The following is a 123,388-nucleotide window of genomic DNA, read 5'->3' on the forward strand; positions in this document are numbered from 1 at the left end:
ACAAATTGCAAGAACACATCACTTTGGGGTCATATGTCAACAGAATGTGTAATTTAGCCTACTAAACACAAAAACGATGTTTCAAGTGAGAATTAAGTCCTGTGTGGCTCAATTGGAAGAGCATGGCACTTGCAAAGCCAGGGTTGTGGGTTTGATTCCAATGGGGGACCAGTAAGAAAATGTATGCATTATGGATAAGTGTGTCTGCTAAATGACAGAAATGAATTAGGCAGGTGTGATGCAGAAAAAGAAAGGAAATTATTGCCTACATCACCCATATTTTATTTTTGCAAAACAGTAGTGTGGAGTTCCAGTAGTTAGCTACACCCCTACATGCAAAAAAAAAAGTAATTAGGTGTGCTTGCTGAAGGCAAAGCACAACTCTAGATTTCTTACATACTCATACTCATATTATTATTATTATTTGATTTCTTTAGCCCGCTTAAGAGCTTAAACGATTTAACACGAAACCAACAATGTGGAAAAAAGGGCCATAGTCTTGAATGGAAAAAAAAAATCTAAATTCTAGACCTATCTCCTCTTTCACTGTTTAAGCTATTAATTCCAAACCAACGTTGAGATGTTCAGACTGGCCCAAATTAGATTGCTTATCAAATGATGTTTTTAAACAATGTATACTTTTTGACCTATAACGATTTTAAATGTGCATAAATTAACATGGGTTTAAATTAGAACCATAGGAATACAGAGGTAGCTTTTCAAAATGGACCAGTTCCTTGGCCAATTAAGCTACAAGACCAACTTTAAAACATTCAGGCTATCCCAACTTCCAAATCTTTATTAACTATAACTACATATATTTGCATAAATTAACTCACCAACAGTAACTCTTGAACCGTTCAAGCTAGAGACACCAAACCAACTTTCACATGTTCAGGCTATTGTAACTTCCGATTCTTAAAAACATTTATAAACGATAACTATTCAAATTTGCTACATTTGCATAAAATACCTCACCCACAGTAACTCTTGAACCATTCAAGCTAGAGACAACAAACCAACTTTCACATATTCAGGCTATCCTAGCCTATCCTATGCTTTTCTAGTTATCTACTGAAAACACTACCAATATTTGAATTTAGTTCAACTACCACTAAGCTACTGCAAAAGGTAGTTAAATTACTGGTTGAACTACATAGTTCACTAATCCCCAACACTGTGCTTACAGCAAGTACACTATTACTGCTCCCAAACTGACTGTAATAATGTGTATGGCCAGTGCTGTATCTGAGCCATGGCACGTTTACTATAGCATGTCATTCTCTGGGACCAGTCTGAGTGGTTCCCTATCCACTGATACAGGATCAGATATTTTTCTATACCTCTTATGGTTAAGGTTAGGACTTGGGGATGATAAGCTGCTATAAGCTGATCCTAGATCTCTAGAGAGTAACCTCTACCTATAGTGAGTATTACAGGAGCCACCTGATATATGAACTGTAGACCAAAGCTGTCAGACCAAAGAGAGCATTAGAAAACCAAACTCACCAAGCCAATGCTCTTCAGATGTTGGTTGTATTTATACCATTTTTATATACCATATATTTTTCTACTGATTTTTTTTAATGCTTTTTGTCTTTTGTAAACAATATAAAATGGTGAATGTATACTTTCAAATACATTATCATTATAGATTGAGTAAGCACCTTACATTTATACAACTCCAATAACATATAATGCTTAAAATCTTATCCTGTGAATTAAAAAATATATATATTTTCATGTACATTATATAAAGTGGGATTTTTATTTGATGGACAATTCCACACAAGGCATCTGTTTCTCCATTGCTCTTGTCATGTAATGAGTTATGGTAGGCAAGCATTGTGAGTTCAAAGGCCCTTTCCAAACAGGGAAAAAATAATGCATGTAATGAACTAATGAGAACCCATTTGACATGGAAGAGGGCATTGCTCTCTGAGGGGAGAGAGAGGAGGGAGGTGGAGATGGTGGGGGGATGTTGTGATAACTGGGCCAAGCATTTACAACTGCCATCTTGAGTGATGATATACAAGGTTAATAAACTCTATCAGCAGACATGTTCAGGCCTCATCTTTTTACCGCAGAAAAGGTTGTGTCAAGGAGTCATGCCAGGAGATGGCATGTTTTTAATTTATAGAGCAACTGTGTCTTGCTGACTTACTGTCTTACACAGGTATGGGGTGACACAAGCTGGTGCATGAACGATTGTGTGTGTGTGTGTGTGTGTGTGTTTGTGTGGAGTTGCTCAGATGGGACCTGCCAAGACCTCCCTAACAGTGATATATCTTATATCTGAATGCACCTGAATCTCACAATATCAGAGTTAACATCTGTGTGTGTGCGCGAGTGTGTGTCTGCTGGCTGGCTCTGAGTGAGTGAGTGAGTGAGTGAGTGAGTGAGTGAGTGAGTGAGTGAGTGAGTGAGTGAGTGAGTGAGTGAGTGAGTGAGTGACACTCCCCTGCGAGGGTATATAGGTGCCTCCCACCCTTTTCCTACTCAAGGCTCTGATGAAGGCGATTCATGACGAATTGTAAGCCTATTGTTTGTTGGTCCCGTCAATATATCCATCAGATTTACACAGAAACAGAGTGCTCCTTTTTCTTTATACTCCCGGTTAGTCACCAGTTAAAGTATCCTGGGGTAAGGATTTTTGGGGGATAAATTAAATTAAATTTGTATACGTTTGTATTACATTTACATTTACATTTTAGTCATTTAGCAGACGCTCTTATCCAGAGCGACTTACAGTTAGTGAATACATATTTTTTTTGTATTTTTTTGTGTATTACTTATGCATATGCATAAGTAATTGAACGTATACACATTTAATTTATCTCTGACCCCTTAATGACCAGTCAGTTAGTCACAGAGGTGTCTGTCAACAGTCTTCGAATAATTTGTCAGAAGTCTCCTCTTTTGTCTATGTACACAGACTAACCCTTACCTCAGCCACATCTCCCCTTCTTTTATCACATTGTGAAACTGCATCTCATGTCTGTACCCTGCTTCCTCTGTGTATGTGTGTGTGTGTGTGTGTGTGTTTTCTTACGAAAATCTGACCCATATTGCCATGAAAACATGAAGTTGTGAAATGCTGAATGGTTTAATGCCTGAGGTTAACCGTTTCCACTGACATTGAACAATCAGGGACTGATGTCTTCCAGGCATGGCTTTGGTTGTATTTGTTCTGGGAAGGGTTACCGTGACCACAGGAATCTCTTCCCAAACTTTGAACATTTATTTCGAATAATTTCATACAAGAAACATGACTCAATGCAAACATACCACATACACTGCACATACTCCTCATCTATGTTTAATTTGAAAGATAATCTGAAGTACAGAGAAGAATGAGAAGACTATATGTGACCCGTTCCAGGAAGCTAGGTGTATGTCGCACGTCACTACTTCACAGGAGAGGCATTTGAATGTAAAAACTTATTTTTTAAACAAAATGCGTTTTGGGGCAGAAATGCCTTCTGGAACATGTGAACTTTCATGTGCCTTTAATAACAAACTTGTATGCCATCTGTAAATACAAATACAATTGTAAAATTACGAGCCTAGTTGGTTTAGCCACGGAAAAAGACAGGAACCTTTCCTCTAGCCATGATTGGCTGAGATAATGAGTGGGCTGGACATGCCGATAGATTAGTTCGGATTGGTCTGCCATGGAGCATGCTTCTGTCTATAACATGAGCTGCTCAGTATGTGTAGATAATCCTTTCTACCGCACCTTTTTTGAAAGATATCATGAAGAACTGCAAAAGTGTTGCTACTGCTCTCAACATTGCTGCCCTGAATTTAACAGGCGCTATCGACAACGTTCAGTGGGAAAAAGTTGTGATGGCCTACTTTCTGGAGGACGATCGTGCCATGCTGACTCTCTCTGATTCTGAAAATGAATCAGACGATGAGGAAATCTCTGATTTAGGTAAAAACAATATAATTGAACCAGACATTGTAGTGTCTTCTGATGATGATCAACAGTGTTGTTGTCACAGAAGAAGTGGACCGAGTTTTGAAATCAGTGGAACGCCCGGTGGAAGCAGAGTATGATTGCAAATGCGGTCAGAGTCAAAAAGAGAACCCAGAAGGCTGTTGTATAAAACACCTGTCTCCGGAATACATCTTCAAACTAAGGTCAACCATGGTATCCATGACAGAGAGGGAGAAGCGTTCATCCATGTATACGGGTAAGAGTCTAGCTACATTTTCAGATATTATACGTTTCCAATTTTTTTAGAAAGTTGTTTTCATTGCAAGATAAAGCGTACTGTTAGCTAGCTAACTAACGTTACGTGTAAGAGCTGTGTTGTAATATTATCTGCATCTCAGAAATCCATTTGCATTGCTAGTTATAGCCTAATGTTAGCTAACTAGCTAACATTGAACCTAACTGGTTAGCTTTAGCTACCTGCAGATTCATGCATGGTGCATGGTAGTATGGCTTGGGAATATGGGTCTAGATAAAAGACTCCACTATGCAAGTAACCATTTCACTGTACTGTTTACACATTTTACATTTACATTTTAGTCATTTAGCAGACGCTCTTATCCAGAGCGACTTACAGTTAGTTTATTTTTCATACTGGCCCCCCTTGGGAATCGAACCCACAACCCTGGTGTTGCAAACGCCATGCTCTACCAACTGAGCTACATCCCTACACTTCTGTATCCTATGCATGTGACAAATAAACTTTGATTTTATTTTATATAGTGTGTGTTTACCAGAGACGGTAACGTGAAGAACAACATGACCTGCACCAAAGTCAGATTAGGATGCAGTGAGGGAAAAAAGTATTTGATCCCCTGCTGATTTTGTACGTTTGCCCACTGACAAAGACATGATCAGTCTATAATTTTAATGGCAGGTTTATTTGAACAGTGAGAGACAGAATAACAAAAAAATCCAGAAAAACGCATGTCAAAAATGTTATAAATTGATTTGCATTTTAATGAGGGAAATACGTTTTTGACCCCTCTGCAAAGCATGACTAAGTACTTGGTGGCAAAACCCTTGTTGGCAATCACAGAGGTCAGACGTTTCTTGTAGTTGGCCACCAGGTTTGCACACATCTCAGGAGGAATTTTGTTCCACTCCTCTTTGCAGATCTTCTCCAAGTCATTAAGGTTTCGAGGCTGACGTTTGGCAACTCGAACCTTCAGCTCCCTCCACAGATTTTCTATGGGATTAAGGTCTGGAGACTGGCTAGGCCACTCCAGGACCTTAATGTGCTTCTTCTTGAGCCACTCCTTTGTTGCCTTGGCCGTGTGTTTTGGGTCATTGTCATGCTGGAATACCCATCCACGACCCATTTTCAATGCCCTGGCTGAGGGAAGGAGGTTCTCACCCAAGATTTGACGGTACATGGCCCCGTCCATCGTCCCTTTGATGCGGTGAAGTTGTCCTGTCCCCTTAGCAGAAAAACACCCCCAAAGCATTTTTATTTATTTAAAGCATAATGTTTCCACCTCCATGTTTGACGGTGGGGATGGTGTTCATGGGGTCATAGGCAGCATTCATCCTCCTCCAAACACGGCGAGTTGAGTTGATGCCAAAGAGCTCCATTTTGGTCTTATCTGACCACAAAACTTTCACCCAGTTCTCCTCTGAATCATTCAGATGTTCATTGGCAAATTTCAGACGGGCCTGTATATGTGCTTTCTTGAACAGGGGGACCTTGCGGGCGCTGCAGGATTTCAGTCCTTCACGGCGTAGTGTGTTACCAATTGTTTTCTTGGTGACTATGGTCCCAGCTGCCTTGAGATCATTGACAAGATCCTCCCGTGTAGTTCTGGGCTGATTCCTCACCGTTCTCATGATAATTGCAACTCCACGAGATGAAATCTTGCATGGAACCCCTGGCCGAGGGAGATTGACAGTTATTTTGTGTTTCTTCTATTTGCGAATAATCGCACCAACTGTTGTCACCTTCTCACCAAGCTGCTTGGCGATGGTCTTGTAGCCCATTCCAGCCTTGTGTAGGTCTAAAATCTTGTCTCTGACATCCTTGGAGAGCTCTTTGGTCTTGGCCATGGTGGAGAGTTTGGAATCTGATTGATTGATTGCTTCTGTGGACAGGTGTCTTTTATACAGGTAACAAGCTGAGATTAGGAGCACTACCTTTAAGAGTGTGTTCCTAATCTCAGCTCGTTACCTGTATAAAAGACACCTGGGAGCCAGAAATCTTTCTGATTGAGAGGGGGTCAAATACTTATTTCCCTCATTAAAAATGCAAATCAATTTATAACATTTTTGACAAGCGTTTTTCTGGATTTTTTTGTTGTTATTCTGTCTCTCACTGTTCAAATAAACCTACCATTAAAGTTATAGACTGATCATTTCTTTGTCAGTGGGACAACGTTCAAATTCAGCAGGGGATCAAATACTTTTTTCTCTCACTGTATATGCTAAGGACTAGATAGTGTATTTTTACCAATACATTCTGCTTCTACACATGAATCCTTATAGAGATGGGTGGGACTAAGGCTTAAGAGGGTGTATACGATGCTGAATGGTGAATGGGTGTAGACAAAGAGCTCTCCAGTAGGTGTACCAAAACATTCACAGGCCATTTTCTCAAAAGTGGGGTTACAAGTTTATCAACTTTCAAAGCAGAATTACTTTCCCATTGTTCCTCAACTGCAGTATATGACATAAAATTTTCTAGCTTTGAGTGTCTACTTTTATCCAATTTAAAAACTATCCCAAAAAAAATGACAAAGGGAAGAGGGTTTTAGAAATGTTTGCAAATGTATAAAAAAAACAAAAACAGAAATAAGTTATTTACATAAGTATTCAGACCCTTTGCTATGAGACTCGAAATTAAGCTCAGGTGCATCCTGTTTCCATTGATCATCCTTGAGATGTTTCTACAACTTGATTGGAGTCCACCTGTGGTAAATTCAATTGATTGGACATGATTTGGAAAGGCACACACCTGTCTATATAAGGTCCCACAGTTGACAGTGCATGTCAGAGCAAACACCAAGCCATGAGGTCAAAGGAATTGTCCGTAGAGCTCCGAGACAGGATTGTGTCAAGGCACAGATCTGGGGAAAGGTACCAAAACATTTCTGCAGCATTGAAGGTCCCCAAGAACACAGTGGCCTCAATCATTCTTAAATGGAAGAAGTTTGGAACCACCCCGGCCAAACTGAGCAATTGGGGGAGAAGGGCCTTGGTCAGGGAGGTGACCAAGAACCCGATGGTCACTCTGACAGAGCTCTGGAGTTCCTCTGTGGAGATGGGAAAACCTTCCAGAAGGACAACCATCTCTGCAGCACTCTACCAATTAAGCCTTTATGGTAGAGTGGCCAGACGGAAGCCACTCCTCAGTAAAAAGCACATGACAGCCCACTTGGAGTTTGCCAAAAGGCATCTAAAGACTCTCAGTCCATGAGAAAGAAGATTCTCTGGTCTGATGAAACCAAGATTGAACTCTTTGGCCTGAATGCCAAGCGTCACGTCTGGAGGAAACCTGGCACCTTCCTTACAGTGAAGCATGGTGGTTTCTCAGCGGCAGGGACTGGGAGACTAGTCAGGATCAAGGCAAAGATGAACGGAGCAAAGTACAGAGAGATCCTTGATGAAAACCTGCTCCAGAGCGCTCAAGACCTCAGACTGGGGAGACAGTTCACCTTCCAACAAGACAACGACCCAAAGCACACAGCCAAGACAATGCAGGAGTGGCTTCGGGACAAGTCTCTGAATGTCATTGAGTGGCCCAGCCAGAGCCCAGACTTGAACCCAATCGAACATGTCTGGAGAGACCTGAAAATAGCTGTGCAGCAACGCTCTCCATCCAACCTGACAGAGCTTGAGAGGATCTGCAGGGAAGAATGGGAGAAACTCCCCAAATACAGGTTTGCCAAGCTTTTAGCGTCATACCCAAGAAGACTCAAGGCTGTAATTGCTGCCAAAGGTGCTTCAACAAAGTACTGAGTAAAGGGTCTGAATTCTTATGTAAATGTGATATTTTATTTAATTTTTTTAATAAATGAGCAAAAATGTATACAAAACAGTTTTTGCTTTGTTATTATAGGGTATTGTGTGTAGATTGATGAGGGAAAAAACAATTTAATCAATTTTAGAATAAGGCTGTAACCTAACAAAATGTGGAAAAAGTCAAGCGGTCTGAATACTTTCCAAAGGCACTGTTTGTTTTGTGTTAGTACTGTAATTTGTGTTAGTCCCCTGTAGCTCAGTTGGTAGAGCATGGCGCTTGTAACGCCAGGGTTGTGGGTTCGTTTCCCACAGGGGGCCAGTATGAAAATGTATGCACTCACTAACTGTAAGTCGCTCTGGATAAGAGCGTCTGCTAAATGACTAAAATGTAATGTAAATGTAATTTTGTTTCCCAGCACAATAGCTAAGAAAATACCATCCAAGAGTAAAATGTATTGCCAAATCAACCCAACCCTTTACTGGAAACAGCTATAGTATGTCAACTCTATAAAGTTATACAACTCCCTCTATGGTGTCAGACAGACAGACAGAAATACTTAAAACTTCAATGTTTATTTCTTGCATCGCAATTGACAATATTATGAAGAGTATATTTTTGGTTAAAGTATGTGCCTCTGTTTAAAAATTATGAGAGCTGTACTTTTCAATCACATTCCTTTTTCTGAAAACAACTTGAAACTATCAGTTGTGAGTGTTCAGACTTTTGGTCTGAACTTTTGGTCTGAATGGTATTCATACATGATTAAGAAACTGTATTATATGATCCATGGCTGAATCTAGCCGCTTGTCCACCCTCTCATATTGTGCATTTATGACACAAAGAAGCTTAAGCTTAACGATGGCTGATCCCCTCCTAGGACCTGCTTAGAATACAGTGTGTGTGTGTGTGTGTGTGTTTGTGTGTGTGTGTTTATATCCCCAGCTTAAAGTGGGTTGACCACCCTGCCAATAAAGAGCAGTGCCCCCGAGGCCTCGTCCCTCACCAGGAACAGGAAGGGACGGTCCACGCGGTACGACAGAGGTGTGGAGGCGGGGCGGGAGCTGGCATACTGGGTGCCCTCTGGGGCCATCTCCATAACAACCTTATGATTGAGGCTGCCGAGCTTCGCCGTCTGAGACGTGATCTTAGTCAGGTCCGTGTCTGCCAGAAATTCGTTGAGACCTGGCGAGATGGAGAAAGAGGATGTGAAGGCAGAAGAAGAGCAAGATGACGAGAGAGAATGAGGGAGTGAGAGGAAGAGAGAGGGAGGGAGGTGAAGAAACTCACCCAGGTCAGGGAGAAGTGGCAGGAGGTCAGTGGAGTAGCTGAATTTTAGGACAGGCAGTGTGAGGGCTGCCTGCACGGGGTGAAGGGTCATGGAGAGGTCCTGAACAAACTCAGCTGTCAGGCTCTCCTCCACCAAGGTCATGTTCTGAGTGACATCATCAGGAAGGAACACAAACATGCTGACGTCATCCTGCATCTGGATCTGAGCAATCTGGAGAGAAAGGGAGAGGAAGTGTGGGGGAGATCATCAATAGCTGTTTTCCCTGAGGCAAACTGGATAACTGGCTAGTTACGAAAGTAATGACCACTGGAAAAAGCATAATTGCTGAATATACTGCATCTGTACTCACTGTACAGCCCAGGTCTGGGTCTACGCCCATCTTCACCGGGTAATTGTCCTGTTGCATCATGGGAATGCGGGCGGGAGCCTCTCCAACAAGCTGGAAGTCCTCCATCGCACCACTCTGACTGAACCGAATTATCCACTTCCCTACACACACACAAACAGCATGTTACAAACAGCGCTCCATAAACGAGTGCACACTTTGGGGAGAAGGGTAGAGAATTGGACCGCACAGACTGTCCATACCTTTGAAGTAGGCGGCGCCCAGAGGGACCACACCAGAGTTCCGTCCCAGGGGCTTGGATATGAAGTGGTCGACCTTGCCGCCCGTCTGCTGTTTGACCCAATCATTGATCTCATTCACATCTTTAGCCCCACCCATCAGAGCCTTGGGCCGCACCCCATACTGCTTCTCTACCACGCCAAAGTATTCCTGCTTCAGACGCAGTCCTAGAGAGATACACACATACATACACACACACTGGTCAACAAACATACACACAATCACAACACACACAGACCGATCAAAATTATCACAGAGACACATGCATGCTTACACACACACACTCACTTCGGGCCAGGTAGACACGTGCAGCGATGCTGAGGCCTTTGCCAGGTGCTCTGAGTGAGGCCAGTAGGTCTCTGAGAGTGTTGTGGAGCTGAGGGTCCTGCAGGGTGTGATACCTCAGAGCTCTGTATAACCACCTCTCTGAACGATCCGGAGATGCTCCTGAGAGAGAGAGAGAGAGAGAGAGAGAGAGAGAGAGAGAGAGAGAGAGAGAGATGTAGTTACCATTTTGCCAATTAAATACCAGATAAATAGCAGACAGTGATGTAAAGTATAACAGTGCTGAGGCTTACTAACCCATGGATAGCTGAGTGAGCGCTGCAGAGATGCTGATGGGTGCCAGGAACACATTAGACTTGGGGTCGCGACCAGCCAGGGCCCGGAACAGGTTGAAGCCGAAGTCAGAGGTGGCAGCTGCCATCTTGGCTCTGGGCGTGGTAAAGAGCTCCACAGCTTCCTCTTCCCCTCCCGCCTCCTCTGCCTCCAACTGCATAGGATTGGTCAATCGAAAGACACAGGAAGGTTATTGACATGGCTTGTTCATGGAGAATGAGAAAGATAAGGAGATAGAGAAAGAGAAGTGATGTGACAAAGAGTGATGCTGTTCGGAATTGGCAAGCCAGAATGAAAATGGAGGGACGTAGAAATGAAGTGACTGGAGAATCTACTAGAGGAAGACGATGAGAGAGATGCAGATGAAGTGTAGAATAGGAAAGCCAAAGGGATGTAGTGAATATAAGACATGAGAGTATAACAAAGAATTCAGTGTGTAAACGGAGATGTGGAGTAGTCTCACCAACTGAGCATAAGAGAGGGAGAGGAGGGCCCCCAGACACAGCATTAGGGTCGTCCGCATCATCCTGCAACACAAATACACACTCAATTACACACACATTATTATTCAAACATACACACTCTCCATTGAGAATGCTTTTTGTTCCAGGACTAGGCTTAATCTGTGTCTGGGAAACTGGCCCATAGTGTGTGAGTCAGATTTTTAGATTGTGAGTGTGATTGGCTGCAGGGCTCCTGTGGGAGAATGTGGTTTTAACTTACGATAAACCCTGTCAGCATCTCTTCTTTTCCCTCTTCTTTTCTTGCTCTCACTAGGCGGTGATGTTTAGACGTTTGTGTGTTCAGACTGAGCTCCATTTCTTCTTCTTACTGAGTAGATACTAAACCATGTAATATATCCGAAACTTCTGGCTCTCCACACACACACAGATTGTAGCTAACACACAACACAAGCAGAGGCAGATTGTTCACACCCGTTTACTAGCTAGTCACACTAGCACAGCTAGTAATGTTAATGAGCTTTGTGGCGTGAATAGAGTCATACAGAGTCCAGAGAGGTGAGCAGACTAATTGACAGACAGAGCAGTGACAAACTGAAAGGTCACAGGAGGTGGAGATCAGAGATTATGGAGAGTTTGAAGAGGCTGCTTTTTCAGACCACACACACATTAACACATAATAGTATAACTCTGCCAGTTCTCATTCCCAACACCCCCCTCTCTTTCTTTCATTCTCCCTCTCTCTCACATTCTTTCTCTTTTACCCACACACACACATACTCTCTCGTTCCCTCAACACATCTGGTTGTCATTTAGGTTCTCCTGGTTTCCCTGATGAAAAAAACATCCATCACTGAACCTCGGACCACAGACTTCTCCTCTCAATTCCTTTCTTCTTCTCTGCAGGCCTGATGGTTAACCCAGGCACTTTATCTCCTTCCAACCCAAAGAAGCCAGCCAAACCCACAGAGAGACCTTCTCTCCATAGAGGCTGCTCTCTACCACACTACCATTCACAATCACAAGCATGGTGAATTCAAGACAACTTACCACAATGTTTGGCAAATGGTACTGTAGGTCGTATTGTTCGGCTAATGCTACTGTAGGTCTCACCAAACTACTGCTCTCCTACACACCCACACATCTACTCCCATTCTTTCAGGCCATGAACAATGAATCTCCTGCCATGAGAATGTCTATATCCTACAGGCCCTAAGGTACGGACCACGATGGACACAGCATTCTTCACTTGTACAGTATGTGCTCTATACACATCTCCTCGCATATGGTGTCCAGACATGTCTTTAGTCTTTTCTCTATTAGACAGGTTTGCAGTTGATTTAAACCATCTTGAGTGGTTACTGTGATATTGGACTGACTAAAAACAGGGACAATTACACAAGATGTTTGGGCTCTGGGAAAGGTTAGTCTTGGTGTGTTTCCCTTGGCGCCCTGCTGAGCAGCTTGAATGGAAATGCTGAACCAGTGAAAAGTAGCCTACTGGAAAAGAAATGGTACCAGAGGAGCAAATTCACCAGAACATTGTGCACTTGTTTTAGTCAAAAGCATTGATTATTCACTCCTGATATAGAGATTAAGTTATCCCATAAGATGAAGGCTTTAAAACACCAGATAACACTACAAAGCCGGATTAAAAAGCTTTACAAAAAAAATCCTGCTTTCTAAAGAGGTGTTATTAGGTCAACTCCCTTCTGTAAAGGTTGTTGCACAGGTTCCGACTGGAGAAAACTGAAATAACGTTAAGGTTTATTGCCCGAGTCTTTCATGCCATGCAATTGATGTTGATAAAATGGGATAATAAAACATCCCATATGACGCATAAAAGTGACTGACCTTTTAGCACGATTATGGTCCACGTCGCCCGCCCCTGTGTCTCAAGCAGCCGTCTCTCCGGTGGAGTGCTGAATGTAACGGGGCGATTCACACAGCGGTGTATGGAAGCCTTGAAACTAACTTTCACCCGCCCTGCTCTGACGTAGCGGAGGATATAGCAGGTTGGGTTTGGCAAGAAGCTGGATGGCTGTTTTGAGCGCAAGGCGCATTCATGGTCCTTTCTCTCCCTCACTGCCCAAAACATAACGGTATGTCAAATTTGACGCGCAAGAAATTGACCTAAAATGTTAAGTATTTTTTTAATTGTAAGAACGTGCTGGAGGAAATAGTTAATGCTGCAATATGAAACTTTTTGGGCTACCCGACCAAATTCACATAGAAATTAGTTATAGATCTGTCACTCATTGAAAGCAAGTCTAAGAATCGGTAGATATTTTTTGTGCATCATTTCTATGCTTCTAGTAATTAACTTTCGGTTTGGTACAACAGCGCCACACAGCTGCAAAAAATATTTTTGGTTATGGTAAATATATTTCATTCTGATTTAGATGGTACAACGATTCTCTACACTTGCTTGTTTTGTCCAACTGAAATTAGGCGAACTATTAGAATTTTAGCAACCAGAGAATGGCAGAGTGATTTCTGCATAGTGCATCTTTAAATTATAGGTTGTGAGGTAGAAGTCCTGCCAATAAAAAATAAAATACTCCCCAGTTCTTATACCAAAACACCAGTAACATGATCACATCCACTACTAAGACACTGAGACTTTAGCCCTTTTCTTTAATCAATACCAGAGGTGGGAATAATCAGAATGAGAAAGTATGACATCACAAAGCACAACAAATAGTGTAAGACAGTGCACAACCAAGTGTAAAAATAGCATCCAATTTGAGTGTTCATCCACACAGTGTAGTATGGGACAGGTCCATGGTCTCTCCTACCTCATTGGGTTGTAGTCAGGGGGCATACACTGGGGAGGGGAGGTACTGTGAGAAGTTGTCAGGTGTCTAGGCATAGGGGTTGATTTTTGTCTGGGAACTGTGCCTTTTGGATTGGGATAGGGTTTTGCTATACGAGGGATAGGATCCATATATGACCAGCTGGTCGGGCAGTGTCGTTCAGGACAGAAGAGTGAGAGATGGGTTTGGGAAGGCTGGGCATCAAAGTTGGTTTAGGAAGGAACCATATGAGAGGGGTTGGCACAGGATCTTTGCCCTGCCACTTGGGTGTTGGAGTTTCCCCTCCACTTCATTCAGGGGCTGCTGTTGCGCCTCCCCTCCCGCATGGGCACCACACTGCATTCTCACTTTGTGGCTGGTCACTGTACATTGTTGCTGTTATGGGGACCGTCGCTCTGTACGTCGTTGTTACTATTAGTGCTGTCACTTTGGGTCCTGTTGCCATGGGGATCATCACCGAGAAGACTGTTAATCCGCATTGGGCTGGTGTCAGGGGCAGGGTTAGTGACAGTGCCCAGGAAGAGGGGAGCAAGGGAGGCGTGGTCTACCAGGGCGAACAGAAAGGGGGAGTTTACGAAGAAGATGGGAATGGAGCGCATCATGGTAACAGAGGTGGCTGCAGACGCATCAGCCCCTTCTTCACTCAGCTCCACCCCGCAGGCGTGACGCACACTGGACACCTGCAGAGGAACCGCCGAGATACCGGACAGATCAGGACCAGAGAACAGAGATCCCAAACCTGAGAGAGAAGAGAGATTTTGATTGAGCATTCATCCATCCAATATACTGTAATTATTGACTGCTGTAATACACCTGTCTGTTTCTAGCTCACTTAAACTATGCCAGGAGTTCTTCCAGACCTGAGAGGAAAAACTCCTGGCCAAAACTATTGACCCTTCTGTGCTAGTCTCTCTAGACAGACAGGTTGCCTCCCAAAATGTACCAATGTTCCAGCATGCACGTCTGTACTAAGACCAACGTCAGTTTGGCAGAGAGGAAAGAGCGGAGTTGGGCTCTGGAAAATCCATCCAGAGCCCCGCCGCAAACATTTCCGGTAGCTAGCTAGGAGCTTGCGGAGGATATTTTCAATGAGTGTATTTCACAACTGAGTAGTTTGCATGCGCCATGACATCAGCGTTACAAGCTTACAACCACTGGCTAAAATTACCCTAACCATCTTCATCTGCATTGTGTGTCCACCTCATGTTTGAGGGGATTCTTTTTATGCCCCGCCTACCCAAACTTATGATTTGTTGGGAGAGTCATCGGTCTGAACAGCCAAGAAAATTTGACATGATTCCCCGAACTAGTGCGATTGCCCTAGGTCTGGAATTTCCTAGACTACTTCTGTGCTCACCCATGCTGGTCAGCGCCTCCTGTAGCTCTTGACGGTACTGCAGGGTGAACTTGGGCAGTTGGACCTGCATGGTGCTCTCCTGAGGTAGACGCCTGTACAGGTCCGAGATGTTCAGTTTGGTCACCAGCGATGACACATTTCCTCTTCCTGGCAACGGCATCACTACCAGGAAGCTGGTGTTTCCCTTAAATGGAAAACGTGCGACCTGCAAACACAGGGGGGGGGTACATTTTAGAACGGGAGAATGCACAAACTGCACTGTAGAGAGATTAAGAGAAAGGTGGAGAGAGACAAGAACAGTCTTATCAACGTTTCAGCAGCAAGATCTTTTCAAAACAAATCTCCAGTAGAAGGGTGTGTCAAAATATAGAAATGGAGGATGGAGAAAGACCGCAGCAGACGGCAGAACACAGCCAGCCCAGCTCACCTGAGCCCCAAGCTCCCCATCTTCTAACAGGCTCAGTGGGTACTTGGCTGAACGCATCATGTCCACATGGACAAAGTTCTTATTGTCCAGGTAGAAGACATCCTTCTGTGTGAGCTGAGGGTCGAAGCGAGCCTCCCACTCACCTACCAGAGACAACAGGAGAACAAGCCACAGTTGTAAGAGGTAGACACTAATGTATGGTATACAGTTTCAAAACCTATATTTTAAAACAGGGAGTGAAAGGGCATACCTTTGAAATGCACAGCATTGATAAGCATGAGCACGATGTCATGCGGAATACTAGGCAGGAAATTGGTAATGTGACCTTTGGTGGCATCCTCCACCCATTGGTTGACCTCCTCCACTGAGATCAGGGGGGCGGGCTCTGATCTGTACCTATGCAGGGATTCTGCAACAAAGGACTGGTACACCTCAAACTCTGAGAGAGAGAGAGGTGAACAGAACACATACACAAAGTGTCAAAATAATTGTCAGACCTTTACTGCATTAACGGCAGTTACAATGGGTGTGCTTTATAATTATGTTAGTAGATTGTCATTTTCTGGCACAGAGCTGCAGCACTAACATCTGCTCATCCTGGAAACACACCTGGACGCAGGTACATGCGTGTGGCCACCTGTAGGGAAGTGTTGGTGAGGTGTTGGAGCAAGCTGCCCAGGGTGTGATGGTAGCAGGGTATGGTGTGGGCGTGTAGAGAACTGAGCAACAACTTCTGTGTCTCGTTATGAGCTCCTGATAGGGGAAAAACAAGGAGGCAACGACCATGTTGAGCACATTAGGTCTTGGAGATAAAAGCTAACAGACATGGATATACAATCTCAGATACATACTCACTCTTGACATTATACATGCGCACACACACACGTGCCTCACCCAGTGCGAGCTGTGCCAGTGCGAGGGCCACACTTAGGGGTGATAAGATGACGTTGGGCTGCTCCGGCCCTGTCTGCAGGCTGTTCAGTAGCTGCCAGCCCAGTCTCTCTACAGCACCTCCTACTGACCGCAAGGCCTCCTGTCTGAACACCGGCTCTCCACAGGAGTGGTCCTCAGGAGCTACCATACTAGTTTCATCCTGAGAGAGAAAGAGAGTCTTGGGGTTAGACTGTAAAGACCAGGGTAGGGTTAGGTTGCTTCAAAAGTCTTGTAGCCAATCCTTTCCCAATTAAAGGTTAGATATTTAAGGAAGGTTGATGTGTTTTGGGGTGAGGTTATGGTTGGCCCTCTTACAGTCAGTCCCAGCCGACAGAGGCAGAGCAGCAAGAGCACAGGCAGATACAGCGTCATATCCCAACAGCTAGCCTGCAATACAGAACAAACCTGTACAATAATGTAAGGTTACAGGTTCAAGGCCCATTTCGGGGAAAGTCTAAGGATTTTTCTTTTTTTATGCAACATTTAAATGATAAAGGTTTGCTTGTATAGAAATAGGTAGGTACACATACAAAACACATTGACATGAATACCCCAACGTTTTCTTAGGTTTCAGGTCCTTTCTAAAGTGCAACAGTGCTTTCACACGACCAGATAGACCAAGTTAAACTACACAGTGACCAAAAACAGTGACAACCAATACTTCACTTAAGGGAGGACGCTATCAACACTGCTTGGACCCAAAGCCAGCAAAGCCTCTCCCAACACAAATCAACTGGAAACAACTTTTCAGAACAACAGACCACAGCACAAACATTTCTTCCCAGACAGCATGTTCATAAAATGGTTACTCACAGAAATTAGACTTGACAAAACCCCTACAATGGATGTTCCAGTACCAAACGCTTACCTAAAAAGAACTCTAGAGTGCTTTTATACATTTCACATGTTCAACACCAATTAAGGTCAGCTGGGAAACATTGGCTGAAACGATGGTTCCTACCCTGTCACAATAACGTTGATATTTAAGATTCAATAACAGTGATTATCAATGCATAGCAATTATTGAACCACTCACTTTTACAGAGCAATAACAAAGTACCTATTGCTGCTGGACATGGAACCACTAATTGGCTGAGAGGAATTGAGAGCCAATTAAAAGGAGGATTGCTTGGCTAGTGGTCAGTGTGGCACAGCTTAGGCCTGGTTCTACAGTGCAAAGATGGGTGGTGATTTGCTCTGGGATCACAAGTGTTTGTCAGAGGGCCAAAGTTTTCTGTTTTACTTCTAAAGTCCACAAACAGCAAATACTGGCTTCACTACTTAAATGTTATCTCTACGGATGCATGTTAGTATTAGTGTTTATATATACACTACCGGTCAAAAGTTTTAGAACACCTACTCATTCAGGGGGTTTTCTTTATTTTTACTATTTTCTACATCGTAGAATAATAGTGAAGACATCAAAACTATGAAATAACATATATTTGAGATTCTTCAAATAGCCACCCTTTGCCTTGATGACAGCTTTGCACACTCTTGGCATTCTCTCAACCAGCTTCACCTGGAATGCTTTTCCAACAGTCTTGAAGGAGTTCCCACATATGCTGAGCAATTGTTGGATGCTTTTCCTTCACTCTGCGGTCCAACTCATCCCAAACCATCTCAATTGGGTTGAAGTTGGGTGATTGTGGAGGCTTGGTCATCTGATGCAGCACTCCAGCACTCTCTTTGGTCAAATAGCCCTTACACAGCCTGGAGGTGTGTTTTGGGTCATTGTCCTGTTGAAAAACAAATGATAGTCCCACTAAGTGCAAACCAGATGGGATGGCGTATCGCTGCAGAATGCTGTGGTAGCCATGCTGGTTAAGTGTGCTTTGAATTCTAAATAAATCACAGACAGTGTCACCAGCAAAGCACCCCCACACCATCACACCTCCTCCTCCATGCTTCACGGTGGGAACCACACATGCGGAGATCATCCGTTCACCTACACTGCGTCTCACAAAGACACGGCAGTTGGAACCAAAAATGTTCCATTTGGACTCATCAGACCAAAGGACACATTTCTACCGGTCTAATGTCCATTGCTTGTGTTTCTTGGCCCAAGCAAGTCTCTTCTTATTATTGGTGTCCTTTAGTAGTGGTTTCTTTGCAGCAATTCGACCATGAAGGCCTGATTCACGCAGTCTTCTCTGAACAGTTGATGTTGGGATGTGTCTGTTACTTGAACTCTGGGAAGCATTTATTTGGGCTGCAATCTGAGGCTGGTAACTCTAATGAACTTATCCTCTGCAGCAGAGGTAACTCTGGGTCTTCCTTTCCTGTGGCAGTCCTCATGAGAGCCAATTTCATCATACCGCTTGATGGTTTTTGCGACTGCACTTGAAGAAACGTTCAAAGTTCTTGAAATGTTCCGTATTGACTGACCTTCATGTCTTAAATTAATGATGGACTGTTGTTTCTCTTTGCTTATTTGAGCTGTTCTTGCCATAATATGGACTTGGTCTTTTACCAAATAGAGCTATCTTCTGTATACCACCCCTACCTTGCCACAACACAACTGATTGGCTCAAACGCATTAAGAAGGAAAGAAATTCCACAAATTAACTTTTAACAAGGCACACCTGTTAATTGAAATGCATTCCAGGTGACTACCTTATGAAGCTGGTTGAGAGAATTCCAAGAGTATGCAAAGCTGTCATCAATGTAAAGGGTTGCTACCTTGAAGAATGTCATATATGAAATATATTTTGATTTGTTTAATACTTTTTTGGTTACTACATGATTCCATATGTGTTATTTCATAGTTTTGATGTCTTCACTATTATTATACAATGTAGAATAAAATAAAGAAAAACCCTTGAATGAGTAGGTGTGTCCAAACTTTTGACTGGTACTGATATATATATATATATATATATATATATATATATATATATATATATATATATATATATATATATATATATATATGACTGCATAGAATCATTAGCATTCATAGATTTAGTAGAAATAGTGGTGATATTTATTGATTGATGATTTTAGTGTACATTTACAAGGGCCTCTGTAGTCTTATTTACAAAAAACTGTTTGTGCTATTATTCTATCACTAGTAAACTAATAGCTACAGCCATACATCTAAATCATGTTCCAAATAGCTTTAAAGAAAGTGCACTTACTATAGTAGAATTGTATGGTTTCATGCACTGTGCCAAAAAACCTACCGACTCCCAACACCACAATCCCTTCCAAGCCTCTGTCAAAATGAAACAAGATGGTGAAAACTTACCCAGCCGATGTTTGGTCAGGGGATAGGTAATATAGGCAAATAGGATTAGGATATAGACAGACAGAGAGACAGACAGACAGACAGGCACGGCGAGTGTTCCCCTAGCTGGATCCTGTAGTGCCCAGTACTCTACATTGTCAGCCCCCTCATTAGCCAGTTAATGTTCAACCCTGCATTGATTCAGCAGAGCGACTACTCTACCAGAAAATGTAAATATTAAGATATGTGACCCACAGGTCAAACCTGCCTTTATAAGAGCTGTGGCTCCACAACCTGAACAGAGAGCACTGAGCAGCATTATTCCTTCCCTCTCTCACTTCTTCCCTCTTTCTTTCCTTCCCTCATTTCACAGAAATGTCACTGATTTGCAACATTTAGCAGGTGTAATTAATGTAAAAGTTCCCAGTAGCACAATATTTTCACCTTTCTGCTCTCATCAGATCAGTGGTATCCCTTAGCGAGGAGGAGAGATGCATTTAAATAAGGGGGACCCTTACATTCAGAATCTTAATATCTAACAGTCTAGTAAGGACCTCTATGGCTGCATTTATACAGGCAGCACAATTCTGATCTTATTGTCAGTAATAGTTTTTTTGTTTTTTTGACCAATCAGATCAGCTCCAAATAAGATCTAATGTGAAAATATCTGATGTGATTTGTAAGTCGCTCTGGATAAGAGCGTCTGCTAAATGACGTAAATGTAATGTAAATGTGATTGGTCAAAAGACCAATTAGTGGGAAGAAAAATCAGAATTGGGCTGCCTAAGTAAACACAGCCTAAGTTTCTCTATTTATCTCAGAGGAGGATGGGTGGGGGGGTAGTTTGGATTGTGATATTACTCTCTCTGACCTACAAACACATTTTCCTAGAAAGAGTTTGGAAACCCTCACAGATAGCTCTACAATAGTGGCAAATGTCAAATATCTGCCTACTGAAGTGTCTACATGAGAGCTGATATGTTCCACCATTATAAACACATGCATGTACTTTATTTATAGCACTGTGTCTCCCTCTATCGGCCCTAATGGAGGAAACCCAACATAAGCACTGTAGAATGTTTCTATATGAATCAGAGTTGCTATAACACCATTTTGGGCCTAATCCTAATCCTCTGTCTCTAGCTAGCCCTTTAGGTAAGATAGAGTAAGCACAGAGGGTGTAGTTTGGGGAGGGGGTGGGGGATATTGTTTTTCTTGCACGGACCGCCCCATTCCAGCCCTCCGCCCACACAAGACCTTGGCACAACCGTTGCCACCCCACAATGCACCTGTGAATCAGGCCATCACCTGCTCACCCCCCTTGGGGTGGTTTGGGGTGACTGTCTGTTTACTGCCTCCCATTAGGGTAGCATAAAGGACCCCACCTCACAGCCCCCACATGTTAACTCACAAGCCAATTGATTGTGTTATGTATACAGGCAGGAGAAGCATGGACTGTCTGCATAACTGATGTAGACCTTTACCTGCTACCAATAGCTGACTGCAGAGAACAAGTAGCCTGGATGCAACCTTCTCCACATGGAAACCCTGGCCCTGAAATGCGAGAAAGGAAAGGGAAAGGGGAAAGGGGGATACCTAGTCAGTTGTACAACAAGGTTTTCACTGATTGGATTACCCTGACAATGAAGAAGATGATTGGCCATATTGTATGAATAATGACCTGCAAGGGGTTCTCCATGTTCAAATAAAATTGAAGCTAAAAATACTCTGATTTCATATTTGTGTATTTCTCTGTTTCAGACCATTTTGCCTATTTCAAGTGACATATCGTGCTAAGGACTGAATGTAAGTACAAAATTGGCCATAGGGTGGCAGTGTAGGATCTGAAGTCAAATAATGTGTGTGTGTGTGTGTTGTGTGTGTGTTTTTGTTTTTGTTTAACTATTCTTGTTGGTACCAGAAGGTTTACAGTTATGGTTACAATTAGGGTTAGGGTTAGAATTAAGGTTAGGGTTACGGTTAGAAGTTAGGGTTAGGTATTGTTTTAGAGTTAGGGTAAGGGGTTTGGAGTTAAGGTTAGGCTTAGGGTTAAGGTTAGGGTTATGGTTGGGTTAAGGTTAGGGTTAGGGGTAAAATAGGATTTTGGACGGGAATAAATTATTTGGTCCTCACAAGGATAGCTATACGAAACTGTGTGTGTGTGTGTCAAACCTGGGTTCAAATACTATTTCAAATATCTCAATTACTTTCACATACATTTCAAAGTAAGTATTCAGATATGTTTTATTTGAAAAGACAAGTAGTTGAATATTGGAATGTATTTCGAAATATACTTGGAAAGTATTGGCATGTATTTGAAAATACACAAATGCATTGACTCAAATAGACTCCCATGCATTGAACCCAGGTATTTGAAAATGGTATTTGAAATAAGTATTTGAAAATACTTTAAAATAGTAGGCTATTTATAGGAAATTATTTTTAAATATTTTCAAATACTATTTTCAAATACCAATAGAAGTAGTTGATTGATTTGGGCCAGATTATTTGAAAATACTCAAATATACAGAAAATAAGTATGTAAATAACAAATAATCAAATATACATGTATTTGAACCCAGGTCTGGTGTGTGTGTGTGTGTGTGTGTGTGTATCTTTGGTGTTTTGGGGAGTGTAACTTTACAAAGAAAGTTTGGAGTTTCCCAGCACCCACTGCTGTTCCAAGGAAACCCTATCTATCTGTCTCCTCTCACCTTATGTCTCTCTCAGTATACAGTACCTTCTAGTTTCAGAGAGCCCTGTTTATTTTCCTATCTAAGATAAAGAAGTTAATATTTAAGTATGAATGTCACTCAAAAGTTTTTTCTCTCTCTAGCTCTCACACGCGCACAAGAATGCCACTCAAAAGTGTTGCCCCACCCACACACACACACACACACACACACACACATACACAGAGTAAAAAAACACAGAGAGAGTAGAGAGAGAGAGAGAGAGACACAGAGAGTGAGAGAGATGTCACGTGCAGTCGTGTCCCCACAGTAAAGACGGAGGTATCTGAGTTCTCTCACGTTCTCTCCCTCATAATTTTTGCTTTCTTCCTGGGACGGGACGCACGCAACTCTAATTTATGTCAGTATTCCATGAACGGGAGAAGATGGTGTCCTCGCTCCGGGTGATGTGGAGGTTCAAGGATGGGGTGATTCTGTTCTGTACGCCGTTCCTTCTCCTCCCTCTGCCTCTACTGATCGGAACCACGGTATGCGCCAAATTTCTGGAATGGACTTATTCCAGGGATCTCCTCTTGACCCAATCTAGGCCTTTCTGCACCAAGAGTAGGCTATCTGAGTGATGATTTAAAATATTTCACTAGTAGCCTACTAGTATTCTATCGTCTTGTTAGATATTTCATTAATTATTCATTTGTACACCTGACGCATGCTGATTTTGGCTTAAACATTTATTCCTTTAGGCCTCCCCCCGTGCACGCACACACACACAAACAAACACACACACACATAGCTCCATTATGTTCAGTACACATTCCGTTCTCAGCATCAACAAAACTATTTTTCTTCTGTGGTATATTGGTGATCGCACAATTTAATGTGCATCCCGCCACCTACTGTGCGGGATGGAAACAGGATTCCCAAAAATGGAGAAAAAAAAACGACCAACCCAAAAAAACTACGAAACTATCACAAAAAAACTTTTTAAAAACTACATCAAACAACTTTTCTGTAAAAAAAATACAACAGATCTGATCCCTACACAGGCTCAAGGGGAACCTGGGAGGGCGGGTCTTTCGACGCCAGTAGCCCTTGCAAGTCTTCAGATGTAAAATCCTTAAGTCCTAAAAACGTTTCTGCCGCAGCCACAATAATGTCCAGTTTCTTAGACCTCTTTGAGACTTAGAATAATATGCCATTTTTTTATTATTTTTTTTATTTTTTTATTTCACCTTTATTTAACCAGGTAAGCCAGTTGAGAACAAGTTCTCATTTACAACTGCGACCTGGCCAAGATAAAGCAAAGCAGTGCGATAAAAAACAACAACACAGAGTTACATATGGGGTAAAACAAAACAAAGTCAAAAATACAACAGAAATAAATATATATACAGTGTGTGCAAATGTAGCAAGTTATGGAGGTAAGGCAATAAATAGGCTATAGTGCAAAATAATTACAATTAGTATTAACACTGGAATGATAGATGTGCAAGAGATGATGTGCAAATAGAGATACAGGGGTACAAATGAGCAAAATAAATAACAATATAGGGATGAGGTAGTTGGGCGGGCTAATTTCAGATGGGCTGTGTACAGGTGCAGTGATCGGTAAGGTGCTCTGACAACTGATGCTTAAAGTTAGTGAGGGAGATAAGTGTCTCCAGCTTCAGAGATTTTTGCAATTTGTTCCAGTCATTGGCAGCAGAGAACTGGAAGGAATGGCGGCCAAAGGAGGTGTTGGCTTTGGGGATGACCAGTGAGATATACCTGCTGGAGCGCATACTACGGGTGGGTGTTGCTATGGTGACCAATGAGCTAAGATAAGGCGGGATTTGCCTAGCAGTGATTTATAGATGGCCTGGAGCCAGTGGGTTTGGCGACGAATATGTAGTGAGGACCAGCCAACAAGAGCGTACAGGTCACAGTGGTGGGTAGTATATGGGGCTTTGGAGACAAAACGGATGGCACTGTGATAGACTACATCCAATTTGCTGAGTAGAGTGTTGGAGGCTATTTTGTAAATGACATCGCCGAAGTCAAGGATCGGTAGGATAGTCAGCAAACGCATTTAGCAGACGCTTTTATCCAAAGCGACTTACAGTCATGTGTGCATAAATTTTTACATATGGGTGGTCCCGGGGATTGAACCCACTACCCTGGCGTTACAAGCGCCATGCTCTACCAATTGAACTACAGAGGACTTGTGCCGTACAGTTTATAACTGTGGCAATGAATGCCACAAAATCCACCTTTTTAACACACAGGATATCTTTTGACTGGCAGCATACATGTACTACAGGCTGTGGTGCGTCCACTACCATATCTTCGCTAGCATCACTTGTTTTCTCAATTATTTTAATCGCCTCCGCATAGGAGATTCGATTGACCTAACTTTTGCCACCTCAATCTCCTTCACCCTTACAGAGCACTCCAGGAACTCGGGATCATGATCCCCACCACAATTGCAACACCGTCGTCCTTCTACACACCGTTCTTCAGTATACTCTGTCCGTCTGAACACACTTGAAACATGGCCAAATCCATTACAAGTCTTACACTGCAATGATTTGTGGACGAAAGCTCTTACAGCGTATCTTACATAACCAAGCTTCACATGCGTAGGTATTTGCTCTTTATCAAAAAACAAAAGGACCGACAGACTTTCTTCTTTTTCTCCATTCACCCAGCGGGTCAGACGCCGGGCACCAACCACACCAGGAATTTTCTTCTGGTATTCAACCTGAACATCCGTCGTCACCCCTGAGATGACTCCTTTGACGGGTGCTCTACTCCGAAGTTCAAAACACAAAACGTATGTTGTTCAGAATCTTTTGAGGCTCACTGCAATCCTCCTCTGTTCTTCAGAAATACAATAAATCAAAATAAGATCCCTCCTGGTCACTCTGACAGATTCCACTTTTCCCAGCGCATACTTCACCATTTCCAACACCTCAAACGGGTTTCCCACATATGCATCCTTACTCAACAAACGCATCCCAACAAGAAGTGATTCATTATCATTCATACAAGTATCCTCCACTCCAATTTTAGACAATTTCCTTTTTGTTCCAGTTTTCGCTACTACTGTTGTCCATTCAGAACATTCGTCTTTGCTCGACGCACTGCTTGATTCGAACTCAGCAGCCACTTCCGCCATCTTTTTCCTGAACCGGAACCAAAGTCCTCTCAACAAAACTCTCTCTATCCTCTATCTTGTTAAGTGTGTTCAGGTGCATTGGCCGCGCCCACTAATTGGCCACACCTGATCTTAATGAGTGCCTGTTTCCTTTGAAATAGGGTCTGTATGAATAGACTAAAATGAACAGCTTTGTATGAGGTAAAAAAAACATGACATGCAAGCTCCATCTTGGTGGTGCAGTGGACTAATTCCATGGCTAGGGAGCAGAAGAACATAGGGTTGAATCTCACTGATGCTAGGCCACAATAAAAAATAAATAATGTGTTTGCATGATTAATGCCTAAGCAAATACATTTACATGTGTTAAACTAAGCTAGCAGTGTTATTAAAAGTCATATTGAACATGTTCTCAGAATGTTACTTAATTACCTTCAAATAACCTATAATTTCTGTTTTCAGAACGTTAATAAAACCTCCCAGGAAAACGTTCAGGGAACCATAGAAAAACATTCTCAGAACCTCCCTGCAACCTAAAAATGACAAAACAGGTGAAAATGTAACTTCCGTTCTCAGAAAGTTAAAAAGAATATCAGTTTTAAACCAATGGGAAACCAAAAACGTACGTTCCCAACAACTTCAAAGGAACCAAATGTGCTAGCTGGGAAGGGTTTTGGACCCTCACCCTGGTCATTTGACTTTTAAACTCATGGGTATGCTCAAAATGGCAGTCCTGACTTGAATGGGCACTTTCGTTCTATGGATTCTATTTCTATGGATTCTATTTCTCTTTGCGCTGTCAGTGAATAGCTAAAGGCCTTTCGCAAATGTCTAAATACAATCGCAGGAAATACGTTTGGAAAGCAAATGCCTACTGCTGAAAAGAGAAGACTAATTGATCAGTAGAAGCTAAAAAAATCCCAACAACTCAGACAAACAGCACTGTATTTCAAAGTAGCTCAGGCCTATCTTGAGACCATTGCCCGAACGGTGAGAAGCCTAGGCTACGCATAATCATGCTATCTTCATCATTGGGTGAGTCAGTGCCACTGGAAAGTTGACTTAGTGGCCTACTGTAGCCTATCATATTGTTGTCGGGGTGGGTGGGGGTTGTCTTGGGGGAGGAGTGTATAATGCAAACGTCTAGCAACCCAAAGGTTGCATGTTCAAATCTCATCAAGGACAACTTTAGCATTTTAGCTAATTAGCAACTTTGCAACTACTTACTACTAATCCTAACCTTAACCCTAAACCTAACCCTAACCCTAACCCCTAGCCTAGCTAACATTAGCCACCTAGCAACGTTAGCATTGGCCACCAGCAAATTGGAATTCGTAACATATCATACAAATTGTAATTTGTAACATATCATACGAAATGGATGATGGACATCCACAAATTAATACATACCATACTAAATGTAACATATCATACTAATGTCCCGGATTTCCGTTTACTATGTTACGTCTACCCCTGAGTCCAGCTTGCAGCTACCCTATTGTGGAAACTCTGGCTTTTGAGCTCAGCTGCCGCTCAGCTGCCAGATTCACCCGATCTAGGTGCGCTGGTCGTTCAACTGCAGATAACATGAGGACTATAGTGTTCAAACGTTTGTAATATAGAACAAATTAACTTCACACAGATATAGATAGAAAAAAAGCTTCAGTTAAATACATGCCATACAAAAAGTGCTGGTGCCAATTAAGCTACAAAAGATGCAAAAGAATATGTACCAATTTGGTTCAGTGTGTCATCATCAGTACTGATGACTCATGAGCACTGTCCGTTTGTGTTGATATAGTCAGTGATTCCCAGAAGTATCCACAGAGATATGTGGAATCTGAAACACATCCCAGATCCTACACTGACTGACCAGGTAACCCTGGCAACTGGATCTCAGGGGTCTCTGCAGCAGGTGCCATCCCCATGTAACGTTAGTAGAAGGCCCTGTGTCTTTAGCTAAATACATGAATCAGAAAAATACACATAGAAAAGACCCTTGATTTGGGAGAGAGTGTGTTATTGGCACCTGACCAGATTCTCGCCTGCTGTGGTGACAGACAGTAGACCAATTTGCGGTATTAGGCCTACTTAGTAACCTAGTGAGTGTGACCTAAAAGTCTAACCTGCCCCAAGAGTTCTTACCCTGTAATCTCAGTGTTTCAGTGCCAGGGCATTGAAGAGGGAGGAAACATTTCCTTGTCACACAATAGGGTGTTGAAGTTCAAGTTTACATTACTTGAGCTCCATAAATTCACATCGCAGCTCAATGTTTATACAATGACACCACCAGACACAGAGAACACTGTGTGTTCATGTGCTTCAGTTATTTCGTGTGTGTGTGTTTGTGTCCTTTTGACCTTTAGAATATTTGGGTTCTCTGTACTTCTATATGGATCTAAATAAAGTATTGTAATTGTGTGTGTTGCAGGAGGCAAAATGTGCCTATGTGATAGCCCTGATGGCAGTGTACTGGTGTACTGAGGTACTGCCACTAGCTGTGACTGCTCTCCTGCCCGCTGTCCTCTTCCCTGTGTTTGGCATTATGGAGTCCAAGCAGGTACGCTTCCCTCAGACACTCACACACACACACAAAGACAATCTCTCACGTGTGTGCGTGTGTGTGTGTACAGATGTAGGATCTTAATTTGATCACCCTGATGCAGGAGAACTTGTAGTGTGTGTGAGGTCTAAAAAGGCTTCTGAAGTTTCTAATTTCCACTTTGAAATTACAGACTTGATTTTCCCTTACCAAAAATGTACACTACATGACCAAAAGTATGTGGACACCTGCTCGTCGAACATCTCATTCCAAAATCATCAAATCAAATCAAATGTTATTTGCCACATGTGCCAAATACAACAGGTGTAGACATTACAGTGAAATGCTTACTTACAAGCCCTTAACAAACAATGCAGTTTTTTAAATATAAAATTTTTTATGGCAAATAATTAAAGAGCAGCAGCAAAATAAAATAAGAGTAGGGACGTTATATACAGGGGGTACCGGTACGGAGTTGGTCCTCCCTTTGCTGTTAGAACAGCCTCCACTCTTCTGGGAAGGCTTTCCACTAGATGTTGGAACATTGCTGCGGGGACTTGCTTCCATTCAGCCACAAGAGCATTAGTAAGGTCGGGCACTGATGTTGAGCGATTAGGCCTGGCTCGCAGTCGGCGTTCCATGGGGTTGAATGGGGTTGAAGTCAGGGCTCTGTGCAGGTCAGTCAAGTTCTTCCACACCGATCTCAACAAACCATTTCTGTATGGACGGGGGCATTGTCATGCTGAAACAGGAAAGGGCCTTCCCGAAACTGTTGCCACAAAGTTGGAAGCACAGAATCGTCTAGAATGTCAATGTATGATGTAGCATTAAGATTTCCCTTCACTGGAACTAAGGGGCCTAGCCCGAACCATGAAAAACAGCCCCAGACTATTATTTCCTCCACCAAATCTTACAGTTGGCACTATGCATTGGGGCAGATAGCATTTTCCTGGTATTCGCCAAACCCAGATTCGTCTGTCGTACTGCCAGATGGTGAAGCGTGATTCATCACTCCAGATAACGAATTTCCACTGCTCCAGTGTCCAATAGCGGCGAGCTTTACACCACTCCAGCCAACGCTTGGCATTGTGCATGGTGACCTTAGGCTTGTGTGCGGCTGCTTGGCCATGGAAACCCATTTCATGAAGCTTCCAACGAATAATTATTGTGCTGACGTTTCTTCCAGAGGCAGTTTGGAACTCGGTAGTGAGTGTTGCAACGGAGGACAGACAATTGAGCTTGTGTGGCCTACCATTTTGCAGCTGAGCCGTTGTTGCTCCTAGACGTTTCCACTTCACAATAACAGCACATACAGTTGACCGGGGCAGAAATTTGACGAACTGACTTGTTGGAAAGGTGTTATCCTATGACGGTGCCACATTGAAAGTCACTGAGCTCTTCCGTAAGGCCATTCTACTGCCAATGTTTGTTTATGGAGATTGCATGGCTGTGTGGTCGATTTCAAAAACCCGTCAGCAACGGGTGTGGCTGAAATAGCCGAATCCACTAATTTGAAAAGGTGTCCACATACTTTTGTATATAATGTATCAACCCCTACAAACATTTCCATTCATTATAATCCAAATAATAATTCACATTTCCTGTTGAGAGATTATTTTCCTGCTGTAGCAAACTGGCTGAAATTAAAATCCTACATCTGTATCAGGTGTGTATGCAGTACCTGAAGGACACCAACATGCTGTTTGTGGGCGGTCTGATGGTGGCTGTTGCCGTGGAGACATGGAACCTTCACAAGCGCATCGCCCTCAGGGTTCTACTCGTTGTGGGGTTGAGGCCTGCCCTGTGAGTAGCTAGTCACAGGTGTCTATCTTTATCCATTTTTCAGGTATCAAAACAGGATTGTCTGCAAAATTCAAGACCATGTAAGCCCACTGAGCTAAAGCCTAGCATTATTTCCTCCTTCTCCACTTCCTCTTTTCTCTCTCTGATACACCCTCCCCTCCCTGCTGTCCCCGCCAGTCTGATGCTAGGGTTCATGGGTGTGACAGCGTTCCTGTCCATGTGGATCAGTAACACAGCCACCACAGCTATGATGGTCCCCATTGTCCAGGCTGTCCTGGAGCAGCTCAACAGCCCACGAAAGGGGGAGAACCCCCTGCCCTTCCCCCAGAGCCAGGAGAATGGTATGACTCCTGAGGAAAAACTGGAGAACAGTTCAAACCCACAGGACAAACTTATCATCCAGGACAATCACATTCCACTGGAGAAACCAGCCACAGAGGATAAACTGGACTCCCCAGACAAACCAGTTCCTCAGGACAACTCTCTGACTGATGGGAAGCCAGGTGAGGGGCACTGGGCTGGGGCAGAGGTCAGGGCAGGGGGCTAGGTGAGACTGGAATACTGCCTTCTCACCAACACACCATAACACAGTTACAGTGAGGGAAAAAAGTATTTGATCCCCTGCTGATTTTGTACGTTTGCCCACTGACAAAGAAATTATCAGTCTATAATTTTAATGGTAGGTTTATTTGAACAGTGAGAGACAGAATAACAACAACAAAAATCCATAAAAACAATGTCAAAAATGTTATAAATTGATTTGCATTTTAATGAGGGAAATAAGTATTTGACCCCTCTGCAAAATATGACTTAGTACTTGGTGGCAAAACCCTTGTTGGCAATCACAGAGGTCAGACATTTCTTGTAGTTGGCCACCAGGTTTACACACATCTCAGGAGGGATTTTGTCCCACTCCTCTTTGCAAGTCATTAAGGTTTCGAGGCTGACGTTTGGCAACTCGAACCTTCAGCTCCCTCCACAGATTTTCTATGGGATTAAGGTCTGGAGACTGGCTAGGCCACTCCAGGACCTTAATGTGCTTCTTCTTGAGCCACTCCTTTGTTGCCTTGGCCATGTGTTTTGGGTCATTGTCATGCTGGAATACCCATCCACAACCCATTTTCAATGCCCTGGCTGAGGGAAGGAGGTTCTCACCCAAGATTTGATGGTACATGGCCCCGTCCATCGTCCCTTTGATGCAGTGAAGTTGTCCTGTCCCCTTAGCAGAAAAACACCCCCAAAGCATTATGTTTCCACCTCCATGTTTGACGGTGGGGATGGTGTTCTTGGGGTCATAGGCAGCATTCCTCCTCCTCCAAACACGGTGAGTTGAGTTGATGCCAAAGAGCTCGATTTTGGTCTCATCTGACCACAACACTTTCACCCAGTTCTCCTCTGAATCATTCAGATGTTCATTGGCAAACTTCAGACGGGCCTGTATATGTGCTTTCTTGAGCAGGGGAACCTTGCGGGCGCTGCAGGATTTCAGTCCTTCATGGCGTAGTGTGTTACCAATTGTTTTCTTGGTGACTATGGTCCCAGCTGCCTTGAGATCATTGACAAGATCCTCCCTTGTAGTTCTGGGCTGATTCCTCACCGTTCTCATAATCATTGCAACTCCACAAGGTGAGATCTTGCATGGAGCCCCAGGCCGAGGGAGATTGACAGTTATTTTGTGTTTCTTCCATTTGCGAATAATCGCACCAACTGTTGTCACCTTCTCACCAAGCTGCTTGGCGATGGTCTTGTAGCCCATTCCAGCCTTGTGTAGGTCTACAATCTTGTCCCTGACATCCTTGGAGAGCTCTTTGGTTTTGGCCAATGTGGAGAGTTTGGAATCTGATTGATTGATTGCTTCTGTGGACAGGTGTCTTTTATACAGGTAACAAGCTGAGATTAGGAGCACTCCCTTTAAGAGTGTGCTCCTAATCTCAGCTCGTTACCTGTATAAAAGACAACTGGGAGCCAGAAATCTTTCTGATTGAGAGGGGGTCAAATACTTATTTCCCTCATTAAAATGCAAATCAATTTATAACATTTTTGACATGCGTTTTTCTGGAATTTTTTGTTGTTAATCTGTCTCTCACTGTTCAAATAAACCTACTATTAAAATTATAGACTGATCATTTATTTGTCAGTGGGCAAACGTACAAAATCAGCAGGGGTTCAAATACTTTTTTCACTCACTGTACATGTACATGGCGATTTCAGACAAATATAGACAAAGGCTGTATGTCTATAGGCAACAGGCAAACTATAGCCTGCCTAGCTAACAACTTTGGCTGTGACCTCTTGGTAGTCCTGATTCCCAAACTTCTCTAATATATAGTGGTATTGTCTCCCCCTTACTCTCTGTATACAGTGGTAGTGTCTATGGTCTTGAAGGAGGGGACTGAAGCAGAGGAGCAGGTTGGGGAGGATGAGGAGGAGAAGGAGAGGATGAAGATGTGTAAAGGCTTGATGTTGTGTGTGTGTTACGCTGCCAGCATCGGAGGCACTGCCACTCTCACTGGCACCGGACCCAACCTCGTCCTCACAGGGCAGATGAGCCAGTATGTACCACACACACACACATACACACACAGCGTATGTACCTCTCACAGACACACACCTCACAAATGTTAGTGTATATCCCATTATATAAATATAGATATGGGTGTCCGAATATATCGTGTTGATCAACTGACATTTGACGTTTTACATTTTTGAGAAGTGATGTTCTTAACAGAAACCCACTGTCAGACTCTTCCCTCAGAACGGTAACGTGATTAACTTTGCCTCGTGGTTCGCCTTTGCCTTCCCCACCATGCTGCTGATGCTGACGCTGGCCTGGCTCTGGCTCCAGGTCGTCTTCATCGGCTTCGAGTGAGTGACCTGGCCAGAGCATCACAGTGTATTACTTTAACTCTATTCTCTCCTCTCTCTCTCAGTTCAACCATGACATGATATTTGTAAAGGTTTGCATGGGTAAAATAGGGGAAATGTCTCTCTCACTCACTCTGCTTCTTATCTGACCTATTAGTGTAAATAATCTCTCTCAGTCTGTCTTTCTCTCTCTTTTGCTCCTCCACTCATTTCTCTCCTCTTTCTCTCCAGTCTGAAGCGTACGTGGGGCTGTGGTGCTGTGCAGTCAGAGAAAGAACATGCAGTGTATGATTTGATCCGTGAGGAGCATCGTCGTCTGGGGCCCATGTCCTATGGGGAGTTGAGTGTCCTGGGGCTCTTCATCCTGCTGGTGGTGCTGTGGTTCACACGAAGCCCAGGCTTTATCAACGGATGGGCAACCCACATCTTCAACACCAAGGCCGAGTATGTAATACACACCACACACTGAAATACTGGACACACCATACATACTCAACCACACAGACACACACACTAAACACTAGCAGGTGGAAATATACAGACACATGCACAGTAACACAAGCCTGATCTGAAGGATAGGTTATCTGAGTTGTCTTTAGACCTTTCTGTTAGAACAAGTGTCAGGACACGGGGAACAGGAGAAAACAAACACAGACGGACAAAACGTGTTGTTCAGACAGTAAACCGTCTGTGTTGCACCAATAAACATGTTCTGAACTTTGACACACAGAAACACAAACTTGTGCACGTACACACGCTCTCACCAGCACACACAAAGACTCACATAGGCACATGCACACACAGAGTCTGGGAAACATGATCTCACTAGAGTGAATGAGAGAGAAAGCACACTTCTTTATAACAAACAGATCGATGGGCAGGAGAGGCACACACTGCGTTCTCTCTTATCTGGTCATGTGACCTCCCTATCACAGAGGGCATATATGACGTCTGTCAATCTATGAATGGGCACATCACCATGGAAACAGGTGTTGATTATAACAGAATCCTGGATCAAACTGGGGCTAAGGTCATCAAACATGCTCTGTCCGTTACGTCAATCCATTCTTTATTTGTATTTGTATTTGTATTTGTAGTTATTAAGGATCCCCATTAGCTACTGTCAAGGCAGCAGCTACTCTTCCTAGGGTCCAGCAACATTAAGGCAGTTATTTACAATTACAAATATTACATGACATTACATTTCATAACACTTTTTTCACAACACATTAAGTGTGTGCCCTCAGGCCACTATTCTACTACCACATATCTACAATACAAAATCTATGCATACGTGTGTGTAGAGTGCGTGTGTTAGCATGTGTATATGTATGAGTGTGTCTGTGCCTGTGTGTGTCTCTTCACAATCCCCGTGTTGAAGAGGTTGAGAACCTCATGGAATTATTGCTTGGTCATTCTACGAATTTGGTGCCTTTTGAGAAGTGTAACGTGGTCAACATTTTTTGGGATTTCACCTGATTTTAACATTCTGTCATAAAGAGCACATGTTCAACTTCATAAAAACAAATTTTCCCATCTCAAGAGGATATTTTGTTGTTGTAAATGACTGTAGTAAGTGCCTATTAAGTGCCAAATAAAGTAGCAGCGTTGACCATAACAAGGTTGATGATTTCTTCTTAAATCAGCCATAAATCCCCTTGTGACAGTGGAAATGGAAGCTTCACACTGGGCACACACTGGTTGAGTCAACGTTCTTTTCACGTCATTTCAAAGAAATTACATTGAACCAACGTGGAATAGATGTTGAATTGATGTCTTGCAACAGGGAGTGGCAATTGAATGCAAGCTTCAAATTATTATTTTTTTGCCTGTCTATCTATGGTTAACAGGGTTGACGTGTTATGCTTGAGCCGCTCAGTTTTCCACCAAAAAACACCAGAAAATTGCCAGAAAAAGTAGAACCAGCTCACCTACTTTTGATCGATGATTTGACTATTATGTGTTCAATGTTTCTTTCAAAAAATATATTTAAAAAGGAATATCAGTTCACGTAATATGGTTGACAAAATGAGGGACAGATCACATGGAATAAATAATGATCTTCAGAAATGACTTTGTCAAAGCAACAAAATAACTAGGGCTTAACAATGATGGTGAAACTTGGAGACATGTTGGGATTAAATGGGTTAAAATCTTCCTAGAAGTGACACAGGGTTGACGGAGGGCCCGGAGGGCCCGGAGGTCTAAGGGCCCGGAGCTGGGTTTCTACTAAGCTAACATATGGAGTGAAAAAAATGCTATACAATGATGAAAATATTACTAAAACATTGAAAACTTCATAAGGAAACAAATACTGTACTCACAGTTCTTGCATTCACACACAGTAAAGGATAAAACTTAGAAAAGTTAATGTTAGAAAACCGGAGATTCTCTGCAGAGCCACAAACTATAATTTCATGGGTTTAATTAAGAAAACAGTTATAATAGGATACGGATTGGGGTGACACAAAATCCTACAATAGGGTTGCCAATAGGAAAAAAGTAGTCCAATAGGAACCCAATAAGATTCTGATAGAGGTGACACAAAATCCTATAGGACTGTGAGAAACCTATAGGATCCAATATGATTACTTTTGATTTCCAATAGGAAAAAAGTAGTCCCAACAGGAACCCAATAGGATTCTGATAGAGGTGACACAAAATATTATAAGATTGTGAGAATCCTACAGGATTCTGTTGGAAAAATCACAAATCCTATAGGATTGTTTTACTAGGGCCTTCCCTTCTAACCTCCAACCTCTCCCCTCTACAGGTTTGTGACTGATGCCACAGTGGCAGTGTTTGTTGCCGTGCTGCTGTTCGTCTTGCCCTCTGAGCCCCCCCGCTACCTCTGCTTCTGGAGAATACAGAGCTTTGACACAGGTGAAATACACCCACACACACATACACACACTCACACTGTAGACACTGCTTGACATGTGCGTGCCCCCCTCCCCTCAGAGCCCCCCCGCGGCCCCACCCCTGCCCTACTGAGCTGGCAGGTGGCCCAGAGGAAGATGCCCTGGAGCATTGTACTGCTGCTAGGAGGAGGCTTCGCTCTGGCTAAGGGCAGCGAGGTGTGTTTATGTGTGTAACCTTGAGTGTGTGTGTGCATTTGTGCATGCTTGCGTGCATGCATGGGTCCGTACATGTGTATAAGCTTGAATGTGTGTGTATCCATCTAGGTGTCTGGTCTGTCGCGGTGGCTGGGTGATCAGATGATACCTCTCTGCTCCATCCCTCCCTGGGCCATCGCAGTCACCCTCTGTCTCCTCATCGCTATCTTCACTGAGTGTGCCAGCAATGTGGCTACCGCTACACTCTTCCTGCCCATCCTAGCCTCCATGGTACACCCACCCACCCACACTCAACCAACCACACACAAACACTTCTCTCTCTCCCCCTCGCTCGCTCTCACACACACAAACACACTCGATTGCTCTCTCAATCTGGGATCAAGTTTCCTTTTGATAGAATTGGAATGTACTGAGTAGAGCCGGTCAATATGGGATCTGAGCCAGGCCTACTACTGAAGAGTCTCTCAGAGAGCGAGAGAGAGGGAGAGAGAGAATGTATGAATGAAATAGATAAGCAAATAGCAAGAGAGGACAGAGAGAAAGAGCTGAATGAGTGAAAAAGTCAACTCAGAGAGAGAAGAGAGAGATAGAGAGAGAGGTTATTTACACTAATAGGTCACATTAGAGGCCAGACATTGAGAATGTAGCAGCACTGTGTGTAGAGCTCTCAGCTCTGTTCATTCAGTGAAGAGAATCTTTGATAATTGAGCCAACACAGAGCCACACACACTTTCATTCATCCTATTCACATCCACATTGCAGGATAGTAGGCTACTACTTGCATGCGCACGTCCATACATACGTATGTGCTGGCTAATATGTGTGTTCTATTGCAGTCCCAGTCCATAGGAGTGAACCCACTGTATGTGATGGTACCCTGTACCCTCAGTGCCTCCTTTGCCTTCATGCTGCCTGTGGCCACGCCTCCTAACGCCATTGTGTTCTCTTATGGATACCTGAAGGTGTCAGATATGGTGAGAGCCCCACTTTTGACCTCGGCTACTATAGGTACCTATTATACAGTAGGCAGTATGTATAATAAGGTAATGTATGTTGGCATATATTTCACCCTGCCACCCCACCCCAAACCTAAACCCCCTCCTCGCACCATATTCTTTATCCACCTTCACCACCATCCCCTCAACCTACCACCAACTCAACTTTACCCCCCTTTCTCTTCTCCAGGCTAAGACAGGTATAGTGATGAACATCCTTGGGATCCTGTGCATCACTTTGGCCATTAACAGCTGGGGTAGAGCCATTTTCAACCTGGACACGTTCCCCTCCTGGGCCAACACCACCGCTACCATCACCACAGGAGGATGAGGGGGGAAAATGACCCTCAAAAACACCATCATACGCCCCTGTACTGCAATACCACTGCTACCGATGCCAAAAGGGGGATGAGGGGGAGGAGGAAGGGGGAGTATTATCAAAAGACCACTGATCTTCCTCCAACAGCACTACAAGCCTCGCTGGGGCAACAGAGGGCTGGCCATGGGAACACTGGCTACTCTGATCTGGTACACACACACACACACACACACACACACACACACACACACACACACACACACACACACTGAGACAGTTTCCAGCTGTGCCACCACCATACTGGTTTATTATCAGTGTATTTGATACTTATTTGATACAGTTATTATTGTTATTATTATATTATATGGTAATGAGCCTAGACCGGAGCCTTAGAGAACTGGGATGATAAATAACTTGTAAAAGCCTAGACATGCTGTAATACTGTAACTTACTGTATATTTGTATTAGTGACAATATTGTTATATCAATTTATATCATATAAATATATTATGTTACACAAGATTATGATAAATGCTTTTCAGTAAGTGTAATAACCAGAACAATTTAGCCAAAAACCTGGTTGCCTCTGCCAGGAAGCTGACACTTCGCCACAAGTGGATAATCTTCCAGCAAGACAATAACCCCAAGCACACATCAAAATCCACAAAGAAATTGTTAATTGACCACAAAATCTACATTTTGCAATGGCCATTTCAGTCTCCAGACTTGAACCCATTGAAAACCTGGGGTTTGAAAAAAAAAGAAGAAAAAAAAGAAAAGAATGTATGCACTCACTAACTGTAAGTCGCTCTGGATAAGAGCGTCTGCTAAATGACTAAAATGTAAATGTAATGTAAATGTTTGAATTGAAGAGGGCAGTCCATAAGCGCAGATGAAGGATATAAATGTAGCATACAATATAGCTCAGTATTTGTGTTATATATTGTATACAGTATTTTTTGCTCATCTTTATCAAGAGTACAAATAATTATGGACCCCACTGTATGCATTACTACGACATACACAAATCTCATTTGGATAAGAATTATCAGACAAATGTTTTGAAACCTAGTAGGTATTTTTTAAGTTAGTGAAGAACAGCACAACAGTAACTTATTCTTACTGTCTCGAAGACAAAGCCCCCCCCCACCAACGCCAAAAGATAAATGACTTATCTATTCACTCAAGTCTGAGAACATGACTGACTACAAAAAAAACCTGTGTCGATCTCATACTGACAGCCTTCAGTCAAATAATCTCAAAAGTGTATTTAATCTTTCCGCTCTTAGTTAAGTTATTGGATGCTTTGGTTGAATTATTTTTTAAACATGTTTTATAATTCAGAGGATTGTGAGAACAGGAGGGTGCATTGAACTATGGCCCTGTCTGTCTGGGGCAGGTACAACTGTGGGAAAACAGTGACATTTATAATATATAATAATATGCCATTTAGCAGACGCTTTTATCCAAAGCGACTTACAGTCATTTCAGCTCAGCAGGGGGCCAGAGGCAAGAGCATTATAGCCCTGATAGTATCAATCACCAATCAAGCTAAATCAACATATACAGTGGGGAAAAAAAGTATTTAGTCAGCCACCAATTGTGCAAGTTCTCCCACTTAAAAAGATGAGAGAGGCCTGTAATTTTCATCATAGGTACACGTCAACTATGACAGACAAATTGAGAAAAGAAAATCCAGAAAATCACATTGTAGGATTTTTAATGAATTTATTTGCAAATTATGGTGGAAAATAAGTATTTGGTCACCTACAAACAAGCAAGATTTCTGGCTCTCACAGACCTGTAACTTCTTCTTTAAGAGGCTCCTCTGTCCTCCACTCGTTACCTGTATTAATGGCACCTGTTTGAACTTGTTTTCAGTATAAAAGACACCTGTCCACAACCTCAAACAGTCACACTCCAAACTCCACTATGGCCAAGACCAAAGAGCTGTCAAATGACACCAGAAACAAAATTGTAGACCTGCACCAGGCTGGGAAGACTGACTCTGCAATAGGTAAGCAGCTTGGTTTGAAGAAATCAACTGTGGGAGCAATTATTAGGAAATGGAAGACATTCAAGACTACTGATAATCTCCCTCGTTCTGGTGCTCCACGCAAGATCTCACCCCGTGAGGGTCAAAATGATCACAAGAACGGTGAGCAAAAATCCCAGAACCACACGGGGGGACCTAGTGAATGACCTGCAGAGAGCTGGGACCAAAGTAACAAAGCCTAACATCAGTAACACACTACGCCGCCAGGGACTCAAATCCTGCAGTGCTAGACGTGTCCCCCTGCTTAAGCCAGTACATGTCCAGGCCCGTCTGAAGTTTGCTAGAGTGCATCCAGAAGAGGATTGGGAGAATGTCATATGGTCAGATGAAACCAAAATATAACTTTTTGGTAAAAACTCAACTCGTCGTGTTTGGAGGACAAAGAATGCTGAGTTGCATCCAAAGAACACCATACCTACTGTGAAGCATGGGAGTGAAAACATCATACTTTGGGGCTGTTTTTCTGCAAAGGGACCAGGACGACTGATCCGTGTAAAGGAAAGAATGAATGGGGCCATGTATCGTGAGATTTTGAGTGAAAACCTCCTTCCATCAGCAAGGGCATTGAAGATGAAACGTGGCTGGGTCTTTCAGCATGACAATGATCCCAAACACACCGCCCGGGCAACGAAGGAGTGGCTTCGTAAGAAGCATTTCAAGGTCCTGGAGTCTCCAGATCTCAACCCCCATAGAAAATCTTTGGAGGGGAGTTGAAAGTCCGTGTTGCCCAGCGACAGCCCCAAAACATCACTGCTCTAGAGGAGATCTGCATGGAGGAATGGGCCAAAATACCAGCAGCAGTGTGTGAAAACCTTGTGAAGACTTACAGAAAACGTTTGACCTGTGTCATTGCCAACAAAGGGTATATAACAAAGTATTGAGAAACTTTTGTTATTGACCAAATACTTATTTTCCACCATCATTTGCAAATAAATTCCTAAAAAATCCTACAATGTGATCTTCTGGATTTTTTTTCCTCATTTTGTCTGTCATAGTTGACGTGTACCTATGATGAAAATTACAGGCCTCTCTCATCTTTTTAAGTGGGAGAACTTGCACAATTGGTGGCTGACTAAATACTTTTTTTCCCCACTGTAACCTGGACCCCAGGATGATAAATGCTGCCTTATTTCCATGATACATATGTCTACACGCCGGGGCATCATGCCCATAGGGGCACAGGGGCACATGCCCCCTCAGATTTGATCTGTTAAAAAAATTAATGTAAAACATTTATTTTAGTTGTTGTTTCTCTGTAATACTACTAGCCAACTAGCAATTTTATGAAGTTGGCTTTAGCTATCCCAGATAGGTTCCCAATCTCCCAACCACACAACTAGCTAACAATAAGCCATTTCAGGCTATTAATCAAGTTAGAGTAGCTAGTTTGTCTAAGTATCTTAGCTGGTATGCCTGCTGGCAAGGTTGGTAGACTTTAGAAAAGTAAGCAATAACTAAATGTATTGAATAAGACTCGCATTCCTTTCAATCTTTTACCCAGATTTTAGCAGAGATGCAGAGAAGCATATTTTGTTTCTTAAAAAAAAAGAAACACCAGTCTGGAGGATACAGACAGCTCAAGAGGTATGATTATGTAACAGATGTCCCACGAAGACAAGAAGCCTGGTCTCGACACCAGTGTAACAGATGTGATCAGACAAGCTAAATCACTTCTATGCTCGCTTCGAGGCAAGCAACACTGAATCATGCATGAGAGCATCAGCTGTTCCGGATGACTATGTGATCACGCTCTCCGTAGCCGATGTAAGTAAGACTTTTAAGCAGGTCAATATTCACAAGGCTGCAGGGCCAGACGGATTACCAGGACGTGTACTCTGAGCATGCGCTGACCAACTGGCAAGTGTCTTCACTAACATTTTCAACATGTCCCTGACTGAGTCTGTAATGCCAACATGTTTCAAGCAGACCAGCATAGTCCCTGTGCCCAAGAACGCTAAGATAACCTGCCTAAATGACTACCGACCCGTAGCACTCACGTCTGCATCCATGAAGTGCTTTGAAAGGCTGGTCATGGCTCACATCAACACCATTATCCCAGAAACCCTAGACCCACACCAAGTTGCATACCACCCAAACAGATCCACAGATGATGCAATCTCTATTGCACTCCACACTGCCCTTTCCCACCTGGACAAGAGGAACACCTACGTGAGAATGCTATTCATTGACTACAGCTCAGCGTTCAACACCATAGTGCCCTCAAAGCTCATCACTTAGCTAAAGACCCTGGGACTAAACACCTCCCTCTGCAACTGGATCCTCGACTTCCTGACGGGCCGCCCCCAGGTGGTAAGGGTAGTTAACAACACATCTGCCACGCTGATCCTCAACACGGGGGCCCCTCAGGAGTGCGTGCTCAGTCCCCTCCTGTACTCCCTGTTCACCCATGACTGCATGGCCAGGCACAACTCCAACACCATCATTAAGTTTGCCAACGACACAACAGTGGTAGGCCTGATCACTGACAACGATGAGACAGCCTATAGGGAGGAGGTCAGAGACCTGGCCGTGTGGTGCCAGGATAACAACCTCTCCCTCAATGTGATCAAGACAAAGGAGATGATTGTGGACTACGGGAAATAAAAGAGGACTGAGCATGCCCCCATTCTCATCGATGGGACTGTAGTGGAACAGGTTGAGAGCTTCAAGTTCCTTAGTGTCCACATCACCAACAAACTATCATGGTCCAAAAACAGGCATCACCGTCTGATAAGGCAACTGCTCGGCCTCCGACCGCAAGGCACTACAGAGGGTAGTGCGTACAGCCCAGTACATCACTGGGGCCAAGCTTCTTGCCATCCAGGACCTCTATACCAAGCGGTGTCAGAGGAAGGCCCTAAACATTGTCAAAGACTCCAGCCACCCTAGTCATAGACTGTTCTCTCTGCTACCGCACGGCAAGCGGTACCGGAGCGCCAAGTCTAGGTCCAAAAGGTTTCTTAACAGCTTCTACCCCAAGCCATAAGACTCCTGAACAGCTAATCATGGCTACCCAGAATATTTGCATTGTCTGTACCAAAGAGGTCGTTCGGACAACAGAGTGGGATAACTCACCTTTTAAATTAGTCCAGATGAGTCCCTGGGACGTCCTTGTATCCACCACAGGATGCAACAGATTACTCAACAGGGTAACACAGAATGTCAACTGTGGTACACAACCATATAAAAAAGCAAGCTGAAAGCTAGAACTTACAAGATGAGGCTTCAATTGGGTGCAACAGTACCAAGAGTGGAAGGCTTCTGTATAGAACATCCATCTCATGATGGTTGATAAGTAAGTATGTACAAGGTTCACGGTGCGCTCACTTATCTGGGTTGAGAGAGCGTGCCGTGTCTAGAACCACAGACCCCACTGATGGTGTTGACATAAAATGTAGTCTGTAGCCCAACTTGCAGCAGCACAGATAGAGTCCAGGGAGGCCCCTCTGAACAGGGCCCATGAAGTGGCCATACCCCTGGTGGAGTGTGCTACCACGCCGTCTGGAGTTAGTCTACCTGCTGCAGTGTATGATTTTGACACTGCATTGGTAATCCAATGTGCCAGTCTCTGCTTCGAGACAGCGCACCCTTTGGTGTTCTCCCCACAACACACAAAAAGCTGTTCTGTTTGACGATCAGCTCTTGTTGCAGCAAGATATGCACTCAATGCCCTAATCGGGCAAAGTGTATGCAACTCACGACTCTCTTGTGAGGAGTGAGAAGGCGGGAGAAATGTCGCTATGATTAAGGGCTGGTTAGCATGTGATGATGAAGGCACCTTTGGTAAGAATGCTGGATTTGGCCGAAGCACTGCCTTACATTCACCTTCTGCTAAAATGAGGCATGAAGGATGGGTAGAAAGCGCATGTGTACTGAACAAAAATATAAACTCAACATAAAAATGTTGGTCCCATGTTTCATGAGCTGAAATAAAAGATCCCCAAAAAGTATCATACGCACAAAAAGCTTATTTCTCTCAAATATTGTGCACAAATTTGTTTACATCCCTATTAGTGAGCATTTCTCCTTAGCCAAGATAATCCATCCACCTGACAGGTGTGGCATATCAAGAAGCTGATTAAACAGCATGATAATTACACAGGTGCACCTTGTGCTGGGGACAATAAAAGGACACTCTAAAATGTGATATTTTGTCAAACAACACAATGCCACAGATGTCTCAAGTTTTGAGGGAGCGTGCAATTAGCATGCTGACTGCAGGAATGTCCACCAGAGCTGTTGCCAGAGAATTTAATGTTCATTTTTCTACCATAACCCGCCTCCAACGTCGTTTTAGAGCTTCTTCACCTGCGGGATCGTCTGACACCATCCACCCAGACAGATGATGAAACTGAGGAGTATTTATATCTGTTATAGGGCACTTTTGTGAGGAACAACTCATTCTGATTGTCTGGGCCTGGCTCTCCAGTGGGTGGGCCTGGCTTCCAAGTGGGTGGGCCTTAGCCCTCCCAGCCCCTGCCCAGTCATGTGAAATCCATAGATTAGGGCCTAATTTATTTATTTATATGAACTGTAACTCAGTAAAATTGTTGACATTGTTGCATGTTGCGTTTATATTTTTGTTCAGTATAATTCTCCAACACACTTTGCTGAAACAATAGCCAATAGAAAAGCAGTCTTGACTGAGAGCTCACATAGCTCAAGTGAAGACAGGGGCTCAAATGGTGGGCTCATAAGTGATCATAGGACAACATCTAACTCCCGTGAGGGTACTGTAGGAGCCTTGGGGGGCCGTAGCCTGCCATATACATTTTCAATATACACTACCGGTCCAAAATTCAAGGGTTTTTCATTATTTTTACTATTTTCTACATTGTAGAATAATAGTGAAGACATCAAAACTATGAAATAAAACATATGGAATCATGTAGTGATGCGCCATCCCATCTGGTTTGGGCTTAGTGGGACTATCATTTGTTTTTCAACAGGACAATGACCCAACACACCTCCAGGCTGTGTAAGGACTATTTTACCAAGAAGGAGAGTGATGGAGTGCTGCATCAGATGACCTGGCCTCCACAATCCCCCGACCTCAACCAAATTGAGATGGTTTGGGAAGGAAAAGCAGCCAACAAGTGCTCAGCCTATGTGGGAACTCCTTCAAGACTGTTGGAAAAGCATTCCAGGTGAAGCTGGTTGAGAGAATGCCAAGAGTGTGCAAAGCTGTCATCAAGGCAAAGGGTGGCTATTTGAAGAATTTGTTTAACACTTTTTTGGTTACTACATGATTCCATATGTGTTATTTCATAGTTTTGATGTCTTCACTATTATTCTACAATGTAGAAAATAGTAAAAAATAAAGAAAAACCTTTGAATGAGTAGGTGTTCTAAAACTTTTGACCGGTAGTGTAGATGGGGATTTCCCTGCAGCCATAAGCTCCTGGAGCAAAGTCAAAATGACAGAAATTGGGCAGGAAGATGACGATTCTGCATGGGCGACACATCACTTCCTGAACACATTCCACTTGTAGGAATACAGGGTTTGCGCAGAGGATGCCCTGGCTGCCTGAATTGTGCCAATTACCAAAGAGGGCAACCCTGCAGCTATAAGGCGGTCACATTCAGGGGCCACACCCACAACTTCAGTATGCTGGGTTTGGGGTGCCAAAGCTTGCCGTTCGCTTGTGACAGGAGGTCCACTCGAAGAGGGAGTTCCCATGGTAGGGAGGTTGTCAGCTGTACAAGGTCTGAAAACCAGTGATGCTGTGGCCAATGTGGAGCAACAAGTAGAACTGACACGCTCTCGAGACTGACCTACCTTGAAGACCTGAGGGAGCAAGGGAATTGGTGGAAATGCATACAGCAGCCCCCTTGGCTGTGTGATAGGCCATCGACCCCAAGTGGGCCTGCTGGACCTTTATGGAGAACCACATAGGACAATGGGTTGAGTCTTGTGATGCAAATTGATCGGCGATGGACCTTCCGAATCACGCCCAGATCATCTCCACTACTGTGGGATTTATCCTCCAGTCTGAAGGAAGAGGGCCTCCTCTGGAGAGAAGGTCTGCTGCCTGATTCTCCAGCCCCGGCAGGTCTATTGCTCTGAGGGATATAAGGTGTCAATTTGCTTAAAGCAGTAGCTCCCTTGCTACCTGGTGCAGTGCCATTGACCTCAGTCCACCCTGGCAGTTGATGTGTGCAACCAAGGTTGTGTTATTTGTCCACATCAGTACATGTTGTCCTCTCAGTACTGGGAGGAAGTGCCGGAGTGCAAGGTGAACTGCCTTGAGCTCCAGTACGTTGATGTGAGCCGTTGTCCATGGAGATGACCATACACCATGGAACCCTGACTGGTTCAAGACTGCTCCCTATCCCTGTGGGGAGGCGTCTGTGGTCAAAGTCACCCGGTTGTGAAATGCGCCTAGGAGAACTCCACTGGGAGGTTGAAGTGCTAGGTGCCACATTTGTATTGCTCTCCAGCAACTCATTGAAATTGTTAGCTCTTTGTGTTTGTCCCTTCTGGGACATAGATTATGTCTGTTGTACCAGCGCTGTATTGGCCACATGTGGAGCAAGCCCAAATTGTACAACATGGACTGCAGCAGCTAGGAGGCCTAGAAGCCTCTGACTCTCCAGCGCTGTCACCTGTTTTCTCAGTATGAACGTTGAAAGACAATTTTTCTAAGATACCACTCTTTCTGGAGAGAGGGTTGCTCGCATGATTTGAGTGTCCAGTGTCAAGCCCAGGAAGTGCACACACTGAGTGGGAACCAGAGAACTATTTTCCAAGTTCATTGTTAGTCCCAACTAGGAGAAGTGATGTGAGACCATGGATGTGTGTGCCAAGGCTTTGTGACCCTGCACATATTAGCCAATCTTATGCGGCCTGCATATGGTGCGCCTCTGCTTCTTGCGCGATTCTGTGCTCCACCTCTTCGGTAGGGCTGAGGGTGTCTGTTCCTCCTCTCCTGAGCAGGTGCAGCGTGAGTCTGAGCCTGGTTTCTTGGCATCCCAGTTGGGCCCTGGGACGGGAGTAATGGTTTGCTGGTTGATGCATTCTAGGCTTTGGATTGAGGCACTGAAGCTCCATCTGTTCTTTTCTGTCCTCCTTATACACTTGGAGGAGGTGGGCCAAATGTCTGGCCAGGTGATATTGGTACACCTAGGAGTGGAACCTTGTCTTTGTCAGGGAGCTTGGACTGCGCTAACCATACATGGCATCATAGTTTGCGGAGAGGTGTTCCTGCAGCTCCTTCTGATAGAAGACCAGTATCGCTGCTGAATTGCTAAGCCTAGCAGCTGTCCACGGTAGGAAGCGATCAGATGCCCTGCATCATTTGTTAGGCAGCTCTTGGTCTGAACTGTGACAGAGAGAAGCAGGCAGAGGAGCAGGCAGAACAAGCGAAGCAAATGATTTGTCCATACAGGGGAAATAGCCAAAACCATTCTCATCTGCACCATGAACTGTAGCTAAGCACGTGCATATACTTGGCATGGCAGGGGTTTCAAGTTTCAAATACAAGTACAGTGAAATGCCTTTCTTGCAAACTCAAACCCAAACAATGCAATAATCAATAACAATGTAATACTAGGAAAAAAAACACAAGAAATAAGAAATATGAAAAACATAATAAGTAAGTAAACATACTATATACAGGGTTAGTTCCAATACCATATTTACAATATGCAGGGATACTGGAGTGATGGAGGTAGATATGTACAGGGATGGGTAAGGTGGCTAGGCATCAGGATATAAAATAAACAGAGTAGCAGCAGCTTGAATGTGAGTGGGTGTGCGTGTGCGTAGAGTCAGTATAAATGTATGTGCATGTTATGTGTGAGTGAGAAGATGATGGAGTGAGTGTGTGAGTGTGTAGGGCCCTGTGAGTGTGCATAGAGACAAAAATAAAAATAAAAAAGGTCAATGAGGATACAAGGTTAACTCAGATAGTCCGTGTAGCTATTTTGTTATCTATTTATCAGTCTTATTGCTTGGGGATAGAAGCTGTTCAAGAGCCAGTTGGTGCCAGACTTGATGCACCGGTACCGCTTGCTGTAGTGAAGCAGAGAGAATAGTCTATGGCTTGGGTGGTTGGAGTCTTTAACGATTTTCTGGGCCTTCCTACCACACCGCCTGATATAGATGTCCTGGATGGCAGGAAGCTCGGCTCAGTGATGTACTGGGCTGTCCGCATCACCCTCTGTAGCGTCATGCGATCGAGGGCGGTGCTATTGCCATACCAGGCAGTGATGCAGCCAGTCAAAATGCTCTCAATGGTACAGCTGTATAACTTTTTTAGGATTTGAGGGCCCATGCCTAACTTTTTCAAACTCTTGAGGGGGAAGAGGCGCTGTCGCGCCATTCTTCACAACTGTGCATGTGTGTTTGGACCATTTTAAGTCTTTAGTGATTTGGACACCGAGGAACTTGAAGCTCTCGACCTGCTCCACTGCGGCCCCGTCGATGTGGATGGGGGCTTCCTCGCCCCCCCCGTTTCCTATAGTCCACGATCAGCTCCTTGGTCTTACTGATGTTGAGGGGGAGGTTGTTGTTCTGGCACCACACTGCCAGGTCACTGACCTCCTCCCTGTAAGGTGACTTTGGATGTGGACACCATGGCATTAGGTGCATGTTCCACATTGAGGTTCCTGCTTGCCCTCTCAAAGATTTCAGACAACAATATTTTCTGGTCGACCATCACTGCCAGGCCGGCAGGCTGGAACTGGATAATGCTTGAGCTGTGGTACATAGCATCATCATCATCAGAGTGTTCATAGTCTGTTGTCATAAGAGTGGGAGGCTCTTGTGGACAGTACGTCAGTGTCATCCGATTCAACAACCATGCTCCATTCAAAGGTAAGGGTTTGGTTTGGTACCGGCGGGGGAAGCCTGGCCAGGATGTGCTTGAGGGCAGACTCAATGGTTGCCATACGACTGTCCAGTGACTTAATCTCCTTGCGCATCTCAGTGTGTCGAGATTTGTACCCAGACGAGGATGAGCGATGGTGTTTATTGGACGGTGGATCACGAGTGGAGTGAGACCCGTCATTTGACCTGGAGCGTTTGGAATGATCATTGATCTGTGTGGCAGACTCATCTGATGAGAATCCAGAGGCTAAGCCCCCAAAGCGGGGAAGTCGATTTCTCTTGGTTGGAATTTCTGACAGTGAGTGGAAGAGCTGCTACCCTGTGTAGCCGCTTGAGCATGTTCAGCTCCCAAGCAAAGAATGCAAAGTGTGTGCTCATCTGAGGCTGGGAGTTGTTTTTCACACTGTTGGTGTAACAAGTGTAAAATATACTTTAAGGATTTCACCGAAAATCCCTCATATTTATTTTCATTTATTATTTTAAGGTTATTTTGAGATGTATTACACTATTTTCAAGAGTTGACTATTTTATTGTATTTATTTGTGATGTCATCATGCTTTACTCCTCAGTTTGCTCAAAGTGTGATGAGGAGAGGTACGTGTTTATGTATGCACCGGTCTTTTGAATGCACATGTTAGCAAATGTTCACAAATGCACAAAAAAAACCTAGCAAAAATTATATCGTCATTGATTTAGTGTTGTTGCACTACTGTTGGTAGGAATATACACTACCAGTCAAAAGTTTGGACACACCTACTCATTCAAGGGTTTTTCTTAATTTTTACTATTTTCTACATTGTAGAATAATAGTGAAGACATCAAAACTATGAAATAACACATATGGAATCATGTAGTAACCAAACATTTAAACAAATCAAAAGACATTATATATTTGAGATTATTCAAATAGCCACCCTTTACCTTGATGACAGTTTTGCACACTCTTGGCATTCTCTCAACCGGCTTCATGAGGTAGTGTGATGAGTGTGATGGAAGGAGTCAGGCGCAGGAGGGTAATCACCGAATACAGAGTTTATTCCGTCTTTACACACAAATGCGCTGGAATAGCGACAAACGAAACAGACACAGGGGAAACTATCATCCCTGGCAATACACTGTAACGGTAGATCCAACAATACATAGGCACAGGGGAAATATCTACCCTGGCAACAAAATGGTATGAGTAGCTCCACCGAGCTACACTACTCTCACACTTAAACAATCACGCACAAGGACAAGGGGCAGAGGGAACACTTATACACGGACCAACGAGGGGATAAGAACCAGGTGTGTGTAAAGACAAGACAAGACAAATGGAATGATGAATATAGGAGCGGCAGTGGTTAGTAAGCCGGTGACGACGAGCACCGAAGCCTGCCCGAACAAGGAGGGGAGTCAGCCTCGGCGGAAGTCGTGACAGTACCCCCCCTTGACACGCAGCTCCAGCAGCGCGCCGACCCCGGCCTCGGGGACGGCCAGGAGGACGCGGAGCAGGGCGAGCCGGATGGTGACGGTGGAAATCCCGCAACAGGGAGGGATTGAGGATATCCCTCACCGGGACCCAGCACCATTCCTCCGGACCGTACCTTTCCCATTCACGAGGTACTGAAGGCCCCCCACCCGACACCTCAAATCCAGGATGGAATGGACAGAGTACGCCGGGGCCCCCTCGATGTCCAGAGGAGGTGGAGGAACCTCCCGCACCTCAGACTCCTGGAGCGGACCAACCACCACCGGCCTGAGGAGAGACACATGAAATGAGGGGTTAATACGGTAATCAGGGGGAAGTAATAACCTATACGTGACCTCGTTGATTCTCCTCAGGACTTTGAACGGCCCCACAATCCGCGGGCTCAGCTTCCGGCAGGGCAGGCGGAGGGGCAGATTCCGGGTCGAGAGCCAGACCCGATCCCCCGGTACGAAGTCCGGGGCCTCACTGCGGTGACGGTCAGCGTTGTCCTTCTGACAACGCACGGCGCGCTGGAGGTGAACGTGGGCAGCGTCCCACGTTTCCTCCACACGCCGAAACCAGTCATCCGCCTCGGTCTGGCTCTGGTGCCATGGTGCCAGAACCGGTTGGTAACCTAAAACACATTGGAATGGCGTTAGGTTAGTAGAGGAGTGGCAGAGAGAGTTCTGGGCATATTCTGCCCATGGCAAGAACACCGACCACTCCCCCGGCCAGTCATGGCAGTAGGACCGCAGGAACCTACCCACATCCTGATTTACCCATTCCACCTGCCCATTTGACTCAGGGTGGACCCCAGAGGTCAGGCTGACCGAGACCCCCAGACGTTCCATGAACGCCTTCCAAACCTTGGACGTGAACTGGAGACCTCGGTCGGACACTATATCCTCTGGCACCCCGTAGTGCTGGAAGACGTGAGTAAACAGGGCCTCCGCAGTCTGCAGGGCCGTGGGGAGACCGGGCAGAGGAAGGAGGCGGCAGGACTTGGAGAAGTGGTCCACAACGACCAGGATGGTGGTGTTACCTTGGGAGAGGGGAAGATCAGTCAAGAAATCAACACTAAGGTGAGACCATGGTCATTGTGGAACTGGTAAAGGTTGTAACTTACCCGCTGGGAGGTGCCTAGGTGCCTTACTCTGGGGGCACACCGAGCAGGAGGAGACGTACACCCTCACGTCCTTAGCCAAGGTAGGCCACCAGTACTTTCCGATCAGGCAGTGCACTGTACGACTGATACCTGGGTGACGAGAGGAGGGTGACGTGTGTGCCCAGAAGATCAGCCGATCACGGATAAGAGCAGGCACGTACCGCAGCCCAGCTGGACACTGAGGTGGAGATGGATCTGTGCGTAATGCCTGCTCTATATCCGCGTCCATCGCCCATACTACCGGCGCCACAATGCAGGAGGCCGGCAGTATGGGGGTGTTGTCTCTGGGCCTCTCCTCTGTGTCATACAGCCGGGACAGTGCGTCTGCCTTCACGTTCTTCGTACCCGGAATGTATGACAGTGAAAAATCAAACCGGGTGAAGAATAGGGCCCACCTGGCCTGGCGAGGATTCAGCCTCCTCGCTGCCCGGATGTACTCCAGGTTACGGTGGTCCGTCCAGACCAGGAAAGGGTGTTTCGCCACTTCGAGCCAATGCCTCCACACAGTCAAAGCTCGGACAACAGCCAACAGCTCCCGATCACCAACGTCGTAGTTCTGCTCCGCTGGGCTGAGCTTCTTAGAGAAGAAGGCACAGGGGCGGAGCTTGGGTGGCGTGCCCGAGCGTTGGGATAGGACAGCGCCTATCACTACCTCGGACGCATCCACCTCCACTACGAACGGTAGTGATGGATCGGGGTGGGCCAGTACCGTGGCTGAGGTGAACAGACTCCGCAGTCTCCTGAAGGCCAGGTCAGCCTCAGCAGACCAGCGGAGCCGGGACGGCCCACCCTTCAACAGGGAGGTAATGGGAGCTGCGACCTTGCCAAAGCCCCGGATAAACCTCTGATAGTAGCTGCTGCATATGATATGCCCTGGATAGCCCTGACTTTGGCCACCTCATTCTCTTTCACCCTTGTGTGGCATTCGAAAGACGTGGCTTCATGGTTCCCACCACAATTGCGACATGTCACATTTTCATCACTTTTATAACACATAATATGATCTTTTCCACAACTTGGACATCTCGGCTTCTCCCTTCTGCAAACACTTGAAACATGACCAAAAGCTCTGACTCTGTAGTTAATATACCCTAACTGCACTTGAGTAGGGAGAGACTCCATATCAAAAAACAAAAGAACAGATAGACTCTTCACTTTTTCTTCATTCACCACACGATTCATCCGACATGCATCAATCACTCCAGGAATATTTTTCATCTCTTCAACGTCTACTTCCCACGAGACTCCAGATATAACCCCCTTGAGGGGTGCCCTGTTCCTAAGAGACACACACAACACTTCAAACGTATAAAATCGTTTGAGACGCAACACACGGTTCTTCTGATCCTCAGAAGAACAAAAAATCTAGACCTCTCGTGAACCTCACAGCCTTCCCTCTACCCAGCACTCTCTCCACCAGTTTGGATATCTCAAATGGATTCCTCAAGATTGGTAATTCGATCAGCTGCTCCTCATTTATAAACCATACTCCTACAAGATACGAAGTGACTTTCTCATCACTGTACTCTACTTTGCTCCGTTTTCCTTTCTTTTGGACAATATTCTAATTCTCCTTGATTCTACATTTACATTTACATTTACGTCATTTAGCAGACGCTCTTATCCAGAGCGACTTACAAATAGATTCAGAATCCACTTACAAATAGATTCAGAATCCACTTCATCATTACATTTACATTTACATTTTAGTCATTTAGCAGACGCTCTTATCCAGAGCGACTTACAGGAGCAATTAGGGTTAAGTGCCTTGCTCAAGGGCACATTTACGTCATTTAGCAGACGCTCTTATCCAGAGCGACTCACCAATTGGTGCGTTCACCCTATAGCCAGTGGGATAACCACTTTACAATTTTGGGGGGTAGAAGGATTACTTTATCCTATCCCAGGTATTCCTTAAAGAGGTGGGGTTTCAAATGCCTCCGGAAGGTGGTGAGTGACTCCGCTGTCCTGGCGTCGTGAGGGAGCTTGTTCCACCATTGGGGTGCCAGAGCAGCGAACAGTTTTGACTGGGCTGAGCGGGAACTATGCTTCCGCAGAGGAAGGGAGCCAGCAGGCCAGAGGTGGATGAACGCAATGCCCTCGTTTGGGTGTAGGGACTGATCAGAGCCCGAAGGTACAGAGGTGCCGTTCCCCTCACTGCTCCATAGGCAAGCACCATGGTCTTGTAGCGGATGCGAGCTTCAACTGGAAGCCAGTGGAGTGTGCGGAGGAGGGGGTGACGTGAGAGAACTTGGGAAGGTTGAACACCAGACGGGCTGCGGCATTCTGGATGAGTTGTAGGGGTTTAATGGCACAGGCAGGGAGGCCAGCCAACAGCGAAGTTGCAGTAGTCCAGACGGGAGATGACAAGTGCCTGGATTAGGACCTGTGCCGCTTCCTGTGTAAGGCAGGGTCGTACTCTCCGAATGTTGTAGAGCATGAACCTGCAGGAGCGGGTCACCGCCTTGATGTTGGCGGAGAACGACAGGGTGTTGTCCAGGGTCACGCCTAGGCTCTTCGCACTCTGGGAGGAGGACACAGCGGAGTTGTCAACCGTGATGGCGAGGTCATGGAACGGGCAGTCCTTCCCCGGGAGGAAGAGCAGCTCCGTCTTGCCAGGGTTCAGCTTGAGGTGGTGATCCGTCATCCATACTGATATGTCTGCCAGACATGCAGAGATGCGATTCGCCACCTGGTTATCAGAAGGGGGAAAGGAGAAGATTAGTTGTGTATCGTCAGCGTAGCAATGATAGGAGAGGCCATGTGAGGATATGACAGAGCCAAGTGACTTGGTGTATAGGGAGAAAAGGAGAGGGCCTAGGACTGAGCCCTGGGGGACACCAGTGGTGAGAGCACGTGGTACGGAGACAGCTTCTCGCCACGCCACTTGGTAGGAGCGACCGGTCAGGTAGGACGCAATCCAGGAGTGAGCCGCGCCGGAGATGCCCAGCTCGGAGAGGGTGGAGAGGAGGATCTGATGGTTCACAGTATCAAAGGCAGCAGACAGGTCTAGAAGGACAAGAGCAGAGGAGAGAGAGTTAGCTTTAGCAGTGCGGAGAGCCTCCGTGACACAGAGAAGAGCAGTCTCAGTTGAATGACCAGTCCTGAAACCTGACTGGTTTGGATCAAGAAGGTCATTCTGAGAGAGATAGCAAGAGAGTTGGCTAAAGACGGCACGCTCAATAGTTTTGGAAAGAAAAGAAAGAAGGGATACTGGTCTGTAGTTGTTGACATCAGTGGGATCGAGTGTTGGTTTCTTGAGAAGGGGAGCAACTCTCGCTCTCTTGAAGACGGAAGGGACATGGCCAGCGGTCAAGGATGAGTTGATCAGCGAGGTGAGGTAGGGGAGAAGGTCACCGGAGATGGTCTGGAGAAGAGAGGAGGGGATGGGGTCAAGCGGGCAGGTTGTTGGGCGGCCTGCAGTCACAAGTCGCAGGATTTTATCTGGAGAGAGAGGGGAGAAAGAAGTCAAAGCATAGGGTAGGGCAGTGTGAGTAGGACCAGCAGTGTCATTAGACTTAACAAACGAGGATCGAATGTCGTCAACCTTCTTTTCAAAGTGGTTGACGAAGTCATCCACAGAGAGAGAGGGGGGCGGGGGGGTGGAGGATTCAGGAGGGAGGAAAATGTGGCAAAGAGCTTCCTAGGGTTAGAGGCAGATGCTTGGAATTTAGAGTGGTAGAAAGTGGCCTTAGCAGCAGAAACAGATGAAGAAAATGTGGAGAGGAGGGAGTGAAAAGATGCCAGGTCGGCAGGGAGTTTAGTTTTCTTCCATTTCCGCTCCGCTGCCCGGAGCTCTGTTCTGTGAGCTCGCAATGAGTCATCAAGCCACGGAGCTGGAGGGGAGGACCGAGCCGGCCGGGAGGATAGGGGACACAGAGAGTCAAAGGATGCAGAAAGGGAGGAGAGGAGGGTTGAGGAGGCAGAATCAGGAGATTGGAGGGAGAAGGATTGAGCAGAGGGAAGAGATGATAGGATGGAAGAGGAGAGAGTAGTGGGAGAGAGAGAGCGAAGGTTGCGGCGGCGCATTACCATCTGTGTAGGGGCAGAGTGAGTAGTGTGGGAGGAGAGCGAGAGAGAAAAGGAAACAAAGTAGTGGTCGGAGACATGGAGGGGAGTTGCAGTGAGATTAGTAGAAGAGCAGCATCTAGTAAAGATGAGGTCAAGCGTATTGCCTGCCTTGTGAGTAGGGGGACGGTGAGAGGGTGAGGTCAAAAGAGGAGAGAAGTGGAAAGAAGGAGGCAGAGAGAAATGAGTCAAATGTGGACATAGAGAGGTTGAAATCCCCCAAAACTGTGAGGGGTGAGCCATCCTCAGGAAAGGAACTTATCAAGGCGTCAAGCTCATTGATGAACTCTCCAAGGGAACCTGGAGGGCGATAGATGACAAGGATATTAAGCTTAAATGGGCTAGTGACTGTGACAGCATGGAATTCAAATGAGGAGATAGACAGATGGGTTAGGGGAAAAATTGAGAATGTCCACTTGGGAGAGATGAGGATTCCTGTGCCACCACCCCTCTGACCAGATGCTCTCGGGGTATGCGAGAACACATGGTCAGATGAGGAGAGAGCAGTAGGAGTAGCAGTGTTTTCAGTGGTAATCCATGTTTCCGTCAGCGCCAGGAAGTCGAGGGACTGGAGATTAGCATAGGCTGGGATGAAGTCAGCTTTGTTGGCAGCAGAACGGCAGTTCCAGAGGCTGCCTGAGACCTGGAACTCCAGGTGTGGGGTGCGTGCAGGGACCACCAGGTTAGAGAGGCAGCAGCCACGCGGTGTGGGGCGTTTGTGTAGCCTGTGCGGAGAGGAGAGAACAGGGATAGGCAGAGGCATAGTTGACAGGCTGCAACAGATGGCTACAATAATGCAGAGGAGATCGGGATGAAATGAACTGAACATCAGGGAAAGGAGAGAGCAGGCCTCCCTCACCAAAAAAAAATAAATAAATATATAACTCTCCCAACTTCCACCTCAGAAACTATAATTGTTTCACTGAACCACCCGAATAAAACTCTCCCAACTTCCACTTTAGAAATTAGAATTGTTGTAAGCTACAGCAGACTGTTATCAGTAGCTGTAATTAAGTACAGCAGCTACCAACCACCTAACGTTAATGCCTCGGATGAGGTTAGAAAAACAGCTGAATGGTAGCAGCTAGCTGGCTCAATCACAGGTACTCTCAAGCATGAAATAACATTGGAAACAGCTAACCACAGTTGCTAAAAGTTACCGGTAGCTACCCTCTAGCTAGCTAGCTTTGTTGGTCCAGGTAGTGGGTAAGCTAGCCTCGTGCTTCGCCTGGGCTCCGCCGAATAAAAATCCTTACCTACAATAATTACCTACAATAATAACCTACAATAACTACCGGAGTAAGCTACCTATAATACCAAACTACAATACCTACCTACAATCTAAATACATGGTTTAAGCTTAACTCAACACCATATAAAAGCCAAGCTTACCTTTCATAACGCAGCAATGATTAAACGTTGGGTAGCTAGCACAAAGATATTGTATTTAGCTACCACAGCCTGCTGGTAGTGTTGGCTAGCTAGCAATGGCTACTGTGTTGACTTTGTTTGAAAAACGGCGTCGCTGTGAGCGAATGTAGCTGGCTAAAAGGATATTGTTTTTAGTTGCTACCGTTGCTAATAGCAACTCGCCAGCTAATCCAGGAGGTGAGTTAGCGAGCTAGCTTCGTGCTACATCCGGCACCGCCGAATACAAAAGTAACCTACAATAACTACACAACAGCTACCCGCAACAGCCCACGATGCCTACCTATACTACTTAATAATATACAGCCCACGATGCCTACCTATAGTACCTAACTACAATCTAAATACATAGTTTAAGCCTTACTCGACAAAGCCCAAGCTATGTATAAAGGCAAACTGGCAGACTTCATCCGCTTCCGCCATCTTTTTTCCATCCAACGTTCTACCTCACTCTCTTCCAGCGCTCAACAGTGCATCCCACTTGTCTAAAGACAGTATATCACCCACACCGCCTTTTATAGTGACAGGTCACACAGGGACAGTAAGTGTGTGGCGTGACTGTAAACATCTTTGATATTAAGCATCTCAATCACATCGAGTGAAGGGGGAGTTCCTATAGGTCGTTTGGTGACCCTTAACGAAAACAAAAGAGAACCAACCCTGTTACACTTAGATATGCAGAAAAAGGTACATTTTTTTTTTACATAGAATTAATCGCAATGATTATGTTTCTAGATTGCAGGAAAAAGCTGTTTCGGGTTTTTGAAAAATGCTAAATTCTCTAAAATGCATTACCCCCCAGCCATCTTCACATAGTTTGTGCCCCCTCAGATTTTTTGGGTGCATGACACCCCTGTCTACAGGTAAGCTTAAGATATTATAAAAATGCTTGTTTTGGACATAAACTAAACATTCCCCAGAGTCTGAAGTCTCTCTTTTTGAACACTGGGAGAATACTGCCCTGTTGTGGTTAACTTGAGAATGGCAATCTACTATTGTCGTAAAAAGTAATACTGCTGCAGTTTACGGCAAATATGGCGACATGATCGGACTGATTTTGTTGTCTGCCAGACCACAACAGTTAATTAAGAAAACCAACGATATATTCGTTTAAAAAGCTATTTCTAGTGATGGGAAACGGAGGCTTTCAGAAGCCTTTGGGGCTTTGACCAAATTGTTCTGAAAAACGGTTCATTACTCGGAGCTTTGAATACAATGCACATTAATTACATATACTGGTCAGCAATGAAAAGCAGCGTTTGACATTCATATATAAGTTATTTTTCTCAATATTTATTGAGTCTCAGTGACGCGGCGGCTAGTCGTGGGTCTTAGTAGCCTACTTTTAGTTACCATATAGGTTCGCATCCATCATGCTTCCCTTTTTTGCTGTGAATCGCATTTTTAGCTGTCAAAAACGGAATCTATGGCATTATTTAGGATGCGTAAGACAGAAGCTTATACTTTACTAAATAAAAGTCATCGACAACAATGTGCAGAAAGTGTGGTTTCACATAAAACGTTTTTCAACATAATATGCCTTTAACGTAATTCGACCCCATTCCTTGGTTGTAGAGACTGCGACCGTACCTGCTGAGCTACCGTTCAAGTGACGCTATTTGAACTAATCCGAACTACATCTTAAGGTGTCCAGTAGAGGACGGTGTTTGAAAGCAATGTGGAATCGATGACAGCACCCGAACCATGACGAAATTAGTGGGATGTCGCATTTTGCGACACAAAACCACGTGATCAAAAGAAGCCGTCATTGATCACGTGATAATGTTATTTTGAAACTAGCATCGGTAGCTACATTCTGTCGGATCAGTAGTGCTTTGAAAACTCCATCGGAGCTCCGGTATCAGTCGTCCCATCACTACCTAGTTCAGTTGTAAAGCACCTGTTGTTTTTGTGCAGACCCTGTGACCTTTAATTTGGATCACCTTTGATGGCAGGCGTCATGGAATCGGGTAAGATGACTAGCTAACGTTAGACAAAGTAGGCTACAAACAAGTATAAAGTAGCTAGCGGGCTGGATGTATTGTCACTGCTTGTTTTAAAAGGATGAACGCCCAAATCATGCAAGCTACTTTGCTATCCTGATGTAGCTCGAGTTAACGTTATCTGCCTCCTGGTGCTCGTTCAGTACGACAGAACGGTGTACAACGTTTATTTAAACGGAAGGTACTGTACTGATCGAACAGTTTAAGAACGTTGTGCTTATGGTACCCCATTCATAGACGCTGACTGCTTTAGGAGTATCTTCTGACCAGGGGGGTTTGTTAAGAGCCCCGACACTTCCTCTCAAATGAATCACTTGCGGTACGGTTTGGGAACATACCTTTCATATCAGCGAGATATAATAAAATAAAAACTTTAATTACTACACACCTTTTATAGGGTTAGTGTTCCCACATGGCCATATCTCCATGTTACATCGCTTGTTTACAGAAGAAAGATGGAAGACATAGGCTGCAACCCAACCTGGTCTCAGAGCGTTTTGTATTATTCTCTAAGTAAATCCGAGACATGTATGATATGTTACCTTTCGTATGGTATGTATTAATTTGTATTATATGTTACGAAATGTGCTAAATGTGACTCGTTTCAGGAAACTATGCGTATGTCGCGCATCACTACTTCACAGGAGAGGCATTTGAACATAAAAATCTTTGGGACAGAAATGCCTTCTGAAACATGTGAACTTTCATGCGCCTTAATAACAAACTTGTATGCCATCTGTAAATACATTTTACATTTACATTTTAGTCATTTAGCAGACGCTCTTATCCAGAGCGACTTACAGTTAGTGAGTGCATACATTTTTCATACTGGAATAAATATGAATAAAATGGTTAAATTACGAGCCTAGTTGGTTTAGCCACGGAAATGTAAGAATGTGTAAGAATGCTGTTCATTGACTATAGCTCAGCATTCAACACCATAATACCCTCCAAGCTCATCATTAAGCTCGAGGCCCTGGGTCTGAACCCCGCCCTGTGCAACTGGGTCCTGGACTTCCTGACGGGCCGCCCCAGGTGGTGATGGTAGGAAACAACACCTCCACTTTGCTGATTCCCATCACTGGGGTCCCACAAGGGTGCGTGCTCAGCCCCCTCCTGTACTCCATGTTCATCCATGACTGCGTAGCCAAGCACGCCTCCAACTCAATCATCAAGTTTGCAGACGACACAACAGTAGTAGGCTTGATTGCCAACAATGACGAGACAGCCTACAAGGAGGAGGTGAGGGCTCTGGGAGTGTGATGCCAGGAGAATAACCTCAATCAACGTCAACAAAACAAAGGAGATGCTCGTGGACTTCAGGAAACAACAGCAGAGGGAGCCCCCCCCCTATCCACATAGACGGGACCGCAGTGGAGAAGGTGGAAAGCTTCATGTTCCTCAGCGTACACATCACTGACAAACTGAAATGGTCCACCCACACAGACAGTGTGGTGAAGAAGGCGCAACAGAGCCTCTTCAACCTAAGGAGGCTGAAGAAATTTGGCTTGGCACCTAAAACCCTCACAGATGCACAATTGAGAGCATCCTGTCGGGCTGTATCACCGCCTGGTTCGGCAACTTCACCGCCCACAACCGCAGGGCTCTCCAGAGCGTGGTGCGGTCTGCCCAAAGCATCACCTGGGGCAAACTAACAGCCCTCCAGGACACCTACAGCACCCGATGTCAAAGGAAGGCCAAAAAGATAATCAAGGACAACAACCACCCGAGCAACTGCCTGTTCACCCCGCTATCATCCAAGGCAGCAGCTACTCTTCCTGGGGTCCAGCAAAATTAAGGCAGTTCATACAATTATAAAAACATTACAATACATTCACAGATTTCACAACACACTGTGTGCCCTCAGGCCCCTACTCCACATCTACCACATATCTACAGTACCAAATCCATGTGTACGTGTGTGTATAGTGCGTATGTTATCGTGCGTATGCATGTGTCTGTGCCTATGTTTGTGTTGCTTCTCAGTCCCCGCTGTTCCATACGTTTTTTTTTTTAATCTGTTTTTTAAATCTTAATTTTACTACTTGCATCAGTTACTTGATGTGGAATAGAGTTCCATGTAGTCATGGCTCTATGTAGTACTGTGCACCTCCCATAGTCTGTTCTGGACTTGGGGACTGTGAAGAGACCTCTGGTGGCATGTCTGTATATATGCTGCTGACATACATAGATTTGAAATCACTGCCACTTTAATAAATGGAACACTAGTCACTTTAATAATGTTTACATATCTTGCATTACTCATCTCATATGTATATACTGTATTCTATACTATTCTACTGTATCTTAGTTTATGCCGCTCTGACATTGCTCGTCCATATATTTATTTATATATTCTTAATTACATTGCTTTACTTAGATTTGTGTGTATTGGGTATATGTTGTGAAATTGTTAGATATTACTTGTTAGATATTACTGCACTGTCGGAGCTAGAAACACAAGCATTTCGCTACACCCGCAATAACATCTGCTAAACACGTGTATGTGACCAATAACATTTTATTTGAAAAAGACAGGAACCTTCCCGCTAGCCATGATTGGCTGAGATGGATGGGCTGGACATGCCGAAAGAGTTCGGATTGGTCTGCCATGAAGCACGCTTCTGTCTATAACATGAGCTGCTCAGTATGTGTAGGTAATCCTTTCTAACGCGCTTTTTTGAAAGATATCACGAAGAACTGAAATGTGTTGCTAATGCTCTCCACTTTCTGGAGGACCGAGTTGAAATCAGTGGAATGCCTGGTGGAAGCAGAGTATGATAGCTAAGGAGATGGAGAAAATGCAGGCATTTGATTTCAAATATGCAGAGGGATTCGTAAAGAGAACATACTGAAGGCTGTTGTATAAAAGACCTATCTCCAGATTACATCTTCGAACTAAGGGCAACCATGGTATCTGTGACAGAGAAGGAGAAGCGTTCATCCATGTATACGGGTAAGAGAGTCTAGTTAGCTACATTTTCAGATATTATACGTCAGAAAGTCATTTTCATTGCAAGTTAAAGCGTACTGTTAGCTAGCTAGCTAACGTTAGCTGGCTGGCTGGCTGGCTCGCTGGCTGGCTGGCTCGCTAGCTAGCTAACGTTGTATGTATGGTAATATTCGTATCTCAGAGCCATTTGCATTGCTAGTTATAGCCTAATGTTAGCTAGCTACCTAAGATTGAACCTAGTTGGTTAGCTTTAGCTACCTATAGATTCATGCAGGGCGGTAACGTTATGAGTTGGGATTATGGTTCATTGTTTAGCTAGCTACATGTCTAAACAAAAGACACTGCTATGCAAGTAATCATTTCACTGTACCGTTTACACCTTCTGTATCCTGTGCATGTGACAAATAAACTTTCACACTTGCTCTACATTAATCCTTGGGAAACATATATTTAGAAAAGGAATACTTTAACCAAATTGCCTAAATGGATTCTCTGAACATTATCTCACCAAGTTACCCCATTAGGCAAACCATTTACAGTATTAAATTGCCAATTGTTGTATAATAAATATAACCTTTCACATTGAACAGTGCTGTTCTTTGTTTATGCCCATTTAGCATTGTTCGCACCCTCTAAAGCCTTAGACCCACCCATCTCTTAAGAATTCACATTGGAACACATGCGAATTTGGCCATGTCCAAAGGCAGTGAGGTAGTGCTTAAATTTTCAACAATAAAATACTTTATTAACTTCAAGTGCTGAAGGTAGTAGCCTACAATTAGGAACAAATTATAACACACAAACACAAAGGCTTAGGTAAAAACAATATCTAGGCCTATGTTATAAGATCCTTTGAGTAACTTTGGTCCAGGTGATGTTATGATATGAACAAAGGAATCTAGCCTGAGAGTATATTTCTGACATGCCATTTGGAGTAGGACATGTAATGGCCATGGCCTTTTCATTGCAAAAGTCCTGATCTTCTCAAAAATATGTTTGCCGGGTTGTGTCCAGTCCGGGGGATGCTTTCACATCTCTGGGAGGAAGGACGTCAACATTGCACAGGAGCTGAAACCTGGTTCCATCTGAGTGAAAGCTCCTTGGCCACAACAACACCAGGCTCCTGACAATTAAAGCTGTAAAGCTGTAAAGGAGGAAAGACATTAAAACCTTGCATACCAGCAATAACATTAAATTACCCCCAAGTCCAAGCAATAAGCTCAAAGTACACAGACAAAATACCTGAAGTGTTGCTTGTTCACCCTCAATCATTTCCTTGTACTGGTGGCGGAGAGCAGGTTTATGCTGAAAGACAAATAAATAAAAAAATAGGTTTTAAAACATGAATTAATTAATGGCCTATAGCTTGTTATTGCCTGTTGACTGCTACAGCTGTACTAAAATGCCCTGTACACACTTAACCTAGCCCAACAATGGCAATGCAGACACACGATAACTAGCTAGATTTAGCAAACGTTTAACTTCAGAATTACGAGCTGGTTAGATGTAAATGGTATTCATCTAGCTAGCCAGCTAGTTGAACATGCAAAAAAAAAAAGACCTCAATCTATAATCCAATAACTAGCTAGCCAATTTAGCATGTGTCCCTATAACGTAACATAGGGTTTGATTTAGCTTGCTAATCGATTAGCATTCTCACAACAGTGGCTATTTTCGGTAGCTAGCTAGTTAAACATGTCAAACTGGCAAACAAGAAAAATATTATCATCATGTAATAGCCTTAGCACATCAGCAATCAACATTAACAGCAGAATGCAACTAGCCAGCTCAGCTAGCTGTCTTAATGTTGCTTCATCCCGCAATCTGTAAACAATGGCTCATTGCAGGACAAAGCAAGCCATAACGGTACCTGTATGCAACTGTCTAGCTAGCTAGCAATGAAAACAACTTTTTGATACCGTTGAGACAATAACATATGTACATGTAACTATCTTGGCATTTTATCTGTAGACGCTTGCCGGTGTATGGATTATGATGATTCACGGCAGACTGAAACACTTTTTTAAATAATCCTTCCCACTGTGCTTCAACCAGTCCAGATTGCTTTAGCCACAGAAGACCGAGCAGTGTCGATACCAGCAGTTGTATACAGGATAACACTGGTATTGAAAGCTGTAGCTACACTTTGCATGTAGGCCAAGTAAACACTTTTTTATGTTCAAATGCCTCTCCTGTGAAGTAGTGACATGCGACATACGCCCAGCTTTCTGTAAAGGGTCACATACGTTACGAATTTGCAAAACGTATGATATGTTACGAATGCTAGCTGGCTAACGTTAGCTGGGTTAGGGTTAAGTTTAGGAATTAGGTTAAAGGGGAAGGGTTAGCTAACATGCTAAGTAGTTGCAAAGTAGCTAAAATGCTATAGTTGTCCGTGATGAAATTCGAACTCGCAACCTTTGGGTTGCTAGACGTTCGCGTTATGCGTCCACCCCGACTAACCGCCCTACTTTTGTTTTTGCCTGAAGTAACCATCTGTCTTATGTAACCATACCAAAAGTAACATGTCATACTAATTTGTGTGTTCCGGATTTACACTACCGTTTAAACGTTTGGGGTCACTTAGAAATGTCCTTGTTTTCAAAAGAAAAACAATTTTGTTGTCCATTAAAATAACATCAAATTGATCAGAAATACAGTGTAGACATTGATAACCCTCCCGTTGTCCTGGTATTCTGTACACACGCCGTGCCCTCCGGGTCGAACTGTCCCCCTCTCACTAAAGGCCCAGTTGGAACATGTGGGACAGTATGGGTGCGAGCAGCCTTTGCAGATGTATTTGTTACACCTGGTGCACACCGTGTGTGTTTTACAGTCCTTCTTTGTGGGGCAGACCTGACACCTCTTCCTCTTACTGGGTTGTGCGGGGTTGGGTGCTTGGGCCGGTGGTGCTGCGTGGTCCGGTGCTGCGGGGGCGTGATCCGCCGGGGCTGATCACGATACGTAGCCCTCTGAACAGCTTTGACGAGCGCCGCAGAGGCTTCGGTGCGAGGGAGACGGGCCCTTCTTTGTATGAACGGAGTCACTAGTGCCTTTCCCAGCTGCTCGAGGAACACCCTCCTCTTGTTTCGCTTGCCAGGCATCCAAGTGGGGTTGAGCTCTCGCCATATGACAAAAGCGTTGTAAGAGGACACGTCAAGGATGTTGTGGAAGATGACCAGGGGGCCAGCGCGCGGTCATCCTCCTGCAGCTGTAGGTTCCAATCACCTTGTCTAGGTTGTCCACACCTCCCTTGTTGCTGTTGTAGTCTAGGACGATGGCCGGCTTCTTGTCCTGGCGACGGCTAACGTGAGCCTCGGTGTGCAGCGTGCTCAGGAGTAAGACGTTCTTGTTTTTCTTTGCCAGGTAGGACACTAGAGCGGTGGTGGACGTGAAGGCGAACTTGGAGGAGAAGAGGAGCCTGTCCTTTGAGGCGAGCAGCGCCTGCGGGAGCTCTGGCTTGTTCTTTCTGACTGTGCCGACCACGGTGACGTTCCTGGTCAGGAGCTGGCGCGCGAGCTCGTATGAGGTGAAGAAATTGTCGCAGGTGACGTTGTGACCCCTGAGTCCCTGCGTCAAATCGAGCACGACCCTCATCCCCTGGTTCTTCTCGGGGCCTCCGCATGTGGCCTTGCCGGTGTAGACCTGCATCTTCCAGGCATAGCTGGATTTGGAGTCCAGGCCACCCATGTCTTGATGCCGTATTTGGCCGGCTTGCTTGGGATATACTGGCGGAAAGGACATCGGCCTGGAGGAGAGAGAGAGCGAGAGCGAGAGAGAGAGAGAGAGAGAGAGAGAGAGAGAGAGAGGAGAGGAAAGACAAGAGATTAGCTTTAGCGTGTTGTGTTGTGTTGTGTTGTGTTCAGTGTTGTGTTCAGTGTTGTTGTTGTGCTCTTGTACGGTGTTGTTGGCCCCGGCACACCTCTGAAAGGGACCAGTTGCTCGTCCACCGTCACGTCGGGCCCGGGGGTTGTAGAGGAGCGGCAGCCTCTCGACCCACTTGTCCCAGACCTCTCTCACGGCCGCAAGTTTGTCACCGCCGCCTGCTGCGCGTCTCTCGGCTCTGGTCTGACGGTCGTCGAAGCGAAGGAGTCTCGAGTAAGCGTGAAAGACTTTGAGCGGCATGGTTGCGCGGAAAATGGTCCTTCCGGCTCTCGGCGTCCCAGAGACTAGAGGCCGCTTCGCCTCGGGACCTGACACGCCGGCTAGGATGAGCAGCCCTACGTAGGCTCTCAGGTCTGTGGAGTCCATCGCTTTCCAGCGGCCGCCGCCCGCCGCGGTCACGGTCTTCGTGGTTTTCGTGGTTTTCGTGGTCGTCGGCGTAGTGGCGGTGGTCGTCGTCGCCGTCGTCGCCGTCGCCTCGGGCTCCGTATTTTCGAACGCCCTCCAGATTGGTCATCTCCAGGATGATGTCTTCTATCTCGGTGTGAAAAACAAGCGAAACGTGGAGAGGATGTCGCGGGCTTGGCCTACGGCCTGCCTAGTAGGCCCGGGCCTCATGTCCTCCGGCACCTCAGCAACCGGCCTGTTACTATTTGCCGCTGCCGCGTCCCTCCGACGCCCGATTGTTGTCACAGGGCACCGAGCACCATTGGATTTGGCCGTTTCTCGACACGAATGTCTCTCTTTCCACTCGAGGGATATCGTGTTGTGTTCTGGGGCTGATGCTGCGGCGGCGGCGGCTGCTGCGGCTGCGGAAGCGGCGGAGGTCTCCTCGCTCTCCTCGCTCACTTTCACCTTCCCCTTGTTCTTCCCCTTGTTCTTCTTCTTCTTGTTGGTCGTCGTCGTCGTCGTCGTCGTCATCGTCTCGTTCGTCTTCTACGCCTTGACCTTCTTCTACTTGGACATCGTCCTCGTCATCGGCGGCGTCGGCGGCTGCGGCGTCGTGGTCTCGTCGTCGTCCTCTGTGGTCTCCTCGTCCTCTGGGTTGTATTCCTCCCCGTCTTCTTCTTCGGACGCTTCCTCGTCCGCATCCTCGTCGCTGAGCCAGAGTCATTGGAAAATATCTGTTCTAGGACCTGTTTGGCCGTGAATCGCACAGCACTCATAATAGCTTCGGCACCCAGGCTGGGGAAGTCCCCAAGACCTCTCTCTTCGGCACGTGTCCGGACATGCCACGGAGGCAATATTAGTAGTAGTAGTAGTAGTAGTAGTAGTAGTAGTAGTAGTAGTAGTAGTAGTAGTAGTAGTAGTAGTAGTAGTAGTAGTAGTAGTAGTAGTAGTAGTAGTAGTAGTAGTAGTAGTAGTAGTAGTAGTAGTAGTAGTAGTAGTAGTAGTAGTAGTAGTAGTAGTAGTAGTAGTTATTGGTGTTATTGGTGTTGGTGTTGGTTTACGGCTTACCTAGTACCTCTGGCTCAGAGCTTATGCCTCTAACGTGTAGCCTGGGTCGTTTTGACCCAGACAGGACAGGACAGGACAGGACAGGACAACGCTAGGGGTTATACAGCAACTCGCTCTAACACTCTGACATGTAGCCTGGGTCGTTTTGACCCGGTCAGGACAGCAGGTGGAGACATAGAGCGAGTTGCTCTAACACCTAGGCTCTAACACGTAGCCTGGGTCTTTTTGACCCGGTCAGGACAGCGGGAGGGGATATACAGCCACTCGCTCTAACACCTAGGCTCTAACACGTAGCCTGGGTCCTTTTGACCCGGACAGGACAGGACAGGACAGGACAACGCTAGGGGTTATACAGCCACTAGCTCAAACACATAGGCACTGACACGTAGCCTGGGTCTTTTTGACCCGGTCAGGACAGCAGGTGGAGACATAGAGCGAGTTGCTCTAACACCTAGGCTCTAACACGTAGCCTGGGTCTTTTTGACCCGGTCAGGACAGCAGGAGGAGATATACAGCCACTCGCTCTAACACCTAGGCTCTAACACGTAGCCTGGGTCCTTTTGACCCGGACAGGACAGGACAGGACAGGACAGGACAGGACAGGACAGCGGGAGGAGATATACAGCGAGCCACTCGCGCTAACACCTAGGCTCTAACATTAACCCCCGAAAATAAATAAATAAATGAATATAATATAATTTATTATTTTTATGGGAGTGGTCATTGAATCCACAATATAACAGGTTCGTGTCTCACAGACAAACAACATCCATCCATCGAAGCTATGTCGACTTTCCAGAACACAGAAAACGTCAAGGGGGGATTCTTGCTGCATCACTGCAGTGTTTGACATACACACGTCGGACTCCAGTCACTGTAACTACTACTACCGACAATACCACCACCACCACCACCACCACCACCGTCGTCGCCACCGTGATCGGTCTGGGCATCGTCGGAGGGTCGACTCGACTGAATCTGAGCACCATCAACTTCAACGACATCTATTCTGCGTTCAATCGAGTAGTGAACAACATACCCATACTGCTCGGCTACACGGTGAAAAAGCCTCTCGGTCATGCCCAACAACAAACTGGAGGTGAGACTATTTGTCGAACCCAAATATAGTCTGTTGAGGTATGAGCTGTGGCTCGTTCGGGGTCGTAGGACAGGCTCTGCTCTTGTGGTTTTACCACGGTGCAGTGTCACACATCATGGTGACACACCGGGACCACCATGTGCAGAAGATACACCGTCAAGCTGTGGGATGGTGTCCCTGTGCTGCAACGTTGACCGGGTTCGACGACAGCGAGTCTTGTACTTGTGCTTTGTACTACGACATGTGGGACATGGACGTTCGTCACAGCCACGTCCGAGACCATTTGTTGACATATTATCGGACAAAATATCGGCAAATGCCATGCGACATCTCATCCGTGTGTAGCGGTGTCCACATGACAGATCTCTCAGATGAGGAACAGACACTTCTGATGAAGACAGTCGCCTGGATATTTCAAGGCTTTTCTGTTGGCCCCAAACAACACGCCATGATGGGGATCCCTGCGAGCCTAGGCATACCTTGTGATTTCACGAAAACCCAAAATGTTGTACCGCAAGTCTACAAGTTGACAGACTGTCAGAATGAAACACGTGCGGAGATGTTCAATTGTCAGCAAGCCGAAGAGCAGATGACATATATTCACTTGTCGAGGAAATGGTTATCTTGGGTTTCCAGCATTGTCCTCGACTAGTGACACACACACACACACACACACACCTACAATATTACAAGGAAATCACCAGATTCTTTTACCAAGTTAAAAATTTCACTGTAATGTCTGTACCTACAATGTGACCAATAAAAAGTTGATTTAATTTCATTTGCAAGGGTCCCGTTCACAGCACAGCACACACTCGCTCTAACACTCTAACACGTAGCCTGGGTCGTTTTCACCCCAGCCAGGACACGAGAGGACAACGCTAGGGGTCATACAGCCACTCGCTCTAACACATAGGCACTGACACGTAGCCTGGGTCTTTTTATTTTTATTTTTTTATTTATTTTTGTTTGACCCGGACAGGACAGCGGGAGGAGATATACAGCCACACGCTCTAACACATAGGCACTGACACGTAGGCTGGGTCGTTTTGACCTCGGACAAGAAAGGACAGGACAGGACAGGACAGGACAGGACAGGACAGGACAGCGGCACGGGATATACAGCCACTCCCTCTAACACATAGGCACTGACACGTAGCCTGGGTCTGTCTGACCCCGGACAAGACAGGGCAACGCTAGGGGTTACACAGCCACTCACTCTAACACGTAGCCTGGGTCTTTTTGACCCGGACAGGACAACGGGAGGGTTAATGTTGTAAATGGTTATTGTAGCTGGAAACGGCTGATTATTAATGGAATATCTACATAGGCGTACAGAGGCCCATTATCAGCAGCCATCAGTCCTGTGTTCCAATGACACGTTGTGTTTATCATTTTAAATGGCTAATTGATCATTAGAAAACCCTTTTGCAATTATATTAGCACAGTTGAAAACTGTTGTGCTGATTAAAGAAGCAATAAAACTGGCCTTCTTGAGACTAGTTGAGTATCTGGAGCATCAGCAATTGTGGGTTCGATTACAGGTTCAAAATAGCCAGAAACAAAGAACTCTTCTGAAACTCGTCAGTCTATTCTTGTTCTGAGAAATGAAGGCTATTCCATGCGAGAAATTGCCAAGAAACTGAAGATCTCGTACAACGCTGTGTACTACTCCCTTCACAGAACAGCGCAAACTGGCTCTAACCAGAATAGAAAGAGGAGTTGGAGGCCCCGGTGCACAACTGAGCAAGAGGACAAATTCATTAGTGTCTAGTTTGAGAAACAGATGCCTCACAGGTCCTCAACTGGCAGCTTCATTAAATAGTACCCGCAAAACACCAGTCTCAATGTCAACACTGAAGAGGAGACTCCGGGATGCTGACCTTCTAGGCAGAGTTGCAAAGAAAAAGCCATATCTCAGACTGGCCAATAAAAAGAAAAGATGGGCAAAAGACCACAGACACTGGACAGAGGAAGATTGGAAAAAATGTTTATGGACAGAAGAATCGAAATTTGAGGTGTTCAGATCACAAAGAATAACATTTGTGAGATGCAGATCAAATGAAAAGATGCTGAAGGAGTGCTTGATGCCATCTGTCAAGCATGGTGGAGGTAATGTGATGGTCTGGGGGTGCTTTGGTGGTGATAAAGTGGGAGATTTGTACAGGGTAAAAGGGATCTTGAAGAAAGAAGGCTATCACTCCATTTTGCAACGCCATGCCATACCCTGTGGACGGTGCTTGATTGGAGCCAATTTCCTCCTACAACAGGACAATGACCCAAAGCACAGCTCCAAACTATGCAAGAACTATTTAGGGAAGACGCAGTCAGCTGGTATTCTGTCTATAATGGAGTGGCCAGCACAGTCACCGGATCTCAACCCTATTGAGCTGTTGTGGGAGCAGCTTGACCGTATGGTACGTAAGAAGTGCCCATCAAGCCAATCCAACTTATGGGAGGTGCTTCAGGAAGCATGGGGTGAAATCTCTTCAGATTACCTCAACAAATTGACAACTAGAATGCCAAAGGTCTGCAAGGCTGTAATTGCTGCAAATGGAGGATTCTTTGACACAATTATTATTTCTATTAAAAATCATTATTTCTAACCTTGTCAATGACCACATTTCCTATGAATTTTGGTATATTTCCTATTCAAACTCATTTCATGTTTGTTTTCATGGAAAACAAGGACATTTCTAAGTGACTCCAAACTTTTGAACGGTAGTGTATGTTTACTATGTTACATCTAGTCTATGAGACTAGGCTGGGCCACCTGTGCTGATTAGCTATCTAGCGTGCTCCGAACACCTGTGTGTGAATTTAACTGGGGAGGAAGTGTAGTTTGTCAACTGGAGGCACACACATCTAGTGGATCTGTGCAAATATGCTACAGTAAGTATATTTTATTTGAAAGATTATTTCTCGCTGTCATGAAAGATAAGGGGTATATCAGTATATGTTTTGAAAACCGGTTTGGATGAGATGATTATTTACTTTCTAAACGTTAAAACACAGTGTTGTAATTGTAGTTCACATGGACGCAACAGTGGGTGAATGTATCCGCTGAAAACCCTACATATGGAGAAGGGTTTTCGAGAGTGTAGGGTTTTCGAGAGCAATGATTATGGTGGCCCAAAGGGCGATTGATTGTATGGTGTGCTGCATGAGTATGTGCTTTTAGCAACGCAAGTGTGTTTACATAAACTAGCGTTGCTTTCAATTGTATTGGGTTGCACAGAAACAGTCCGTGGGAAGCCAGAAGTTAAATACAATTCCATTTCAACATACTGTGCCGGTGGGCAGGATGGTTGGTCATTATGACGGGGGAATTTGGAACAAAATATCTAAAGGATCGTATTATTAAACAGACTTTCCAACGTGGGTCTGTTGTAGACCCACTTCATCTAACCCTTCCCTCATGTCAAAATAAAATTTCCCCACAAGTTATTCTTTTTTTTTTGTCCACATATGGAGCACGTGCAGGACTTTTATTTTGACAGACCCACGTTTGGAAAGTCTGTTTAATAATACGATCCTTTAGATAATTTGTCTCAAATTCCCCCCGTCATAATGACCAACCGTCCTGCCCACCGTCACAGTAAGTTGAAATGGAATGGTATTTAACTTCTGGCTTCCCACTGACTGTTTTTGTGCAACCCAATACAATTGAAAGCAAAGCTAGTGTATGTAAGTTCAATCTGTAATGCAACATAGGAAATGTTGAACTGAACACACCCCTGGTTTGCTAGCCAGCTGTTTCAGCTAGCAAGCTGCCATCCTCAAAGTCAACTGTAATGTTCTGTTACTCTAACTTGTTCTGTGTATCTAACTTCACAGAGGAGCAGGCGAGGAACCGCTTTCAATCAGAGCTGGAGTTTATCCAATGCTTGGCCAATCCGAATTATCTGAACTGTGAGTGGGGTTATCTAGCTAGCTAGCTAACATATCCTCAACTGTTTGTCACTCCGTACAACCAGACACTCATTACTATAACCTGTAGATCTAGCTAGCATTGTTTGTGACTTTTCTCTGTTCCTGTGTCCCTCCAGTTTTGGCTCAGAGGGGCTACCTGCGAGAGAAACCCTTTGTGAACTACCTGAAGTACCTACTGTACTGGAAGGAGCCTGAATACGCCAAATTCCTGAAGTAAGATTCAGACTTTTGTAGTTCGTAAAATAACACGTAAGCCCTCTCCCTCTGCATCATATACACTGAGTGTACAAAACATTAGGAACTCTTTCCATGACTGAGACTGACCAGGTTAATCCAGGTGGAAGCTATGATCCCTTATTGATGTCACTTGTTAAATCCACTTCAATCAGTGTAGATGAAGGGGAGGAGATAATAAAAAAATCATTATTTAAGCTAAGGCTTGAGACAATTGAGACATGGATTGTGTATGTGTGCCGTTCAGATGGTGAATGGGCAACACAAGATTTAAGTGCCTTTTGAACGGGGTATGGTAATAGGTAGGGCTGTGGCGGTCACACATTTTCGTCAGCCGGTGATTGTCAAGCAAATAACTGTCGGTCTCACGGTAATTGACCGTTAATTAACATTTCGCATCTCCTGGCTTCCACACACAGCTATATGATGCAGACCTTTGGAACATCTACACTACCGTTCAAAAGTTTGGGGTCACTTAGAAATGTCCTTGTTTTCGAAAGACAAGCAATTTTGTTGTCCATTAAATTGATCAGAAATACAGTGTAGACATTGTTAATGTTGTAAATGGCTATTGTAGCTGGAAACGGCTGATTTTTAATGGAATATCTACATAGGCGTACAGAGGCCCACTATCAGCAATCATCAGTCCTGTGTTCCAATGGCACGTTGTGTTTGCTAATCCAAGTGTATCATTTTAAAAGGCTAATTGGTCATTAGAAAACCCTTTTGCAATTATGTTAGCACAGCTGAAAACTGTTGTGCTGATTTAAAGAAGCAATAAAATGGGCCTTCTTGAGACTAGTTGAGTATCTGGAGCATCAGCAATTGTGGGTTCGATTACAGGCTCAAAATGGCCAGAAACAAATAACTTTCTTCTGAAACTCGTCAGTCTATTCTTGTTCTGAGAAATGAAGGCTATTCCATGCGAGAAATTGCCAAGAAACTGAAGATCTCGTACAACACTGTGTACTACTCCCTTCACAGAACAGCGCAAACTGGCTCTAACCAGAATAGAAAGAGGAGTGGGAGGCCCCAGTGAGCAAGAGGACAAATTCATTAGAGTGTCTAGTTTGAGAAACAGACGCCTCACAGGTCCTCAACTGGCAGCTTCATTAAATAGTACTCGCAAAACACCAGTCTCAACGTCAGCAGTGAAGAGGCGACTCCGGGATGCTGACCTTCTAGGCAGAGTTGCAAAGAAAAAGCCATATCTCAGACTGGCCAATAAAAATAAAATATTAAGATGGGCAAAAGAACACAGACTGTTGTGGGAGCAGCTTGACCATATGGTACGTAAGAAGTGCCCATCAAGCCAATCCAACTTGTGGTGGGGTGAAATCTCTTCAGATTACCTCAACAAATTGACAACTAGAATGCCAAAGGTCTGCAAGGCTGTAATTGCTGCAAATGGAGGATTCTTTGACGAAAGCAAAGTTTGAAGGATATTATTTCTAACCTTGTCAATGACTACATTTCCTATGCATTTTGCTATATTTCCTATTCAAACTAATTTCATGTATGTTTTCATGGAAAACAAGGACATTTCTAAGTGACCCCAAACTTTTGAACGGTAGTGTACATTTTAAAAAGTCCAAAAAAATACATGTAATATAGCCTACACCTTCACAATCAATCCATGATTTATTTTAGACCGGTCTAAAGAGGCATGATATGAAGAAAATGTAGTTATTTCAGAAGAACAGAATAGTGGACTCTGAGTTGTCCTGATGTATTTTGTATTTATTAAGGATCCCCATTAGCTGCTGCCAAGGCAGCAATTTTCCATCCAAGTTGTCAGACCCCGGTGGCTTGTCATTGTTAATAGACAACAATAATTTGTTCACCTCTTCCACACTCACTTTACGGAATTCAAAATTACAATGCTTGTCTTTCAGAATTCGGTCAGATATACTTGGATGTGTAGTGTCAGCAATTGTTGCTGGCATGTCATGCCTAAGTTTGCTAATCTTGCCAATGAAAAAAGTATTAAAGTAGTTGGCAATATCAGTTGGTTTTGTGATGAATGAGCCATCTGATTCAATGAATGATGGAGCTGAGTTTCTTTTTTTCCCAGAATGTCATTTAAGGTGCTCCAAAGCTTTTTACTATCATTCTTTATGTCATTTATCCTTGTTTCATAGTGTTGTTTCTTCTTTTTATTCAGTTTAGTCACATGATTTCTCAATTTGCAATACGTTTGCCAATCGGTTGTGCAGCCAGACTTATTTGCCATTCCTTTTGCCTCATCCCTCTCAACCATACCATTTTTCAATTCCTCATAAATCCACGGGGATTTAACAGTTTTTACAATCATTTTCTTAATGGGTGCATGCTTATTAGTAACTGGAATAAGCAATTTCATAAATGTGTCAAGTGCAGTGTCAGTTTGCTCCTCATTACACACCACGGACCAACATATATTCTTTACATCAACAACATAGGAATCACTACAAAACTTATTGAATGACCTCTTATACACAATATTAGGCCCAGCCTTTTGAACTTTGGTTTTCCTAGATATGGCTACTATATTGTGATCACTACATCCAATGGATTTGGATACTGCTTTCAAACAAATCTCTGCAGCATTAGTAAAGATATGATCAATACATGTTGATGATTTAATTCCTGTACTGTTTGTAACCACCCTGGTAGGTTGACTGATAACCTGAACCAGGTTACAGGCACTGGTTACAGTTTGAAGCTTTCTCTTGAGTGGGCAGCCTGATGACAGCCAGTCAATATTTAAATCACCCAGAAAGTATACCTCTCTATTGATATCACATACATTATCAAGCATTTCACATATGTTATCCAGATACTGACTGTTAGCACTTGGTGGTCTATAGCAGCTTCCCACCAGAATTGGCTTTAGGTGATGCAGTTGAACCTGTAGCCATATTACTTCAACAGTATTTAACATGAGATCCTCTCTAATCTTCACAGGAATTTGGTTCGTTATATAAACAGCAACACCTCCACCATTGGCATTTCTATATTTTCTGTAAATGTTATAACCTTGAATTGCTACCACTGTATCATCAAAGGTATTATCTAAGTGAGTTTCAGGGATAGTCAGAATATGAATGTCATCTGTTACTAGCAAAGTATTGATTTCATTAACCTTGTTTCTTAAGCTACATATGTTAACGTGGGCTATTTTGAGCACTTTTCTTATGGGATGCTTACTTCTTTTTATTGCTTTACTGGGAAGCTTAGCAGCAGTAGATGTGCTCATGTTCTTTATGTTAGTGCACGTGAGCTGCACACAGTGGACTGCCTCCTCAGGTACACCGGCTCAGTGCTAACAGTATAAATCTGGTTCTTAGGCACATGATTTCTGCACACAATAGCTGTAGGATCAGCGGTGGCATTCAGGGCAGTTAGAGGGACATAAATTAGGTTACTTATATTGTGACTACCGACGTCCCTGATGTAATGTACATTTGCTGAAGCATTTTGACAACTCTGTGTCACAATGGTAGGGATTAGCTGAGCTGGGCTTGGGTCATTGCTAAGTCATTGTCTCAACGCAGCCTTATAATGCTGTTAAAGGATCCAGGAACCCAAATGATTTGGGTGGATCCCATCCTCCTTATTTTACTTTTTTTTAAACATTTTTAGTCATTTAGCAGACGCTCTTATCCAGAGCGCCTTACAGTTAGTGAGTGCATACATTTTTTTCATACTGGCCCCCCGTGGGAAACGAACCCACAACTCTGGCGTTGCAAGCGCCATGCTCTACCAACTGAGCTACACAGGGCCTTATAAAAGTGTTTTGTTTCCAAAAGGTATAGAAATTGTCAACAAAAGTTACACCCATTGAGCTGCAATAATCACGTAGCCAGTTGTGAAGAGCAAGAATCCTGCTAAAGCGTTCAATGCCACAATTCAGAGAGGGCACAGGGACAGATATGATGGGTTTTTTGTTAGTGTCTAGCAGAGAGTCAATCAGCTCTTTAAAATCCAGTTTCAACTGTTCAGAGCTGCCCTTCATAATGTTATTAAAACCCACATGGACTACGATAGAATCAATTTCCATGTCCTGACATAGTACATTCGGGAGCAGCTTAGTAATGTAATTTACTCGAGTTCTGGGATAGGACATTGTTTTTGCACCAGGAACAGTCACATTTCTTACCATGGAGCTGCCCAAAATCACGGCTGGCGAGAAGGACGAGGAAATCCGCCCACTCCCACGCTTCACAGGATGCAGGCCTCCGACAGATAGAGAAGCCCCGCTCGATGCAGAGCAGGGACGGAAGGTTGCCGACGTCGACTTCGGAATCGTAGTAGTAGGCACTGCGGCCACAGGCACAGACACCCCCAGCGACGAAGGTGCAGGAAGATCAGGCTCCAGTACGGCGAAGCTATTCGTTGTTTGTATCCGCTCCGGGCCTCTCGTTGGGAGTGTAGACTGCTTTGCGGGAGGTCTTCGGCGTCCACGGCTCGTGACATGCGACCATCGTTGATTGCCTTTCTCCTCATACTGTGCTCCTTCAATGGCGCTATCAGATGGTGGAGCTCCGGGCAACACCGGCTAGTCGGATAACGGCAAACAACAAGGCGGAGATTTATCCAACAAGCGCGAACGCCGTCCAGCCACCGGCGTAGAAAATGTAATCATTCCACTCTGCGTTTTCCCCAGTTTCTTACGTAGGCTGGCGACCTGCGTGATCAAGGAAGCCACCTCAAGCCTATAATCCTCGGCAAGTAAACAATTGCTGCATCGGAAGTCCGAGTGATCCGGTTTGTCCCGAAACAAAGCGTAATAGATACAGCTCCTACAGCGCTGGAACCGTTCATTTAGTTCTCCAGATAAAGAGGGCTCAATTGCTAAACTCATCAGGTACCAACTTCGTTAGCTTGATGGCTAGCAGCTTAGCGTCTCTGTTAAGCAGGCTTCAACCTGTCTCTTGATGGCTAGCAGCTTAGCTAGGTTAGCGGCTCTTTCACGCAGACTTTAACCTGTCAGTTAAGCGAGATTCTGGGACAAGAGATAGTGGTCCTAGCTGATAAAAGCTAACCACGATGCGGAATCCATGCAAAAACACGTTCGGTATTTATGTTTGTGGCAATGCCAAATGGCTGTGGGCTACACTAGTTAATTTAGCAGACAAGATTTGCTTAGAATTCCGTGGCATTATTTTACATTATTTTATAGTATGAAGAATACAATTGAACAAAGTAACAAAAATATAAATATTTTCTCCAAATGCAGCTATTCTGTGTTGAGCGGTAAACAAAGAAATAGGTACTCCTATATGCTTAATTTAGAGTTATTAATGTAACTTTAGTTGTTCTACAAACGTTGGGCTATATGTTTTGATTTTTAATACATTCTAAGGCTGCATGATGCGACTCTAATGATGATTTGAAAAAAGTCGCTTGAAAGGCATGAGCTCTACTTTGTTTTTTGCGCAGGCTGTACACACTTTATTAGTCTCTCATTGACAATTTGACAAGCACTTGTTAATGCCTTGAATTTCCTATTTGTGGCTGTAATGCACCCTAAAAAACTCCATGCCTTTGTTGTGCCCTTCTCCCTGAGCACGCGCTCTCCATCATGTGATCGGGTCTTTCTCACAGGCTACAAGTGAAGACAGACACATCGGGGATGCAACTGTGCGCGTCCTTATCCAATTCCGAGGTGCATATTGAAGATATTGGAAGAACTGTCCACATTTACTTTTCATCAGCCAACAAGATGAGTAGGCCTAACGAACAGCAAAAGTACAAAAGTCGACCTATTGTATTCTGTGCGAGAAATAAATCTTCCAAACATAGTCTGGGACAGTTGTGGGATACAATAGATCCCAAATTAATACTACAACCACTAGCATCCCAAAAAATGTTTTACGCAATGTGGCTGACACAACAGATCAAAACATTTAGGTTAAAATGTTGATAAACTATTAGGCTATTTCTTCACATTATAAGTGTAGCAATGCGCACATGGCAGTAGGCTATAAGCGGGAATGTTCCATTAGCGGGAAAACGCCATTATCAAAAGTGACCGCAAATGCGATTATGCATATAATGCTTTTATTATAAAGGTGCATTTTTATGGTGAAAATTATCTTCCCCTTGTAAAGCGGATTAATGTGCTTAATTTTAAGACTTTCTTGGCCACTTTGGTTGTGATACAAACCTTATCAAAACACATAGGCCTATGGGCTAGGCTAAATGAGGTGTGCAACTATGATTCGAAAAAGTTGCCAAAGAAAAGCCTTTTTCTTATGCTGGACATCATTCACAAGTGATAATATATGTGATAGGCTAATATTGTCACCTGACTATTCTTGATTTAATCTTGTCTTTACATATACTAAATAATATAAATATATGAAATTTGTTTTGATTTAGAATGGACCATTATCATGGACCTGTCTCGAACAGGGGCAGCGGGAAAAATACATGTCATCTATGCACTTAAATAGCGTGATTCATTTTCATGCCCGCAAGGTAGGCTATACTCCTGTTGTAAAGATAATCAATGTGCTTAATATTAGGAAAGTCTCTATAAATAAATGGAGAAGCCTAATTACCATGACTAAACGATCATGTGGAATTTGACTGCCTTCATTATTCGTGACCGCCGGTGTGGCGGTAATACGGTCACTGCAACAGCCCTAGTAGTAGGTGCCAGGCGCACTGGTTTGAGTGTGTCAAGAACTGCAACGCTGCTTGGTTTTTCACGCTCAACAGTTTCCGGTGTGTATCAAGAATGGTCCACCACCCAAAGGTCATCCAGCCAACTTGACACAACTGTGGGAAGCATTGGAATCAACATGGGCCAGCATCCCTTTGGAACGCTTTCTGACACCTTGTAGAGTCCATGCCCCAACGAATTGAGGCTGTTCTGAGGAAAAAAAAGGGGGTGTAACTCAATATTACGAAGGTGTTCCTAATGTTTTGTACACTCAGTGTACATCGGTTACAGGAGTATAACAGTATGTATGTAGAACAGTACCTATATAAAACTCTCCCTTTCTTGCAGATACCCCCACTGCCTGCACATGCTGGAGCTCCTTCAGTATGAGCACTTCAGGAAGGAGCTTGTGAATGCACAATGTGCCAAGTTCATTGACGAGCAGCAGCTACTGCACTGGCAACACTACTCCCGCAAACGCACCCGCCTGCAACAGGCCCTGGCAGAGCAGCAACAACAGCAGCAACAGCAGCCGCCTCACGGCAATGCTGCCAAATGAGTGTGAGGGGGAGAGAGAGAGAGAAAGAGACTAAGGACGAGGATGAAGGCATGATTGCAGGAGTCTGGATTCAAATGGACATGGCCTCAAATGTCAATTCAGCCTCCTGGAAAAGTATGTGCTATATGGATCATGGGGATGAATCTCTTTTTTTCTTCTTGTTTAAGTTTCTGAATTTGTATAATTAAAAACATCTGACTTTTGTGTAATAAATAACTTTAGGTTAGAATGCTGTTGCCTTGTGTTGTTTGGCCTCAGTAGAACAGTGGTGGAAATAAACAGCATGTTGTTTACTCATTTCTCAGGGAGAGTGAGGCAGCCGTTTTTGGTTAGCAATACATCAGACCAGAACTATGATAGATACTACACTACCGGTCAAAAGTTTTAGAACACATACTCATTCAAAGGTTTTTCTTTATTTTTACTATTTTCTACATTGTAGAATAATAGTGAAGACATCAAAACTATGAAATAACACATATGGCCAAAAAAGTGTTAAACAAATCAAAATATATTTTAGATTTTAGATTCTTCAAAGTAGCTACCCTTTGCCTTGATGACAGCTTTGCACACTCTTGGCATTCTCTCAACCAGCTTCACCTGGAATGCTTTTCCAACAGTCTTGAAGGAGTTCCCACATTTGCTGAGCACTTGTTGGCTGCTTTTCCTTCACTCTGCGTTCCGACTCATCCCAAACCATCTCAATTTGGTTGAGGTCGGGGGATTGTGGAGGCCAGGTCATCTGATGCAGCACTCCATCACTGTCCTTCTTGGTAAAATAGCCCTTACACAGCCTGGAGGTGTGTTGGGTCATTTGTCCTGTTGAAAAACAAATGATAGTCCAACTAAGCCCAAACCAGATGGGATGGCATATCGCTGCAGAATGCTGTGGTAGTCATACTGGTTAAGTGTGCCTTGAATTCTAAATACATCACAGACAGTGTCACCAGCAAAGCACTCCCACACCATAACACCACCACCTCCAAGGTTTACGGTGGGAAATACACATGCAGAGATCATCCGTTCACCCACACCGTGTCTCACAAAGACACAGCGGTTGGAACCAAAAATCTCAATTTTGGACTCCAAACCAAAGGACAAATTTCCACCAGTCTAATGTCCATTGCTTGTGTTTCTTGGCCCAAGCAAGTCTATTCTTCTTATTGGTGTCCTTTAGTAGTGGTTTCTTTGCAGCAATTCAACCATGAAGGCCTGATTCACACAGTCTCCTCTGAACAATTGATATTGAGATGTGTCTCTTACTTGAACTCTGTGAAGCATTTATTTGGCCTGCAATTTCTGAGGTGCTGTTAACTCTAATGAACTTATCCTCTGCAGAAGAGGTAACTCTTGGTCTTCCATTCCTGTGGCGGTCCTCATGAGAGCCAGTTTCATCATAGCGCTTGATGGATTTTGAGACTGCACTTGAAGAAACTTTCAAAGTTCTTGAAATGTTCCGTATTGACTGACCTTCATGTCTTAAAGTAATGATGGACTGTCATTTGTCTTTGCTTATTTGAGCAGTTTTTGCCATTATATGGACTTGGTCTTTTACCAAATAGGGCTATCTTCTGTATACCCCCCCTACCTTGTCACAACACAACTGATTGGCTCAAATGCAATAAGAAGGAAAGAAATTCCACAAATTAACTTTTAAGAAGGCACACCTGTTAATTGAAATGAATTCCAGGTGACTACCTCATGAAGCTGGTTGAGAGAATGACAAGAGTGTGCAAAGCTGTCATTTACATTTTACATTTTAGTCATTTAGCAGACGCTCTTATCCAGAGTGACTTAGTTAGTGAGTGCATACATTTTCAAGGCAAAGGGTGGCTATTTGAAGAATCTCAAATATAAAATATATTTGGATTGATGTAACACTTTTTTGGTTACTGCATGATTCCATATGTGTTATTTCATAGTTTTGATGTCTTCACTATTATTCTACAATGTAGATAATAGTAAAAATAAAGAAAAACCCTTGAATGAGTAGGTGTTCTAAAACCTAAGTGTTCTAAAATCTACTCACCCGCTATATACTTATAACTGATTGATTTGGTTCTGCCCACTATAGTGCTGTCCGGTCAGAACATGATGTTGAGGCTCATAATGAACACTTGGTCACCACCACACTCACACACACGCAGACACAGCTGTTTCCATTTGAAGATGTTTGTATGATCGTGGTAATCCGAATGACTTGGAATTGTATTGTTGTGGTTCTATAAGACAAAAATATTCACACATGTAAACAGTATTAGTTAAGGGTTATAACTATACAATATACATATGTACATTAATAAATGGCTAATGGCATTACATTTATAACATGTCTATAAAGGGCTATAAACACAGCATCAATATAAACATAAACATTCACCTCTTGGAGAGAGAGAGAAAAACAAATTACTTGTATTGACAAAGGGTCAAGATTAATGACACCCTCTCTCTAGCCTTGTGTGAGAATCTGGCAGGCTGAGACCTTATCAGATCTGCCCTGGCGCCATTACTCTGTGCATGAGCAAGCTCAAAGAACTGTCTGAGATGACTATAAGCTCGCCCATGGCAGCGCAATAAAACACCTTGGAAAACGCTGTGGTAGCGTGTGCATGCAAAAGACTATGTTAACCAATACAACAATTAAACCACTTCTGCAAAAGTACTTGTGCAACCAATGCAATAACACTTATGGCAGTACGGAATAATACTACATACGATAAACAATAGGCAAAGCAGGATTGGCAACTCTAACATTACAGAATAGTAACAGCCATACAGTAGAACATATGTCTGAAAGCTATCAAATCAAATCAAACTTTAATTGTCACATGCGCCAAATACAACCTTACCGTGAAATGCTTACTTACAAGCCCTTAACCAACAATGCAGTTCAAGAAAGAGTTAAGAAAATATTTCCCAAATAAACTAAAGTAAAAAGAAGAAAAAAAAGAAAGGTAACACAAAATAACAATAACGAGGCAATATACAAGGGGGTACCGGTACCGAGTCAGTGTGCCGGGGTACAGGTTAGTTTGTACATGTAGGTAGGGGTAAAGTGACTATACATAGATAATAGACAGCAGGTAGCAGTAGTGTAAAAACAAATGGGGGGGTGTCAATGTAAATAGTCGGGTGGCCATTTGATGAATTGTTCAGCAGTCTTATGGCTTGGGGGTAGAAGCTGTTAAGGAGCCTTTTGGTCCTAGACTTGGGGCTCCGGTACCGCTTGCCGTGCGGAAGCAAAGAGAACAGTCTGACTTGGGTGACTGGAGTCCTTTCCTCTGACACCGCCTAGTATATACAGTGGGGGAAAAAAGTATTTAGTCAGCCACCAATTGTGCAAGTTCTCCCACTTAAAAAGATGAGAGAGGCCTGTAATTTTCATCATAGGTACACGTCAACTATGACAGACAAAATGAGATTTCTTTTTCCAGAAAATCACATTGTAGGATTTTTTATGAATTGATTTGCAAATTATGGTGGAAATTAAGTATTTGGTCAATAACAAAAGTTTCTCAATACTTTGTTATATACCCTTTGTTGGCAATGACACAGGTCAAACGTTTTCTGTAAGTTTTCACAAGGTTTTCACACACTGTTGCTGGTATTTTGGCCCATTCCTCCATGCAGATCTCCTCTAGAGCAGTGATGTTTTGGGGCTGTTGCTGGGCAACACGGACTTTCAACTCCCTCCAAAGATTTTCTATGGGGTTGAGATCTGGAGACTGGCTAGGCCACTCCAGGACCTTGAAATGCTTCTTACGAAGCCACTCCTTTCGTTGCCCGGGCGGTGTGTTTGGGATCATTGTCATGCTGAAAGACCCAGCCACCTTTCATCTTCAATGCCCTTGCTGATGGAAGGAGGTTTTCACTCAAAATCTCACGATACATGGCCCCATTCATTCTTTCCTTTACACGGATCAGTCGTCCTGGTCCCTTTGCAGAAAAACAGCCCCAAAGCATGATGTTTCCACCCCCATGCTTCACAGTAGGTATGGTGTTCTTTGGATGCAACTCAGCATTCTTTGTCCTCCAAACACGACGAGTTGAGTTTTTACCAAAAAAGTTCTATTTTGGTTTCATCTGACCATATGACATTCTCCCAATCCTCTTCTGGATCATCCAAATGCACTCTAGCAAACTTCAGACGGGCCTGGACATGTACTGGCTTAAGCAGGGGGACACGTCTGGCACTGCAGGATTTGAGTCCCTGGCGGCGTAGTGTGTTACTGATGGTAGGCTTTGTTACTTTGGTCCCAGCTCTCTGCAGGTCATTCACTAGGTCCCCCCGTGTGGTTCTGGGATTTTTGCTCACCGTTCTTGTGATCATTTTGACCCCATGGGGTGAGATCTTGCGTGGAGCCCCAGATCGAGGGAGATTATCAGTGGTCTTGTATGTCTTTCATTTCCTAATAATTGCTCCCACAGTTGATTTCTTCAAACCAAGCTGCTTACCTATTGCAGATTCAGTCTTCCCAGCCTGGTGCAGGTCTACAATTTTGTTTCTGGTGTCCTTTGACAGCTCTTTGGTCTTGGCCATAGTGGAGTTTGGAGTGTGACTGTTTGAGGTTGTGGACAGGTGTCTTTTTATACTGATAACAAGTTCAAACAGGTGCCATTAATACAGGTAACGAGTGGAGGACAGAGGAGCCTCTTAAAGAAGAAGTTACAGGTCTGTGACAGCCAGAAATCTTGCTTGTTTGTAGGTGACCAAATACTTATTTTCCACCATAATTTGCAAATAAATTCATTAAAAATCCTACAATGTGATCTTCTGGAAAAAAATTCTCAATTTGTCTGTCATAGTTGACGTGTACCTATGATGAAAATGACAGGCCTCTCTCATCTTTTTAAGTGGGAGAACTTGCACAATTGGTGGCTGACTAAATACTTTTTTCCCCCACTGTAGGTCCTGGATGGCAGGAAGCTTGGCCCCAGTGATACCCTCTGTAGCGCCTTACGGTCAGATGCCGAGCAGTTGCCATACCAGGCGGTGATGCAACCGGTCAGGATGCTCTTGATGGTGCAGCTGTATAACTTTTTGAGGATCTAGGGACCCATGCCAAATCTTTTCAGTCTCCTGAGGGGGAAAAGGTGTTGTCGTGCCCTCTTCACGACTGTCCTGGTGTGTTTGGACCATGATAGTTTGTTGTTGATGTGAACACCAAGGAACTTGAAACTCTCTCTCCCTGCTCCTTTACAGCCCTGTCCATGTTAATGGGGGCCTGTTCGGCCCACCTTTTCCTGTAGTCCACGGATCAGCTCCTTTGTCTTGCTCACATTGAGGGAGAGGTTGTTGTCCTGGCACCACACTGCCAGGTCTCTGACCTCCTCCCTATAGGCTGTCTCATCATTGTCGGTCACAGGAGGGGACTAAGCACGCACCCCTGAGGGACCCCAGAGTTGAGAATCAGCGGTAATCATTTAGGCAGGTTACCTTCGCTTTCTTGGGCACAGGGACTATGATGGTCTGCTTGAAACATGTAGGTATTACAGACGCGGTCAGGGAGAGGTTGAAAATGTCAGTGATGACACTTGCCAGTTGGTCCGTGCATGCTTTGGGGACACATCCTGGTAATCCGTCTGGCCCCGCGGCTTTGTGAATGTTGACAAGTTTAAAAGTCTTGCTCATATCGGCTACAGAGAGCGTGATCACACAGTTGTCCGGAACAGCTGGTGTTCTCATGCATGCTTCGGTGTCGCTTGCCTCGAAGCGAGCATAAAAGGCATTTAGCTCGTCTGGTAGGCTCGCGTCACTGGGCAGCTCGTGGCTCGGTTTCCCTTTGTAGTCCGTAATAGTTTTCAAGCCCTGCCACATCCAAAGGGGCGTCAGAGCCAGTGTAGTAGGATTCTATCTTAATCCTGTATTGACACTTTGCCTGTTTGATGGTTCGTCTAAGGGCGTAGTGGAATTTCTTATAAGCGTCCGGATTAGTGTCCCGCTCCTTGAAAGCGGCAGCTCTAGCCTTTAGCTTGATGCGAATGTTGCCTGTTGCCTTCTAGTTGGGATATGTATGTACGGTCACTGTGGGGACAACGTCGTCGATGCACTTATTGATGAAGCCGATGACTGAGGTGGTATACTCCTCAATGCCATTGGATGAATCCCGGAACATATTCCAGTCTGTGCTAGCAAAACAGTCCTGTAGCGTAGCATCTGTGTCATCTGACCACTTCCGTATTGAGCGAGTCACTGGTACTTCCTGCTTTAGTTTTTGCTTGTAAGCAGGAATCAGGAGGATAGAATTATGGTCAGATTTGCCAAATGGAGGGCGAGGGAGAGCATTGTATGCGTCTCTGTGTGGAGTAAAGGTGGTCTAGAGTTTGTTTTACCTCTGGTTGCACATGTGACATGCTGGTAGAAATGAGGTAAAGCGTATTTAAGTTTGCCTGCATTAAAGTCCCCGGCCACTAGGAGTGCCGCTTCTGGATGAGCATTTTCTTGTTTGCTTATGGCCTTATACCAATGCTGGTCTTAGTGCCAGCATTGGTTTGTGGTGGTAAATAGACAGCTACGAATGATATTGTCATGATGCCCTCATGGGCTGAGGATCAAAGATGCCAGCTAGGCAAAGCTTTGAACACCCCCTCTCCTGGGGGCCAGTTTTATGACCGGTCGTAAATTCCTCGAAACGTTCTCTTCCGTGCCATGCAGTATTGGGAGAGGGTATTTCCCTGTGGAACAAAGGAAGTCTTCCCGCCAAGACTCCAACATCCAAAAGTGGATAATGAAACAAAGAATTTGGAAAATATGGTGGGCAAACCAGAGTCCTACATCATCAATTCAACTATCGAAGACAGCTACATGTAAATACATGTTGCATTTCTAATCCGAATTAGCGGTTATTAGGGTGCATAAGTATTATGATTACTGTGAGCGTAGTTTCCAAAATGTAACAAACACCAGTCTCAACGTCAACAGTGAAGAGGCGACTCTGGGATGCTGACCTTCTAGGCAGAGTTGCAAAGAAAAAGCCATATATCAGACTGGCCAATAAAAAGAAAAGATTAAGATGGGCAGTCCCCATCTGTTTTATGGACCTGCTGTGAGTTGCCTATATGCAGCCAAAACAGAAAAATAAATGCGGTCAGAGACCTACTTGAGCAGCACCGCCCCCTCCAGATTCTGAGCATGCCTGGCAGGGTTGGTCCTACAAAGCCAGAGCCCACTGATGGGAGAGCATAATATACAAGGAAATTCTCAAAGCTGCTAATGAGAACCTTCACGACCTTGTACCTAGCCGGTGGGGATTCCGATGAGGTACCCCCACCCAGGTAGTGGCAGTGCTGGTAACACTGGCTGCAGTAACCCATGGGGAGGGGGTCACACTCAGACAATCAGAGAGGGGGCTTATCATTGTGGCCCAGGTGGCACAAAATAATCAAAGGTCTGACTGCACGGAGATGCTTGGGGAAAATGGTTACAACGGGGGACCAGAGTGTTTGTGTCTCAGGTGAAGAGGGTGGATCTGATCTCCATCACCTAGGACTTGACATAGATTAAATCGATTAATCAAATCTCACATTGTTGTAAATTTTTGCTCAATCTTGCCTGCTTTCTCAAACAGCTGTAACTGTATATGCATTCGTATATGCATTCATAAATCAGGTCCTTTCTTAAGTTGGGCTCTGGGATGTAACAACCGTTGAGCATCTGATTTCATGGTTGATTGTGGAGGAAAGGGGTTGAGTGTGTTAGAGTATGTGCGTGTGTGTTTATCCCACATCTGTTGCAAGGGGGTAAGGATGTTAGGGAGAATATAGGATGAACCACAATAATTGCTTGTCAAAAATGTAATGTAATACAATGGCAATCCGGGTTATAGGTTAAAATCCTACGCATGAACTGCCGACATTATTACGCATATTAATTGATAATGATGGAAAATAAGATATGCAAGATATTTGAATAGATATATATTTTTTAATAGCTATATATATATATATATATATATATATATATTGTGATGTCACGAGAGGCTGTGTCCTGGAGGGACGTTACATCCCCCTGAGGTGGCTGCAAACCCAGACAGCTATGGCTCCATCTGCTGGTATGGTCGGGAACTCCACCCCTCTATGGCCAATCTTCCCACGCAGCTGAAACAAATGAGGAGCTGATGAGCTGAAGGTTTGGGAAGGGAAGAGACACACTGAGGGAGTGTGTGGGGGGTGAAGAGACACAGTCTCCAACCTGGGCTCTCTGGAGGACAAGAGTGCTGCACGTCCACTTCCATGAGGAATATAAGGATTTGGAGATACTTACCTTTGGGAAATACTCACCTTTGGATATATGCACCTGTGGAAATACGTGAGAGACATTTGGAAGGACTTTTTGCTGGGTTGGCCACTAGCTGCAACGTGGACTACAGTAAGGCTGGGGAAAAGTTATCTGAGCGAGTGAGAATTATGATTTTGGATGTGGAAGAGACATCCCTGAACTGTTAACCCTTAAAGAGCCACAAGAGAACAGAATTTTGTTATATTTTCGTTAATTTCCCAAGACCTATAATAAAATCCTTGTTTTGTTTGAACCTTGTCTCCTTGCACTACTTGAGCAATCCCGCTGAAAGCTGTGTAGCCTCTCGTGACGTCACAGATGGTGGAGAACACGGGCACGCTCAAGCGTTAATAGTGCATGTCAGAGGAGGATACCGAAGGTTTGATCACCCAGTTTTCCAAGTTGGCCGTAGGCTCCCCGCCGACTGAAATGGAGGACATATTGAAAGCCCTTGTTGCTGGCCAGCAAGCCCAGATGCAAGCAAACGTGGCTCTCTTGGAGGAGCAAAAGAAAGCCAACCTTCTGAAGGCAGAGGAATTGCAGTTGCAGAGACAGAGGGTTGTCCAAAATACCCGCCCAATAAAGGCAAGTGACTTTATATCTAAGATGGGAGCTACCGATGACATTGAGGCATACCTGCATGCATTTGAGGCCACGGCCACTAGGGAAGCCTGGCCCAAGCAACAGTGGGTTGGTCTGTTAGCCCCCCTTTCTAACCGGGGAATCGCTGAATGCTGTCCGGGACCTGGGCCCTGACCAGGTTACTGACTATGATGCCCTGAAGTCTGAGATCCTCAGCAGATATGGACTCACAAAGTTTGGTATGGCCCAGCGCTTTCACAGCTGGACCTTCCAACCAGACCAACCTCCTCGGGCGCAGATGCATGAACTTGTCCGAATCGCAAGGAAATGGCTGGATCCGCAGAGGAATACAGCAGCGGCGGTGGTGGAGGCCGTTGTGGTGGATCATTACCTACGCGCCCTGCCTTATGAGGCAAAACGGTTCATCAGTCAACAGGCCTTGACCACGGCTGATCTGACCGTGGAAGCTGTGGAAAAGTACCAGGCCACAGCGGAGATGCTGAATGCTTCCCGAAAAAGACCCCAGGAGTGCGGCCCCACCACAAATGGGAAGAACCCGTCCAAAGGACCCCAAGGTCTCGAACCCAGCCACGTCAGGACTTATCCCGGCTCCAGGGGGAGCCAGAAACCAGGCGGGTCCAAGAAGAGTACACCAGGAGGGGGGAAACTCGACAGTGTTACCGGTGTGGGGAGATGGGACATATCTCCTGGCAGTGTGGGAAACCAGCCGATGAACCTATGCCCACTGCGGAGTCCTCCAGCTCAGCACCCACACACCGTTTTGCCTCGCTCTTGGGAGTCGTAGATGGCGGCCCAGATCGACCCCCCACCTGCCCGGTAACTGTGAATCACCATGATGTGGAGGCCTTACTGGATTCTGGTAGCCGGGCCACCCTGGTGCGTAAGGATTTGGTGGGCCCAACGTGTCTGACCCCGGGAAAGTCCTCCCAGTTTCCTGTGTCCATGGGGACACCAGAGAATACCCCATTACTGAACTTACAATGACCAGCACACGGGGAACCATACACACGACGGCGGGGGTGGTTGATTCCCTCCCCGTCCCTGTCCTAATTGGACGAGACTGCCCAGCCTTTTACCCACTCTGGAGAGAGTCTCAGGAGAGGATAACCCGAGTACCTCGGAAACGGAGAGGCAAGACTCATCCTGGGAAGGCTCCGGTGCAATCCTCCGAATTACTCACTCCCGCCCGGGCTCTGATAGGGATGGCAGGTGCCCAGACCGACACAGAGACGGAGCTACAGAATCTGGACAAAGAACTGTCTGGTCTGAAGGGGACCGCTGAGAGGTATCGTTTGTTAAAGCAACAGTTAGACATGAAGACAGAAGAGTTAGATATCCTCCAGGCTAAACTCCAACAGAGCTCCTTCCATAAGCAACAGGAGGAGCTGGAGAGGCTGCGCAGGACCATCGAGGAGTGTGAGGAGACCCTGCGCAGTAGTAAGGAGGTCCAGAAGAAGGCAGAGGAGAAGTACAAGGTGTTGGAGAACAAGATGAAGAATGCGGAGGCAGAGAGAGAGAAGGAACTGAAAGCTGCTCAACAGAAGCTAAACTCTGCTAAAACCAAGGCTGATGCGTTCAGTAAGAAACTCAAGGAGAGACAACAGGAGGCTGAGTCCCTGGTCCTAGAGGTGGAGGAGTTGAAGAGAGAGCAGGCTGGCAAGCACCACGGCAATGCGGACGCCCTCTCCCGGCGTGATGCCTTCTTCGCTGCCTTTACCCCGACGAGGACGTCGGTCCCGAGGAGGGGGATGTGTGATGTCACGAGAGGCTGTGTCCTGGAGGGACGTTACATCCCCTGAGGTGGCTGCAAACCCAGACAGCTATGGCTCCATCTGCTGGTATGGTCGGGAACTCCACCCCTCTATGGCCAATCTTCCCACGCAGCTGAAACAAATGAGGAGCTGATGAGCTGAAGGTTTGGGAAGGGAAGAGACACACTGAGGGGAGTGTGTGGGGGTGAAGAGACACAGTCTCCAACCTGGGCTCTCTGGAGGACAAGAGTGCTGCACGTCCACTTCCATGAGGAATATAAGGATTTGGAGATACTTACCTTTGGGAAATACTCACCTTTGGATATATGCACCTGTGGAAATACGTGAGAGACATTTGGAAGGACTTTTTGCTGGGTTGGCCACTAGCTGCAACGTGGACTACAGTAAGGCTGGGGAAAAGTTATCTGAGCGAGTGAGAATTATGATTTTGGATGTGGAAGAGACATCCCTGAACTGTTAACCCTTAAAGAGCCACAAGAGAACAGAATTTTGTTATATTTTCGTTAATTTCCCAAGACCTATAATAAAATCCTTGTTTTGTTTGAACCTTGTCTCCTTGCACTACTTGAGCAATCCCGCTGAAAGCTGTGTAGCCTCTCGTGACGTCACAATATATATATATATATATATATATATATATATATACACTGCTCAAAAAAATAAAGGGAACACTTAAACAACACAATGTAACTCCAAGTCAATCACACTTCTGTGAAATCAAACTGTCCACTTAGGAAGCAACACTGATTGACAATACATTTCACATGCTGTTGTGCAAATGGAAGACAACAGGTGGAAATTATAGGCAATTAGCAAGACACCCCCAATAAAGGACTGGTTTTGCAGGTGGTGACCACAGACCACTTCTCAGTTCCTATGCTTCCTGGCTGATGTTTTGGTCACTTTTGAATGCTGGCGGTGCTTTCACTCTAGTGGTAGCATGAGACGGAGTCTACAACCCACACAAGTGGCTCAGGTAGTGCAGCTCATCCAGGATGGCACATCAATGCGAGCTGTTGCAAGAAGGTTTGCTGTGTCTGTCAGCGTAGTGTCCAGAGCATGGAGGTGCTACCAGGAGACAGGCCAGTACATCAGGAGACGTGGAGGAGGCCGTAGGAGGGCAACAACCCAGCAGCAGGACCGCTACCTCCGCCTTTGTGCAAGGAGGAGCAGGAGGAGCACTACCAGAGCCCTGCAAAATGACCTCCAGCAGGCCACAAATGTGCATGTGTCTGCTCAAACGGTCAGAAACAGACTCCATAAGGGTAGTATGAGGGCCCGACGTCCACAGGTGGGGGTTGTGCTTACAGCCCAACACCGTGCAGGACGTTTGGCATTTGCCAGAGAACACCAAGATTGGCAAATTCGCCAGTGGCGCCCTGTGCTCTTCACAGATGAAAGCAGGTTCACACTGAGCACATGTGACAGACGTGACAGAGTCTGGAGACGCCGTGGAGAACGTTCTGCTGCCTGCAACATCCTCCAGCATGACCGGTTTGGCGGTGGGTCAGTCATGGTGTGGGGTGGCATTTCTTTGGGGGGACGCACAGCCCTCCATGTGCTCGCCAGAGGTAGCCTGACTGCCATTAGGTACTGAGATGAGATCCTCAGACCCCTTGTGAGACCATATGCTGGTGCGGTTGGCCCTGGGTTCCTCCTAATGCAAGACAATGCTAGACCTCATGTGGCTGGAGTGTGTCAGCAGTTCCTGCAAGAGGAAGGCATTGATGCTATGGACTGGCCCGCCCGTTCCCCAGACCTGAATCCAATTGAGCACATCTGGGACATCATGTCTCGCTCCATCCACCAACTGTTGCACCACAGACTGTCCAGGAGTTGGCGGATGCTTTAGTCCAGGTCTGGGAGGAGATCCCTCAGGAGACCATCCGCCACCTCATCAGGAGCATGCCCAGGCGTTGTAGGGAGGTCATACAGGCACGTGGAGGCCACACACACTACTGAGCCTCATTTTGACTTGTTTTAAGGACATTACATCAAAGTTGGATCAGCCTGTAGTGTGGTTTTCCACTTTAATTTTGAGGGTGACTCCAAATCCAGACCTCCATGGGTTGATACATTTGATTTCCATTGATCATTTTTGTGTGATTTTGTTGTCAGCACATTCAACTATGTAAAGAAATTTTTTTTGAGCAGTATATGTATATGTATATATATATATATATATATATATATAATAATAATTAATTTGCATTTTATTGCATGACATAAGTATTTGATCACCTACCAACCAGTAAGAATTCCGGCTCTCACAGACCTGTTCGTTTTTCTTTAAGAAGCCCTCCTGTTCTCCACTCATTACCTGTATTAACTGCACCTGTTTGAACTCGTTACCTGTATAAAAGACACCTGTCCACACACTCAATCAAACAGACTCCAACCTCTCCACAATGGCCAAGACCAGAGAGCTGTGTAAGGACATCAGGGATAAAATTGTAGACCTGCACAAGGCTGGGATGGGCTACAGGACAATAGGCAAGCAGCTTGGTGAGAAGGAAACAACTGTTGGCGCAATTATTAGAAAATGGAAGAAGTTCAAGATAACAGTCAATCACCTTCGGTCTGGGGCTTCATGCAAGATCTCACCTCGTGGGGCATCAATGATCACGAGGAAGGTGAGGTATCAGCCCAGAACTACACGGCAGGACCTGGTCAATGACCTGAAGAGAGCTGGGACCACAGTCTCAAAGAAAACCATTAGTAACACACTACGCCATCATGGATTAAAAATCCTGCAGCGCACGCAAGGTCCCCCTGCTCAAGCCAGCGCATCTCCAGGCCCGTCTGAAGTTTGCCAATGACCATCTGGATGATCCAGAGGAGGAATGGTAGAAGGTCATGTGGTCTGGTGAGACAAAAATATAGCTTTTTTGTCTAAACTCCACTTGCCGTGTTTGGAGGAAGAAGAAGGATGAGTACAACCCCAATAACACCATCCCAACCATGAAGCATGGAGGTGGAAACATCATTCTTTGGGGATGCTTTTCTGCAAAGGGGACAGGACGACTGCACCGTATTGAGGGGAGGATGGATGGGGCCATGTATCGCGAGATCTTGGCCAACAACCTCCTTCCCTCAGTAAGAGCATTGAAGATGGGTCGTGGCTGGGTCTTCCAGCATGACAACGACCCGAAACACACAGCCAGGGCAACTAAGGAGTGGCTCCGTAAGAAGCATCTCAAGGTCCTGGAGTGGCCTAGCCAGTCTCCAGACCTGAACCCAATAGAAAATCTTTGGAGGGGAGCTGAAAGTCCGTATTGCCCAGCGACAGCCCCGAAACCTGAAGGATCTGGAGAAGGTTTGTATGGAGGAGTGGGCCAAAATCCCTGCTGCAGTGTGTGCAAACCTGGTCAAGACCTACAGGAAACGTATGATCTCTGTAATTGCAAACAAAGGTTTCTGTACCAAATATTAAGTTCTGCTTTTCTGATGTATCAAATACTTATGTCATGCAATAAAATGCAAATTAATTACTTAAAAATCATACAATGTGATTTTCTGGATTTTTGTCTCTCACAGTTGAAGTGTACCTATGATAACAATTACAGACCTCTACATGCTTTGTAAGTAGGAAAACCTGCAAAATCGGCAGTGTATAAAATACTTGTTCTCCCAAAAAATATATATATATATATAAAAAATGGGCAGTCTGAGATATGGCTTTTTCTTTGCAACTCTGCCTAGAAAGTCAGCATCCCGGAGTCTCCTCTTCAGTGTTGACGTTGAGACTGGTGTTTTGCGGGTACTATTTAATGAAGCTGCCTGTGAGGCGCCTGTTTCTCAAACTAGACACTTTAATGTATTTGTCCTCTTGCTCAGTTGTGCACCGGGGCCTCCCACTCCTCTTTCTATTCTGGTTAGAGCCAGTTTACGCTGTTCTGTGAAGGGAGTAGTACACAGCGTTGTACGAGATCTTCAGTTTCTTGGCAATTTCTCGCATGGAATAGCCTTCATTTCTCAGAACAAGAAAAGACTGACGAGTTACAGAATAAAGTTATTTGTTTCTGGCCATTTTGAGCCTGTAATCGAACCCACAATTGCTGATGCTCCAGATACTCAACTAGTCTCAAGAAGGCCAGTTTTATTGCTTCTTTAATCAGCACAACAGTTTTCAGCTGTGCTTACATAATTGCAAAAGGGTTTTCTAATGATCAATTAGCCTTTTAAAATGATAAACTTGGATTAGCAAACACAACGTGCCATTGGAACACAGGACTGATGATTGCTGATAATGGGCCTCTGTACGCCTATGTAGATATTCCATTAAAAATCAGCCGTTTCCAGCTACAATAGCCATTTACAACATTAACAATGTCTACACTGTATTTCTGATCAATTTGATGTTATTTTAATGGACAAAAAAATTGCTTTTCTTTCGAAAACAAGGACATTTCTAAGTGACCCCAAACTTTTGAACGGTAGTGTATCTTCTAAGAGTTTAATTCGGGAGATGGTAACTCGTTAAACAACTTCTTCCGTGGTGCCCCAAATTCCTAATGAGTTAATTGTTACATTATTATTTAATCGAGTGACAATCAAAACATAGTTAGTTGATTCGATAAATAACAGTCAATACATTAAAGTCACGTCACAACATATTGGAGCCCCCGTGCGAGGAATCTAAGACAGAATGAGGCCTTACTGTTGAATTCAGTCTATATGAATTGTGCAGCACATTACGTTATACACCCAGGTTACGTTATACACCAGTAGAGCCATAGGCAGGATTTGTTGTTGAGGTGTGTGTGTTTCCATTTGAACAAGATACTAGAGGTTGCCTCCGGTGTTGAATATCTGACGAAGAGTCAGTGTGTAGGGTGAATTACTGAATGCTACGAGCCAGGACATATAGACTGGCCGATTTTAGGTATTCTCAGATATAATCCTGTTGGGCCAAATGTGTACTATTTCTGTCTCTCGCGTCTCAGGAGCGAGTTGACTCAGTCAGTATTAATTTCTAGAGCGAGGACATAGGGCCAGCAATGATAGAAATTTGGATAGATATGTTTGTTGACCGGGCCGTAGTTATTATCTATCTGCCTATCGCGCTTCGGTAGCGTGGGTAGGCCACAGATGTATCTCTTATGTTACTGAGCGTTCCGGTAATATAGTGATGGTTAATTAACGTCTATAAATAGATTAGAATTGTTTTTGCAGCTTCCAACAACTCAAAACCCAAACTTAAAATAAAAATAGAAAACATTTTTTATTATTTTTTATCTGTGCTAGCTATCAGAGGGGGTGGTCCCCACTCCCCCGCTAATTAGTGAACCCTCACCCATAAAATGATTGATCGCTGACCTCAGCAGCTATACCAACCGTAACTATGCCATTAGCGGAAAAACCGCAGAAATTGCGACAAACGCTCTCCAAAATCAACCATCGGGCGCAGGCCTTGTAAAAGTTCTTCCAGTTTAGCCCTGATGCCTTGCCATCCGAGATTGGCATCGGTCCAATACCGCAGTGCACAGCTGATGCACGAGCAAGAAACAGTAGACATGAAGGGACAGGTGGAGAGAACCGGGAAACTAATGACAAAAAAATACTACTAGCTGTGGAACTGCGTTTGAAAACGGAACAATTAAAAGTAATTGAAAAAACATATGACGATGAACGAGCACAAACTCTTCAACAAAATCGTCTTCTACAAGAACAACTCGATTTAGCAAAAACAAAAGACGACGAAGTCCACACCAAACTAGATAAATCTGACGAGTTATCTATGAACAGGAGCGCGCAATTTGATAACATACATGCAGTTTTGATGAACGTTACTCAAAGCAATAATGTTCTAGTCCAAATGCTGCACACCAAAGACGATCATTTAATGAACACAATGACCAAGTTGGATGACAAATCAACGAAACTTGAAGTTGCTGACCAAATGAATGATGTGAGAATTCAGGTGATGAAGATGGAAATATTGATTTCTAAGCAAGCAGAGGAAATCTCATCACTGAATCTCTCGCTCTGTACTCAAGCCCTCTACCTGCAAACCATGTCAGATAAGTATGAGGCCAAACAGAGCAAGTGTGACACTCACGTGTCTGAAATAAGTGCTCTAAGCGCCCAAGTGGACTCTGCCATGGAGCAGAATACCACCCTTAGGTACCATCTGGAGGAATTCCAGAACAGTCACGTGCTACAGCGTGACTACCCAGTCAAGCAACCAAGCTCACAACCGGAGCTCGGTACACAAAGGAGTGAAGATGACAGAAGGTTTCAGACGTTGCCTCTCTCAGGTGTCCCTCAGTCTTCCCCTCTTGGCCATTCGGCACAGGGTAATATGGTGCCTCCTCGCCAACAAAGCTAAAGCTTCGCTTCTTCTCTTGGCCTTTCGGCCCACAATTCCCCACAAGATGAAGCCAACCCTCCCTGAGCACTTGGCACGGAACACCTTGACAAACTCGTCAAAAACATCTGCACCTTGGACCCAGTTCCAGGTAAGCCAAATTACACTGAGACATTGCTAGCAGCCATAGAGGACACGTTGGATGGCTACCCGAATGCTACGGGTGCCGACAGGCTTTACTTGTTGAAGCGAACGTCGAATAGACACGTGACAAGGTTCATTCGTCTCCAACAGCAACACGTGCAAAACGACTTTGAAAGTAGAATTCAGTGGTTCTGCGACTCGTAAACACAACAGCTCGCTGGCTAACACTCTTAATCAAGCTCGGAATGAACACCCACAAGCTTACTATCATAGGCTTCGTTCAGCTTACTTTGGCCTACTCACTGAAACCGGAATGGAAGAGCTGTTACCATTCAAACAAATGTTTCTGTCGAACATGTATCCCACCTTCATTACCTACTTGGGTCCTACAGCCCACGTAGGTTTGCCAATCTCAGAACTCAGAGAGCTTGCAAGCACAGCTTTTGAGGCATCAAAAGTGCGCAGTGCTAAGAGCCTTGACATCTCGATTTTGGAGTTTGAACAGGAGCACTCACTCCAGTTAGAGGGTGCATTATCAGGTATTGAAGCATCAAGAGATGACGCACAACAACGGTTTATACCACAAAACCACAATACCAATACCCACCACGGTCGAAATAACTGTAAAGTACATCGCCAGCGAAACGACTACCGCTCCTATAAACCGGATCTCTACGTTCCTGCACCCAATCCACCCAAAGTGTCAGAGCAACGGTGAAAAATGGTTCAATGACGACAGAAGCATACGCCAATACTCGCTAAAAGCTATGCTAAGAGAAATAAAGAAGCAGAAAGAATTTGATAAACAGGAAAAAGACAAGTCACTATGACTAGACTTGGAATTGCCGGACAACAGGTCCGCCAGAATTAACACACTTAGCAAGGACCTTAACAATCAAATTACTCCCGCTCTCACTCGAGACCCTATCCAGGGCCTGCTCGATCAAGAAACGCCCACAAGCTTTGTCTATAGTCTCTGATACAAATGTTGCGAAGAAAAAGGTCAAACACATCGCAAGAGCCAATTCCACTCGAAACCCGATAAGTCACTCTGTTTTCACCATGAACAGAAATTACACATCACGTCGTTGCGAACGACCACTCCACTTTGTGGGGAATATGACCACTCAAACAGCCCATACCTGGAAACAGTCCTGGAGGACTGCTTAACCTGTCATGCGCTAATTGATTCGGCTCGACAATATCGCTCATCTCTCAAACGTTGTTCAATGATCTCAAAAGTGCTTTGAACCCAGCTAAACGTTTGTTGAAAACGTAACGATGCGATACTTCACTTCGAGGTTTCACCCAGACTACCTCACCTCTCACAATGCGACTCATGCTGAAACTACACTTCCAAGACGTATCGCTTGTTCACCCTGTGTATGTTACCAGCCTCGAACGTGAACCCCTGCTACTCAGAGTAGACTTGATGGATCGGTTGATCCCACTGATGGATTGGAAGACCAACCAAGTATGGTCACAGGCAACTGTGCGCTCTCAACTGACCATACTGTCGTCTCCTACCGCTGACTGTGACACAATCATCCACAAAGAGCATCTATCAAAATAACCCTTTTCGAAAAAGATATCTCGACACTTCTCTGTGCAGCATCTGACCCAAGGAGATATTATGATATCTCGTCACATTCAATCAGCAAACCTGATTGACCAGTCCTTTCATGATTTCATGCCAGCAGTCTCTGTGACTGAGCCACTTCACTCCTCCTTGGAGTCATGCGATACTGTAGCTGAGATTAACTTATCTTGTCCTACTGACACTTCCGCAAGCACTGCGTCCGTCTCAGAAATAAAAGCATCGACGTGCAGAGTGTACTCTGCTTCCGATGTTACATTTTCCGCTTTGAGGGGGACTGAAACCCCTTACAATGAATGTAACGGCGTCAGTCTCGCAACTGACCCGATGATTCCCACTGGTGAAACGCTGTGCCATATCGCAGAAAGATATCCTCGTCTCAGTTCGCAGGTACTGGAACGGTTGCCACACGTGGACGCTGTGGTGACTGACAGGCCACGACAGCCACTGAGTGTTTTGAAGCACAAACACGAGGAGATTTGGTTGAAGGGTTACAGCCAATCTACTAACCACGCAGCTGCTGACAACTCGTACAAAGGGTCCAACCTTTTTGTTTGTGCCTCGGACACCAACACCCACCGCTGGTGGGGGGGGTCCCAAGACACAAAGGGGTGGAATACTAGCCCAGACCCATGATGTGCCTCGTCGAGGCCGGTGGGGGGGTCGAGACTATATGCAACACTGTACACGGCCGCCAGAGCAGGAAACAAATCTTGTTGTAAACGTCCCCAGGAGAACATAGAGGAATGGACAAGCCCCTCGACAGGGATAACCTTAGAACACATCTGAGATATCACTGAGTTGTACCACACTGGTCGTAAAAGAAGTCCAGTGGACTTTCCACCTCCAAAACAAATGGCAACTAAAATCATTCCTTGCCATGTGTAGTTCAACTACAATGCAACTAGTAAAATGCTCTAATCAGGTATTCCGGTAGGATAACATTTCAGAATACATCTGTAGGATAGCTGGTCCCCTTGAGTACCAGTACCAATGCCAGCAACAGTCAGTCCAGCCACAATCAGTAAGAAGGTTAGAGACCTAACAAGTCAAATTGCCCTTGACAATAGCGACAGAGGAGTTAGTAGTCACTCAGATTGCAACACGTGAATGGAATCTCCCTCCATTCCGGAGGAAAGTTATTAGAAGTCATGAACCATGATCACACCTCGTACGACTGGTTCAGTGCTTATAGAGTACTTCCGTCATGAGGTTAGCTCCTCCGGGGATAATATAGCTATGAAATAGACTCCTTCATACCTATCGCCACTACAATGGTGTAAGACACCGTGACCTGTAGTAAAACCACTACAGGTTCCCTCGACACCAATTCTTACTGACCTCCAGGCATTGACATTAACATTATCTGATTACGTCAGACTCATTCTGAACAGGTTGCAGCCTACCAGGATACCTGGTTTTCTTTCCCTTGGCATGCGCGCTTGTGTATGCATAAACGCACATGTACAACGGAAAGTCAATGAGGACTTATGCTAGGATCATTTAAGGGTCTGAGCAAAACACCAGCCTTGGTCAAATTGAAAATTTACCCTGAGGCCTTTGAGTCTACAGCTACCGTACTCACCAGTTTCTCCCCAGAAGTCCATAGGTCATCCCTGTAGACTGTCCGAAGCTAGTGCCTTACAGCTGTAGACTTATCATGTAGTTATCAACTTAGGATAGTGCCTAAGCAACACACCACTAAGTAGGAAAACCCTAGACATGACATTAGAGACAATGCCATGATAGTAATTTAGCCAAGACCGTGGACGTATATAGAATACAGTCCAATTAGATGATTAAGGTGTGGTAACTATATTTTGTATCTCTTTTGTTTATGCTTTTATTCATTTTGTTTCATTTTCTCTGACACTTAGGAAGTGATAGAGCCATAAACAAGTTCCCCACACAACCATCAGTTAGTGCCACAGCGCCGCTCATTTGCGAAAGAAATGTAATTATGTATTTCGTGAGTGTGTGTGTGCATTGTTAACATCTGCCTAAATTACTGCCCAGATCTACCAGCCTGGATGACTGGACGACGGGTCCGGAACGGCAATGCCCAACCCAGATGCCCGCTGCCCATTCTTGTGGTGGACTGTTCCGTTGGAAGAAAGCATACCAGGGTAAACCACCAGAGGGGGACCGCAATGATGATCCACAACCAGGACATTCCGTGGTCATTTTTATGGTGGGTTGCAACTTGCAGAATAATACCAAGATTGAACCACCAGAGGGGGACTGTCATGACTTGCCCTCATGGGCTGAGGATCAAATATGCCGGCTAGGCAAAGGTTTGAACACCCCCTCTCCTGGGGGCCAGTGTTCCTTGCAGAAACTTTCTCTTCCGTGCCATGCAGTATTGGGAGAGGGTATTTCCCTGTGGAACAAAGGAAGTCTTCCCGCCAAGACTCCAACATCCAAAAGTGGATAATGAAACAATATTCCTACTTCAAAGAATGTGGAAAATGGTCGGTGGGGACTTAAAGAACAATCATGTCAAATGCGTTACTATGTTGTGATGTCATTAAAGACGGTGGAACAACATAACTGTATCTCTGGGGGTGTACACTTCCCAGTTATGAGGTTTGCATCTAATTGTTGTATAAAACGAATTATTAAGTATAATAATACTTTTGTGAAGATAACAATGTGATTTTAGCATTCTAGATGAGATGATTGTTTTCCATATTGATTTGTTCTCAGTCAGTGGCCACGCCCAGATGAGCACAAAGGTGATGGAACGCCCCTTTTACCCCGAGGGCATAAAAACCTTGAAAAACAAATTAACATTAGACCAAGCAGATTACGGTGTAAGCCGGATGTTGCAAATGGTGGAATTTCTACCAGACCAGGATGCCCCATGTGTCACGCTCTGGTTCCGGGACTTGGTATTTTAGCCAGAGTGTGTTAAGTATTGTTGTGTTTGGGTTGGTTGGGTGGTTATTGGTTGTTTCTGTGTTTGGTTGAGTGACTCCCAATCAGTGGTAACGAGTGTCAGCTGTCGGCTCGTTATCTCTGATTGGGAGCCATATTTAAACTGTCATTGTTCACCTTGGGGTTGTGGGTTTTTGTTCATTGTTCAGTAGTTGTCACTGAGGACTTCACGATCGTGGTTTGTTTTGTATTCTCGTGTTGGATTATTAAAGTCAAGATGTTCACTCCCAACGCTGCGCTTTGGTCATACTTCTTAGGCGATCGTGACAGAAAAACCCACCACAACGAGACCAAGCAGCGTGTCCAGGAGCCAACGCCAGAAGCAACTCTAGCGGATATCCACTTCGACTGGGTCAAGCCGCGTGAGGAGGAGAGAGGTTGGACTTGGGAGCAGAGGATGGAGAGTCTGGAGAGTCTGGCGAGGAAGATAGATGCCTGGTCCACGGGGAGGAGAGACCCCCAGAAAATTTTTAGGGGGGGGCTCACGACGTCGGGGCAGAAGGTGTACGGCCCGGAGGAGTGCAAGAGGTTGGCAGATATGGCCGCCAGTTTAAGGGGCCCACTGGTTACGAAGGGGAAGGAAAGTGTGGAGGCACGGCGAGAGGTACTGGGGTGTGTTACCAGTCCGGTCCGGCCCGTTCCTGATCCCCGTGTAGGGCCAGGGGTGTGTGTCCCCAGTGCGGTTCTGTCTGTTCCTGTTCCTCGCATTGAACCTATGGTGCGCGTCGCCAGCCCGACTCGGCCTGTTCCTGCTCCCCGCACCAAGTCTGTGGTGCGTTTCGCCAGCCCAGCCCGGCCTGTCCCTGCTCTACGCACCAAGCCTACGGGGTGCGTCGCCAGCCCAGCCCGGCCTGTTCCTGCGCCCCGCACCAAGTCTGTGGTGCGTTTCGCCAGCCCAGCCCGGCCTGTCCCTGCTCTACGCACCAAGCCTACGGGGTGCGTCGCCAGCCCAGCCCGGCCTGTCTCTGTTCTACGCACCAAGACTACGGTGTGCGTCGCCGGCCCAACCCGGACTGTTCCTGCCACTCGCACCAGGCTAAGGGGGCGAGTCGTCAACCTGGTTCAGCCTATTCCTGCTACTCGCACCAAGCCAGGGAGGCGAGTCGTCAACCTGAGGAGGTCCGTTCCGGCTCCACGCACCAAGCCGAGGGTGCGTATCGTCGGCCAGGTCCGGTCCGTTCCTGTCTCACGCGCCAAGCTAGGGGTGCGCGTCATCAGTTTGGATCCAGCCAGCTGGGTTGGATTGGACCGGGGCCATTACGGGGGAGTTATGTAGGGTGGTGGTCAAGCCCGAGCCGAGCCGCCTCCAGGAGCAACACCCACCCAGCCCTCCCCCATTTGGGTTTTTGAGGCGCGGTCGCAGTCCGCGCCTTTAGGGGGGGGTACTGTCACGCTCTGGTTCCGGGACTTGGTATTTTAGCCAGAGTGTGTTAAGTATTGTTGTGTTTGGGTTGGTTGGGTGGTTATTGGTTGTTTCTGTGTTTGGTTGAGTGACTCCCAATCAGTGGTAACGAGTGTCAGCTGTCGGCTCGTTATCTCTGATTGGGAGCCATATTTAAACTGTCATTGTTCACCTTGGGGTTGTGGGTTTTTGTTCATTGTTCAGTAGTTGTCACTGAGGACTTCACGATCGTGGTTTGTTTTGTATTCTCGTGTTGGATTATTAAAGTCAAGATGTTCACTCCCAACGCTGCGCTTTGGTCATACTTCTTAGGCGATCGTGACACCATGGCTTAAAATGGTTGACACTGTACAGACCAGCTGGCATGCAGCGTGAGCTGAATATTGCAAAATGGTGAAACTCTGAAACACTCAACCTCTACACGAGGTGAAGCAGAAGACAACACACTGGACCTTAGCGTTACCAGTCTGCAGCTGGCATGTATAGTCGTCTAAAGACACGAGTTGGGAAGGACAATCCCTCTCCGACAACCGTTGGTACATCTGAAGTATCTATTTCTAATCTGAATGAGCGGTTATTAGGGTGCATAAGTATTATGATTACTGTGAGCGTAGTTACCAAAATGTAACAACGATAGTTTGAATCTCTGTCTCTCCCTTCCACTCTGACCCCTCCTTCTAACCAAGAATTCATGCTATTGTTAGTCCAGTCCACTAGGGACCTGTTTTCAATGTATTACGTTAGTAATCAATAACCTAGATGTGTTTGTATTTTGTGTTATTATTTAGTTAGTAAATAAATAATTAAGTCAATTTGTGTATTGCGGTTCTTGCAGGTTCAAGGATTATGCGATGTTCAGAATGAGACTGATAAGAGGTAATTATTTAATAAGTGACTTATCGATATATAACATATATACACTGCTCAAAAAAATTAAGGGAACACTAAAATAACACATCCTAGATCTGAATGAATGAAATAATCTTATTAAATACTTTTTTTTTTACATAGTTGAATGTGCTGACAACAAAATCACACAAAAATTATCAATGGAAATCAAATTTATCAACCCATGGAGGTCTGGATTTGGAGTCACCCTCAAAATTAAAGTGGAAAACCACACTACAGGCTGATCCAACTTTGATGTAATGTCCTTAAAACAAGTCAAAATGAGGCTCAGTAGTGTGTGTGGCCTCCACGTGCCTGTATGACCTCCCTACAACGCCTGGGCATGCTCCTGATGAGGTGGCGGATGGTCTCCTGAGGGATCTCCTCCCAGACCTGGACTAAAGCATCCGCCAACTCATGGACAGTCTGTGGTGCAACGTGGTGTTGGTGGATGGAGCGAGACATGATGTCCCAGATGTGCTCAATTGGATTCAGGTCTGGGGAACGGGCGGGCCAGTCCATAGCATCAATTTATTTTTTTATTTATTTAACCTTTATTTAACCAGGAAGGGCTCATTGAGATTTAAAATCTCTTTTTCAAGAGCGTCCTGGCCAAGATAGGCAGCACCAAGTCATTACAAAAAATTACAGACAGACAACATGAAAAACTACAAGTAATCTAGTAAAAAACCATTCATGAATTCACAAGAGTATAACAATATCAAAAACAGCAAATTAAAAACATTGACAGGTCAGGGAATCAGCCTCAAAATCCTTCATCAGAGATTTAAAAACACCAATCGGGACAAGTTCTTCCAGTTTAAAATTATTTTGTAAGGTGTTCCAAGACGATGGCGCAGAGTACATAAAATACCTTTTACCAAATTCAGTTCGGACATTTGGAACAGTTAGCAGGATAAAGTCCAGTGAACGAAGAGAGTACCCACCACATTTCTGAACAATAAAAATGCCCAAATAAAAGGTAGTAAACCCAAAATGGCTTTGTAAATAAAAGTATACCAGTGACTGAGCCTACGAGTGACTAGAGAAGGCCAGCCAACCCTGGTATACAAAGTACAGTGGTGCGTAAGGGTTTTGCAGTTTAAAATAAATCTCAAAGTACCATGATAAAGAGTGTCAATTGATCTCAAACACTGAGCGGAAGCATTCATATATAAAATATCCCCATAATCTAGTAAAGGCATAAATGTAGCTGATACTAGCCTCCTTCTGGCTTCAAAAGAAAAACAGGCCTTATTCCTAAAATAAAATCCCAATTTCAGCTTCAATTTTTTTGTAAGTTGTTGAATATGCAATTTAAAAGAGAGGCCGTCATCAATTAGAATTCCAAGATATTTATATGAGGTTACAACCTCAATCTCCTTGCCCTGACAGGTAGTAACAGGTGAAAGGTTCAGAGGTCTATTTCTTGCATTAGAAAACACCATTAGTTTAGTTTTGTCAGTATTGAGGATAAGCTTCAATTGACACAAGGTATGTTGAACAGTATAAAAAGCAGTTTGCAAGTTCTGGAAAGCTTTTGTAAGAGATGAGGCACAACAGTAAATAACAGTATCATCAGCATAAAAATGAAGTTGTGCATTTTGGACATTTTTGTCTAAATCATTAATATAAATAGTGAATAAGAGAGGACCAAGTACAGAGCCCTGGGGCACACCATTCAGGACAGACAATTTAACAGACATAAGCCCATCAAATTGAGTGCACTGAGTTCTATCAGACAGATAGTTAGCAAACCATGCAACTGCATGCTCCGAAAGACCTACACTCAACAATCTCTGCCTTAGTATAGCATGATCAACTGTATCAAAAGCCTTAGAGAGATCAATAAAAAGTGAGACACAGTGCTGTTTTTTGTCAAGGGCTTCAGTGATATCATTTAAAACCTTCATGGCTGCTGTAATTGTGCTATGCTTCTTCCTGAAGCCCGATTGATACATTGATAAAATAGAGTTAGTAAATAAAAACTCTTTTAGCTGTTCACTTACAAGGGTTTCAAGTATTTTCACCAGGGGTGACAGCTTTGAGATTGGCCTATAATTATTTAAAAGAGTTGGATCTCCCCCTTTTTAAAAGTGGTAGGACAAATGCTGATTTCCAGATCTTTGGAATTTCATTACATTCCAGGGTTAGATTGAACAGATATGTAAGTGGTTCAGCTATGAAATCAGTTGCCAGATTTAAAAAGCAGGGATCCAAAAGATCAGGACCTGCAGGCTTTCTTTGATCTAAGGATTTCAGGGCTTTATGTACCACCTGCACTGAGAATGGCAGAAAACTAAAAGTTTGACCAGCTCTCACTGGTTCATCCACACAGGGTTGTACAGAGACAGAGGACACTGAATCAAACAGCCTACCAGATGATACAAAGTGCTCATTGAAACAATTCAGCATTTCAGTTTTGTCATATATAGCAACAGAGTCCTTCAAAACACATGACGGTAATTCATTAACATTACTGTTACCAGACATAGACTTAATAGCATTCCAAAACTTTCTAGGGTCATTCAGGTTATCAGTGGTAACAGACATAAAATATTCAGACTTGGCCTTCCTGAGAAGAAAAGAACACTTGTTTCTTAACTGCCTAAAAATAAGCCAATCAGCATCAGAACAAGATTTCCTTGCTTTAGCCCAGGCTAGATTACGGTCGTGAATAATACAAGACAGCTCAGAAGAAAACCATGGATTATCCCGCCCTTTAACCCTGAACCTGCGGAATGGTGCATGTTTGTTTACTATTTGGAAAAAACCATCATGAAAGAATATCCAGGCAGTTTCCACATCAGGGATAAGCTCAATCTTGCTCCAGTCAAAATAAAACAAATCATGAAAGAAAGCCTGCTCATTAAAACACTTCAAATTTCTCTTACGAATAAAACGTGGATTTGTCTTTGGAACCTTAGTATTTCTAACAGCAACAACAGCACAATGGTCACTTAAATCATTACAAAAAACACCAACCGCAGAATATTTATGTGGAACATTTGTCAATATCAAATCAATCAGGGTAGATTTATCAGGGCATTTAAGATTTGGGCGAGTGGGTGAATTAATCAACTGGGTAAGATTCATAGAATTACAAAACATTTTTAAATCATCAGACACCGGCTTTAACCAACACCAGTTGAGATCACCAATCAAGATCATTTCACTGTAAAGAAGTTTAGACATAAGGTGCGTCAAAGAAGAAAATGCATCACCAAGAGCAGAGGGGGTCTATAACAGCCAATCACAGTTATAGAGAGGCCCTTTGAAACCTCAATATTCAAAGCAAGAAATTCCAATTGTTTACAAATAGTTTCAGACTTTGCCACACTTACATGGAATTTAGATTTTACATATATAGCCACACCCCCACCTTTCTTAACCCGATCTGCACGATAAACATTGTAACCACTTATACAAATATCCTTATCAAAAATAGACTTGCTGAGCCAGGTTTCCGAAAACACAATTACATCAGCATCAGTTGATTTAGCCCAAATCCTAACCCCATCAATTTTTGACAACAGGCTGCGTACATTTAAATGAAAAATACCAAAACCAGATCTAGATTTAAAATCAGAGGGGGTTTGGAGACATTGCATATCAGGGCCAGGGTTAGGTTGCACGTTACCTGATATCAACAACAGAAGAATAACTAGGCACCTCTGTTTAATAACCTTGCACGGCTTCTCTTTTTTAAGAGACCTACTGCAAGCGAATTCTACAAGTAAGTTTCCAGACAATACAAAACAGTCATTTAAAACCATTAGACTTTGGTAGTGACACAAATTCGTACTGTTCACATCATGCCACAAATGCATCGGCACTTGGACGAGTGGACCGAGTGAAAAAGAGCGAGTTCCTGCAGACAAAATGTCTAATGGACGCGAGAGTACATTTTCAGATGTACTCACCCTGCGACAATGTTCGTTTTCTCCAGAGTTCAATAAAGTCAGTGCACAAAGCAATACCACGTAAATTGTCATTTTCTCTGACCAAAAAACAAGAGGCCAACAAAGGTAAGTGGAGAGAGGGACAGCGTGTATGTGAGTCAATGTGAGTGTTTGCGCGTGTGAGTAGATTGGGTGTTGAGGACGATAGAGAGAACGGGTTGAGCTGCCACTGACAGCCAGGCGAAGAGCAAGGAGCAGCTCGGACAAGACACTCCGCGGACTAACGAGGAACTCAGGCCAGCCAGAGATAGGGTTACTTTGGTAAACTTCAAGTAATGAAGTTCCGAGTTGAGGAGGACCCGTGATCTTTACACCAGCAAAAATAAAATAGTTTGCACTACGCAACAACGAAGTTACGCAACCATAAATAAATAGATTATTAGTAGGTTAAAATGTACTAGTCACAAACAACCGATTGACAAACGACTTGACATGCTGCCATCTTGGAATCTGTTTTGATATTTCAACATGCGTGTCCTGATCGCATCTGCCTCTTGCAGGAACTGCTGACACACTCCAGCCACATGAGGTCTAGCATTGTCTTGCATTAGGAGGAACCCAGGGCCAACCGCACCAGCATATGGTCTCACAAGGGGTCTGAGGATCTCATCTCGGTACCTAATGGCAGTCAGGCTACCTCTGGCGAGCACATGGAGGGCTGTGCGGCCCCCCAAAGAAATGCCACCCCACACCATGACTGACCCACCGCCAAACCGGCCATGCTGGAGGATGTTGCAGGCAGCAGAACGTTCTCCACGGCGTCTCCAGACTCTGTCACGTCTGTCACGTGCTCAGTGTGAACTTGCTTTCATCTGTGAAGAGCACAGGGCGCCACTGGCGAATTTACCAATCTTGGTGTTCTCTGGCAAATGCCAAACGTCCTGCACGGTGTTGGGCTGTAAGCACAACCCCCACCTGTGGACGTCGGGCCCTCATACTACCCTCATGGAGTCTGTTTCTGACCGTTTGAGCAGACACATGCACATTTGTGGCCTGCTGGAGGTCATTTTGCAGGGATCTGGCAGTGCTCTCTCCTGCTCCTCCTTGCACAAAGGTGGAGGTAGCGGTCCTGCTGCTGGGTTGTTGCCCTCCTACGGCCTCCTCCACGTCTCCTGATGTACTGGCCTGTCTCCTGGTAGCGCCTCCATGCTCTGGACACTACGCTGACAGACACAGCAAACCTTCTTGCCACAGCTCGCATTGATGTGCCATCCTGGATGAGCTGCACTACCTGAGCCACTTGTGTGGGTTGTAGACTCCGTCTCATGCTACCACTAGAGTGAAAGCACCGCCAGCATTCAAAAGTGACCAAAACATCAGCCAGGAAGTATAGGAACTGAGAAGTGGTCTGTGGTCACCACCTGCAGAACCACTCCTTTATTGGGGGTGTCTTGCTAATTGCCTATAATTTCCACCTGTTGTCTATTCCATTTGCACAACAGCATGTGAAATGTATTGTCAATCAGTGTTGCTTCCTAAGTGGACAGTTTGATTTCACAGAAGTGTGATTGACTTGGAGTTACATTGTGTTGTTTAAGTGTTCCCTTGATTTTTTTGAGCAGTGTATCTTCTAAGAGTTTAATTTGGGAGATGGTAACTCGTTAAACAACTTCTTCCGTGGTGCCCCAAATTCCTAATGAGTTAATTGTTACATGATTATTTAATAGAGTGACAATTAAACATAGTTGATTCGATAAATAACAGTCAATACATTAAAGTAAGTCACGTCACGACAATATAGATGAGAACTCTCTTGGTATATAGTGTGGTCCACAGCTTATCATAAGGTACTCTACCTCAGGTGAGCAATACCTCGAGACTTTAATATTAGATATTGCGCACCAGCTGTTATTGACAAATAGACACACACCCCCGCCCCTCGTCTTACCAGACGTAGCTTCTCCGTCCTGCCGATGTATGGAAAATCCCACCAGCTCTATATTATCCGTGTCGTCGTTCAGCCACGACTCGGTAAAACATAAGATATTACCGTTTTTAATGTCCCGTTGGTAGGATATCCTTGATCGTAGATCATCCATTTTGTAACAAAATAGCACAGTTGGTTAGGAGCCCGTAAAACGGCAGCCATCCGCTCCGGCGCCATTATTAACGGTAACAGTAAAAAACTGTAAAAAAAACAGTAGAAAAATCCTTAACAGTAAGTAACAGTATCAGTGGTAATTACCCATTATTACACAGCATGTAAAACCCCAATAAACCCCCCTGCAACTTACATTTCGATGCACGTACAACATTCAGACATTCGTGTTACTATCGACAATAAAAAGTCATCAGAAACATGTGTCACGGACGTTGAAGGACGGGTCAGACCAAGGCGCAGCGTGAAATGCATCCATGTTTATTAAACCGAATAAACATACAAAACAACAACAGGCAACGAAACGTGACGTTGGAAGGCTATACACACACAAGCCAAACTCACCGAGCACAAAACAAGATCCCACAACACAGGCAGGAAAACTGGCTGCCTAAGTATGATCCCCAATCAGAGACAACGAGCGACAGCTGCCTCTGATTGGGAACCACACCCGGCCAAACATAGAAATACAAACATAGAATCAACACACACATGATATTCACACCCTGACCAAACTAACTAGAGTTCTATAGGTCAGGGCTTGACAACATGCGTCTTCTCCCTTCAGACAACGATAACACACTGACCTGAGTGGGCGGGTGCATTGTCCAGATGTGCATTTCCAAGCGCTCTGATTGGTTGGGAATGGCAGGGCTATGATGGGTGAGGGATAACTTAGGTAGGCGGAGCAGCCAAACTAACAGGACTTAAGGGAAACTGAAGGGACTGTGAGGGGAAGTTGGGTAGAGAGGAGATGAGCAGGACAGACTTTTTTTTACAATGATACACATTTGAATGTCGGACTGTTTCTAAAAATGTGTCTTTGTAAATTGTCACCCTGATTCAACCTGCTAATGACTCCACACACACCACTTCTATAATTCTGTTTCCATGATGGGTAAAGGTGAACGACCCCTCAATCAATGGTGTAAAATTATATTATTATTCCATTAATAAACCTAGGTAAATGCACACACAAGCATGCACACATAATACGATACATTTGGAATGTTTCCAGCTTTAAATGGATACTGTTTCATCTGTAATTCACTGTTACTTACCGAAACGGTGCTAAATATAACCAACGTTTTGAGCTTGACAGGGAAATTTCGCCTGCAGCAATGGCAAGCCGGCCCACCACATGTCACTCTTGCGTGGTAGAGTCTAGGCTATGAGGTCGAGAACAAGGGGAAAGTAAAGAAGTATGGTGACAGGAGTTGTAGCGAGGCAAAGAAGTTAGCTGTGATAAGGAGAGAAATGTGTAATGTGGAGATTGACAGTGAGGAGGAGGGAGAGGAATTGAGTGCAGAGGGAGACTGGCGTCAAGTCCAAACAGAATGAGCTGTACTCCAGTAGCTCTGGAGGTGAATTGGAATAGAGTGAGGATGAATTACCTGAGGTGGCACGTGTGGTGAAGATCTCAGAGCTTTACACCGATGGTCATGATAAAGATTAATCTGGTCCAGTAGGAGGGGCATTTTTGGAGAAAGTGGACCCCTGCCTTTTGGTGGACCCATATGTGGTTTCAGGTTTGGTGAAAAAGGAGTTGACTACTCTTGAATCGGTGAAGGTAACCCAAAGTGGACTTGTGATGTTTTTTTGTGTTTCTTCCACCCAGAGGGAGCAGACGCTCCACACCACGCGAATGGGGACAATACCTGTTACTTGCTTTGCTCTCAGGAACAGGGCGCCATTGAAAGGAGTGATTACTGGGGTTGCGGTACGGGTGGAGATGGATCAACTGAAGTTGAAGATTCCCGGTGTTAGGATGTATCAGTTATCCTGTAAGAGCCTGTAAGAGCTTTTATGTCTGTAATAAAGCCCTTTTGTGGGGAAAAACTCATTCTGATTGGCTGGGCCTGGCTCCCCAGTGGGTGGGCCTAGCTCCCAAGTGGGTTGGCCTATGCCCTCCCAGGCCCACGCTTGGCTGCGCCCCTGCCCAGTCTTGTGAAATCCATAGATTAGGGCTTAATGAATTTACACTGAACAAAAATATAAACGCAAAGTGTTGGTCCCATGTTTCATGAGCTGAAATAAAAGATCCCAGAAATGTTCCATATGCACAAAAATCTTATTCTCTAAAATGTTGCGCACAAATTTGTTTACATCCCTGTTAGTGAGCATTTCTCCTTTAAAATGGATAATCCTTCCACTTGACAGGTGTGGCATATCAAGAAGCTGATTAAACAGCATGATCATTACACAGGTGCACCTTGTGCTGGGGACAATAAAAGGCCACTCTAAAATGTGCAGTTTTGTCACACAACACAATGCCAAGTTTTGAGGGAGTGTGCAATTGGCATTCTGAATGCAGGAATGTCCACCAGAGCTGTTGCCAGAGAATTGAATGTTCATTTCTCTACCATAAGCCACCTCCAGTGTTGTTTTTGAGAATTTGGCAGTATGTCCAACCAGCCTCACAACAGCAGACCAAATGTATGGCGTCATAGGGGTGAGCGATTTGCTGATGTCAACAATGTGAACAGAGCAGTGTTGTAGTACTCGAGACCGGTCTCGAGACCACATATTGAGTCTTGGACAGTGAGGATTTGTCATTTCTTCTCGAGGCCAGCGGAGTGAAAAACTCATCATTATCCGCTTCCATTCAGTCAGCGCATAAAAACGCTTCACCAGGCCAAATATATACACTCCCAGTGGCAACCCGTCATTCAGGGCAGGTGGGGCAGAGCCTGTTTGAGCCCCACCTGTTTTTTTGTGGGGTTTTTTGCCTGTTTTGCATGTCACTTTGTCATTAATACGTGTCACATTTCAGTTTGCAAACAATGTAAAAAATAAAATAATAATTGAGTTAGTAAAGCCGCATACAAACATGGTATTTTTTTGCTTTCTTGAGTAAGGCAGCTCCAAAATGCAGGTGTTTCAGCCTAGCTCAGTGCTTTCTGTGGTGGTGGGGCAGCCAGCGGAAAATATGGAGCATAGGGGTAGGTAATGTTCTCTAGTTGCGCCGTGATTGGCTCAGTGTTCTGTCACTCATGGGACACTAAGTCACCGCAAAATCTATGGGTAGAGCTCCAAAATTCAAGCCCCTGTCACGATCGTCATTAGATGAAACGGGCCAAGGCGCAGCGTGATATGTGTACATTCTTATTTATTAAGTACACCACGAACAAAAACAATAAACGATACGTGAAGTCCAAGGTTAACAAACACAAACCTTACACGGAACAAGATACCACACCACACAAATGCCAAACGACTACCTAAGTATGGTACCCAATCAGAGACAACAAGCAACAGCTGATTCACGTTGCCTCTGATTGAGAACCACCCCGGCCAACATAGAAACACAAAACATAGAAACTAACACCCTGGCTCAACATTAAAGAGTCCCCAGAGCCAGGGCGTGACAGTACCCCCCCCCCCAAAGGCGCGGACTGCGACCGCGCCAACCAAACACCACAGGGGAGGGACCGGGTGGGCATTCCACCTCGGCAGCGGATCCGGCTCCGGGTGTGACCCCCACCCTCTAACAACCCCCCCGTAGTGCCCCTGGTCTGGTCTGACCCCGCTGGCTGGAGCTGGACTGGACATCGGTGGAGCGGATTGCTTAGGCTCCGGTGTGGAGCAGCTGACCGGTACCTGACCAGGCACCTGTGAAACGGGCACGGGCTGTGCCGGACTGACGACGCGCACCACAGGCTTGGTGCGGGAAGCAGGGACGGGCCGGACCGGGCTGACGACGCGCACCATTGGCTTGGTGCGGGGAGCAGGGACGGGCCGAACCGGGCTGACGAAGCGCACCACTGGCTTGGTGCGGGGAGCAGGAACAGGCCGGACCGGGCTGGCGACGCGCACCATTGACTTGGTGTGGGGAGCAGGAACAGGCCGGGCCGGGCTGGCGACGCGCACCATAGGCTTGGTGCGGGGAGCAGGAACAGGCCGGGCCGGGCTGGCGACGCGCACCATTGACTTGGTGCGGGGAGCAGGAACAGGCCGGACCGGACTGGCGACGCGCACCATTGGCTTGGTGCGAGGGGCAGGAACAGCCCGGACCGCACTGGGAACACACACCACTGGCCTTATACGGGGATCAGCCAGCGGGGCCAGACCAGACCAGGGGCACTACGGGGGGGTTGTTAGAGGGTGGGGGTCACGCCCGGAGCCGGATCCGCCGCCGAGGTGGAATGCCCACCCGGTCCCTCCCCTGTGGTGTTTGGTTGGCGCGGTCGCAGTCCGCGCCTTTGGGGGGGGGGGTACTGTCACGCCCTGGCTCTGGGGACTCTTTAATGTTGAGCCAGGGTGTTAGTTTCTATGTTTTGTGTTTCTATGTTGGCCGGGGTGGTTCTCAATCGGAGGCAACGTGAATTAGCTGTTGCTTGTTGTCTCTGATTGGGAACCATACTTAGGTAGTCGTTTGGCATTTGTGTGGTGTGGTATCTTGTTCCGTGTAAGGTTTGTGTTTGTTAACCTTGGACTTCACGTATCGTTTATTGTTTTTGTTCGTGGTGTACTTAATAAATAAGAATGTACGCATATCACGCTGCGCCTTGGCCCGTTTCATCTAATGACGATCGTGACAGCCCCTTGGGTGCTGCCATAGAGTTACATCCGATGTGCCCATTCATGAAGGCTCAAGGTCACTGGCCACAGATATAATGACGTCAAATCACGTTATATCTACCGTAGCTTTGATTGGACTGATCATGTCAACATCATACTTTCAAAATCACAGCTAGCAAGCTAGCAGTTATCATCATGAATCAAGTCGCCACCTACTGGCAAATCCTTTTCAAGCCTTGTCATATGAAGAGAAATTATAGATAAAACGTATCGGTGCTCATCGGCCATTGGACATAAGCATTACACAACAAGTTGGAAATCGAAATTCAAGAATGAGTGTTTTGGAAGGAATCAGTGGCTAACTACAAGAGTTGCAACGCAATCACTAGCCTGCTATTCAGTGGATTGGGTGTGTGGTCCAAGTCTGGTTTTAAGGGTCTCTTTTCCAAGCTTAAAAGGATAAACATTCAACATCATGGGCCATAAAAGGTTGAATACATTGGCCATGCTGTCAGTCCAGCATGACTTCTGCCGTGTTCAAAACAACTGGAAACTCGGAACTGGGAAATCTCAGACTTCAGTGAGTTCAAGACAACTGGGAACCTCTGAAAAAAACGAGCTCCAACTGGGAAAATATGGTCATCCAACTCGGAATTCCAAGTCGGGAACTCTGGCCTCTTTCTAGAGCTCCGACCTGAAGATCACTGACATCATGACTCGCTCAAGCTGTCGGGACTAACCCACAACGTTAGACACGGACACGAACGATCTGCTTGGCGTGTTGACACACTGGTGGTTTGTTGTGGCCGAGTATTGGTGCTAAACCGTGTTGTTGGAGTCCGGCATGCTAGCTGGCTGTGGCGTCTTATGATTAGGTGCCCTGGACGATTTTCACGGAAGAATACTGTACCAAGTTAGCTAGCTGAATAAACTAAGTTAGTCTATTCCTAGAAAACATTGAACCGCTGTAGTTTACAACAATTATAGTTTCTAAGGTGGAAGTTGGGAGAGTTATATTTGGGTGTTGTGGTGAGGGAGGCCCCGCTCTCTCCTTTCCCAGATGTTTAGTTCATTTCATTCCGATCTCCTTTGCATTATTGTAGCCATTTTCTGCAGCCTGTCAACTATGCCTCTGTCTATCCCTGTTCTCTCCTCTCCGCACAGGCTATACAAACGCCTCACACCGCGTGGCTGCTGCCTCTCTAACCTGGTGGTCCCTGCACGCACCACCCACGTGGAGTTCCAGGTCTCAGGCAGCCTCTGGAACTGCCGTTCTGCTGCCAACAAGGCAGAGTTCATCTCAGCCTATGCTACCCTCCAGTCCCTCGACTTCTTGGCGCTGACGGAAACATGGATTACCACTGAAAACACTGCTACTCCTACTGCTCTCTCCTCGTCTGACCATGTGTTCTCGCATACCCCGAGAGGATCTGGTAAGCGGGGTGGTGGCACAGGAATCCTCATCTCTCCCAAGTGGACATTCTCTATTTTTCCCCTGACCTATCTGTCTATCTCCTCATTTGAATTACATGCTGTCACAGTCACTAGCCCATTTAAGCTTAATATCCTTGTCATTTATCGCTTCAACCTCCCTACGTCTACCTTTGACTCATTTCTCTCTGCCTCCTTCTTTCCACTCCTCTCCTCTTTTGACCTCACCCTCTCACCGTCCCCCCTACTCACAAGGCAGGCAATACGCTTGACCTCATCTTTACTAGATGCTGTTCTTCTACTAATCTCACTGCAACTCCCCTCCATGTCTCCGACCACTACTTTGTATCCTTTTCTCTCTCGCTCTCCTCCTACACTACTCACTCTGCCCCTACTCAGATGGTAATGTGCCGTCGCAACCTTCGCTCTCTCTCTCCCGCTACTCTCTCCTCTTCCATCCTATCATCTCTTCCCTCTGCTCAATCCTTCTCCCTCCAATCTCCTGATTCTGCCTCCTCAACACTCCTATCCTCCCTTTCTGCATCCTTTGACTCTCTATGTCCCCTATCCTCCCGGCCGGCTCGGTCCTCCCCTCCAGCTCCGTGGCTTGATGACTCATTGCGAGCTCACAGAACAGGGCTCCGGGCAGCCGAGCGGAAATGGAGGAAAACTAGACTCCCTGCGGACCTGGCATCTTTTCACTCCCTCCTCTCTACATTTTCTTCATCTGTTTCTGCTGCTAAGGCCACTTTCTACCACTCTAAATTCCAAGCACCTGCCTCTAACCCTAGGAAGCTCTTTGCCACATTTCTCCTCCCTGCTGAATCCTCCTCCCCCTCCCCCCCTCCTCCCTCTCTGTGGATGACATCGTCAACCATTTTGAAAAGAAGGTTGACGACATCCGATCCTCGTTTGTTAAGTCAAATGACACTGCTGGTCCTGCTCACACTGCCCTACTCTATGCTTTGACTTCTTTCTCCCCTCTCTCTCCAGATAAAATCTTGCAACTTGTGACGGCCGGCCGCCCAACAACCTGCCCGCTTGACCCTATCCCCTCCTCTCTTCTCCAGACCATCTCCGGTGATGTTCTCCCTTACCTCACCTCGCTGATCAACTCATCCTTGACCGCTGGCTATGTCCCTTCCGTCTTCAAGAGAGCGAGAGTTGCACCCCTTCTCAAAAAATCAACACTCGATCCCTCTGATGTCAACAACTACAGACCAGTATCCCTTCTTTCTTTTCTCTCCAAAACTATTGAGCGTGCCGTCTTTAGCCAACTCTCTTGCTATCTCTCTCAGAATGACCTTCTTGATCCAAACCAGTCAGGTTTCAAGACTGGTCATTCAACTGAGACTGCTCTTGTCTGTGTCACGGAGGCTCTCCGCACTGCTAAAGCTAACTCTCTCTCCTCTGCTCTTGTCCTTCTAGACCTGTCTGCTGCCTTTGATACTGTGAACCATCAGATCCTCCTCTCCACCCTCTCCGAGCTGGGCATCTCCGGCGCGGCACACTCTTGGATTGCGTCCTACCTGACCGGTCGCTCCTACCAAGTGGCGTGGCGAGAATCTGTCTCAGCACCACATGCTCTCACCACTGGTGTCCCCCAGGGCTCAGTTCTAGGCCCTCTCCTATTCTCGCTATACACCAAGTCACTTGGCTCTGTCATATCCTCACATGGCCTCTCCTATCATTGCTACGCAGACGACACACAACTAATCTTCTCCTTTCCCCCTTCTGATAACCAGGTGGTGAATCGCATCTCTGCATGTCTGGCAGACATATCAGTATGGATGACGGATCACCACCTCAAGCTGAACCTTGGCAAGATGGAGCTGCTCTTCCTCCCGGGGAAGGACTGCCCGTTCCATGATCTCGCCATCACGGTTGACAACTCCGTTGTGTCCTCCTCCCAGAGTGCGAAGAGCCTTGGTGTGACCCTGGACAACACCCTGTCGTTCTCCGCTAACATCAAGGCGGTGACCCGATCCTGTAGGTTCATGCTCTACAACATTCGGAGAGTACGACCCTGCCTTACACAGGAAGCGGCACAGGTCCTAATCCAGGCACTTGTCATCTCCCGTCTGGATTACTGCAACTCGCTGTTGGCTGGGCTCCCTGCCTGTGCCATTAAACCCCTACAACTCATCCAGAATGCCTTAGCCCGTCTGGTGTTCAACCTTCCCAAGTTCTCTCACGTCACCCCGCTCCTCCGCACACTCCACTGGCTTCCAGTTGAAGCTCGCATCTGCTACAAGACCATGGTGCTTGCCTACGGAGCTGTGAGGGGAACGGCACCTCCGTACCTTCAGGCTCTGATCAGTCCCTACACCCAAACGAGGGCATTGCGTTCATCCACCTCTGGCCTGCTGGCTCTCCTACCTCTGCGGAAGCACAGTTCCCGCTCAGCCCAGTCAAAACTGTTCGCTGCTCTGGCACCCCAATGGTGGAACAAGCTCCCTCACGACGCCAGGACAGCGGAGTCACTCACCACCTTCCGGAGACATTTGAAACCCCACCTCTTTAAGGAATACCTGGGATAGGATAAAGTAATCCTTCTATCCCCCCTTACCCCCGAAAAGAAAACATTGTAAAGTGGTTATCCCACTGGCTATAAGGTGAATGCACCAATTTGTAAGTCGCTGTGGATAAGAGCGTCTGCTAAATGACGTAAATGTAAATGTAAATGTAATGATTCGACCTTGTTTTTTTAAAACTATGCCATAGTTTGTACATCTCAATTGTCAGTAGAAACCCCATTTGTTTAAGCAAGTCAGCCATATCAGCTATGTTTTTTTAAAAGGCAGCAAATTAGGCTGAATCAACTGTTTCGCTGCCAGACAAGGCTTCGATGATAGCCAGGTGTAGCAGTGGTAAGCGTTCACTCCATGGTGCTGAAAATAAAGTGCTGCTGTTGGGACAGCTTGTTGGCACCGTTTGTCACCGTTATAGTGCAATTAATGTATTGTTTAGTGTTGTGTAGTGGCTTTGCTGACATGTATTTAAAAATATATATATCAGTTTGCCCCACCAAGATTTACATTTACATTTACATCATTTAGCAGACGCTCTTATCCAGAGCGACTTACAAATGTACATGCTAAAATCGCCAATGTACACTCCTTTCGTGAAACATTAATATCTTAACAGCCTTATATATTATAGACATGTTTGTGCAGTGGCGAACCTATAGGCATTCAGTGTGTGACAGTTTCGTGATTCTGAAAGGACAGCAACCGTGATACCAGCGCACACAAAGGGCCAGTGGTGTAGTGGAGGGTATTCGCAGGTATAAACCGTATACCCACTTCTTTCAGTGGGCATTGCGTATACTCACTTCTTAATCCCTACTGATGAGTATCTAAGTAGTGTAGTGGAGGTATACGACTTACCAATTATGTAGTACAATAGAGAAATCATGCACAAAGTAGCCTACACAATCGCAAAGCTCATGAAATATTTACACATGCGCGGCGCACACATAGCCTAGTGTCAACGGAATATCATCTGCAGGCAGCAAGGTTTTGCAGCTCTCAACTGGTTCTGGCATGGACCAGCTCACAGAAGAATGAAATCGGTAGCCGGTAGGGTAGGAAAGACGTTTCAACTTATGGTATCTACCAGTAAATGCTAACTAAGGCAACAATGGGTATGCAAACCAGGTATTGAAAAAATGTAGTCCGAAGTGTTGGTTAGTAGGCTATTTGTGATGTGCAATTGTCATCATGTGCTGTTTGCATCAGGGGCGTAGACATGGATGGGCCTGGGTGGACACAGTCCCACCCACTGGGGAGCCAGGCCCTGACAGGCCCACCCAATCAGATTGATGTGGTTTATGCATTGTTGTGGACAAATGTGTATATTTCTTCTATTGAAAGAAAGTGTGATTTTGAGAGTGAAAATCTGACATATCTACAGGAAAACTCATTAAATAAAACATAGGAAAACAGGATTTTTCACACAGGGTGTGTTTCCTTTGCTGGGCGGGCTGTTTGGAAACTTTTGGGCAAATTTTGAGGATACCCACTTCTCCAGGCACCACTACACAACTGCATAGGGCCGATGGAAAGACAGCAGTCACATACAGCATGATATTAAAGGATAAGCAGTCCATAAACTCAGACATAATAAGCCAGTAGGTCCCAATCATAAGAATACAAAAACACAACCATTAAGCATTTACCAATCGAAATGTACAACTATTACTTCCAATTGCAAAAAACATTTCACGTTTAGCACACAAAGTAACCGGTGACCTAAAGTTTAAAATGGAACTGACAACGTTTTAACTACTTTGCAGATATGAAACAGACAATCAGAATATCAGTCAAAAATATAACATTCCTAATTTATGCTACAAAACCAACTTTGTAAGAGGTTTTAAAAATAGGTTATATTTGACTCAACGTTCCATGACGTACACTAAGGCATTGTTGGCAGAATAGATGGATGCAGTTCAATGCATGATTCATATAATTCACCAATATATTTCTTGGTAGTCCAAACAATATTGCTATCAGGTTGTAAATCACAGCTGGCCTGGTACATTGTTTGCGTCCTCCATTAGGGATGCACTGTTTCAGTTTCAATGACTCAATATTCTAGACAAAAACGGACGAATGTAACTAAGGCTGGGAAAGTCAATACAATCAAACTAGTGTCGTATCGAGTGAGTGGTGGTAATTATTGCTGATAAACAAAGGAGTCCGCTTAAGCTGTACCTTGATTAGAAGTCTTTATTCATTATCACAAGCTTACAGCATAAGTTTACAGACTCGCGAGGTCTGGAGAGCAGTGTCCTCCAATTCTAATGGCTGCTCTGCCCTTTCATCGTTTAACCCCTATTTATAAACAATGCAAAAAGATGGGTGGCTCCCTCTTCTGGCCAATCACCAGTCTCCCCTGGGACGTCACCCTCCAAACGGCTACATTTGACCTAACATAACCAACATTCCATTTCTTCAAGAAAAACATTTAACAAAGGCATAATCCCAATACACGACACTAGCAAGGGCAATGATCACAAGTAAGTCATAACGTGGCTAATAGGCTAGCGTATCTATTTATGTAGCAAGCTAATAACACGGAGCCTAATGTTATCTAGCTAGCTAGATAGCTGCTAGGAGGATGTCATGTCATGCCATTGAAGCAGTGGGTGAGTGACTGACTTTTTACCCTCATATCATTTTTCGGTGGCTATACACAGCTAGAGATGCAGGTGTAATTTGGTTAGCTAGCAAGAACTTGAACAACTGTCATCCAGTTAGCATTTCTCTTGCGTTCGCAAATTCACTCTGGCTATCTACTCCTATTCAGAGCACTCTCGTCTGAGTCTGCCAGAGCACAGAACAACTGATGAATTTACGAAAAGTAATAGTTAGTCAAGAACGCTCTAGATAACATGTAAACAGCCTAACCAGCTCTGCTACGGCGAGTAAAATGGTCAGAGTGAGGTGTTCTCTCATTTCTGTCTGGAAGTAGCTAGCTAGCAAGGTAGACAACTTTAGCCAGTTAGCTTGGGTGCTTGGTTGGGACAAGCATGCGTTGGCAGGCAAGCTGCAGAAGAACGAGGAGGCTACAATTCCCCATCGTTTATCAGTGCAATTTTGATGGCCAACTAGCTGAAAATGTTTGAGAGGGTTTATCTAATGTTCCTTCGTTAGATTTTAGCTCATCTTGCTCTGGTTAGCATTAGTTGTTGATCTTGTTGTTGTTGATGTGCATAACTCCGGGAGAGAGAGCTTACCTTTTCATGGTTGTTTGAGCAATAGGACTGTAAAGTTCCCAAATGTAAGACTCCCGTGGTGTTTACATTTTACAGAAATCCATTCAGGTGTATTTTGTGGCTTTTGGTGAATGCGTTCTAATGATCTAATTTCGCGCTATTGCAATTGCCTGTAAATACACAGTCCAGTTCAAAGTGAATGATGGCAGGCCCGTGTGGCAAATGGCTTGTTTGTATAAAGGCCTACTGTAGCTCTGATTGGCTATAGCGCACCGGTCTGTGTAGACTCCGGTCCTGGACAAGACAGATGTTTTTATTCAATTTTATTTACTGCAGTTTCCAAACGCACGACCACTTTCCCACTCTATATTGCTATAGGATTTTGACAAATGCTTTAGTATACCTAATTCCCAAACATTCTAAGAATCTATGAAACTGTGAAAATTATCATATCTAAGTGGTCGCTTGTCAGAAAATTTGTAAAAAGTGTAATATTCTTCCTGGGGGGTGTATATGAACAGATTTTAGTAAGATTTCATGTTGCTAAAATGCTGTCAGTTCCAGTTTAAATGCAACAATGTTTCACACACTTACAGTGCCTTTTTCCACATTTTGTTGTGTTACTGCCTGAATTTAAAATGGATTAAATTGATATATTTTGTCACTGGCCTACATACAATACCCCATAACGTCAAAGTGGAATTATGTTTTTCGAAATTTTAACAAATTAATCAAATATTAAAAGCTGAAATGTCTTGAGTCAGTAAGTATTCAACCCCTTTGTTATGGCAAGCCTAAATAAGTTCAGGAGTAAAAATGTGCTTATCAAGTCACATAAGTTGCATGGACTCACTCTGTGTGCAATAATAGTGTTTATCATGATTTTTGAATGACTACCTCATCTCTGTACCACACACATACAATTATCTGTAAGGTCCCTCAGTTCAGCAGTGAATTTCAAACACAGATTCAACCACAAAGATCAGGGAGGTTTTCCAATGCCTCGCAAAGAAGGACACCTATTGGTAGATGGGTAACATTTGTAAAAAGCAGACATTGAATATCCCTTTGGGCATGGTGAAGTCATTAATTACACTTTGGATGGTTTATCAATACACCCAGTCACTACAAAGATACAGGCGTCTTTCCTATCTCAGTTGCCGGACAGGAAGGAAACCACTCAGGGATTTCACCATGAGGCCAATGTCACTTTAAAACAGAGTTCAATGGCTGTGATAGGAGAAAACTGAGGATGAATCTGTGATGGACATTTTTATGTTTGTGCTTTTCTATTTACCAATTTCTGTGTTCATGCAAGTGACTGATTGAACGAATCCTCACTATCAGTGTCTGCAATTTGGCAGTATGCTGATGGGTTCTGACTTCTAAACTTGAAAATATGTTATTGTTAGATATTAGGTATCCTATGGAGAGGATAAGGGCCACAGTCTGGTTTCAGTTGTTGGGTTGTAATTTGAAATACTTGATACACCCAAAGTTAATGGTTATACAGTGGCTTGCGAAAGTATTCACCCCCCTTGGCATTTTTCCTATTTTGTTGTCTTACAACCTGGAATTCAAATGGATTTTTGGGGGGTTTGTATCATTTGATTTACACAACATGCCTACCACTTTGAAGATGCAAAATATTTTTTTATTGTGAAACAAACAAGAAATAAGACAAAAAAAACAGAACTTGAGCATGCATAACTATTCACCCCCCCAAAAGTCAATACTTTGTAGAGCCACCTTTTGCAGCAATTACAGCTACAAGTCTCTTGGGGTATGTCTCTATAGCCACTGGGATTTTTGCCCATTCTTCAAGGCAAAACTGCTCCAGCTCCTTCAAGTTGGATGGGTTCCTCTGGTGTACAGCAATCTTTAAGTCATACCACATATTCTCAATTGGATTGAGGTCTGGGCTTTGACTAGGCCAATCCAAGACATTTAAATGTTTCCCCTTAAACCACTCAAGTGTTGCTTTAGCAGTATGCTTAGGGTCATTGTCCTGCTGGAAGGTGAACCTCCGTCCCAGTCTCAAATCTTTGGAAGACTGAAACAGGTTTCCCTCAAGAATTTCCTTGTATTTAGCACCATCCATCATTCCTTCAATTCTGACCAGTTTCCCAGTCCCTGCCGATGAAAAACACCACACAACATGATGCTGCCACCACAACATTGTTGGCATGAGAGGCAGTGGGAGGGGCTTGGTGTGTGTGTGTAAACCATAGAGGAAGAGGCGAAGCGAGAGGTTTTACTCTCACTAAAATCTGTCCAAAATGCATTTCTATAGGCTTATTTTGGACCTAAGCTTGTCACCTGCCTTCCCGCCTTTGGGACAACGACTCCTATTGTTAGGGTGGAGACTTGCATCTCGTCATTATATACAGATCTCTGGTGTAAATGGAAAGATGCACACAGAGGAGTGAAGGAGACGACGAGACCAAAAATACAACATGAGAACAAACGGACATAAACACTCATGAAAACGAAAAATAACAAATCCTTCATTCTTGCGATACAGGCATTTGAAAATATCTCGCAAAAATGTAAATTCAAATTAATTCGATATATCGCCCAGCCCTAGTTGGAGGCGGCTTATGGTAGAGAAATAAACATTTAATTATCTGGCAACAGCTCTGGTGGTCATTCCTGCATTCAGCATGCCAATTGCACGCTCAAAACCTGAGACATCTGTGGCATTGTGTTGTGTGACAACTGCACATTTTAGAGTGGCCTTTTATTGTCCCCAGCACAAGGTGCACCTGTGTAATGATCATGCTGTTTAATCAGGTTCTTGATATGCCACGCCTGTCA

General features: G+C 44.9%; 4 protein-coding genes across 8 annotated transcripts; 2 read left to right on the forward strand and 2 right to left on the reverse strand.

The window, feature by feature from the left end:
* Positions 1-8,511: 8,511 nt before the first annotated feature.
* LOC121573607 (pigment epithelium-derived factor-like) lies at positions 8,512-12,907 on the reverse strand. The gene is made up of 8 exons (XM_041885711.2): positions 12,802-12,907; positions 10,950-11,013; positions 10,451-10,640; positions 10,157-10,315; positions 9,832-10,035; positions 9,593-9,732; positions 9,243-9,453; positions 8,512-9,137 (listed from the first exon to the last, which is right to left on the reverse strand). The coding sequence occupies exons 2-8, from the start codon at positions 11,010-11,012 to the stop codon at positions 8,899-8,901; spliced, it is 1,206 nt and encodes a 401-aa protein (XP_041741645.1). The 5' UTR covers position 11,013; positions 12,802-12,907; the 3' UTR covers positions 8,512-8,898.
* A 657-nt stretch (positions 12,908-13,564) lies between these two features.
* LOC121573608 (alpha-2-antiplasmin) lies at positions 13,565-19,858 on the reverse strand. 5 transcript variants are annotated; one of them, XM_041885713.2, is made up of 8 exons: positions 19,731-19,858; positions 16,796-16,867; positions 16,403-16,640; positions 16,157-16,300; positions 15,798-15,986; positions 15,548-15,690; positions 15,121-15,325; positions 13,565-14,502 (listed from the first exon to the last, which is right to left on the reverse strand). In XM_041885713.2, exons 2-8 carry the CDS (start codon positions 16,850-16,852, stop codon positions 14,123-14,125), a joined length of 1,356 nt encoding a protein of 451 aa, XP_041741647.1. In that variant the 5' UTR covers positions 16,853-16,867; positions 19,731-19,858; the 3' UTR covers positions 13,565-14,122. The 5 variants fall into 5 exon arrangements, with proteins under 5 accessions (XP_041741647.1, XP_041741649.1, XP_041741651.1 ...); XM_041885715.2 differs by having other exon boundaries at positions 16,796-16,885; XM_041885717.2 differs by having other exon boundaries at positions 16,442-16,640; positions 19,731-19,857.
* Positions 19,859-22,660: 2,802 nt separating this feature from the next.
* On the forward strand, positions 22,661-37,658 carry LOC121573609 (solute carrier family 13 member 5-like). Its single transcript, XM_041885718.2, has 12 exons — positions 22,661-22,929; positions 27,967-28,095; positions 29,744-29,880; positions 30,058-30,383; positions 32,243-32,432; positions 32,623-32,745; positions 32,977-33,189; positions 35,519-35,628; positions 35,707-35,822; positions 35,931-36,092; positions 36,659-36,796; positions 37,008-37,658. Exons 1-12 carry the CDS (start codon positions 22,801-22,803, stop codon positions 37,146-37,148), a joined length of 1,914 nt encoding a protein of 637 aa, XP_041741652.1. The 5' UTR covers positions 22,661-22,800; the 3' UTR covers positions 37,149-37,658.
* Positions 37,659-57,170: 19,512 nt separating this feature from the next.
* On the forward strand, positions 57,171-79,135 carry LOC121573610 (mediator of RNA polymerase II transcription subunit 31). Its single transcript, XM_041885719.2, has 4 exons — positions 57,171-58,103; positions 71,366-71,440; positions 71,578-71,674; positions 78,696-79,135. Exons 1-4 carry the CDS (start codon positions 58,082-58,084, stop codon positions 78,904-78,906), a joined length of 405 nt encoding a protein of 134 aa, XP_041741653.1. The 5' UTR covers positions 57,171-58,081; the 3' UTR covers positions 78,907-79,135.
* The last annotated feature ends 44,253 nt before the right edge of the window (positions 79,136-123,388 follow it).

This window comes from Coregonus clupeaformis, chromosome 9, assembly GCF_020615455.1.
Source record: "Coregonus clupeaformis isolate EN_2021a chromosome 9, ASM2061545v1, whole genome shotgun sequence".
Lineage (NCBI taxonomy): Eukaryota > Metazoa > Chordata > Actinopteri > Salmoniformes > Salmonidae > Coregonus > Coregonus clupeaformis.

Bases quoted from the DNA above. Each gene is read 5' to 3' on its own strand.
- LOC121573609 (XM_041885718.2), top strand. From the start codon at position 22,801: ATGTCAGTATTCCATGAACGGGAGAAGATGGTGTCCTCGCTCCGGGTG. The intron at 22,930-27,966 runs GTATGCGCCAAA...TGTGTGTTGCAG, and splicing joins CTCTACTGATCGGAACCACG to GAGGCAAAATGTGCCTATGT. The intron at 36,093-36,658 runs GTACACCCACCC...GTTCTATTGCAG, and splicing joins TGCCCATCCTAGCCTCCATG to TCCCAGTCCATAGGAGTGAA.
- LOC121573610 (XM_041885719.2), top strand. From the start codon at position 58,082: ATGGCAGGCGTCATGGAATCGG. The intron at 58,104-71,365 runs GTAAGATGACTA...CTAACTTCACAG, and splicing joins GGCAGGCGTCATGGAATCGG to AGGAGCAGGCGAGGAACCGC. The intron at 71,441-71,577 runs GTGAGTGGGGTT...GTGTCCCTCCAG, and splicing joins CAATCCGAATTATCTGAACT to TTTTGGCTCAGAGGGGCTAC.
- LOC121573607 (XM_041885711.2), bottom strand. From the start codon at position 11,012: ATGATGCGGACGACCCTAATGCTGTGTCTGGGGGCCCTCCTCTCCCTC. The intron at 10,641-10,949 runs GTGAGACTACTC...AATCCTATGCAG, and splicing joins CCCTCTCTTATGCTCAGTTG to TTGGAGGCAGAGGAGGCGGG. The intron at 10,316-10,450 runs GTTAGTAAGCCT...TCTCTCTCTCAG, and splicing joins GCTCACTCAGCTATCCATGG to GAGCATCTCCGGATCGTTCA.
- LOC121573608 (XM_041885713.2), bottom strand. From the start codon at position 16,852: ATGACGCTGTATCTGCCTGTGCTCTTGCTGCTCTGCCTCTGTCGGCTG. The intron at 16,641-16,795 runs GTAAGAGGGCCA...TTTCTCTCTCAG, and splicing joins TCTGTCGGCTGGGACTGACT to GATGAAACTAGTATGGTAGC. The intron at 15,987-16,156 runs GTGTGTTTCCAG...TCTCTCTCTCAG, and splicing joins ACGCATGTACCTGCGTCCAG to AGTTTGAGGTGTACCAGTCC.